This window comes from Doryrhamphus excisus, chromosome 5, assembly GCF_030265055.1.
Source record: "Doryrhamphus excisus isolate RoL2022-K1 chromosome 5, RoL_Dexc_1.0, whole genome shotgun sequence".
Classification (NCBI taxonomy): domain Eukaryota; kingdom Metazoa; phylum Chordata; class Actinopteri; order Syngnathiformes; family Syngnathidae; genus Doryrhamphus; species Doryrhamphus excisus.
In genome coordinates, this window is record NC_080470.1 from 11,898,708 (window position 1) to 12,005,700 (window position 106,993).

General features: G+C 40.9%; 10 protein-coding genes across 16 annotated transcripts; 8 read left to right on the forward strand and 2 right to left on the reverse strand.

Moving 5' to 3' along the window:
• Positions 1–7,614: 7,614 nt before the first annotated feature.
• Positions 7,615–45,405, forward strand: rxrgb (retinoid X receptor, gamma b). The gene is made up of 10 exons (XM_058072204.1): positions 7,615–7,782; positions 33,491–33,738; positions 38,804–38,948; positions 39,016–39,195; positions 40,338–40,498; positions 42,378–42,507; positions 42,673–42,805; positions 44,060–44,151; positions 44,744–44,849; positions 44,936–45,405. Exons 1-10 carry the CDS (start codon positions 7,752–7,754, stop codon positions 45,081–45,083), a joined length of 1,374 nt encoding a protein of 457 aa, XP_057928187.1. The 5' UTR covers positions 7,615–7,751; the 3' UTR covers positions 45,084–45,405.
• A 155-nt stretch (positions 45,406–45,560) lies between these two features.
• On the forward strand, positions 45,561–58,359 carry lmx1a (LIM homeobox transcription factor 1, alpha). Its single transcript, XM_058072212.1, has 8 exons — positions 45,561–45,805; positions 45,907–46,090; positions 52,890–53,110; positions 53,205–53,389; positions 54,568–54,645; positions 54,891–54,969; positions 57,155–57,325; positions 57,525–58,359. The coding sequence occupies exons 2-8, from the start codon at positions 45,909–45,911 to the stop codon at positions 57,644–57,646; spliced, it is 1,038 nt and encodes a 345-aa protein (XP_057928195.1). The 5' UTR covers positions 45,561–45,805; positions 45,907–45,908; the 3' UTR covers positions 57,647–58,359.
• Positions 58,360–63,346: 4,987 nt separating this feature from the next.
• si:dkey-51e6.1 (uncharacterized protein LOC558617 homolog) lies at positions 63,347–64,630 on the reverse strand. Its single transcript, XM_058072219.1, has 3 exons — positions 64,391–64,630; positions 64,080–64,204; positions 63,347–63,489 (listed from the first exon to the last, which is right to left on the reverse strand). Exons 1-3 carry the CDS (start codon positions 64,530–64,532, stop codon positions 63,397–63,399), a joined length of 360 nt encoding a protein of 119 aa, XP_057928202.1. The 5' UTR covers positions 64,533–64,630; the 3' UTR covers positions 63,347–63,396.
• A 1,518-nt stretch (positions 64,631–66,148) lies between these two features.
• Positions 66,149–69,269, forward strand: sele (selectin E). Its single transcript, XM_058072201.1, has 10 exons — positions 66,149–66,221; positions 66,303–66,369; positions 66,455–66,859; positions 66,938–67,042; positions 67,352–67,543; positions 67,619–67,804; positions 67,887–68,075; positions 68,371–68,568; positions 68,656–68,788; positions 68,868–69,269. The coding sequence occupies exons 1-10, from the start codon at positions 66,219–66,221 to the stop codon at positions 68,926–68,928; spliced, it is 1,539 nt and encodes a 512-aa protein (XP_057928184.1). The 5' UTR covers positions 66,149–66,218; the 3' UTR covers positions 68,929–69,269.
• Positions 69,270–70,400: 1,131 nt separating this feature from the next.
• On the forward strand, positions 70,401–75,377 carry LOC131129084 (L-selectin-like). 2 transcript variants are annotated; one of them, XM_058072216.1, is made up of 9 exons: positions 70,401–70,543; positions 70,608–70,648; positions 71,486–71,881; positions 71,957–72,061; positions 72,460–72,519; positions 73,500–73,691; positions 74,516–74,605; positions 74,682–74,703; positions 74,775–75,377. In XM_058072216.1, the coding sequence occupies exons 2-9, from the start codon at positions 70,612–70,614 to the stop codon at positions 74,824–74,826; spliced, it is 954 nt and encodes a 317-aa protein (XP_057928199.1). In that variant the 5' UTR covers positions 70,401–70,543; positions 70,608–70,611; the 3' UTR covers positions 74,827–75,377. The 2 variants fall into 2 exon arrangements, with proteins under 2 accessions (XP_057928199.1, XP_057928200.1); XM_058072217.1 differs by having other exon boundaries at positions 73,515–73,691.
• Positions 75,378–76,101: 724 nt separating this feature from the next.
• On the forward strand, positions 76,102–79,654 carry LOC131129073 (gastrula zinc finger protein XlCGF57.1-like). Its single transcript, XM_058072203.1, has 2 exons — positions 76,102–76,357; positions 77,374–79,654. The coding sequence occupies exons 1-2, from the start codon at positions 76,165–76,167 to the stop codon at positions 78,618–78,620; spliced, it is 1,440 nt and encodes a 479-aa protein (XP_057928186.1). The 5' UTR covers positions 76,102–76,164; the 3' UTR covers positions 78,621–79,654.
• A 778-nt stretch (positions 79,655–80,432) lies between these two features.
• Positions 80,433–82,641, forward strand: LOC131129077 (zinc finger protein 436-like). Of its 3 annotated transcripts, XM_058072209.1 has the most exons (3): positions 80,433–80,691; positions 80,931–81,335; positions 82,116–82,641. In XM_058072209.1, exons 1-3 carry the CDS (start codon positions 80,502–80,504, stop codon positions 82,226–82,228), a joined length of 708 nt encoding a protein of 235 aa, XP_057928192.1. In that variant the 5' UTR covers positions 80,433–80,501; the 3' UTR covers positions 82,229–82,641. The 3 variants fall into 3 exon arrangements, with proteins under 3 accessions (XP_057928192.1, XP_057928190.1, XP_057928191.1); XM_058072207.1 differs by having other exon boundaries at positions 80,931–82,641; XM_058072208.1 differs by having other exon boundaries at positions 80,934–82,641.
• Positions 82,642–83,120: 479 nt separating this feature from the next.
• Positions 83,121–87,702, forward strand: LOC131129085 (oocyte zinc finger protein XlCOF8.4-like). Of its 2 annotated transcripts, XR_009129746.1 has the most exons (3): positions 83,121–83,593; positions 84,062–84,899; positions 85,576–87,701. XR_009129746.1 is itself a non-coding variant. In XM_058072218.1 (2 exons), the coding sequence occupies exons 1-2, from the start codon at positions 83,398–83,400 to the stop codon at positions 84,790–84,792; spliced, it is 927 nt and encodes a 308-aa protein (XP_057928201.1). In that variant the 5' UTR covers positions 83,121–83,397; the 3' UTR covers positions 84,793–87,702. The 2 variants fall into 2 exon arrangements, 1 of the variants encoding a protein (XP_057928201.1); XM_058072218.1 differs by having other exon boundaries at positions 84,062–87,702.
• A 334-nt stretch (positions 87,703–88,036) lies between these two features.
• Positions 88,037–90,283, forward strand: LOC131129079 (zinc finger and SCAN domain-containing protein 12-like). The gene is made up of 2 exons (XM_058072210.1): positions 88,037–88,277; positions 88,691–90,283. Exons 1-2 carry the CDS (start codon positions 88,094–88,096, stop codon positions 89,581–89,583), a joined length of 1,077 nt encoding a protein of 358 aa, XP_057928193.1. The 5' UTR covers positions 88,037–88,093; the 3' UTR covers positions 89,584–90,283.
• Positions 90,284–91,165: 882 nt separating this feature from the next.
• Positions 91,166–100,169, reverse strand: LOC131129071 (gastrula zinc finger protein XlCGF57.1-like). 3 transcript variants are annotated; one of them, XM_058072198.1, is made up of 3 exons: positions 94,225–94,717; positions 93,552–93,646; positions 91,166–93,129 (listed from the first exon to the last, which is right to left on the reverse strand). In XM_058072198.1, exons 1-3 carry the CDS (start codon positions 94,415–94,417, stop codon positions 91,834–91,836), a joined length of 1,584 nt encoding a protein of 527 aa, XP_057928181.1. In that variant the 5' UTR covers positions 94,418–94,717; the 3' UTR covers positions 91,166–91,833. The 3 variants fall into 3 exon arrangements, with proteins under 3 accessions (XP_057928181.1, XP_057928183.1, XP_057928182.1); XM_058072200.1 differs by lacking the exons at positions 93,552–93,646; positions 94,225–94,717 and adding an exon at positions 100,151–100,169; XM_058072199.1 differs by lacking the exon at positions 93,552–93,646 and having other exon boundaries at positions 91,166–93,059; positions 94,225–94,714.
• Positions 100,170–106,993: the final 6,824 nt, after the last annotated feature.

Sequence of the window (106,993 nt, forward strand, 5' to 3'; positions counted from 1 at the left end):
GCCTACACATGCTCGCTGCACTTCTGTTGAATTTTGTTGTTGTATCAGGGGAAATTTTAAAAAGACTAAAAAAAATTATTATTATATAAAATTATTATTTTTTTGTTGTTGTTCATTGTGGTTTGCGGTTTATTTAGTTGAATTAAAACATTTTAATACATTATATTCCAACTTTGAAGTATATTTTTATTGTCTATAGTTACTATTGTTCATTCATTCATCCATTTTCTACCACTTATCCTCACAAGGGTCGCAGGGGTGCTGGAGCCTATCCCAGCTGGGCGACAGGCGGGATACACCCTGGGGTACACCACTCACATTCTATGGACAATTTGGAGTCGCCAATTAACCTAGCATGTGTGCAACCTAGCAACCTAGCACGGTGACCTAGTGGTTAGTGCGCAGGCCAAACAGCTAGGAGACTGGAGTTCAATTCCACCCTCTGCCATCTCTGTGTGGAGTGTGCATGTTCTCTCTGTCCGTGCGTGGGTTTTCTCCAGGTACTCTGGTTTCCTCCTACATTCCAAAAACATGCTAGGTTAATTAGCTACAAATTGTCCATAGGTTGTTTGTCTATATGTGCCCTGTGATTGGCTGGCGACCAATCCAGGGTGAACCCCGCTTCTCGCCCGAAGACAGCTGGGATAGGCTCCAGCACGCCTGCGACCCTTGTGAGGATAAGCGGTAGAAAATGAATGAATTAATGAATGTTGAGCTGCCCACATTAGGTTAATTGGAGACTCTTAATTGTACATAAATGCTCACTCACTCAGCTAGCACATCTGTAGCTGATGGCTGTCTCTTAATGTTAGTGGATAGGCCAGAGTCCTATCCAGCACAGAGTCAAGCAGACCACCTCGGGTTAATCTCGCCACGACCTGAAATGTCCATGAAGGATTAAGACCGGCACACACCTGCTCCTGATTTTTAAGCACACACACACTCTTAAAGTGACCTTTTCTATAGTACATGTTTGACTTCTGACGCATTGCAAAGCTGCTCGCTGATACATATTTGTGGATGACTCTAAATTGCCCATAGGTATAAATATAGGTACAAATGTGAGTGTGAATGTGTTGTCTATATGCACTCTGTGATTGTCTGGTGACCATTCCAGGGTGTACCTTAAGTCAGCTGGGATAGGCTCCAGCACACCCCCACAAACCTAGTGAGGATGACCGCCATAGAAGTTCAACCAACATTTTCTGTAAAAGTTTTGAATAACCGCAGAGTGTCCTATAGGCATGCACAGTCTACAAAAGCAAATAACCATCAGGTCTTGAATTAGCACATTTTGGAAAGCCTTTCTCTAAAGCCTCTTTGCAGTTTTGTTTTGAAATTAGAACAGCCTGGAAGTAAATCAGCATCACGTAACGGATTGTGTCATATAAGCGTCACATATTTGTAATTAATATGTGGCTTACAGTACGTGCAGTGTGACGATGACTATCCAAACTGGAGGTTAACTAATCCCCGTTATAGATCCGGAGAACAATAAGCCACATGTCTGCCTCCACCACATGTCTACGTACATGATGATGGATGCATGCCTGATTGAAATCATGCCGTGATAGCGCTACAACACGTGACATCTGTAGCCAGTGCATCATATTGATTGCGGAAAGGTCCCATAGATCCAGACATGGACAGCAGATTAACCCAATATACTGGCGGAACTCGGAATATGTTTAATGCTATAGTCAATATGTCTCCTTCTTTTACGTCTGAGGTGATCTGTTTAACATCCCAGATTATTTATATAGTAATTAATTTGTATTGATTTACACACGGTTTAAAGGGGAACTGCACTTTATTTGTAATTTTGACCATCATTCACAATCCTTATGTGAAGCATGAACACTTATTTCTTTCCCGTTTTTGTGCATTCTAGTGTAAGAAAACGAGTTAATATGAGATAGCGAACAATGGACATCATGGGAAATATGTATGTTGATGCTAAAGCCCTCACCACAAACTAAAAAAACGTTAACCGTGCCCATTTACATAATGAACTTGTATATTAATCCTGCTACAGCGATATTGCTATTGTGGCAGCTAACACGAAAAACTATTTTTGTGTCAGCGTCACTCACAGATGGAAAAGTGGCACAAGCCACGGTTCACATGAGGACTGTGGCACCCCAGCGCTAGTCTTTGGTCCATGTAGTACTTAAATACGTATGTGCTCAAGTAAACCAAACTGCACTGGACTTCAACCAGTGTGTGAACACTGAGTGTGGAAGCAACCTTACTGAACATTTTGATAAATATATCACTTTTATACTTAATAAAGTATTCTGTGTGTCTGTCCGTCTGTTTATTTTAGACAGAAGCATGTACAGCATTACCAAAACTGCATATTTTCATGATGTTACAACAAAGAAAATGTACTTAAACCGCTACATGTCAAGCTAACATTCTGCTAAAGCCTACAAGCCCCCGCCACAAGTTGTTTATTTTCAAGAAATTACAATCAAGAATTACGGTGCTTTGCATGGTTGCATGCCCGTTGTTGTTCTGTCGTCTGATGGCTGGCAATGATAACACTGTAGTAGATTACTGGGCACAATTACACACAAGTATAAGCTTTTCCATCCATCTATCCATTTTCTGTACCGCTTATCCACACGAGGGTCGCGGGCATGATGGAGCCTATCCCAGCTGTCTTCGGGCGAGAGGCGGGGTACACCCTGGACTGGTCGCCAGCCAATCACAGGGCACATATAGACAAACAACCATTCACACTCACATTCATACCTATGGACAATTTGGAGTCGCCAATTAACCTAGCATGTTTTTGGAATGTGGGAGGAAACCGGAGTAACCGGAGAAAACCGGAGAACATGCAAACTCCACACAGAGATGCCCAAGCGGGGAATCGAACCCCGGTCTCCTAGCTTTCATGATGGAAAAACCTCCTTGCTCATTCACATGATACTGCCTCTGACTTGCCTTGTGTAAAAGGCCACCACTTCTCAGAGAACAGCCTGCAGAAAAGAAGATCAGGCTTTGCTACACATCTTAAAGTGATGCTGTAGTTCTGCCAACCATTTGTCCGTTAGCTACAGACATGGGCTCTGTCAGGTTGATCATTTTGTTTTTTGCAGTGAATAAGTTAACCTAGTATGATGTTGCTGAAGTTGAAGTAAATGTGTGAGTGTAATGTAGCTCACATAGATGCTCGTGTTGCTAACATTTATGTCCTCCTGTCTCACTCCTTAATGTTACATTGCTGTATGCGCCATGTGGCATTTATAATGTTGGGCTAGTGCAGGGTTACAGTCGTTATGGAAAAGTGGGTCAAGTGCACAATTGCACTCCTTGGAGCCACATACTGTTGGAGATAGCAGTGGACAAACACAGCTCATAAGCCTTAAAGCTCCAGACACACAAAATGGTGTGTTTTTCGTAGGGCTTTTAAATGATCTATGAGACTAGATTTTGGAAAACACAGTACTGATACTCTATTTGGGCCCTTTGACAGTACTTTAAAGTTGTTGCAGAGCCGTGTGAGTGTGTCATGAGTGTGCCTCTGCTGGTTGCAGCCAAGTAGTGCACTCCAGTTTGCATCAATTCCCAACAATCATCAGAATTCACAGTAATCAATTTATCAATTATTTTTCCTATCGCTATTCTGTGCATTAAATTTGTCAATAACACAAAGACAAAACATTCTGTACACCCTTTGTGTGAGGAAGTTCCAGTGTAATGCTCAACTGGCATTGAAAAGATGCAAGAGAAGTGGCGGAGCAGCTCGTCAAAATAAAAGAAACCCCTTTTGTGGAAAGAAAAAAAAGAAGCCAGTTCGTGCCACATTTCATCTTTTGTATGTTGAGATTGATGAGGTTTGAGATGGATGATGCTTTGTAGCACTGTGTTGCATTGTCTTATCCTGGCTGGACACAAAGAGGGGAGAACACTTATCATCTCAGGCGTATGTATAGAGGTGGAAAGAGGAGGAGGGGTCATCAGAGAAGTGAAGAGGATCCAACGAGGTGGGGGTACCCTCTTGCAAAAGCGTAATGGAGATGGGCTAATGAGAGATTGTGTCTCCCATGACTACCACAACAGCCTCACCCTCCATCCTGAAAATGAAGAACCAGAGGAATATCTATATATTTGTTATCTTATAGACTTATGGGGGTCTGTTGCTCAGGTGTGTGTTTTGGCCTTTTGTGTGCTTTGGTGACTTGCTGGCAGGTGGTCCAGCTTGGGATTAGCACATTGTTTGGTGGGAATAGTCCTATGAATACAAAGGGATTAGCATGAAGAGTTGCTTCATTGACTGTGTGTTTGTTGGTGATGGGGGGCTTAATTCTTGTATTGGACGGCCACTTTTCGCTATAATAGAGCAGGATACCGTATTTCCGATCAGGCAGTATAGCCCGCAAAGTTCTGCAACCATTTTATAAATGTTTCAAGGAATCATAAAAAGTAAACTTGGATATACTTTACAGAAGTCTGTGCACAGCTTGTACTTTATCATAGTATGGATTTACTATCCACTGTAAATGAGCCAACATACTTTATTAGTAGCTGGAAACACAAGTGAGTAGCAAGATATTTGTGAATTGCCTCCCATCAAGCAAGGTAGTAGTAGTGTCATCGCTAGTGGCTGCACGAGTGCTGTGAGCACTGGGGGAGCTGTGGTTCATTGAAGATAACATGAATTTAAACATGTATATTTTAAGCAGATGAGCCTCTTCCTTTGGCAACACAGTGAGTGCACCTCACAGTGAACATGCACTGTACAAATTATGTCAAAATTGTCAATATGTGCCGCACGTTGGTTAGCATGTTGGCCACACAGTCAGGAGATTGGGAAGTCCTGGGTTTGATTCTCCACTTGGGCATCTCAGTATGGAGTTTGCATGTTCTCTCGCACGTGGGTTTTCTCCGGGTACTCTGGTTTCTTCCCACATTCCAAAAACATGCTAGGTTAATTGGCGACTCCAAATTGTCCATAGGTATGAATGTGTGTGAGAATGGCTGTTTGTCTATATGTGCCCTGTGATTGGCTAGCGACCAGTCCAGAATGTACTCCGCCTCTCACCAAAAGTCAGCTGTTATAGGCATACCCCCATGACCCAAGTGAGGATAAGCAACATCGAAAAGGGCTGGAGGGATGTATGGATGTCAATATGTAGTGTGAGTGCCATTGTTATTTATCAACGCTTTATCCTTTTGACATCACTGGTGGAGGATTTTCTACACCTTGTGCTCCTCCACTCTGTTTTTGCTTGGGGAGGCTTCACAGGTGATCAGTTGGGTTCAGGTGTGGAGGAGACATATCTGTCCACTCCATCACCAGTTTCCCAAAAAAGGAGATCATGTTCTGCTTCACAATGTCACAGCACATTTTGGATTTCCACAGTGAACCACAGCTCCCCTGTGCCGGCAGCACTTGTGCAGCCCCAGAGCATGATGGTACCTCCAACACGTTTGACTGCAGCAAGACACAATTATCTTGCTATGCACTTGTGTTGCCAGGTATTCAGACAATAATGGCTGTGTGTTGAGACATTTTCAATGGAAAGTAAACACTGTATACTGTGATACAAGCTGTACACTGACTACTCAATAGTATATCCAAGTTTATTGGTCCCTGAGAAGATGTACTTGCTTTCTGAAATGTGAGGGCTGTACTCCCATTTTAGAAGATATTGTAAAACTACACCAGAGTAAATCGGGTAAGATGCAAAAGGTCAGATGAGTCCCAAATTGTCAACAAAAAACAGCCAACATGTTTTTGTCCAGATTCCCACGTCCTTTCCTTTAATGCTTCAGCGAAAGGTTAAAAAAATGCCCTACCAAAATCATCTCAATGCCTTGAACCATGTGCCACCATTAGGAACACACAAAGGAAGGTCTGACAAATGACCACTTTAACGTCCCCTCTTTGACTTTAATGAATTTATACGTTATCTGGCCCCTAATGGAGGCCGTGGCGGAGGGGCTGGCGTGAGGCCATCACAAATGAAAAGCTCTGATTAGCGCAGAATGAGCCGAGAAAAAAAATGCCATTCATCTTGGTTAGCATCCTCCTGAGCTCTTTTATGAGTCGCTGTTACAAGGACGCAGGGGCGGGGGGGTGCTGGTCCTCCATTAAATGGGGGGCTGCTGCAGCTGAGTGGTCAGCGGGCCGCCCGGCGTTGACGGAGCGTCTGGCCGTTCGCACAGTTCAAGTCAGTGAATGGCTCAGTGCAGCTTGACTCCTGAATAACCTTCCGAGGTACCGGGAGGTTCACCCCTACATGACCCTGCTCTGTGGAGAGGCCTGTGTGTGTGAGAGGGGTGGGGGTGGGGAACTCCGGGGGCGGGGGTAGCGCCCCCTTTCAGTGTCACATTAGCAAAAGGTAAACATTATAATTGTCAGTATTTAATATGAATTCTAAAAATAAAATTCATTATTGATGAGATGTATTATTAAACATGAATGTGCACCTATATGTCACCTATAACACAAAACTTACATTGCGTATACATACAGTATACTGACACTGGATATCTTTAATACATGAAATGTATCAAAGTAACCGCCCCACACCCCACTATTTTTTCTGCATGCTATTTTTTTGAGAATTGTATTTATTAGATAATTGTTTACCTCATTACCTGCATTAAAAAAAATGATTTTGATTTTTCATTTGGTTCCCTTACTGTACCAAAAGGAACTAAAAGGTACATACTGTAACTGTAAAACCGAAGTATGTATGTGATGATGGCATAGCCTTGCACTGCTTGTCGCAATTGATAGATGCAATGTTGTCCATCCATTTTCTATACCGCTTATCCTCACCAGGGTCGCGGGGGTATGCTGAAGCCTATCACAGCTGTCTTTGGGCGAAAGGTGGGGTACACCCTGGACTGGTCGCCAGCCAATCACAGGGCACATATAGACAAACAACCATTCACACTCACATTCATACCTATGGACAGTTTGGAGTCACCAATTAACCTAGCATGTTTTTGGAATGTGGGAGGAAACCGGAGTAATTATGTTTACATATTGAAACAAATGGATATTTAGAAAATAAAATATGGTACTTAGTATGAAATGATGTGCCCTGTGATTGGCTGGCGACCAGTCCAGGGTGTACCCCGCCTCTCGCCTGAAGTCAGCTGGGATAGGCTCCAGCATGCTGAGGATGCTAATGAGGATAAGCGGTATAGAAAATGGCTGGATGGATAGTATGAAATGATTTCACTGATTTAGAAAGCATTCTTTTGGGAGGAGGGAAAACACATGTATTTTGTTTTTAATTTTATCATTAAAATTGTTATAAAATCTTATAACTCGGTCATTAGTATCATGTCCATCCATAAAACTGCTTCAGTGCAATTAGGATTATTTCAAAACAGTTAAAAAACGTATCGCTATCTCACTATTTGCTTCCTGGAATGTCAGCTGACAGAGTGTTTGTAATTTTTTTTAATTTTGTTTTTAAAGAACATTATTTTATCTGTTTGATCAAAAAGAACGCCACCATGTTACGCAAAAAAGAGAAAAACACAGGTCGGGTTAGACGTTTGATCCGGATCGTGTTGGAGCTTGATACGGACCACCACTGTTGTCATTGGGAGAAGTGCTGCTTTTTGACCGGCCCCTCCTCCTCCTCCCTGGCCGGGCCCCCCGGGCGTTAGAGCCGCCTCGCACACACTCTCAGTCCGGCCCCGGGGAGAGGAATGCGCTGGGATGCCGAGCACCGCCGACTCTGTAGGACAGCTACGAAGCCACAACTAGCACCGTTATGGACGGCAACGATCCGTATGTACACTTAAGTAAGTGCGATTTTCATATTTACACTTTTAAAGCCGTCTGTTCTTATTACGTCGCGTAGATAGAAAGAACGGAGTGGGGGGTACTTCGCTGGAGGAGTGTTCCCCGGCCATGGCGTCCTCTCTCTGGACTTTAACCACCAGCCCCCGCTGATAGTGTTGTGGTGTTCCCTGTACAATTATTGTTGTGTTGTAAAAAAAAAAAGTCTGGTGATTGTGGTGGTCAGGCAAGGTCAGGGGTTGGCACTTTGATTGCAGCTTATGTAATTTATGACCTGTTTGGAACTTAATTCACCGCATAGAAACAGACAAAAGAAATGGCAAATTCGTGGTGGTAAACAAACTTGTGGCACTCTGTAGCTCGCATGGGTCAGTATGGAGGGCATCCATCCCACACAGCCCCCCTGATGTCATTTTGCTAAGTAAAGCTTGCTCTTTCTCCATGGCTTTGCCCTTGAACCAGCTGATGGCGTTTTTTTTCCTTCTGTCTTTTTCCCCCTTCTATTAGCAGAATTGTTTATGTGACAGCTTTACAGTCTCATGGAGTTGGGCAACACGTGGATTGCAGTTGGCCAAAGGAACTGTTTGTGTGTGTGTTTGTGCTTAAGCCTCTGGAGTCACTTGCTATGTTTTTATCTATATCTTGTGATGCACGCTTCTTTGGGGAATGCCGCTCTTTAAAAGTGTATTTGACAAGCTTTTTGTGAAATCTGAGTTGGTAGAAATAGCAGAATATAAAAACACCCAATGCCTTCAACACATCTTTATAACAACTTTTGACTTTTATATCTCTCTGCAGCCATTATTTCGGACCTCATTATATTGTGCATCAGTACTGATATGTATACTCTCTATAATTTGTGCTGTTTTTCTAAGAAAGGGTGTGTGGCTCAGATAAGATAATTGCGCAGCATGAAATAATAACATAAAATAGGGCCTTTTCAGCAACAAACAGCCTCATTATGTTATCGCAGAAATCTCGGCACCATTTCAGAGAGGCTGAAAATTGTTTCCACAAACCAGCGTGCCTCCCAGGGGAATGAAAGAGACATCTGGATGGGACGCCATGAAGAGGGAAGCCCACAACGGTACTCACAGACCGGATACGGAGTATTTCTAGCATGTCTGTGGTTCACACGACATCTGGGAATTTGAAATTGTCTGCGAAAGAGTTGATAGTCAATGTCATTTTATGTCTTTTTCTTGCAACTCCGTAGTCTAAATTTGCCTGTACAGCATCAGTATCCAAAGTCAGAGGGCCATTTGTGGTCCACAGATCCTTTTTTTGTCCATAGGTATACCTATTGTAGGTATAAAATTAAATAAGGCCTGCAGCCAGACATTATTAGGACCACATTGAACAGAAAAACATAAATATTTATAAGAGGCAGTAGCAGTAAATTTGATATCAGGGTCCAATAATGTACTATATTTCATAAACTGTAAATAAGTCTCACAGTTGTGATTGTGAGTGTGAATGGTTGTTTGTTTATATGTGTCCTGTGATTGGCTGGCGACCAGTCCAGGGTGTACCCTGCCTCTCGCCCGGAGACAGCTGGGATAGGCTCCAGGATACCCGCGAACCTAGTGAGGATAAGCGGTATAGAAAATTGATGGATGGAAATAAGTCTCACAGGTCCCACAATAATGTATTGTGAGTTGTCCAAAATGTAGCCTTGATGATGGAATTCAGACAAGAAAATCGAGTTTTAGTTGGACATGTACATTACTCAGTGGTGCCCATGACGTCGATCACCAAGGAAGTTCGGGTCGATCACATAAACACCACTATAGATGTCATATTATATCAGTCAGCTGATAATAAGCTCCCCTTCTGATTTGCTGTTGTTCCCCCTGCATCTAAAATTAATTGGTGAACTGATGTTTCATGCTACACATGATGAGATGCAACTTTCATCTTTATTATTTAGATGAGATTAAATGAATCAACTGTGTTGAAATCCATTACAGAAATGTGTGTTATTACACTGCTGTATTTTAAACTATTATTTCATGATGAATTGGAAAATGTGATCATTACTGAAAGCTTTTCAATATGTAGCTTTGACTTCGGCTACATTATGTTTTGCATTATCATTTTCAATTATTGTATATCGGTGATGTTAGATAGCAAATGCTAACTGGGCTAATGCATGAACTTGATGTGTAATTATCTTTATTGCCATATTGAATATAATTATCATGTCAACTAGTTTGATTACATGTAAACTGAATGTGAAATACTAATCATTAGTATTTAGTATAAGGTTTCAAAGGTTACCTTTAGATTTTACTTCTAACTTACATCCTGAAAAGTGCATGCACCCCTGATATACAGTACATGTATAATGTATGTTGAAATTGAATATATACTGTATATTTCCATATTTATAGTAATAGGTAGATCTTTTGTAACCTGGTCGTTGTAAAAGTAGCTCACAAGCTGAAAAAGTGTGAGCACCTCTGCTCAACGCCTGCAGTCTAAAGAAATATCAACACAACACTTTTGTTTTTGCTGAACGGAAAGCCAGAGCATCTCAAACATGCTCAACGGGTGACATTTATGGTTCGTATGCTGGCCATGCAAGAAGTGGGCTGTTTTCTACTTCCAGGAATGGTGTGCCCACCCTTGCAACAAGGGGCCGTGCATAATCATGCAACATGAGGTGATGGTCATGGGTGAACAGTGGGTCTCAGGATCTTGTCACACTATCTCTGTAAATTCAAAATGCCATCATTTGTTGTGCATAACATTTACCTGTCCATACCATAACACCACCACCACAGACCACGTACTGGCAAATTCTCACCACACTGCCTTTGGAGACAGCTTATGATAGAAAAATGAACATTCAATTCATGGGCATTCCTGCAGTCCGCATGTCTATTGCATCCTCCCTCAACACATACGATATCTGTGGCATTGTGCTGTGTGATAAAATTGCACATTTTGGGATGGGCTTTCATTGTGTCCAGCCTAAGGCAGGCCTGTGCAATAATCATCAGCATCTTGATATGTCACATCTGTGAGTGTTGCAGTGCTAAAGCCTAAATCACTCACTTTGTACACAGAACGCACAAAGGACATAAAACACAGTAATAAAAACAGCAAATGCAAGAATCATAGAGTCATACAAAACCGACAGCAACTCCTGACGTTTATCCATGTGATTGCCTTGCACACTGAAAGGGGCGGAGATGGAAGTCCATAAGACCACTACGCTGCTCAGCTATCACACTCCATTTCATAGAAGGGGATCCATACACATGTTCAAAGAAGCCATTTTTATCCTTGATGATGTGTGTGGCATTTGAGCAGCTTGGACCTGGCATGCAATCACTGTTGTTAAGCGTCTCTTCCTTTTCTGAGGATTTTATGATGTCTAATTCGTAGGGCTTTCAAATGATTGACATTTTCATCAGATTAATCACAGTTTTAATAAATCATGATTAATCACCATTTACAGCTATGTCTGAAATATGCCAAATGTCATGAACAGAAAAATACAGGACAGGACAAATATTCATCCATTCATTTTCTACTGCTTATCCTCACGAGGGTTGTGGGTGTGCTGGAGTCTATCCCAGCTGTCTTTGGGCGAGAGGCGGGGTACACCCTGGACTGGTGGCCAGCCAATCACAGGGCACATATAGACAAATATCCATTCACACTCACATACATACCTATGAACAATTTGGAGTCGCCAATTAATCTAACATGTTTTTGGAATGGCAGAGGAAAAACACAGAGATGTCCGAGGGTGGAATCAAACCACATCAGCCAGCAGGACAAATATATTAAATATATTTAAATATACACTTAAATATATTTGTATGTATAAATGGCTCTGTATGAACCGGAAATTTAAATCAAAGCTAAAAGGTAGCACACATGTCAGAAAATCTATTTAAAAAACCACTAGTCTCTTTAATAGTAGCAAAACATTTCAATCACATTATAACTGTGTTATTATGAGCAGTGAAGGGTTGTGTTCAAAGACACCATGTAATTGAAGTTCAGTTAATGTATTTGAGGGATTTCCAAGCATACTTAAGTGCAGCAAATTGTATGTCTGTATTAAGAGATGCAAAGTGAGTGATAGGAATAACCAGGGATTGTTTTTCTTTGTGTTTCTGTTCATTTAGACCACACATCCGCACACAATGAAGATGTTGTGATGAGAGATGAGTGTATGCACCTTGTGTGAATGTGGTGAGGATGACGGAAAGATGTGCTTGCAAGTTGGAGATAATGGCGTTGGAATTCCTTGGAATTGTTGGAATTGATGTGTTCAGGTCAGAATAAAAGTGTTGGACTCTGTGGGGACGCTATAATGTGCGTCCAGCTGCCGTCATAACAGAGAGGTGTGGCTTGCCATGGGGATCATGCATTCATTATGCTAAAAAAATGTATGGAATTAAATGATTGAGTTACCGCCATAAACTTGTTATTTTTTACAGCCCTTCCTCACACTTAGGAAACCTAATGAAAAGAAAAATATGAACTTAACAATAATGAAAGTGACTTGTCCATCTTCACTGTATACTGCGTATTCTTCCACCTCTGTCTTCTACAGCTGCATGCATGCATTTAATTACTTCTTTTTTTCTCTTTGTACAGTATTAATAATTTCTGGGAACCACAAAACATAACACAAGGACTACCTGCACACTGTAACTCTGTACATTAAAGGGGAACTGCACTTTTTTGGAATTTTGCCATCATTCACAATCCTTATGTGAAACATAAGGAACATATTTCTTTCCCTTTTATGTGTGTTATAACAAGAGGAAATGAGTTAATTTCAGTTAGCTTACAATGCTGTCATTGGGATACACCAGTACGACTAAGAAGCCCTCTAAACAAAACTGGAAACATTCACATCAACAATCACATCTTCAATGGTAAAAGTAACCTTGCATATTTATGTATCTTTTTAATTTGTCATTCATATGCATTTAGAATTGTTTTATGTCTGTAAAACTGTAATGTAGCTCATGTAGTCCGGTTCCAGTTGCCATTTTGTAACTAGCTTCTTAGTTTGAAATGAAGGACATTGTGATAACAATACACTAAGAACACAGATGAACTCACGCAGTGTATTAATAACACGACAAAACGTGTGCCGTATTGTATGCTAACCGGGAAACGTATGCAAACCGAGGTAAAATTTTGGCGTAAATTTTCTGCTAATGCTAACGGAGGTTGAACTGTATTATTGTTAGAACACCATTTAAAAAGTCTTGTATGTTTTGTATGACAGGTGGCCTTTTAAATTAAATTCAACAATCAACAATCAAATGTTGCATAAGACAAATATCCAATAAAACAGTGAACAACATCTGTCAAGTTTGTTAGATCTTTTATGTGATGAAAGGGAGTCATAAAAATTTCTATCACCCATGTCTTGGCTCTGACACGATAAACAAATCACACCTTAAAATGCCACTGACAAAGCGTACGTCAAAACAGGGCCATAAATATGACTTCTTGTCTTGCATTGGGTGAGGATTAAGGACATTAATTCATCCTAAATGTGCCGCTTGGATGAAACAAAACGTGATCTGATTCACTCGAAGGTCCATGCTCATCTTTTCCCAGAGTTACTTTTGACGATTACAGCCCTCCTTGTCTTTTCTTTGATGATGAGAACTTATTTAAGTGCAAAATTCATGACAGGGACGGTGCAAGGAAGGGGGAACTGTTAAAGAAGAAGTAAAGGGAGGAGGTGAAGTGAACTCACATCACTTTTCCCTGAGGTCACGCTCACATTCACATATATAGCTCAACTTCCCAACATGCAGTCTAACATATAGCTAACTCATTGTCTGGCTGAACGCTGTCATGTGACTTAAAGAATGTGGGTTTTATACTATTAGTCTGTAAAGCTTTGACGGCATTAAAGAAAAAAACCTGCTCGCTGACTTGCCGAGCCCTTCCACACAGCGCTCCACACCCACTTACCCGCAGAGATAAACAAACCACACAGGTAGGGGAGGGTGTGTCTGCAAGTTTGTTCAAGGATTCTCTCTCCGCTTGAGTGCTAATGCATTAGCACACAATACGTTCTGTAGTATTGAAAGTGTGTGTCAGTGGGAAAAGGCTGCATGACTGGATTGTGTGTGTGTGTGTGTGTGTGTGTATTGGCGCATGTGCTTATGGTGAGAAACAGGGTTGAGGGAAAAGGGAGCGCAAGGGAGGCCATTCTCAGGGCTAATTGTCAGTAATTAGTCATTAGTGAGGAAGGTCAAAGCCTTGTTTTAATTCCAGCTTTAATCAAGCAGAGGACCTCGGAAAGGCCCACAGGCTGCAGCGGTGTTTGTGTTAAGAAATGGCTTCATTAATTGTGTAATAACTTCATGCAGTACACACACATTACCGCTTTATGAACTCGTATTTATTTACTTTAATTTTGATTTATTTATTTATGTATTCATTATTGACTTTTATTTTCTTTTTTTAATACTTAAATGTTCACCTTGTGCATGCATGGATTTTCTCCGGATACTCCAGTTTCCTGAAACATTCCCATTCCATAAAACATGCATATTAAGTTAATTAGCGGCTCTTAAATTGCCCTTAGGTATGAATATGAGTGTGAATAGTTGTTTGTCTATATGTGCCCTGGCGACCAATCCAGGGTGTACCCCGCCTCTCGCCCATAGTCAGCTGGGATAGGCTCCAGTAAACGTCCGCGACCCGAATAGGATAAGCGGCATAGAAAATGGATGGATGGATGGAACATGGAAGTGATCAAACCATCAGTAACTGCTGAGTCACAGAAGGGTTAGGATTACCATTACCATTTAATCTGAATCTTGATACAAGAAGCTAACAGAACAGCACTTCAAATAATCTTCAAAAAATTTGGTTGGCTAGTATGTCAATTATCCACACGAATAACCTGAGAATATAAACTGTCCAAGACAGAAATGATTATCTGCCAGCACATCAAAATTCTCCCGATATCCTTTTAAATAAACATTAGAACAGGGAGCTGGCAGCACAGCCCTTGCTGCATGTGTACTTACCAACAACACACATAACTGAACAGATTGTCCAGGCTGCATCAAATTGGCAAACACTGCTTTGGACGACGGCCACCAACAGTAATCAGATACCTTTGTCAACAGCAGCCGTGCAAAGACACACAAGAAAGAGGTAGAGCAGACAGACGCAACCGCTACCGAGACTTTACCAATCCCAACGGGAGAAGCCGAAATAATCCTTAAATGCATTTTGTGTTATAATAGAACGTGGTGTCATTGTCCCACATAAAACACAGTGAATTAACCCTGGGCGCTAAATTTAGTAGTCTCACACACTGAATGACAAGTGACATGCTGAACAAGAGGTTAAAAAGGGAGTACATTTAATGGGTACACCCTTGAACACAAATCCAATTTTTGCATAGAAAATAATGTAAATGCAATGATCGTTTACAGTATATAAGTACAAAATATATTATCATCGTGACCCTAGTGAAGACAAGAAATGTAATCCCCCTCTGGATTGTATGGTTTATTTAGGTCCCCTTAGGCTTTGTCATGTATTGTTCGCCATGGTCTTTAAGGTATATTTTGGGACCGTGTTTGCATCTGGCTTTTCGCTTTTCTCTCTCCCTGTTTGCTTGACCTACTGTCCAGCATACTAACAAGACAATTACTGACTTCCTGGAATGGCATACATGAGGAACGACGGCCCAAAACCAAGCACATGTTGCATATTATTAATAGCTATCACAGTTCACTGGCAGCCAACCATGTCACCAGTAATCCATATTTTAACTTCATGGCATCAAAGAGAATCACAGATGTTTGGAAGGAGGTGGAACATTCTTCGGCCCATTTCATACTGATATTGTCTGACCCAATCCTGAAAAGGAAACAAAAACAATTTGGCATGAAAATGTGCAGTTCAGTAGAGTACAATATGAAATGGTAAATAAATCCTGATCAGGGTTGTATATTTTACTGCAGGGTGTGTATAGGCCAGGGCGTCATTATGGGGTAACATGCCAGCAAATGCAACCAAATTAAGGAACCTGATACAATGCTGGAGTAGGAATCTGAATCTTGGGTTTGTGTAATCCATTTAATGTTTTATGTTTTTTTTCCAATTCCATCCATCCGTTTTCTATGATGCTTATCCTCCCTAAGGTTGCGGCAGTATGCTGGAGGCGGGGTACACCCAGAACCGGTCGCCAGCCAATCACAGCGCACATATAGACAAACAACCATTCACACTCTCATTCATACCATGGACAATTTAGAGTCACCAATGTGGGAGGAAACCATAGTACCAGAGAAAATTCACACACACACACACACAGGGAGAAAATGCAAACTCCACACAGATTTGTTCTAATTCAATTTCCATTATTTCATATGCCAATCATCTGTCAACCAATCAACACTCAGTAAACTGTACATTAAAGACAACTGTGAACCTCATAGCTCTTTGGCGACGGAGGCAAAGAAAAACTCTTTCACATATGTACATAGTACCTTTGATCACGGGTATGATATTCTTCACATTTTAATTAACGAAACACACTAAAATATACAATTAGTATTATTTGAGCAACCAAATTGACTTTTTGAGGTATACGATATACTCGGGGTGTCACAGGACAAGACGATACACAAGATTGGTACCTTTACCTAACAGTACCTTTAAGAAAAGTACAAAGAAAAAACATTATGACAATATATTGCAGTCTACTAATTTACTTTCTACTACGTTGCACTCTTCTTCACTCTGTATGTACTCTACAGGCCCTGTCTCCACCCACTGAGACAAAAAGACTGTGTGGCTGACAAAAGGGCTCACTCTGTTCATGCCATTGTTCTATGGAGCAAACACACAGATGTGCTGAAACTAATGGACAGAATGAATTCTCTTCCTGCTTATTTGGAAGCGGGAGACGAAGAAACACACACATGCACATGGCAATATATTAAGGCGAATTTCATTTATTGTGTAATTAATTCATTTATTATGCGCACAAGACATTTTTTTAATGAATGAGAAATTCTGTCATATTTTTATCTCAGGAGATCTTGTCACACGAGACACCTCTATAATATACCATACCAAATTGTATCCTGACAAAAGTTTGCATATTTAGGGGTCCCGGACTCAACCCCACAAAACTTGCTCAGTAATGGCCGAACTGGTGACAGAGAAATACCTGCCGGCAGTGTCACAGGAAGTCACACAGGTAGTCTGCCATAGCCTATTGGCAGTAGCTGGCTACAGCACAGCATGGTTGCATGCAAGCATGCAACATCGTTGACTCATAGAATGATTGTAATGCCATTGCAACTCGCTGGTTCTTCATTATAACCGACAAGGACAAAGACTCCAAAAGTCAAAAACCCACAGAATGAACACTCAACCGCAACTACATTATTGTGCATGACAAAGACGTCATTGAATTAAAATGATCGCTACTCTCGAGTAACGACAGCCGCCAACTTTCACAATAGAAGTAATCAAAATGACTTAAAAAAGGGACAGGAAATAATCCACAAAGTTGGGCAAATTGCAGGAATACAACAGAATAAAAGTGGTAGGACAAGAAAACAAGCTGACGCACAAATGCACATTGAGAGTGGCATGGTACAAATTTCATATGTGTGTGAGTACACGCTAAGGAAAGATATTTCAATTGTACAGTATCAATAACAGTAGTAATGCCGTTCCTCACAATGTCTGGCAATGGTTACTAAAATGCCTGTGATCTCTGTCACACTCTGTTTGATTTGTTGCGTTCTTTTGTGTTGGTTCTCCTTATTTCCTGTTTTATTTTGCAAGTGCTTCCTGTTTTGGGCTATTTTCAGTCCCCTTTACCTCATATCTCGTGCATCTGTGGAAGCTGCAAGTCACAGTTGGTCGTGATTGGTAATGAGTTGGCTTCTTAAGGAGAATGTGTGGCTTATCTCATTTGCTGGTTCATTGTGAATGTCTTGTTGGCTTTGGACAAATGTTTTGATGTTTTGATGCTGCCCGCTACATTATCTATTCGTCCTTTTTGCCACTTTGGAAGGAAGCGCCAGCTATTGTGAGTCGCCCCGCAACTGTTTGTGGCTGTATGAAAGATGTTTTACCTGTACGAGACACCTGTCTCTACATCCTGGGGTCACGGCCATGTGACAATTTCCCTGCATACTGTAAATCAGGGGTGCTCACACTTTTTCAGCATGCGAGCTACTTTTAAAATGACCGAGTCAAAATGATCTACCCACTACAAAAATGCAAAACATCTATTTATTTTCAAATGTATTGAGGATTATTTGTACGTACAATGTATGTTGATGTACCTTACATAACCAAATGAGCCAATATTGCAAAACACACATAATTAACTATTAACATTTTTTGTAATTACCTGAGTTTACTTTGATGACTTGCACTGAATTGAACCAGCCAGGGATGCATAGTCCGGACAGTAGCTGCTGATAGCCAGGTTAGCCAGGCAAACGCACTTCGAAAAAGACATTGTGAAAAAAAAAGTCCACCTCCCATTCCGTATGGAAGTGATATGTTTTTGCCTTTTTACTTGGTCCAGCTCCTTCACTCATTTTAGTGACCATAAACTTTAGCGAGGGCTTTAAAATCTCGCAATTCGCCGACTAGCTTAGCACTTTGCATCGTTGTTTACGCATGAGCGGTGACCTAAAGGTCAAAATTCAGTTGTCATCTGACTGGTTGTCCTGTATGTCAATCAAGTAACGGGGATGGATGATAGGCTGACATCGTAAGTTCTGCTGCACTTAGAGACGTTGTTTGATTTGATTGGTCGCCCGAAGGGCAACATTCAGTTGTCATCTGAATGGCTGCCCTGTATATCAATCAAGTGACGGCATTGATGCAAGGATGATATTTTTTTAATGTCACGCCGCGATCGACCAGCGATCGACCAGTACCACCTCCGCGATCGACCGGTAGATCGCGATCGACTTAATGAGCACCCCTGCTGTAAATAGTGGGATATCATGTCAAAGACGAGATTGTAACATATCAACACTGCTATATATGATGTTATATTTTAGACCCTTTGCACTAGTAACTCAGAAAAATGCATGCAAGCATACTGAAGTGAACTGAAGTGTACTGCATGGTGGCCACCGATTACAGACTATTACATTTGTACACTGTGCATAAATGTTGTTAGACGACAATGTGACTGTCTCCGTGTAGTCATGTATGAACCCTTTTTAAGAAGCAGTAATTGGAAACTACAGCTTCTACTGTAAGTATGATCCCCCTCCCTGCTGCTGCTACTTTGAGTGCCCCCTCTCCACCATTGCCGCCAATTCCACTCCAGACACTATGCTCTGTAACAGGTGTCCCCTGCAACATAGAGAGACACACAAGTTGATTTGTGTCATCAGTCGGGTAGCAAACAGTTCCTTTGGGATTGATCTCAAGGGAAGGATAATCTGGCTAATCTTGTAACCGCCGCTGATGGACTCCGCCTCTTTTTGCTCTCCACCTCCTCACTGTTCCTAAAATGTGATTCGGAGTTTCCGCCTCATTTTTAGTCCATCAGCGCACCATCACCCGACTCTGAAGAAGCAGGCCGGTGATTGGCGTCCTGCTGGTGCCACGCGCTTGCACCCGAAGGCATGTGGCAACCTGCAGCGTCACCTGCAGCTGGAGGTGAAGCCGGGAGGGAGCTGGGTTATGGCCACTGTGAGTAGTCATCTTGCTGCATCCTTGCAGGGGATAGTAATAATGAGAGGTACATCAGGGTCTGTTGTGTGTTCTTTTCTTTTATGTTCTGTGTTTTTCCCACACAAGGTTGCAGCGCTAGCAGATGTATTATGGTAATACCTTTAATCCCTGAATGCTGTTTTTAAAACTTATCTTTCCATCAGAGCAAATAATGTGTGCTGCTTTGTTGTGTTGGGTCTTCAGCGTAGGTTACACTGAAAATGTTGACTTATAAAGCATGGAATCACATGTGGTAACTTCAACAGGTTCATTAAAACAGACACTGGATACCTCATGTGATTTTTCAGCAAAAATATTAAATTTATTTGATTTATAATGTTTAGGAAATTTAAGTAATAAAATAAAACAGGAAACATAAATAAGGAACTGATGAAATTGATGAAAAAATATACATAAATATACAAAAATCTTAATTTTGTAATCTATGTAGTGCAGTAATGTTTGGTATTTTATTATACAGTACCAAGCATTGTTTTATTATGGCCAGATTAGAGAATTACATTGATTTCATTCCATGCAGCAGATGTTTATTGATTGTTTCATTCAAACCATACATCTCCAATACACGCAACACTCAAATACAGGGAACCCCCCCCCCTGACAGGGAACACCCCCGTCCCACTTGTTGCCTCGTCCTTCACTATCTGCATGTCTCTCAACACTCGGCCCTTTCCAATCAACAGCCACACCCACCCCATCCTGCTTGCGCTCATTGCTGTGCATCTGCTGGCCAGCATCCTTCATCCATTATTGCTCGCCTTGCTTTTGCCGTCTGCTTCTTCCTGTGTTTCAGAGATGTGGTGGGAGGTGTTGATGTGATGAGTTGTTTTTACTGCCACACATACTGTACTCAGACCATTAGTCGGCATCTGTGCTTGTGTGTGCAGTCATGCCCTTTTCATTTAAACGGGACGTATTGTCATGTCCTGTCACATTTAGAATAAAAAAACACTGACGATACATGCTTTCCATTGACATTTACTTTTGGGATTTTCATCATTGCACAGCTATAAATTGACCTTAACCTACTATAAGGGTGTTTAAATTTGCACACTGATTTGTCTACTTCAGTGATACCTCCTGTCCCTGTGGAAATGTTACTTGTTTTTTTTAGAATTTTTTTTTTAAATGTATGTAATGGTGAAAAAAATGAAAAGGGGTAACAAACCTTTTGCTGTGTTACCTATTGTTTGCTAAAATGACAGTTTATCTCCTACAGTACATTTATTGCCTTGACTTTTTGACCTTCCGCCCATGTCTTTATCTGCTGCCAATAACTTTTACCGCAGTGGCTTAAAAGCAAATTACACCTCACAATAGCAGGGTGCGGTTTAATACGACACGTTACTGTATGAGAAAGTGTATCAAAGGCCATGCCATTTTTTTGTATTGTGTAACATGAAGTATGCTGCCCAATCTACCGGAATTGTTCCTGGATTCTTTTTTTTTTGTGGGTTGAAAAAAACTTGCATCCACACTGTGACCGATTAGTACGTTCTAATCCTGATGCATCCTGATGGGAACTGATCACTGGGTGAAAATGATGTAATACGCAAGGCCCACCTATGTGTGGTGCTGTAAGCAGACCCACCGACAGAACCATGTGACACACCAAACTATAGAAGACGGAAGGATGCATGTGTATAAGTCCGTCATCTTCCACTTTTGAAAGTGGAATTTCTTCTGCAAGTTATTTTGAAGAATAAGACAACAAAATATCACGAAAATGTCGACTGGGGTGAGTCAGATATTATGTTGGCTTGTCGTCAAAGCTCACTGAGGAAGAGCAAAGATTTAAAGCACCACCACCCCTTTTTTAAAGCTTCCAGTCTGTTATTCCCACTCAATCAGGATGACAGCGTCATTTCCATTCTTTTGTCCCTGACAAACACGCTCAACTATGTTAACCACACGTTAACCTAACATCACTAACACGATGTCTTTTGTGACAGGGCTGAAATGAAGTCCAAATGTTGTGGGGGGGATTAGGTTCATTTTCATGACAAAAAGGGCCTTTAGAATTAATTCCGGAATATATGTATGCAAATTGAAAATTGTGGTTAGCCCCTAATTCTTGTCTGTGCCGTATGGTATGTATAATTTTTATCATATTTGGTGGTGATTCGGCTAAACACCCTAAAGTCAAACAATGGACAATGCTCAGTATTTTTGAAGCTACACAGCTCAAGTCTATTCTACATTGTAAGATGTCTGCAGTTCTATTAGACTAATGCAAGCCTTGGTCATTGCGTCATGGCTCAGAGGTAGCTAATTTAATTCATTTGCATTAGAAAAACAAATTGAACTGTTCCTCGTAGTGGGTGGTGTTGTAGCCACAAGTCCACAGAGGTCAGTCACCCTGCTATGTCATGCACACTGGATAACAGTGTGTGTGTGTTTGTTTATGAACCAGCTTCTCAGAATAGAACATTTTCACTTGAGTCTCTTCAGACCACTTCCAAGGTGTGCTGCTACCAGCCAATGGATAAATCAGAGACAGAGGGGTTCATCATTGCAGCAGTTTCCCAGTTCCTGTGACAAACCGATCTACGAACTACCGCCCAACTCTAGCAATTGAATTTTATTAGCAGTTATTTTAGTAATACCCTAATTTATCCAATTACACTTAATCTTCAAAAGTAAACCGCCACCAAGGTTTCTGATTAGCAACGTGTCAGAAAACACTGGCATTGGCAGATGTGGCTGTAGGCAACTGCCTGATTTAACATTTTATTAACTCCACAGACATACAGACTGTAGTATCAGTGAGTGAGTGGTCAGCATCCAACAGTTTATCTACCTCTACATTGGTATTCTGATGTTTATGTGAAACTTGTGTGGTTACACTTACCGTAGGGCTGCAATGATTTTTTTTGGATAATTATTAGATAATTACTCCCTCGAGACTCTCTCAAGAACTCTTTCTTCTGCATGCAGTCAAATTGCATACACAGTCATGGAAAAAAATTGCAGACCAGCCTTTTTTCTTCAATTTCTTGTTAATTTAATGGCTGGTACCACTACAAGTATGAAGAAGAATACAATGAACATGACAGCATGGAATCTCTAAAAGCACTCTTTTTTGCAGTACAATGCCATAACTATTGATGTAAGAATGTAAGATATTTTGGTTATTAACCATGAAAACCATGGAAATGGCCACATATATGCTCTTTAAATTACACTCTTACGAGCTATTTTTCATGTCATCATTATATTTGTAAAACAAATGTATCTTTAATTGTGCCAGGCATTAAAGTGAAGGCAAGTCTAATACTTTTTTCAGTGATTGTAGTATATACTATAGCCCTAAAGATGGATGCTGAGGTTCTCACTGGGAGTGACCAGGATGGATAGGATCAGGAATGAGTACATCAGAGGGACATTACATGTTAGAGACCTTGGAGATAAAGTCAGAGAGGCCAGACTGAGATGGTTGGGACATGTCCAGAGGAGAGATAGTGAATATATTGGTAGAAGGATGCTGCGTTTAGAGCTGCCAGGTAGGAGGCGTAGAGGAAGACCAAAGAGGAGGTTTATGGATGTAGTGAAGGAGGACATGAGGGTAGTTGTTATGAGAGAGACAAATGCAGAAGACAGGGTTGGATTGAAGCGATTGGTTTGCTGTGGCAACCCCTGAAGGGAAAAACCCAAAGAGAAAGAAGAAGACAATGCTATTGTAATGAAATGTGGGAATCTCACACTCACCGAATGTTCTGCACTCTTTTTTGCCCTACTAGTTCAACTTCATGGACATTACCTAGACAGTGCCTCTGCTGTCCATATACAAGAAGGCTCTCAATACATTTTGCCTGAATTGCCTCAAGATGCAATTAACCTGCGGCTAATTTTGCATAAACAAATTGTTCAATTGATCAGTTATTATGTCTAATACAAGAAACATTTGCAGAGGTTTGGTGTTGGTTTGTATAGGTGGTTTTACGGCTTTTTTACCACACATATTCTTGCGGTATACAAGCAATGGTTGTTTTTTCATTAGATGTATAGTTTCAGTAGAGCAGAGTCCAACATACCAGTCTAATCTCTTCAGATTTGTGCTGTTTGCGTTTTTTATCAACTGCAAAACAATCTTTATCTCAGCCGTGGTCTCCTCATTGATCAACTGTCCCTGTAAAATGTTTGTACTGTCAAATTTGACATGGCTGCCATACGGTATGTGTGATACAAGCAAGTTTGTTCGATATTGTACGACTAAAAAGAAACAGACAAGGGTTGGGGAAGAAAATGGAGCAGAGGTCGTTTGTCTTCTTTCAGGGAACGTTTGTGTGTGTTCACTGGAGGGTTCACCACAGAGCAGAATTCAGGGGTCAAAGAAGTTCACTGGTGCAAGTTGTTTGTGTTATTACAGCCGTGTGGTTTGATGGGGGAAAACAATTAGCTGTATAACAAGAAGTGAGCTCTACTTTTTAAGAAATATCACATATAGACAAACAACCATTCACACTCACATTCATGACAATTATGGACAATTGGAGTCGCCAATAAACCTAGCATGTTTTTGGAATGTGGGAGGAAACCGGAGAACCCGAAGAAAACCCATGCACGCATGGGGAGAACATGCAAACTCCACACAGAGATGCCCAAGCGGAGATTTTGAACCCAGGTCTTCCCGATCTCACTATCAACCAAGCAAAAATGCGACAAAAAATATGGTGAAACATGAAAGCACCCAAATGTCAGATTAAAATATCACTTTTCCACAGAACTTTGTCATAGAAAGCTGGCTTCTCTGTCCCACTCTGCCACACGGGCTCTGCGAACAGACGGACACCCACTCTGCTTTCTATCAAAGCTTCATCTGCTGTGAGGCAGCCCTTATGATTACAGTAATGACTTGTATATCACTGGAAAGCACAGAGTCTCTCGTCTCAGAGACCAGACTTCATTATGGTATTATGAACTAGCATTGCAAATCCTATTGCCGGCTACAACTTTGAGGTTAATGGTTTAAAAAAAATTGGACCGTGAGTCCGTTTCAGAAGCTTAAAGGGGAACTGCACTTTTTTATTTAATTTTTGCCCATCATTCGCAATCCTTATGTGAAACACGAACACATATTTCTTTCCCTTTTCTGTGCATTCTAGCATGAGAAAATGAGTTAATATGAGCTAGCTAACAATGGAAGTCATGGGAAGTATCTATTTTGATGCTAAAGCCCTCACAAAAAAGGCAACAATGTTCCATTTACATAACATATAAACCCAAGCTACAGCGATATTATTGTAGAAAATTTGTTTTCAATTTATGAAAAAAAAAGTTAAACAATTAATAGATGATACAAACAGAGACTATTTAAAAATGTAACTTCACTGTTCTTCACTGTGACTTAGTTAAATAAAAAAGACAGTTTGTCCTGGCCTATATTTTGTAATTTCTAAGAAGCAAGGTTAAAATATCATTTCGTCTTGCTCTTGTAAATAAATAAATTCCAAATATATTATAGGTGGAACTGACAGAACAATAGTAATGAATAACTAAAGGCATAGTATATGATTATATATTTGTGTAGGATCATGTTAGCTTTGGAGTGGGGGAAAACAAAAGCAGGTTCTGTGCGGGACATTCTCCTCCCCCATCCATCATTTCATCCATCCTCCTCTTCCTGCTCTTCCTCTTTGGCCTCCCACCTTCTTGACAGCTGGCCTGCTGAGCTGCAGATACTTATCCAGGGATAAGAGGATTTAGTGACACAATTGATCAGGCATCAACCTCATTTAGCAAAGAAATTAATGTTTTGGGTGCTGCTTATTGTATGTGTGTGTGTGTGTTTCCTCCTTTCTATAAGAGTTGTTAATTACATGTCTATGTGTTCTATCTAACAAGCTCTACCTGAGGACTTTAGACTTTGCTCTCCTCGGCTTTTGGTCAGTAACAGATGTGGTGTGAAAGGTGTGAAAAAGTGTTTGACCCCTTTCTGATTTTTTTGTAGTTCGTCAGTATGTTAGTCACACATTAATGTTTCAGATCATCAAACTAATTTAGATATTAGCCAATGCAGTTTTTAAAATATTTTTTTTTTATTATTTAGTGAGAAAATAAATAACGACATGGACATGAACCAGAGTGAGAGCCACTGTCCACAAATTGTGGAAACAGTGGTGAGCGTTCCCAGGAGTGGCCGGCCGACCAAAATTACCCAAGAGCCGAGTCACGACTCATCCAAGAGGTCACAAAAGACCCCACAACAACATTCAATGAACTGCAGGCCTTACTTGCCTCAGCTGTCAGTGTTCATGACTTCACCATAATAAGAAAAACGGCCTTCATGACAGAGGTCCAAGGCAAAACCACAAAAACCACTGATCTTGATGATCCCCAAGACCTTTGGGAAAGAGACAAAAGTTGAACTTTTTGGAAAGTATGTGTTAGGGATGATCGAATACACCACTATATATCTGTATTTGTATCTGTTTAGCCATCTAAATTATCTGTATCTGTACTTGGAGTGGGCGGGACATAAACCGGAAGTGGGTGTGGTTTAACTGGAAATGTGCACGGCTTAAAACTGTCGATTATTTTAAATCTGAAATTGACATGGTCTTGATCAGAAGTTGCTCTGTGTATTTTTTATTATTAAGCTACATGTATATGTGCGTGTAAGGGGTCATTGAGACTTTACTCTTTCATTATTTTTAATGAGCTGTGTGAAGTTGGTGATTCATGCAAACATGGCAAAAAGGGAAATAATCTGTCAGCCTTGTTGGCTGTAATTTTCTCATAAGCACCGCGTTCATTACTAGAGGCAGGTTTCCAACTGACTTTATATCCCCAGCAAGCAAGCAAAAAAACACAGTCAGTGACTGATGCACGATCTTGCCCGCTTGTTAAAAACACTGTGTATTTTATGAAACAAATTTAAGATTGCAAGGTGCATACTGCAACGTATTGAGAGGGGTGTCATATTTTAGCACGCTTAAGCCTTACATGCAGAATGCTTGATGCCGCCTTTGTGCGTACCTAATGATGTGACCAGTCAATGCAGGTCTGCACGGCATGTTACGGAACAAGTTTACTAAGTAACTTTAGATATAAAACACATAGAGGCGAGCTGAAGAAAACCTAATAAAGGCATAGAGGCATCGTGACAAACGCTGAGCCGTTTTAAACTTCCCAATATCACTTTGCACGTGAATGTGGCACCGTTGAGGTCCTCTGTGTTTGCCTCTTGCAGAGTAGGTCTCGGAAGAGGCAGTTGCTGTGTATGACTGGCCAATCACATAGCATGAAGAGTGACTGCATAATGAGCATTTTCTTTAAACACGAATACAGATAATGACGAAATGTACTCGTTTCATACGTAAGTGGCAAAAATGCATTATCCGTAAAGGACACTCAGTGATAACGAGGAACCAGCTCACCATTACATCTGGCGTAAGTATGACTTCCTTGATGAATTATGTGCATGTTGTCTTCCAGACTGGATGACAAGAACATTCATTGTGCATCTCTCTGTGCGTATCGGTACAATAGCTACTACCCTAGCTGCATTTAGCTCTGTGAACCAACATACGTTAACATGCACAACTACACAAAAGCGAATTTAAGGTGTAATTCCACAGCCACAGGGTAGGAATATTTTGGTTTTAAACAGATGAACACGGTGAGCGCATTAACACCAACGATTGACACGGACAGTTTTCAGTTTTGGAAGACTTGCTGTGATAGTGGAACCATGTTTTTCATTCATTCATTTTCTACCGCTTTTTCCTCACGAGGGTCGCGGGGGAACCATGTTGTCTACCAAAAAATTCATGGAAAATGTCCGGCTATCTGTTCATGACATCAAGCTGAAACGAACATGGGTTCTGCATCAGGACAAAAATAAGAAATCAGGAAGGGGGCAAGCACATTTTACACCCCTGTATATAGACTAGGGCATTCAGCCACACAACAACCGGTATTGAACAGATGGAAGTTGAAGATCCTTCCTGCGCTGGCTAATCTGGTATATATTAAGGCATGTGTTGTTTTGGAGTCGATTTGCTACTCCCACCCCTGTTGCTTAGCCTTCCTCTGCCCGCTCCCACACTGCTCTCCGGAGAGGAGATATTATTAGTTAGTGGGCCGTGTTGCTTATTGAATTACCCCCACAGTGCAGCACTCCATCCAGCTACCAGCCTGTAATTAACAGTGTGGGGATTTAGAAGGTTTTCTATCTGGGATGTTTCTTAAAACCTGTTGATCACCACATCAGGGTGATGACGCGTTTGAAGCTTTTTTTCTGCCACAAAAGGATTCAACTCTGAATTGTTATAGCTTCTCAAGGGACGATACAATAGAAAGTAAACTTGGATACCCTTTAGAGTACACAGCTTGTATAGCAGTATACATTTAGTACCTTACTGTCAAAACAAAATAATCATCTGCAGTCAAGCATGGTACATTGGTGTTGACGGCACTGGGGATTTGCAGTTCATTGAGAGAAACATGAAGTACAAAATGTATTGTGACGTAGATAAACAGAGCATTATCCCCGCCATTTGGCAACACAAGTGAGTACCTCACAGTGAACATGTCCAAATGGTTTCCAAATGCCTTAATTATCTTGGACATGGAATTCACCAGAGATGCACAAGTTGAGGCCGCACAGTCAAGAGATCTGGGTTCGATTCTCCGCTTGGGCATCTGTGTGGTTTTCTCCGTGTACTCTGGTTTTCCTCCCACATTCCAAAAACATGCATGTTAGGTTCATTGGCGACCGTAGGTTTGAATGTGAATGGTTGTTTGTCTATGTGTGCCCTGCAATTGGCTGGCGACTAGTCAAGTACCCTGCCTCTCCCCCAAAGATAGCTGGGATCGGCTCCTAGTGAGCATAAGCGGCATAGAAAATGGATGCAGGCACAGGTTGAGGCCGCACGATGGCGAGTGGTTGGCCACGCCGTCAGGAGATTCCGGGTTCGAAACGTGGCCAAACCATCACCTTCACCTTTCTCAGCAAGGCACTTTGTTTGGGCTCGTTATTATGTTGTAAAACTGTCCACCACAAATGGCACTTATTTTGCCAGTATGTATTGAATCATTTTTCATCCAAGCTGTAAGTGAGTATATCTAAGTTTATATTCAAACGTATTTCCCCATGATAAGATATACTGTAAATGTACAGGTAAAAATGCTTACTGAAATGTGAGGGGGTGTACTCAGTTTTTATATTTATATAGTATTAGTATACAGACCTAATAAAACACATGCATGATGCATGATGCAATGTAGTGGATCACAGCTAACGTTAAAATTTCGCTGTTTTATGGCTAAATGTTATTCACTGCTTTTTGTTATTCAGTGAGTTGTACTTCCACCAACTGCACGCATTTCCCAGAAATTTCCATGTACACGAGAGCTGCAGTCAGACAGACAGGACCTCTTTTTGCTTCAAGAGTTTGGCAACCGCTGACCTTTGGCTGGCGACACCCGCGGTCAGAGGGTGTCCTTCACTGCTCTTGTCTGTTTGCTCTCAAAATAGATGCTTGCACGAGCTCACAGTGCTGTATCGGTTTGGCCGAAGTCAACCAGACGAGAAATCAATGGAACAGATCTGGAATGGAGGCTTCATAAGATACAGTTTATCTCTATAGAGTGATGTGACTGCTTCTCTGTCTTTAAGGAGGTTGTAATTAGAACTTCAGATGATCGAAAGTTTAAAGCCACACTATCATGATTTTTTATGTCGGATTGTTGAGCTGCAAAAGCAAGGCCTCTTGCAGTGCGCCATTGCTAATGAGATCACTGAAAAGGTTTATGGAATAAGTACGTGAAGTGGTAGTCACAAAAAATGTCCACAACCCTAAGCCGGAAGATCCGACTGGCTGTCCTTCAAGACATGGGATCTTTGGCCCAAATCAAGGTTTTTACTGGTGCCATGTACATTCCAATAACAATAACGCCCATGATCGCTTTCAATGTTACTGGCATGACAAGGAGATCCTAAATTGCTTTCCACATGTCACAGTAAAGGGTCATTAGCGTCATTATGACCTTGGGTGCTTTTTCCGTCAATGGAACAACGTAGCTTCAGGTTTTGCAGGGTGCAGCTGGCTATCTGGAGCTGTTGCAGGGGCATCCCTCATGACTAAAGGCCATCGTGTCTGTGTGGTAATGACTGACTATTTCGACAGGACAACGCTGCAGCTCACAATCTCTGCCTGACAAAGGACTTTTGGACCATTCAGTGTGTTCCCCTGATCTAAATCCAATTGAGAACATTTGTGGATGGATGACCAGGCTGCTTTACAAAAATGGAGTTAGTTTCAGGCAGTGGGTACCCTCTATGAAGCCATTTTCACCACCTGAAGTAACATTCCCAGTAAACTCCTGGAAACACTGGCATGGAGCATATTCAAACCGATTTTTGAGGTGATGGCTCAGCTTCTCATTACTCAGTACTCACTCCCATTTCTTCTTTTTGTATTTTGAAGTTCTACTTATACACAGGAAATTAAGGAGGACTTTTTCTTTCCTAAATTGCTGACTGTGCATAATATTGTGCTGATGTCTTAAGTGGCCATCATGACTGATAGTGAAAGAGTTTATTCGTGGCATCACATTTCCAATAAATGTCAGCACTCAAAAATCATTGTGCAAGCATGATCATATTTCTGTGGTGAATTATATGGCAAGTATTATTTACTGTAAAAAATCAATAACATCCATTTGTAGATTTTGTTTGTCTGAACGAGGGATTGACTCAATTTAGGTTAATTGGCGACTCCAAATTGTCCATAGGGACGAATGTGAGTGTGAATGGTTGTTTGTCTATATGTGCCCTGATCTAAATCCAATTGAGAACATTTGTGGATGGATGACCAGGCTGCTTTACAAAAATGGAGTTAGTTTCAGGCAGTGGGTACCCTCTATGAAGCCATTTTCACCACCTGAAGTAACATTCCCAGTAAACTCCTGGAAACACTGGCATGGAGCATATTCAAACCGATTTTTGAGGTGATGGCTCAGCTTCTCATTACTCAGTACTCACTCCCATTTCTTCTTTTTGTATTTTGAAGTTCTACTTAGAGCCTACTTAAAGGGATAGTTCTGATTTTTTAACATGGAGTTGTATGACACCCCCATAAACAGTGAAGTCCGTCAACAGCGACTCACTCCAGGCGGAGCGCAAAGTGATACGCCAATTTGTGAGGTCTAATTTCTTGTAGTAAGCAGTTTTTGTGATGCAAATGTATTATGCTTTTGAACGCTTATTGTTTTGAGAGGCCAAACACTTTACTTAAATGTCCCCAGCAACTAGCTGGAACTACTTTCCTCAGCACCGAATCCGACCAGAACTCGGCTCAGTGGGGAGTGAGTTGCTGTTGACAGTCTTCACTGCTTATGGGGGTGTCATACCCAACTTCATGTCAACAAATCCAAACTATCCCTTTAAGATCCAACAGTAAAAATTGAAAGTTCTTCAAATTTGATAAGGTGTGTATTACTGTTAAACATCATAAGATCTACTGTAGTAAGTGGTATAAGAGTTGGCTTTTATATACACATCGAAGTGGAATATATTCACAATTAAAGCCTGGAGTGAATTTTAATTGTTGTAGTTCTCAAATAAAGACTGGAAAAGCAATTCTCATCACAAGCGGTCCAGTTATATCAATGTAGGCAAGAGTTGAAAGTTGCTAAATTGTTGGCTGGGCTCGTGATCGACCTTGTTGCTATTTGCCCGACTCAGCGCTTACCAGAATAGAACTCGAGTTTTACAAGCCTTGATGAGAACTTGTCATGCGCATAGAGAAAAGTGTCACTGTGCAAAATGAAGACATGGTACATGCTGTACAGTGGTCGTCTATTACGTAATCCTGCTGCACAGACGACTCTGCACTCAGTTGCATTATGAGCTTGTATGTGTGTGTTGAAAGGTACGGCCCCAAGGTATGTTTACCTTGCAGGGATCACTCAACGCTTTATTGGAGAAAGTAGAAGCTGATGAGTAAGGCTGTGGAGCTAAATAGGAAGTTGCAAAACTTTGTGTTCCCTTAGCATCCAGGGTGGGAGCAAATGGCCTGCATTCAAATACATTCTTCTCTCTTTCACAATTATTCGACATGTGAAAGTTGCATTTCAAGGAGTTTCCACGCTAAGTCAGCTTTAATACTCATCAATACACAGGAAATTAAGGAGGACTTTTTCTTTCCTAAATTGCTGACTGTGCATAATATTGTGCTGATGTCTTAAGTGGCCATCATGACTGATAGTGAAAGAGTTTATTCGTGGCATCACATTTCCAATAAATGTCAGCACTCAAAAATCATTGTGCAAGCATGATCATATTTCTGTGGTGAATTATATGGCAAGTATTATTTACTGTAAAAAATCAATAACATCCATTTGTAGATTTTGTTTGTCTGAACGAGGGATTGACTCAATTTAGGTTAATTGGCGACTCCAAATTGTCCATAGGGACGAATGTGAGTGTGAATGGTTGTTTGTCTATATGTGCCCTGTGATTGGCTGCTGACCAGTCCAGGGTGTACACTGCCTCTCGCCCGAAGACAGCTGGGATAGGCTCCAGCATGGCCGCGACCCCTGGGGGATAAGTGATATAGAAAATGGACAGATGGATAGTTCTCTTGTTGGGAAAGATGGCGAGGAGGGGAGTGGGCGAAGGGCAGGGGACGCCATCTTCGTACTTTGGATGACTTCTTTCTTGATTTCAGTGGTGTTTCTCACCTTCTTTCTCCAATTTAAGAAACGCAAGGCCAGTGAGTCACCAACACGTCAGACGGTTTGTTTGGGCACTTGTTTCTACAGTATGTTACAGTACAGGGTATACAGACTAGTTTGTTATGTGCAACATTGTATGATAACTGAGACAATGCCCGAAAGTTGGCAAAAAAACAAATAATATTATGGTATAGAAAATTATAGAGGAATGTTTTCTTACTTTAGCATGTTAGAGATTATATCATTTGCGTCTATTGCATCTGTGAGCATCAAGTTGCGTGACGACAACCTTGTATGGTACAGCATTTGTGACCATGTGCACTAGTTGGCATTTGTGGCAATTTAGGCTGGCCTCACAAGCTACAGGAACATGCGTGAAACGACACGTTGGTTCGTTGATTGACATATTACTAAAGTAGGTCATCTGTGCAAATGCCAGCCTGTCAGTTCACATCAACAGATAGATCCCAAGCAAGATCGTCTCCCTGGGACCTAAAATCAGCAGGGCCTCACTCTGGTTTTGATGCATAAAAACATATAAATATCACCTTATGCAATGTTTAGGACCAAATCTGGTATTAATATTGCGTATGTGTTCTGTACTGTCAAGTAATCAAGAGTTTATTGAAAAGTAGAAACTGTTTTTAATGCAATGAGATTTGTGTAACTTGTGTTACAATCAACTTATAGTTCAATAATTTTTATGTATGCCACATTATATTGAACTAAAATTTTTTGATAGATAAGATTGACACAATTAAGTGTCAATTAACTATTGACATAGCTAAACTTAAAGGGGATCTATTATGCTCATTTTAGGCCCTTTGTATTGAATGTTGATCTCCTATAGCGCAGCTACACACGATAACTCACACAGAAAGCTGTCTAGATCTTCTAAAATCTGCACCTATTGTAGCGGCATTTCCTTTTTTTCCATTTTTAATTGAAGATGAATGGATAGATGGATGGATGAGTGGTCATCCAGCAGCTTTATCTACCTCTGCATCTGCTTCAAATGTTGTGGGTGATGGTGTGAAAGTGTATTACAGTGTATTACACTTGGTGTACTATCATTTCCAATAAACTCATCAGCGGTATTGCAATTTGCACTCGTATTTGCTACAATATGGCCTCCGATGCTGCTGTGTTGTGCAATATACTTGTTAATAAATGAACATTATGACTTGTCATGGATGTTTTATGTTCATTTATTTGTTACTCTGGCATAAAATAGAGCTTGAAATACCGTTCTAAATCAGCATGCCACTCTCCTTTGTCTTGCAGACTCTACAGGGCCGATGACCACGGCCCACCCTCACCCACACTCGCATCTCCCACCCATGGGCGGCATGGTGGGCCACCCATCCGTCATCAGCACCTCCAGGCACCTGCCTTCGCCTATGTCCAACTTGAACTCCCCAATGAATGGCCTGACCTCGCCGTACTCCGTCATCACCTCATCCTTGGGTTCACCCTCCGTATCGCTGCCGTCCACGCCCAACCTGAACTTTGGACCGCTCGGCAGTCCGCAGGTGAGGGAAAAGTGTGTAGAATTGTGAGGTTCTGCTCACCCAAAGTTAGCTGGGATAGGCTCCAGCATGGCCCCGCAACCCTTGTGAGGATAAGTGGCATAGAAAATGGAAATGGTTTTAACACATGGGGGAAAAAGATTGTCTAGTAAAAATGCAATTATGGTAAATGTGATATTATTGTGATATTATTACTAATATCATAGTGCTGCCGTCTATCTCATATTTGCCCAATATTGTCCCAGCTGCTCTGCGAAGGTTTCTTCTCTCTGTGACTGATCCAACGTAACGTCATAAATAAACCGATAGTTTCTCACCTGCCTCTTCACAAAGTTTGCATTGAATCTCAATGTGCCACCCCCGCAGTTTGCACTGGTATCGCAATGGTTGGTGCGTATCTCTATCTAAATGAACATAGAACAGACATAAAAGTAGTTGCAGAGAGAAAAGAACAACATCCATGTTTACTTGAGTTCTTTCCACATGTCCTTATGCTCTATTTAACTCTCAAAAGGGATGCATCCTTTGTATGATGCTGTTTTGTCATTTATCCAAATATGGTTCGTTTCAATGGAGAGTCTTTCCAGCACTTATTTGTGTGTGTGCAGCTGTATATACAGTATATAAAATAAACGTCAGGTTTCCCCATTTTCTGTCTGCCACAATGGACCAAGAGAGCTAATGGAATGAACAACAATATTGTGTGTTGATTGCCCACAAACATATGCTTCAGAGGCTGAATGGGTGCCAATGCTGCAGGGCCCTGCACGCAATGTACTCTCCATACACTATAATGACAGTATGGATCCATGCCTTTAAGGACAGTCGGGGTTAATACCATGTCATGATGAGACTCTTTCTGACCATCCATTAGGTCATTGGGTCATGTTGAATATTTGTTCACTGGTCATGTATGATATCATTTAGCCTACTCGGAAAAGTGGGACATTACCTTTACTGTATGCATGTTCACAAAGTGTGTCGTGATGTATTAAATAGTTGTCAAACAGCGGCTTTTACTTCCAACACAACATACTAAGCCTTCATTGTTAAATTTTACACTATGATTGTGTCATGTGCTTTCATGCAGACCACCAAAGCCAGAAAATGGCTTCAGACTCCGATTAAATTATCACATTTTGTGACTAAAGTATAAAACATTGCGAGTAAAATCTACTCACGCACGTACGACCAGATAAAAGTAGTCCCACTAATGAAGGACGCACTTGTCACTTATTAGAGTCAGTCATTTTCTACTGTTTATCCTCACGAGGGTCGTGGGCGTGCTGGAGCCTATCCCAGCTGTCTTTGGGCGAAAGGCGGGGTGCCGAAGCCGAGAATTGAACCTAGATCTTACAGATCTCCTGACTGTGGCCAACATGCAGTCTCAATTTGCACTGTTGAATCTTAATGATGTTCAAAGTGAAATGGGAAACAAATGGGATTCAAAATTTTTTGAGTCCCATTTACAATTTACTTTACTTTGCAAACAACCATTAAACGTGGAATAGGCTATTCATCAATGGACCACAGCCTTTAAAAGACAGAATCTTGACAAAAATGTCACAATCTCTTGATGGCCAAGGCATCAACGGTCGCTCTGTTGAGTTGCGCAAACAAGGCCTCTAGAAGTGTGGCATTGCTGCTGAGGTTGGACAAGTACGATATTACTCATAAGTCATTTGAAACTTCTTAAAATGGTTATGGAGCAAAAAAAAGTCAAGTGGTAGAGCCAAAAAATGTTACCAGGCCTAAGTCAGGGGATCCGATTGGCCGTCAAGACACGGGATGATCCTTGGCCCAAATGAAAGTTGTTCCTGGTGCCAAATGTAGTCCAATAAACATCAGATATGCGAGAGAAGGGTTTGAAGAAGATGAGATCACCAAACACTGGACATTGAAAGATGGAAGAAAGCTTCATTCTCTGATGAGAAAAAACGTAGCCTTGATGGCTTTCAGCGTTATTGGCATGACACGGAGGTCCCACGTGAGTCGTTTTCCACACAGCATAGGTGATTGTTGTACTTCAGTGGAACAGTGGAGCTGCAGGTTGTGCAGGGACGTCAAACAGTAATGGCTGTGTGGAGATGTTGTGGTTGCACCCCTCATGACTGCCTTTTTCCAACAGGAGGACTAGGCTGCTGTTCACATTGGCCACTTTTGAGAGAAGAGGCATCAAATGCTTGCTATGGTTGAAAATTGTGACTTTTCATGGCGTCATGAAGGACAAACCTCCTTCCTCATGGATGTGATACCACAAGATGAGCTTGCCCCTTGTATGTGGCCACCACTGCATAGAAGAAAGCTTTGCTACACATCTTTATCTTTATATATTACTTTGGATGTGACATATGGCATCTATTACGTTGGATAGTGCAAAGTTATAGTTTCTATGTAAAACGTGGATAAAGTGCACAATTGTGCTTTTAGGAGCCTCTGTTGGATACAGGTATGGACAAGCATAGCAAGGTTTACTGTCTACATTCCAGGATCAAGGATGTGGGACCTCCGAGGATTATTTACAATTGGTGAAAAATATTAGAGTCACGGAAAAATTATTAGACCACCCTTGTTCTTGTTCATTTTAAAGCCTGGTACAACTGGTACAAAAGCCTGTGTCCCTTTTGTTTGGACAAATATAACGATGAAAACAAAAATAGCTCATAAGAGTTCAACTTTTTAAGCTATTGATGTAAGACCTGAAGTGATTTTGGTATTATCAAGAAAACCATTGAAATGGCTCATGGTGGTCTAATAGCAAGGGTGGTCTATACGACTATTAGAAGGGACCTGGCAGCTCAGAAAGATCTGAAAGTGAGATGCAGGTTCACCTTTGAATGCTGTATGTTCTTCGTAGCATGTGTTGTATAAAGAATGCATGACGCATCAATAATCCATACACGCTGCTCCTAGGATGTTGTTATATGTCTGGAGCTAAATTTGTTTAGAATTGTATTGTGTACACTTGTTAAATGAATTATTAGAGTGTGCTGCTCACAGGGAAAGTGGGCGGCGTGAATGCTCATTTAAGAAGAAGTGATCCCCTTCAGGGCACGTGCAGTATGCTTGTGGAAAGCTGGCAGGAAAAATCCCACGCATGCTCGTCCCTTCGCTGGAAGGTCACCGACACTGCCACCGCAGAGGTCTGGGATGGGTCGGCCATTAGAGGATAGTCAGGAGGAAGAGTGCACATTGTAAATAAGTGATAGCAAAAGCCCGAGGTGACGTGTATGGGAAGCGTGTCCTTTATGTCACATTACATCAAATATATAGGACATGAGGGCATGTGTGGGTCAGCCTTTTCCAGCAAGGATGTAGATGTTTGCGCATAAACAGCTAGAAAAACAACATTGTTTGGCTCTTGTCAGCATAAAAGGGTCAAAGGACAGGAAAATGATAAGGAAACGGTGACGTGTACATGTACAAGGAAAAAACAGCTATTGATCGACTGCATTTTGCCAACTAGTCAAATTTCCCATGAAGTCAAATTATGAAAGACAATTATTAAGTAGGCTGCACGGCATCCAAATGGTCAGCACACAGCCCCACACCTAGGAGACCCGAGTTCAATTCCACCCTCAGCCATCACTGTGTGGAGTTTGCATGTTCTCCCCGTGCATGCGTGGGTTTTCTCCGAGTACTCCGGTTTTCTCCCACATTCCAAAGACATGCTAGGTTAATTGGTGACTCCAAATTGTCCGTAGGTATGAATGTGAGTGTGAATGGTTGTTTGTCTATATGTGCCCTGTGATTGGCTGGCGACTAGTCCAGGGTGTACCTTGCCTCTCGCCCGAAGACAGCTGGGATAGGCTCCAGCACCCCCACACCCTCGTGAGCATAAGTGGTAGAAAATGAATTAATTATTAAATAGTGCAAATGCTTTAATTATAGAAACATTTATTTACCTAAAGTGCATTGGAACAGAATTTTCTTTTATTTTTGGAGGAGTACTGAAATTGCTGCTTGAGGGAGTGATCCCAGTCAGCCATGCCTTTTTGTGGTCAGCTCGGGTCTTCTGGTATCTTCTTTGCAAACTAAAGGACCTTGACCAATGAGATGAGCCAGATTCTTCATTGTCATACTCAAGTGTGAGGGTGCTGTCATTCATTAATTCCCTTTTACAAACAATGTTTTATTGTTAGTCATATAGGACAAAGTGTGGCCCTTTTCAGCTCAATGTGGATCACATACTTTTATCTCTGAATAAGCAAAGATTCCGTTTTTCAACTCTAGTTCTACTTCACCTCAAAAGACTCACCTGCAACAAGTACTTAAAGTTGATATTGTGCCAGCAACATCTTCGGAGAGATGTAGCATCCAGACACAGGCACACAGTCCTAACACACCACAACAGCAATACTGAGCCCCTCTGTGGCTGCTGCCGTCTCAGGAGAGGCGGTCGCTGTGTGCAACTGGCCAATCACAGTGCATGAAGAGTGAATACATATTGAGCATTTTACCGTTTAAGCACCAGCACTGTTTCAAAGGTATTGTATGATATGGAAACAATACCCAACCCCACCTAAGTTACCAAATATGGTTCCTTGCCAGAGGCCACTCAACTAAAAACACTCAGAATTAAGTCAAAAAGTCATGCTAACCTAAATGCAATGGAACTCTGATGGATGCAATGCAATGCAATACAATGAAATGTATTATTGTTCTGCTATGTCAAAATGAGACAAATGTGACAAAAGGTTAATAAAACAGCACTGAGACATCCTATTGGCACTGGGATGAATTCATCAATTTTGGACAAGAGCAGTCCAAGTGAGCTCATGTGTGTGCAAAAGTCAAGGCTTTACTCAACAGCTCTTATTATTAGCCACCGAGGACGCGTGATTGCCCCCGCCTGTCTCTGCTTGACAACTACACAAGCATGTGACTAATCTTTGAAACCAAAACCATGACAAGACCGAGCATGTGATCGCATCCTCTGACAATTTCATAATAAAAGCTTGTGTGACTGAGAGAGGGGGAACAAAGACAAGGAAGTAGGTCACATGTCACGAGGTCACCGTTCACTTTTACTTCCTGTCCTCATCAGCTCTATTTTGCGTTATGTCAGATGAGTTCGATGAACAGCGTCAGCAGCTCAGAGGACATCAAGCCTCCGCCAGGCCTGCAGAACCTGGGGAGCATCAACTACCAGTGCACCAGCCCGGGTGGGATGTCCAAGCACATCTGCGCAATTTGTGGGGACCGCTCCTCGGGTAAGGGCGGGGGGGACGCTTCATCAGCAAAAACATTCCTTCAGTAAAGATGTTTGTATTTGTGCAGGTAAACACTATGGCGTCTACAGCTGTGAAGGATGCAAAGGCTTCTTCAAGAGGACTGTCCGCAAAGATCTCACCTACACCTGTCGTGATAGCAAAGAGTGCCTGATAGACAAGCGCCAGCGCAACCGCTGCCAGTACTGTCGCTACCAAAAGTGCCTGGCCATGGGCATGAAGAGAGAAGGTAGGTTACATTTATTACCCTGGTTATGAATGTGTACATTTAAGACTTGGTTGACTTTTAAAAAAGTGTTTAAAACACCTTACAATATTAATTCTTGTGCCTTTAATTAATGACCATCCGTCCGGCAGCATACAAAGTAATTAAAATAAATTGCAAACAACTGAAATAATAAAATATAACAATCTATAATTAAGTAATGATGAAAGAGACATTCATTAATTATTACATAAAATACTATAGGAGCATTAATATTAATGTTGTATTTTATTTTATTTGTCAATAAAATAAAAAATAAAAAACTACAATAAATAAAAGCACAATTTTGCAAAGAAATGTAATAAAAATACTGTACAAAAACTGTTGTTTGCTGTTCCGGGGTTTTCTTTTGTAATTTCATGTTCTACAGTCTTGCTTTGTGTCCACTTCCTTTAGTTGTCATGTGCAGCCGCTTCACACCTATTGGCCAGCAACGGGTCAGAACTTCGTAGGTTCATTGTCAATACTACATACATAAATTGTGTGATGTCAGTATTTGCCGCTTCTTGGTCTTAGTTTACAATCCTTCTTGTATTTATTTATTTTATTTTTCACAGAGCCTTTTTGCTCTTTCACCTTTTGTTTCCATTTTTGCTACAAAGCTGTGAGTTTACTCACAACTGTGTCTCTGCATACTGGGGTCACCCTGTGGTTTTCTCTGAGGAGTCTGGTTTCCTCCCACATTACAAAAAACATGTTAATTGGTGACTCCAAATTGTCCATATGAATGAATGTGAGTGTGAAAATCCTGTAAATCCAGTTGATCTGTTCCAGAAAGCCAAAAATGTTAAAACAAAACGTGTTCTTGTAGTTTTTAAATTATAGTTGTCCATGCAGACAATTCAAAATGCATATAAATGGTGAATGAAAGGGATAAATGAGCATATAAGGTTACAGAAAGGTGGTGTTGGTGGTTGATCTGGCTACCTCATCGTGGGAACAGTCGCGTCTTCCCTATCATTTATTATTGAAAATGCATTTACAATTATTTTAATCAGTCAAAACTATAATTGTAAAACTAACAATTAACAATTTTGAGACTTTGCAGTTTGGACATCCACGGTATATGTGATGTCACTGAACTAACCCTGGTGTTCAAAATGCAGCGGTGCAGGAAGAAAGGCAGCGGGGCAAAGAACGGGGGGAGAATGAGGTGGAGTCCACCGGAACTTTCAGCGAGGACATGCCTGTGGACAAAATCCTGGATGCCGAGCTGGCCGTGGAGCCCAAAACTGAGACGTACACCGATGGCAGCACCGGCAACTCGGTAAGAGTTGTAGTTACACCAAAGTTGGAGTTGGAGTTCTTTTGTTAATGGCAAGTTCACTTGGTTCACAGTAGCGGAGAGAAGGGAGCAATGTTGTTTTGAAGCCCCGGAGGTGTGGCGGACGTTAAGCGTACTTAGTGTACGTATTACGTCATGTTCTCTGATTGGTTTATCGCTGCCAGCGTACTTCTCATCGAGCCTGTATATCACAGAAAGATGGAGCGGAGACATTGCTGTCAATTTATTGATTTTTTTTGTTGTATTAGCCTATGCATTGTAAATGTGCAATTTGCAATACAAGCGCTGGTTACGCAAGGAGGGATTAAAATGTCTTCCTTTCATGCATGACTTGCTGATTGAGCCAAGCAATTTCACAGACTGCATTAGTCCACATTTTCATACTTTGCACTTTACTTTGTTGTTATATGGATGTTTGTGCTCCATAGAAATATAGAAGTGTGCAGCTTTCCAAATTGTATTGTTACCAGTGTTCATTCATTCATTCATTTTCTACTACTTATCCTCATGAGGGTCGCGGGCGTGCTGGAGCCTATCCCAGCTGTCTTTGGGCGAGAGGCGGGGTACACCCTGGACTGGTCGCCAGCCAATCACAGGGCACATATAGACCAACAACCATTCACACTCACATTCATACCTATGGACAATTTGGAGTGACCAATTAACCTAGCATGTTTTTGGAATGTGGGAGGAAGCCGGCTCGTGCCAAGCATGCACGAGGAGAACATGCAAATGCTGCATCAAACTCGGGTCTTCTAGTTGTGTGGCCTGCGCGCTAACCACTCGTCCACCGTGCAGCCTGTTACTTACTTGAATTCTAACCTTCCTAGTGTTATTTTAGTAGTCTGTTGATTATTACTTTTGTTGATACAAAAGGTTTTGAATAAATATGGCACTATTTCTATGAATTACACTGCATAATACAGATGCGCGGTGGACTAGTGGTTAGTAAGTGGGCTTTGTATCTCCGGTGGAATATCTTTGTGTGGAGTTTGCAAGTTCTCACATGCGGATCTTCTTATTGTGGCTCTCTTTGCAGAGTCCCAGTATAATATAAGCCAACCATGAATACAAAATGAAAAGAATGTTGAAAGATATTTTCAAAACAAGCACATTTTCTGAAAACTGGTCATTTACTTAGTGGTAAAAAGTAGGCCTACACATGTATACCAGTGGTCATCCCTACAGTCTAGACCCGCACATACTAGACTCAAATCTACGACCAGATAAGTCCACTGATTGGGAGTTATGTCAAGAGCTAAAAGGAACAGGCTGTCAAACACATCCTAAGGCGTCAGGTTGTGAAGTTTAATCGACGCATTATCTTTGTTTATAAGATGTGTTATGTTTTGCAGCTCTCTGCTATTTTTCTTCAGTGGAAGAGGAGGCAAAATGGTTCTTTTCATAGTAAAGGTTATTAACCCCTGCGCTACAAGATGTTTGGGGTAACTGAGATCTTAAGTTCATACCAGTAAGCAGTCCTAATTCGTTTGAGAATATTGTTCCATATAAAAAAAACAGCACCAATACAAGATGGCTGATGCCTAAAGTAAAATCATAAGTGTTAAAATGATCTTGCTCAAATGTAAGGGATGTTTTTATGGTTGGTAAAAGGTAATTGAGGTCAAAACTCAGATATTCAGACTTTCTTTCATGATCAAAGCGTTGATCCTATTTGTTTTTTGCATGATAGTCAATACAAGAGGTAGCTAAGGTAACGTCATTAGCATCTCCTTCCCAAATGATGTTGATGTGATCCAGGATGCACACAGCTGGCCAAAAACATTGCACAAACCAGCCGGAAAATAGCCCCATGTTGCACATCATGACTTTTGTTCTGGTATTCCTGCTTTGCTCATAGACCAATGACCCTGTCACCAACATCTGCCAAGCAGCCGATAAGCAGCTCTTTACTTTAGTGGAGTGGGCCAAGAGGATCCCACACTTCTCTGAACTCCCCCTTGACGACCAGGTCATCTTATTACGAGCAGGTAATCCTCATCATCATCATCATGATCATGCGTGAGGGCGCTAATTATACAAAGTGTATTTTAAATGTTATTCATATACACTATGGAGCATTTGAACATGGTTTCTCTTTAGGGTTGTTGCTCAATCATGAACTGAACATACAATATTTTGCTTTTTTCTGATAGGCTGGAACGAGCTGCTCATCGCGTCTTTCTCCCATCGCTCAGTCACGGTGAAAGATGGCATCCTGTTGGCCACAGGCCTGCACGTACACAGGAGCAGCGCCCACAGTGCTGGAGTGGGCTCCATCTTTGACAGGTGAGGAGCTAAAAAAACAACATCTTGACAAATATTGTTTTATGCACTCTCTCAGGACAGATGCTTAATTTTTCATGAGAAATACCCTAAATGCAGTAATCATGTAGCAACGTTTATCTAACCCAGGGGTTCTTAACCTTTTTGATGTTGAGGCCCAATTTTTCAGTGCAGACGTGGCCCGGGGGCCCATTAAATATTAACACTGGATAGATTTAATTGATCTCATTCATTTGTTTTCAATAATAAATCAAATCCACTTCACAAGCTAAAATCTGAATAAAGTTTAATGAATAATAACATGACATGATAAAATGTGATCATCACAATGATTTTTATCTGTGGAAGCTGCATTGTTACTGAGCGTCCCATGGATAACATACAGTAGCATAGCGGCTAGCCTATCTCTGGTGTCTTACGTACGTTTTTTTGTGGCCCTTTCAGTGGTGCTTGAGGCCCAAGTTTGGAACGCGGCCCTATGGTTAAAAATCACTGATCCCCACAAATACGGGGGTTAATTGGAATTTAAGAGGGGCTGTTCCAAAATGTAAAACTCTTTCATTATTTTGAATTTTAGAATGTGTGAAGGAAAGTATTGCTCTCTTTGACCACATAATCATGTATTAACAAGTAAAGCAGGACACGGGAACGGGATCTGGTTTGTAGGTCAGCATCTTGGTTAGTGAAGCATCCGTGTCTGGGCGACCCTGGGGAAAATGTGAAGTGTCTTTGTGCAAGGACTCAACAGCAATGACCGGGATGGAGGAAGCACAAGTCGAACTGGGAACACTCAGGTTACTGGATGACTGAGTTGCGCTGCCCACAAATGCAACTACTGCTATGTTGTGGTGTTCATTTAAAAAAAGACACCAGCAGATTGCCACAGCTGGTGACACGATTTTTTTTATTTTATTTTTCAAAACAAATCAATTAATTAATTTGATCACACCAGGCAGCTACAGGTGACTTGGCACTTAATTGAATAGAAGATCTGTGCTCTGCTAAGTGACATTCTATTTCTATGTAGTTGTTAAATTGTTTCCTTGACAACCCACACATAGGCTACATTCCAACACACATACAGCGCAATTGTGCTGCCTAGTGGCAAAGTTTATACATTACAGTTTCATCAACCCTCAACTAAAAAAAACACCAAACAAAACCACATAATCAGTGTTATTAATTATGTCTTTTGCATACGACAGCAACCGTGAGTCGAACAATCTATAGCTTGTGTGCACTTGCTCTCCTTTGCAGAGTCCTGACAGAGCTGGTGTCCAAAATGAAAGACATGCAGATGGATAAAACGGAGCTGGGCTGCTTGCGAGCCATTGTCCTCTTTAACCCAGGTCAGTGCCCATTTTTAACCCATTTCTGAAAACATCTGTTTAGTGGTGGACATGGCCTCAGAGTGACTGACTTTTCTTTTGTGAATATGTGAATGGAAGACCAAATGTGCGATTTGACAAACAAAGGTGATGTTGTAAAAAAAAGAACATTGGAATTAACAGCTGCGACCCTGGGCAACTTCTGAGATATATATGTTTTCAAATTAAAGCTACAAGATGGCACTAGCTACATTTGAGGTATTCTCAGTGGTCAGCATCCAGCAGCTTTACAGTATCTGTATTACAGTACCTCTACATGCGATTTAATGGGTTGGTTGTGTTGTTGGTCCCTTAAAATAGAAAATGACTCCTGTCATATAGAGAATCTTTGCTGTTTTAATGCAGATTTGTTCCAACATTGGTTCTGTGGCTGCTCTGCTTTGTAGTATACTTTTTAATAAATGATCATGTTGTCAAAGAAAGCTATGTTCTTCCACTTTCTCATGTACCCCCAATTATTGTTGGGTTTTTTTTATGTTATTATACAGTATAATGAGTTTTCAGAAATAACAGCTCTCTAATTATCGCCTGCTTCCTGCTTCAATTCTTTCAGATGCAAAAGGTCTGTCAAACCCAATGGAGGTGGAGGGACTGAGGGAAAAGGTCTACGCCTCATTGGAGTCCTACACCAAACATAAATATCCAGACCAGCCGGGCAGGTATAAAACCACAACATAAATGCAGATTTTTCTGAAATGAACAAATTGTTAAAAATGGTCATTATTTTTTAATTTTTGTTGCTCAGGTTTGCCAAACTGCTGCTCCGCCTACCCGCCCTACGCTCCATTGGCCTCAAGTGTTTGGAGCACCTGTTCTTCTTCAAGCTCATCGGCGACACGCCCATCGACACGTTCCTCATGGAGATGCTGGAGGCGCCACATCAGATCACATGACCCCTGCCCTCTTCCCCCCCTCCATTACTTGTAAATACCCCCTACCCCCAACCCACTTTGTCAGCAATGTGAAGATGGATTGAGGGGAAAACAAGACTCTGAAATTGTAAAGTTGAAGATTTTATAACAAGTCCCAAAAAAACATTGTAATTATATCTGAAATTATTTGGAGGTTGTGGTGAGGACTGAGTACACAACCGTCACAGTAAATTTGAATAGCGTTCATATGTAAATAGATCATTTCTCGCAACATTTGGGAAGGAATCAGATTTTATTCATAGAGTAATTGTATAAAATAAAATAAAATAAAATACAAAACCTAGGAGTTTTTTTCCCCCTGCTTTTGAATCAGGGAACAGACCAATGGTTATGTGTAGTTACATTCTTGGCCACTAGATAGAGCTAGCAGTGCCAGAATTGAGGGTGGTGCTCTGGTAAAGAGAGGTAATTGTATCTTCTCTTCACATAGAGCAAGACTCTCTCTCTCTCTCTCTCTCTCTCTCTCTCTCTCTCTCTCTCTCTCTCTCTCTCTCTCTCTCTCTCTCTCTCTCTCTCTCTCTCTCTCGCTCTCTCTCTGTCTCGCTGCTTGTCCCGTTGTCAGGCTAATTGATGGAAAGTCCAAGGGAAGATAAGAAAGTTTGAGAAGAAGAGGCTCTCACCAGCTGGAGATCTTCTATCGAGGAAGACTTTGGAAACTGTTTGCAAGCTCACTTGTTAAAAAGGTATAGACATGTTTTACACAAATGGCCTCTGTAAATGGATTCATCAGTTGTTCTATTGGACTTTTTCATGATTTTGTACTTTTTTTCTTTTTTTTTTGCAGACATGCAGCACAAGCCCGTGTGTGCGGGCTGCCACAGGCCCATCACAGACAGGTTCCTGCTCCAGGTCAACACCGACGGCCTCTGGCACGAAGAGTGTGTACGCTGTGCGGCGTGTGGAGACGCGCTGCAGAACTCATGCTTCGTGCGGGAGCAGCAATTGTACTGCAAGAAGGACTATGCTGAGTGAGTGCTCCCACATTACTACATTTTACCTTATTTATTTTAATTATAGACACATTAAACGCTTGCAAAATGCTATACTTATAGTATGTATGTTACTGCTAGTAAATATTATGTAATATTATACATAAACTTGCATCATATACAATTATTCTGCCTTTAGAAAGATCATAATGCTCTGTTTTGACTGACACCGAAAATGTTGTAACAATATTTATTATTGTGGTTTGCATGTACCCATGTAGTTGTACATTATTGCAACCCCAATAATAAACACTTTATTATATTACAGCATGTGAGTAGCATAGACTGTTGCTTTTATAAGTAGGTGTCTTATTTAATGCAGAAAACACTTTTTATACATGCTACACATGTTAAAAATAAGCAAATTCAAAATAACATAATAGCCCTCCAACCCCAAACTAATTCTATCCCAGTCCACCCAACTCCTGACCCATCGCAAAACCCATCCCATCCCAACCCACACCACCACACTCCAGGGTACAAAGTAATTTAGTTTAAACATGGCTGAACACACAGGACCAGAATGGGGAATTAGACTATACTTTTTTCTGTAGATTCTAAAACACTAGAATACTCCTCTTGTACATAGTTTTGTATATAGTGTTTTTGCAGTAGTTCTTTAAAAACAGCAACATGCTCCTTTCATCTAGACTAGCGGTGTCCAAACTGTGGGTCCATGGTGAGAAAAAGCGTTTTCCCCCTTCCTGGTTTCTCATTTTTTTTGTTGGAAAGTGTGTGATTGCCCCCTAAACCTAATAACTGGTCGGTCTGGTCTGAGTTGCTATCCACACGGAAACAATTTCAGGTCAAAAAAGTATTTTAGAGTTTCAACCTCCTATCCACTTGGCAACGGTGTTATGGGTGACCTGAAACGGTATTTTTTTAAAACAGCTTTCAGAGTGGGGAAGTCTAAAACCACTGGCTTGTCATTTAGACAAGCAAAACATCAACAAAGACATCACTGACCCACCTCTTCTTTGTCAAAGTCAGGTGACCAGAAGTGAGCCGTGATTATCAGCCACTGTATTGCACGTGTTTGTTCACAGCGTTCACAGCATAGATGTGCAGTGTTTTACAACTTTTCACTCAGTGATTCGTTCCCATCTGGATGCAATTATTTACTAATCCGGCACAGTAAGGACATCACTGTTTTTCAACCTACCAAAAAAAATCCCAGGAACATTCCCGTGTGGACAGGACCTTAGCAGAAACAACTGCAATCAAACATTTGTGTTAACTTGCAATCAGTCTTTTACAACGCTGTAGGGGAATTTTGGCCCACTCGTCTTTGTAGAATTGTTGTATTTTAGACACATTGGAAAACGAACCACAGTGAGACCCATTATTCACAAATGGTGAAAACATAGGAAAGTGATGAACCATCCTAGCAGTGGCCGGCAACGACTCATCCAAGAGGTCACAAAAGACCCCACAACAGCAAAAGAAGCGCATGCCTCTCTTGCCTCAGTTAAGGTCAGTTTTAATGACTCCACCGTAAGAAATACATTGGGTAAAAACGCCCTGCATGGCAGAGTTTCAAGAGCTGAACAAAAAGAATTTTCAATTTTGCCAGAAAACATCTTGATGATCCTCCAAGACCTTTGGGAAAATACTCTGATGAGACAAAAGTTGAACTTTGTGTAAGGTGTGTCCCATTACATCTGGCGAAAAAGTAATGCCGCTTTAAAAAAAAGAACATCATACCAACAGTAAAATATGGTGGTGGTACTGTGATGGTCTGGGGGTATTTTGCTGCTTCAGGACTTGGAAGACTTGCTGTGATAAATGGAACCATGAATTCCTGTCTACCAAAAAATCCTGAAGTTTGTGACCTCAAGCTGAAACCAACTTGGGTTCTACAGCAGGACAATGATCCAAAACACACCAGCAAGTCCACCTCTGAATAGCTGAAGAAACACAAAATGAAGACTTTGGAGTGATCTAGTCAAAGTCTTGACCTGAATCCTATTGAGATGCTGTGGCATGACCTTAAAAATAGGGTTCATGCTGAAAAACCCTCCATTATGGCTGAATGACAACAATTCTGCAAAGATGAGTGGACCAAAATTCCTCCACAGCGCTGTAAGAAAGTTATTGCAAACGTTTGACTGCAGTTGTTGCTGTTAAGGGTGGCAATCACTTTTTCACACAGGAGTTTGGATTTTTTTTCTCCTTTAATAATAAAACATTTTATTTCAAAGCTGCATTTCAGTTGTGTTATCATTAACTAATATTTACATTTGTTTCATGATCTGAAACATGTAAGTGTAACAAGCAGGAAAGGGGCAAACAGTTTTTCACAACACTGTGTGATATACATGCATGGTAAACATACACAGGTAAACATGCCGAATGAACGATGAGTGCGGCCAATACAACAATGTGCCATTTATGGTTTTACACTGCGGAATATTTTTTGTTGATATGCAAACTACAGTCTCTTTGGCCTTTTTTCAAAATTGTATAATACTGTAACTTGTTTGGCCTGAGCCCAAAGTGTGCAAAGGATAAACCGTGATGGTTTTGTCTTCTACAGCACAATGTATGACACAGCTCTTGTATGGTGTGATGATGGTAGGTGCACCTCTTCACCATATGTTGGCCCCAGCTTGCAGTTAGCAGGCCAATGGACCTCACAATTTTAACACATTTTGACAACGTGTTAGTGTGTGTGTGTGCTCGTGCATGTGTGTGAAGGTGTTTTTTGTGCACATGTGAGTCTTGAAACGCCCTCTACCCCGCCCTCCCACTGTCACCTTGTTCTATCAGCTAGAGGACTGGGATAGGTTGCCTGGAAGTCAGCAGCAAACTTTTAAAAACAGCAGTGGATTTTCCAAAAACAGCAGAGCACTCCTAGAGAGGATCTTTGACTAGCATTTTTGCAGCACTAACATTAAACTTTCATATCAAGTAGAGCAGGGGTCTCAAACACGCGGCCCGCAGGCTAAAAATTTTGTTTTTAATAAATGCGTTTTTTTTGGAAAACCTGATGCGGCCCAGTCTCACCCAGACCCGAGCTCCAGTGGCCCCCAAGTAAATTGAGTTTGAGACCCCTGATGTAGAGGATCTTTGACTAGCATTGTTGCAGTAGGTGCCTGGATACCATAAAAGATAGTGCTTCTTTATTATGTTTTTATTTTATTGATTACAATTTTGTTTGTACAAGTTTTAAGATTTAGTAGAGCCTTGTGTTAACATGATATACAAAATAAAAATAATGGTGAAGGAATAATATTTTTTTCTTGCACTGGAGTGTCATTGATTGGATGCTTATTATAGCCAGGAGCTGCTTTGTCAAGTATAGGCCATATGTCACAAGGGTCTGGTGCATCCCTTCCAGAAACACAATGGTGTGATCTTATTTGCCTGACAGTGAACACCACGAGTGTTAGCGACATCTGGAAAGCTGCTCCCAAAGCAGCCCCTTTGTGGCGCTATTGGACGACAACCCGACCAAGCGTGAAATATCTAACCTGACCAATTAGCAAGGGGCCCGCTGCCAAAGTTCCACCTAAGAGATTTCCCGTCTCCACATCTAACCCTGCCCCTCTTTCTGACTGGTAGCACTCCCCACCATACTGTCCTGTGTGGTGGAGGTCCTTCTAGCGTCCTTTAAGAAATCACTTTTATACAAAATAGGGCTTTTTGCATCAGCCTTTCCAGATGTTTACATTGATGATGGCCCTCAGAATGGGTCTGGATGACTGATTGGCTGAGACCGGTCACATGCCGGGCAGTGTACTTGACCCTCACATCTGACACAAAGCATCTTGCTTCACCTGATCCAGAAACTAGATCCGTCACTGTCCACTAGACCGAACTAGTCTAGTCTATCTCTATCTAGTGTGTGACACAATGTATGAATGTGTGTGGGGATGTTTAGCTAACCCATTGTAGATCATATCAAGCATGTATTGTTATATATCTGTAAGGACCTTTGTGATAAGCTTGCATGCATAGTTTTTGAAACCCCTTACTTCTGCAACAATAAAAAAAAAAACATAACATAATTCACTGGTTAATTCATTTTATAGTTGTTCCAGGTCAAACATTTGTATTTTGCACCTTTTGATAAAGTTTCACATGAGCACTGATAAATAGATAAGTACTCATCCTACATATCTTTTGGTGAGCATGTTTGTTTTGGTTATTTCTAGCCACCAAATGAATATAATTGAATCTTTTCGACCAATGAGCGGCCAACAGTGATTTACTGTACACATCCCGTATGGAACACAGAAGCCCATTTTCCTGTTTTTGTTGTCAATGGAAGTATGGCATTAGCAAGTTGATACCATGCAATAAGAAATCGGCCCGTGAACACCAAGATATTGAGAATATTGTGTCGTCGTTTCATAGAAACCCAGAAATATTCCAAGTATGTCCTCCTTTGGCGTACTGCACTGATTCATGTCCAACGGCCACAGGAATGTAGGCACGCGGTGTGTCGGCCATATTAAAGTGCATACCACCGAGGTCCACAGGGCAGACCACTCACATGGGTCAAGCACTGACCCTCCTGACTGAGCCCCTCAGAAGAGGCTTTGCCGTTTCCCCCAACAACCGCAGATCACAGCAAGAGTCAGAGGAATGTGTGTCCGTACAGGATGTCGCAGTCACAGACCATTTGTGCTGAGGATGTAGCAACTTGTCTTGCTTTATGTGATGTCTTTGCATGCTTGCTTGGGAATGGAAGCGCTCAGTGGGCACAATATTAGGCACATCTGCACAATGCAACAACTACGAGTGCGTCCTTATCATATAGAGCAGGGGTCTCAAACTCAATTTACTTGGGGGCCACTGGAGCTCGGGTCTGGGTGAGACTGGGCCACATCAGGTTTTCCAAAAAAAAAAAAAAAACGTATTTATTAAAAACAAAAAAATAAAAAACTTCACTTTGGTTCCAATTTTCTACAAGAAAAGCTCTGATAAAACATTCCACTGTTCTCAAATATCTTACTTTTTATTTTTCTTCACAAAATAAGATGAAAAATAAATAAACAAATCAAGAATAAAGAAAATCAATCAATCAGTAATAAATAAATAAATATAATAATAATAATAATAAAACGGCAAATAATAAAAACTTAATAAACCACATATAGTTGGTGGGTAGACAAATTATTTTTTTCAGATTAAAATTAACAAAACATTATTAGAGCCCTGTAGACATGACAAAACACGACTATAGTCACATTTATACTCTTTTTATTTACAACTTATTGCGCAACTGCAGGGTCTTGAGACACATGCTAACTCGCAAACTAGAGCGCTAGCAACCAAACGGTAGCCTTCAAGTAATTTCCTTTAAACTTAAATAGACAAAAACTTACCACTTCCACACGTATAGGGAGGATAACTATTAACAGTTATTTAACCTTTAACATGAACATTAATCAAACGTAATAATTTTTTCTGGGTACATGATACCATACAGCATCCATATCAAACTTGCGCAGGCCGCACTAACATTAAACTTTCATATCAAGGCGGGGGCCTCAAACTAGTGTCCTGCGGGCCACATTTGGCCCGCGGGCCACATGTTCTTGATTAGCATTTTTGCATTGGGTCCTTAAAACCAGCAGAGGCCTCCTGTCAGAGCATCTCTGACTAGTGTTTTTATGGTAGTCATTTTTACAGTAGATTCCTATAAACAGCAAACCACTCCACACTCCACCAGTGGATTCCTAAAAAGAACAGACTACACCTGTCATGTAAGACCCTTGACTGGCATTTTTGCTAACTATTTCTAAAAACAACAGAATCTTCCTGTCATATTGTGGAACCTTGACTAGTCCATTCTTAAAAACAGTAGTTATGAACTATTGTGAATAATTTCATTTTTGTTTTGTTTTGCAATTTTCCACATAAAAGATTCCTAGTCCAACAAATCCAAATTTAGCCAGAAAATGAATCATTCTGGGCAGTGACAGCACTGACAATTAGGCGCTGATGCTCCAGTGACCCAGTCCTCCAGCTCCAGAATGATGACGTGACATAGCCAAGATGCCTCGGTGCCAGCCAGTGGACAATGGTCCCGCTGCTTTATGGGGGGGCGGCTCTGGCTTTGTCCCGCTCTGGTTGAGCAGACTTAGGGATAATTCCACGGATAATTCCTTGGATCGGCGGCTCAGTCTCTCCCACCGGGATATGTGATTCCCCCCCGCCGCCTGGAGCCATGGCCTGCCGAGAGCTTTTCTGGCCTCACTACCCGGGGGCAGGGACGTGGACACGGCAGCCGGAGCCACGGCAACTGTTTTGCAGTGTGCCTTAAGCCTGCCGCTCTTGGTTGCCAGGCGCTAAGACGCACACCCGACATGCTGAGGGTATGTGTCTGAGTGGGTAGGAGGAGGAGGAAGAAGAGGAGGTGATGCTGGGGGGCATTTGGAGTGACAGTACAACTCAGCAACATTCCCCGAGTCAGCCATCACTTCCTCATACAGCGGACCCGCCAAAGTTGACTTTAAAGTTAACCATCATTTCCCATAGGATATCATGTACAGCGAGTTAATCTATTTCAGGCTCAAACTGTCACCACCATAAAACGTTTAATCACTATACAGGCAATTTTTACGTATATTTCTTAATTATCATACAAGTTAATAAAACAAAAATAAAGTAAAACTACACAACCTTTGAAGACACCTGAAAAACACTTATCAAGTCTTTAATACATGTATTTAAATTAGCAGCTCTAGTGTAAGATTAATTTGTGTATGTAATCATGTATTTAATTAATATCATGCAAGTAGTTCAAACTCTCTCCCTCTCCTGCCAGGCTGTTTGCGGTGCGTTGTGGTGGCTGTACAGATACCATCTCCCCCACAGAGCTGGTGATGCGTGCTGGGGCCGCCGTCTTCCACGTACATTGCTTCGCCTGTAATGTGTGCTCCACCCCACTGAGGACCGGAGACCGCTGCGTCCTCAGGGGCGGCCGGCCAGTGTGTGCCAGAGAGGACTACCACCGTTGTGGGGCCAGCCCCACATCATCCGATACCGGTAACATCTGCATGTGCCTGGGATGTGCAGTGCAAACTAACACAATCGCAAATATATTGTCTTTCTGTTTTGGATTAATGAATGTTTTTTTCAGGTAAAAGTGATGATGATGATATTCAGGATGAAGAGGAAGAGTCTGGGAAGATTACAGAAAGACAGATTGGAGGATCGGAGGAGCGGGAACGCAAACGTCCCAAAAGACCACGCACTATTTTAACCACGCAGCAAAGACGCGTCTTTAAAGCCTCATTCGAGGTCTCATCCAAGCCTTGTCGTAAGGTACGTAGAAGTAGTGAAAATGCTATTTGTCAGACATATACGTGGATGTTCATATTCAAATTCACGCTCTACTAACTGATATACATTATGAAGAAAAAATGTGAAAAAGCACATTTAATTTCTTTCTTTTTTTACCATTATTGCTTAGACATGACTTTAGACAAGATCATTGTGATTGAGGAAATAAAAGACCTTACTTTCAAAATTAGCAAAGAACTTCTACTGCTAAATATAATTTTGAGAGGTTTTATTATTAAAAATACATATATCGGCTTTTCTGAAGAAATATGAATATAATCCACTTTTTGACCTATTAAAATCCATAACCTCAGTTGACACATATGACTTGTTACTTGGCTTTCTGTTTGAGTTCCACTTTCCTGCCTTACTTTTCAGTGATTGGACTAAATAGATGTCAATCACTTTAGCACCCAGTATGTGTACATGTTAGATATGTAACAAAAAAAAACATTATTTATGTTATTTTTAGGGCTGTCAAATTAATTTTTCACATTAATTAATCATGATTAATCACCCATTGCAACTATATGTGAAATATGCCATTTTACTGTATTTTATGAACAAAAAAATAAATAATGACAGTTTTATATATTTGTATCTATTAACAGCTCCAACGGAACAGAAAATTTTAATCATGTTAAAACATGTCCACATTTCTGAAAATGTAAAACACCTGTCTCTATAATAGTAATAGAACATTATTATGATGAGTCATGAGAGATTGCTACAGATCTACCTCTGCGTGCACTTTAAAATGCCGTGTTATGCAATATACTTGTTAATAAAAAAAAGTATGTGGTCGAAGAAAGCAAATTTTCCCTTTTCACTTTCTCATGCATTCCAAATCACTATTCAAATTTAAAAAATAACTTTTTATATTCAATACTGTTCATATTTTTGGAACAGTTTGCTCCATACCATGAGTGCAACATTGGTTTTCAATGTTTCCTTTTCACTCTAAATAATTATTAAACTTTTAAACTAAATCAATGACAGTAACTAGTCATACATATGTGATATTTTTTAAGTAACCTTCTCAACAAGAATACACATGTACTGCATAACCTTGAGTGGACCTCTGTTGTGTGTCTACGTTAAAAAAAAATCCCCCTTGCCCCCTGTTTTAATCTCCTTTTCCTGGATCTTTTAATCAAAAGGTCCGGGAGACCTTGGCAGGAGAGACCGGCCTTAGTGTCCGGGTCGTGCAGGTCTGGTTCCAGAACCAAAGAGCCAAGGTAGCACGCACACACCCACACACACATACACACACACACAGCTTATAATAAAAGAGCTGTGTGTGTAAATCAGCCTGGTTATCTCCTCATAGAGGAAACTGATGACATATCAGTGCACTTGAAACCTCATATGTCCTCACAAAAAAAGTGGGCCACGTGGTTCCTCTTTAGTACACTGAAAGACATCCTTTACTTAATACTACACTGCTGAATACGCTCTGATGATGATGATGCTTCTGTTTTAGATGAAGAAACTAGCCAGGAGACAACAACAACAGGAACAGGAACAAGAACAACAGCAGGGAGAACCACCACATGACAAAGGTATAGCTATTAGTAATAAATCAGCACTATGTAAAATAAGAAATACTGTATTTAAACATCAGTATGCTCGGACAAACTCGCAAATCTTTTATCATATTAGTATGTGAAGTTCACTTATGGAAAAGATTGAGCAGGGAACTCAAACAGTGTAGTAATATGAGACATTTTAAGTACATACACGCAGTGTTTGTGGTATGTGGAGAAGGCAGAAGGCAGAGAACCATAGTGTCTGATTTATCATAGATCTATTTATCATAGATGTGTCTCAAAGTCCGGCCCGGATGCCATTTTCGGCGGACAGCCCATTAAAAAAAAAAAAAAAAAAAAAAATGGCGCAGAGCCAGCTGGCCCATTACACAAGATAGACATCCCAAAATTCAGGGGAAAAAATTCACCCTGAATATAAGTATACAGTCATCCTCGTGGTTAATTGGTTCCAGGTCCGACCGTGATAAGTGAAAAAACACAAAGTAGGATGTGGTGGCTGTTTTTTTAGGGCAATGGGGTTTGATTTGTTGTTTCTGTGTTTTGAGTACAAAGTTTCCATGTCACGCCTCAGTGCCCCACAGTAAAGAATTGGATGGACCACCTTAGAACCTTAAAATCACTATTTTGGTGGGAGTGAATATTGAGTATTACTGTACAGCAATGTGTACCATTAGGATGGCCTATAAAAGACCGACACCAATGGTCGACTATGTTAGTTTCCCGAGACAAGTCGATCGGCATGTTGATGGCAGGAATGCACCAACATGCGGAAGCCAAACAAATGGGAGTCGCTCCCAGTACCATTAGCCACCTACGGAGACGTTTTCACGACTCTGGGATGACACGTGACTGATCATGACCAGGCCAACTACGTGTAACGACACATGCACAGGATGGCTATATCCGGACAACACACACGTGTGCGATCGGTTCCGAACTGCTTCATGGCCTGCTGAAGAGACCCAGGGACGCGGACGACCGCGAGTTTGTGCACGGTTCGCTGAAGACTGCAGAAGCATGATATACAACCATACAGTGTACACGTACAGTACGTGTACCTTATGAAGTAGGGGAGATTTTTGACAAAAATGTGAAATATCTGATTCACCACAAGATCATGAATGCATCTAGAATGCATCTCACTGCTGATTAGATGAGCAAGGCAGGGAAAGATGGGCTAGAGTATGCAGTGAGTTTCATGGAGAGAAAAAAGTGAGGGAGTTTTGAGTTGTATCTGAAGTAAAATAAATGCAGTTAAATAAAACTATGTCATTAACAAGAACATAGGAATATGTTTTATAACGAGAAAGGCACTGTAGCTATGTGCTTGCTGATCGCTGAGGTGGTGACCCCAGGAGAGTGTGCCTTGGGACCGTACATACTTGTACACTTGTGACACTATGAGAGATGGGGCTGATCTTTCCGCAGCAACCACAGAACAATATGTGCTCTCACTTTTATGCCTTCAAATACCAACAATGTCAGGAAAAGTTCTTATATTTGTCGTTTGTTGCTTTTGAGAAAATAGGGTTTGGAAAGTCGATAAATTTAGCGAGAAAATCACAATTGGCCACACTGGGCTGCATATGAAAATATAAGGAAATAAAAAATAAGGAAATAAGGAATACATTAAATAATCTTTCATGGAAATATCAGGCCATCTATTTTCCAAATTAAAAAAATAAACTGGAAATATTTCAGAAAATGAAAGCTTGCCTCTCTCTGCAAAGATGGTCAAAGACAGGACCAATAGAATGGTCATTGATGACAATTAAGTGTATTTATTCAGTGCTGTATTGTGTATTTTTACTGGAAGAGGAGGCTAAATAGCTCTAATTAAAGATTGCCAAGATTGCAATAAAGGTCTCGAGCCTGGATTTATTTAGACATTATACAATGTTTCTGTCATGTTTTCTACTCCTTATTTATTCATGTATCTTTATGTCTTTTGTACTTATTATTTATTTACTTATTTGAACATGTAATCCATTTATCGATTGCTGCACAACCTCTGTCCTTCTCTCTCCCTTGAATAATTTATGAGGATTAGGATTAAAAAAAAGCCCTGCTTCTTATTCTTATTACTCCTTTCCAGACTTGTTGTATTGTGCAAGTGTAAACTTGTGTTACTCTTTAATGTAACCTGCACCGAACATATGAACCAGTAGTACTACCATGTTTTTCCTTTGTTCCACAGCGCCTCCCAGTGGTTGCCTTACCTCTCAGCTGGAGCACCTGGGGTCCTCCCACTCCCACGTCCAGCAGCAGATGGGACCCACAACCGTGGAGCAGCAGGACTATGACACGGACCCCTTCCGACAGGGCCTGACCCCCCCTCAGATGCCAGGAGATCACATGCACCCCTACGGTAAAGCGCACAGGGCTGTCACATGATTGAGGTCCATCATTTGTCTAATCTGTGGAGAATAAATACAAAATAAATGTCTTTGCAAACTTGTACAGACCATATTCTCTGCACAACTTCAGAAATCATAAGACAAAATATAGCAAAATCACAACGTCAGAAAATCTATGAGTCATTAAATATAGTTTTATCCATTTTTCAGGTTTTAATGATGAGCTTTACGATGACGTGGCCGAGGGCTATTGTTTGTCCCTGGGCAACACCTGCCTTCTCACGCCCATGGACCGCCTCTACTCCATGCAGGACGCTTACTTCGCTTCTTGAGAGACTTAATGACTTGTTAATCAAGGATAACACAGGAGGTGTCGCTACACTGTGATACACACGCACTAGTGGTGTTCATCTAGTTACATACCATGACGTACCTTCTCCTCTCACTGTACTTGAATGCCACACAATGAGATTACAAAGGAATGTTTAAATACTGTGTAAATACTGTAGCTGTTTGAATGCTTATTTATTCTTCTTGCAGTGTGTGTTCACTTTGAATGAATGATAGCAATAAATAATGGCAATGCTTCCCAAAAATTATCTTTTTATATTTTTCTTCTTACTTTTTGTTTAAATTTTCTCTTCTCAGCTGCTCTAAAATATGTGACTTTTTCTGTCATGGTGGCATCTCTGGAGGATCATAGCAGTTACTCAGCTCACTTTCCAACAATTCGGAATTCCACCAAACCATCATCTATCCATTTTCTATACCGCTTATCCTCACGAGGGGCATGGGCTTGCTGGAGCCTACCCCAGCTGTTTTTGGGCGAGAGCCAGGGTACACCCTGGACTGGTTGCCAGCCAATCACAGGGCACATATAGACAAACAACCATTCACACTCACATTCATACCTGTGGACAATTTGGAGTCACCAATTAACCTAGCATGTTTTTGGAATGTGGGAGGTCTATCCATCCATCGATTTTCTGTACCGATTATCCTCACAAGGGTCCCCAGCTGTCTACCCAGACAAAACACACGTATGCACAGGGAGAACATGCAAAATCCACACAGAGACGTTTGAGCGGGAAATCCTAGCTGGGTCTCCTAGCTGTGTGGCCTGCACGCTAACCAAATATCCGGCCACCATGCAACCCTTTAAACCATCATGTCATTACATAATTTTTTTTAAAGTGCATAATCCACCAAAGGAAATAATCACCAGAGTGCAATATATCATATATGACCTATGAGCATGAGGTGACAGAGAGCTCTCTGAATTATTACTAAAGATTAAAAAAAATATTTTCACATTTTGTAAATAATAAATTAAGCTTTTTGTGATTTTGTCAGATATAATTGCACCATTTTCGGGAATTATATTGCTTGTGTGTTCCACTTCCTACTCTGAAGTCATTCCGATATAGCTCACAGCCACTAGGGGGCATAAATTCACAGCATCTATGATAAGTTGTCATGTATTTATCTCTGTTGATTTTTGAGGGGAGTGCAACTGAGGATCCAGAACAGTTTGATGCTCCTAAACCAGATCATCATGCTGTAGGTGTCACATCAGGTCATCATGGCTCACATTGTGCTCCTTGAAGTCAGAGGGCAGAGAAACGGGGGCGTGCACGGCTCTGGCCAACTGGAATGCATGGAGTCCAGACACAGACAAGGCCAGCGTGCCCAACGGTGACCCAAGGGAGATATGAAGGCAGTCGCTTCTTGCCCTCGCCATGAACCCTCCTCTCCTGGACTCACCATCTCATGTTTCCCGCTGTATGAAATGAGACCTCGCTGAGCAGAGAGCGCGAGTCAATGGTCAGGAACAATCTAGGCGTCTGTCGTCGTGCTGTGCTTCTGCCAAGAAGAGCGTGGAGCGGGCCCCTCTCTTTGTGTCAAGTATCATGATGCCTTGGGCCTTCATCCTTTCAACGAGATGACGGGAGGAGAGCCAAGTAGGGGTGAGAGCAACCCTCAAACCCCTGTGATCATACGGTCACGGCGGGCGGCGATAACCTCATTATTATGCTGAAGGTAGACCGACAGTTTCCTGTCAGCGCCGCAGTTATTTATTGCGGCATACGTGCCAAGAACAGGCCACACACACCCTGTCTGTCTTTTAACCGCTATAATTGGCGTCATGCTGCTGCAGCGCCAGCACAGATAAATATACACTTTGTTGAAAATGACTTGCAGTACCCGGTGCTATAGTCATTGGGAATTAGCATAGCCCGGCATTGGTACTAGCAACCTTGAGAACTAAGTGCAACACAATTTATATTGACAGAATTTTGCTTTTTCTTTGGCTTTTTGTGTTATTTTCTAGTGATGCCATCACAAAGGGGTACCAGTGATGGCAAAAATGAATCACCAGCTCCATGGAAGAGATGGCATCTGTACAGCCCAATCAGAGTTTTTGGGGAGCAACACAAATTTGCTGGGAAAAATAACCTGAGTGAAGTTGGCCCCCCACCTCACTCAATACTAGGGTCAAATAGTCTCTTTTTTTGTGCTACATTTGTGTTTGAGCTGACAGTTTGAGCTTGCTATAAATTAGTTCAAGTTACATGATTTGCTATAGGAAAAATGCTTTTGCAATTAGAATTTGGAGTTGGTTGGGGTTAACCAAATCAGGGTGTATGTCACACAAACACAGAATGGCTGACCATTAAGATTGTTATAGAGTTTCTCCAACCTGTAAATTACATGACTCCATTGTATCATTTCCAGAGGTCCCCTCAAACCCCCAGTGGAACAGATGATACAGACACCATGTGTATGGTACATGTTCCTCAGAGCATTGCTTTTAAAATGTGTTTGAGCTTAATGTTTGACCACCAGGGGGCATACAAGTGCTTTCAGAACTGTATATCAGCACCATTTTCTCCACAAATACTGCAGGTCCTTATCTTTTATGCATGCCTGAAAATCATTTTACATTGTCATGGATGTTGGTGTACATACAGGAGCCTATGGAAAAGCATGCAAGGGAACCATTAAGTGGAACATCAACGTGATGAAACTAATCCAGGCCAACATGAACATGCAATCACGTGTGCAGTCCAGCTTTTGGTCCCGATCAACACTTGGGTATTTCCTGTCAAACAGGAAGTGCAAGACTCCAGCAGAACAATTTGCCACCTTTATGCCAACCAGATCACATCCTTGGTCTAGCTTGGCATTGCACTTCCAGCCAAGGCTGTCCACACCTAGACGCCACTCGGTCTGGTCAGTGCATGATGGAATAGGAACAGAAACTTAACTTAACTGCAACATACTAAACATACTGCAACTACTCATATAGGAGCATGAAGGGAATTATTATTGCAGGTATGTGTATACCAGTATCTATTATTTATTTGATTTATTTATCTGTACTGTGCAGACTGCACTTGAAACTGAAACCAGGAAAAGGCAACAAAATGGAGTGCATACAAGAGGATTCAAGCATCAAATTGCATGTTGTGTACTAAAACCCATTTAAAAAACTACAATTACTCATTGAAAGCACTCCTGCCTAATAAAGTACCATATATAATAGGCATATGAATATTTTAGATGTAATAATCAATTTAGTCATTTCCCATACGATCTTCTTCCTGTCTTATCTGATTATCTTATTTGAGTATTTAAAATTTGCTAATGTTATTCGTATGATTATAAATGGAATGACATTTTTATTACCGGCAAGAAAATGAATTTATTAATATTATATTAGTCACCATGAGATGACACACTCAGGAATTTGAAGTTTTGTGTGCTGGAGACGAGACAACAGTCTGCATGAAAGCCGTGTGTGGGAAGCTATTGTTTCTCTGATGAGAAGGTGAAACACGGGATGAACAATCACAGCTTCACCTCGCTCTGTTTCCCGGCAGCGTGCCGGAAGACTGAGGAAGAAATTGTTTGTGTCTGGTTTTGGACAGCTCTTGAAATTATTAAAAAAAAAACAATTATTATGCTATTTTTCAGCAATGAATGCAATGGTAATTTTAATGCCTAAATGGATTGTCCCTCTTAACCACCTATACCAAAAGTAGATAATAGATATATACTGTGTGCATTTTTCAGTTCTCTTTTTTTCCACCGATCACGTGACATCACAATCACTGCTACATAGAGTTCATTCCCATTACAAGTAACCAAATGAAGGTTCCAAATAAAGTGTTATCCATCTTTTTTTTTTGTTAGAGGCATGTCCGAGTGACAGGATTTTCTAATTCCAGCAAAGATAGATCTTTCGAGAAGAGGCCAGAGTCTCACTTTCCGTCTGCTGTCTGTTTGAGGATAATGGAAAGGTTAGCAGTTCACAGGAAACTGGCTCCAGTTTTAAGGAAGGGAACTGGAAGGAAGAGAGTCTTTTGTTTTTCTCTTTTCAAGGTTACAGGGTAATTGGCAGAATGGTGCCAGCTTGCTACTGTATGTAAGGTCTTCTGGGAGGTGGGGTGGGGGGGCGTATGATAAAGGTGATGATAAAAATGGCACCACTGCTGAAGTGCAACATGCACCTTTGGGAGGTCAGCCAACACACACACACACAGATATTTGTCATACAATAATACAGTCAGTATTTGAATACCTCATTGACCAATTTTGTTCAAATGTACTCCATAATCTAATTACCATATTTTCCGAACTATAAGTCACACATGGCTGATCCTATACGTTTTGTTTTTTTTGTCACACTGGCAGCCACGAAAGGGCAATCAAGGCTTGTGTGCCAGTATCTGCTACTCCTATCACTACCACTGAAAATGTACAATGTAAACATCACCTTATAAAGACAACTGAAAAAGACGGAACACAAATGCCCCCAAAAAGAAAATCATAGTCTTCAGATTACAAGCTGTAAGTAAACTGGTTATGTTATGTTGTTTAAGGCTCAGTGTTACCAACTTGGCAATTTTTTGGCTAGACCTGACGACATTCCAACCCCTGCTTGATGACATATTTTGTCACAAGCAACGAGCAACAAATCTATCAACTTATTCTGGTGTCGTTGGGAAGTTATATTAATATGGTGAAAGCATGTATGCAAATTTGACAACTTCTCGCACAGCACATCCATCCATCCAACCATCCATTTTCTATGCTGCTTATCCTCCTTAGGGTCGCGAGTATGCTGGAGCCTACCTCAGCTGTCTTTAGGCGAGAGGCAGGGTACACCCTGGACTGGTCGCCAGCCAATCACAGTGCACATATAGACAAACAACCATTCACACTCACATTCATACCTATGGACAATTTGGAGTCGCCAATTAACCTAGCATGTTTTTGGAATGTGGGAGGAAACCAGAGTACCCGAAGAAAACCCAAGCGTGCACTGGGAGAACATGCAAACTCCAACAGAGATGCCCAAGGGTGGAATCGAACTTGGGTGTCCTAGCTGTGACCACTAACCACTCATCTGCCGTGCTGCACTGTAATCATTATGTATTATTATTGTTCCGATCAGGGTTTTATGCTGCCGATACCAATCACAATACGATCACTCTGCACTTTAATTTCTGAATGTTTTTTGCTGTCATTTTAATCTCCATGTAGCATTCCCAATGGACCTGAAGTGAACCAAAACGCAGTAGAGTTCACATGGAAGCAGACCCCTCTCTGAAGCACAAGCAAAACCAACATGACAAGTTTTGGACCGATTCAGCTGAGTCGACTGTGTTCCTTGGATTTTGTCCTAATTTGTCTTTTACCTTCCGAGCTTATTTATTTGTTATTATTGCGCTATTGTCTGCCTGAGGAGTCTAGCCAGACATCTACTGTTATCTTGCACTGCAGTGCACAAAGGGAAAAACCACGATAAGAAGAGCAAACCTCACTTTTCCTTTCAAGTTTAAATTAAAGTGAAACTTTCCCTCTCTGAGTCACAGGATATGTTTCATACTGATTCAAAATGGCCCAGTTCTTCCTGGAAGGGCTTTAAGCTTTGCACACCCAGCCTCTGATTGTGTTTACAGTCAATTAAAGTAAAAGTATGAGAGGTCTTTGAAGAGTTGTAAAAAAAAAACCATTTAGAGAATGTAGCCTCTTGATATTTTAATGAATGCAAAAGGGAAGCAATTATCATACATTATTTTTTGTCATCCGTCCAGGTGATCTCATAGTTGTTGAAGACACTCTTTAATTTCTCTGCTGCTACAGAATGATCTGCTTTGCCAAAAGCCTGGAAATACAAGAGAAGTTGTAACATTACAGACTAACCGGCCATGACATTAGGTACTCCTACATACTAATGAGATATAAAACAAGAGCTGTGTGAATAAATTCTGTGTGTATTTAATGATATAATGTTTTTTTAATATAATAAAAAGGAGCACTGTTGGGATAGTTGTACTTATTTAATGGAACTTGAAGTAATATTTTGATTTGTTCGATAATATTTATACATCTCATAGATTGTAAGATGAATACATGAATTAAATCAATCTGCAATCTACTTAGGATGTATAAAATGAATAACATTGTTTGTTCAGAACCTATATCAAAACAACAAAGATGGCGCCCGCTAGCGAAGATTTTCTTTCTGAACGTAGACAAACACAATTATCCCACAAACGGGATTGTTGTTGACGTGGTTGCTATCTTCAAGAATATATCGTGATTCTTGTAGCAATGTAATGTTTAAAAACGCCAGTATGAAAATGCCACATTTAAAATGTTATTGGCCATATAGTCGAAAATGCCCGGGAACGATGCAACTTCCGGTTCACAATAGCTGGTGGTGTAGTGTATCTCAATGTGTAGTCAACTTACAGTGGATTCTCCAAACACCCGTATTTTCTTCTCTTGACTGTTGTGCTCAATCTTCCCGCCACCGAGGCATTGACACTCCATCCCCAAGGCCTTCATGGCAGGCTCGATCTTCTCAAAAATATGATCTGTAAATAAATCAGAGCCAAAGTCAAATACATAAGAGTCTGACTAGTTCACCACTGATGCATGTATAAATACATGTTGTGTTTATGGTGTTGCCGCAGCACAAAGATTATGCTTAAGGGCAACATTATAGCGATCATTGCTGGTGCAAAGCCTTGACGTTTGCTCTACGAGCAGAGTGGACTTACTGTGATACTCTGCACTTTTTGTGCCGCGGACAATATCTTTGTGCACATCGCCATCTTTCACTTTCACTCGTACCAAAATGTACTTAAAAGTCCCCTCTTCATCAATCTCCACGGCTGGGACTGTCGCCAGGGAGTCCGACATAGTGATTATTCTTTTATAAAACACTTAGCTACTCTCCACAGAGCGCAAGAACACAAACACCTTATAAGGACACAAACAGTTACTTCCGGTCTTAAAGAGACAGGTGCTTTTTTTAAATTTAATTTAAGCTCCTCTCGCAGGGGCGCCCCCTATCGGAAGAGCCCACTGTAATTTTTTAATGGCACAATTTTACCAGACTAATTGGAGACTGTAAATTGTACATAGTTATTTATAGAAGTGTGAATAGTTGTTTGTTTATATGTGGCCTGTGGTCAGATGAGATTCTGGAGTCTCTTGGGGCAAGAATTCTAAGGGAAACTCAAAGCCAGTTAGGATAGGCTCCAGCTCACCCGTGACCCTAATGAGAACAAGCAGTATAAAAAATGGATGGATGGAAGGAAGAGGAAATTACCATTTAAAATCAGTCATAGAAAATAAGCTAAATATCATCTGTTGTGGAAGCTTAAAAAAAGTGAATGTCTGCTGGGGTCAATTAAAGATATTTCTATTCTTTTCAGGGGAAAGGGCGGAGGTGAGGAGGTGTCAGGCAACATGCAATGTTTCGCCTCACAGAGGAAGGAAATGCACAATGTCACTTCTGGAAAGGCGTGCAGCCAGCAGGCGCCTCCGCTCCAGCGCACTGCACATTTCCCATCCCGGGAGGAACCTCGTAAAAAAATACCAGTAAAGTGTTTGTAGTGGTGGCCATTGTATTGTCTTTGTTTTCCTTAATTGTCACTTTTATGCTCACTGTCATGGTATGTGCAAGTTCATGGATTTTGTTTCCCCTGACGCCTGTAAAACTTTTAGCATGCGTGCATCTTACAGGAATGTAAGACTACTCATACTTGATATTGCCACACTTTTGTTACATTTTGTTATACTGGACAAGGTTAATTGACTTTAAAGTGAACTTTTGATATTTTTGCATGTGTACACTAGCATTGTGTGTTCTGCTATGCAATATGCTAACAATGGGACACTGTGTATAAATGCAAGAATTTAGTTTGCATTTAAATTGCACTGTATTACACAAAAAAAACATCGACAGAGAAAAACTTCTGCAATAACATGACTCATAATATGAGTCATTTATAATTTGTATAATTTGTACAATTACATTAATTTAAACATTAATTTAAAAATTAGTATAATTTAAACATTGTTATCACCTTTATTTTTACTATTATTGTTATTTATTATTTTTATTATATTATTTATTCCATATTTTAATGAATATACATAATTAAATAAATAATAATTAATTTAAATAATAATTATAAATAATTTAATTACATTATAAATAATCAAAATTGTTGTATTTGTTGTAATTGTTTTTATTACTTTTAGTTTTATTTTGTTGCAATTCTATTATTATTGTTGTTGTTTCTTATTCCAGGTTCTACTGTTGTAAATGGTCTCATTTGTTATTATTTATAAGGATTTTATTATGCATTTTATTTGTTTTTTATTACTGTTAATATTTATACCCCCCACTTTGGAATGTTTTCTGAAGTGGGCAGCAGTGGGTGGGAATTTCCACCAAAAAGGTGACGACAGCTTCCAGGAAGGCCGGACCGTGCAGATGAGGATTATATAAGGACAGGCAGCAGAGGACACTAATCACAATCGTCACAGCGAGTGAACCAACACCTGTAGTTATCTGCGATAAAAGATACATCTAAAATGGTAAGTTGAATTTTTGACCAAATAAAATACAACTAATATCTACTATATGGTTGGTTGTAGCCATCATTTTGCTTATTACAGGAACCCTGCTGTGGATTATATGGCAAGAAGTGCACCTCATGGCCCATCTTGGCTTTTATTTTCTCAAGTATGCACTTACTCCAGTGCTAACCTTATCTGTTATAGAGTGTTTGCTCACCATTCAACATTTGCTTCTTTGCTTCCACCTTCAGTGTTGTGCATGCAGACGAGCGTCGAGTGCTGGTCCTACTTCTACTCCAACAGCACCATGAACTGGGAGCAAGCCCGAACGTGGTGCAGGGAGCACTACACGGACATGGTGGCAATCCAGAACCAGGAGGAGATTGCACATCTCAACAGCTGGCTGCCCAAGAAGCCCACCTACTATTGGATCGGCATCCGCAAGATCAACAGCACCTGGACGTGGGTGGGCACCAACAAGGCTCTCACGGCCGAGGCCACCAACTGGGCTCAGGGGGAACCCAACAACGGCAAGAATGGGAAGGTCTTAGGCGAGAGGGAGGACTGTGTGGAGATGTACATCAAGAGGAGTTCGCAACCCGGAAAATGGAACGACGAGAGATGCGAGAAGAGCAAAACGGCTTTGTGCTACACCGGTGAGACCAAAGGAACCATATTGCTATACTGTACATAAATATCTTAAATTCAAGCACCTAATCTTCTTCTTGTCTCAGCTGCTTGTCAGGCAGACTCATGTATCCATGGAGAATGTGTGGAGACCATTAACAGCCACAAGTGCAAGTGCTTTGAAGGCTTCTATGGAGACAAGTGTGAACATGGTAAGCATCTACAACTGTTTTAATAAACCAGCTTTTTAGAAGTCCTCCCGGGAGCTGTTAGAATTGAAGGAAAAAAACACAAGCAACACTGCATTGATGCTAATATAAGGTGATCCTATAATGCATGTAGCTATGAGCATGTCTACAGCAGGGCAAAATACTTTTTCATATACTACACTGTAACTCTACATATCACATACAACAACGTATGTGATAGCACATACTAGCACACTAGCATGTGCACTACATGCTTCCTTTCCACAATAATATCCTACAGTACTGTAATCTTGTTTATTTTGTCCATGGCAGTGGTTCAGTGCAACAAAGATGAACTGACCGTCCCTGCTAAGGGGAGTGTAGACTGCACTGGCAAGTACGGCGACTTCTCCTTCGACTCCCTGTGCCAATATTCCTGTGAGGAGGGCTACCAGATGAACAAGTCGGGAACCTTAAGGTGCACGGCCTCTAAGAACTGGTCAGAGGCGCCTCCTACATGTGAAGGTGAGTGGACGTTTTCGAATCAGCCAAAATACATAGCGAACAATTGTATCATGTGTTCATTATGTGCCTCAACAGTGGTCCAGTGTGAGGAGCTGTCAAGTCCAGAAAGAGGATCTGTCACATGTCAGGACCCTGTGGCAGCCTCAAGCTTCCAATCCACGTGTATGTTTACCTGCCATGAGGGGTATGTACTATCTGGCGCCGAATCGCTGCGATGTGAAGCTTCAGGAAGCTGGAACGCCCCACAGCCTACTTGCGTTGGTATGTGCAATTTGTTCATTTGTTCCAAGTCTTTAACTTTTGGCAGTTTTTAGCTAATAATTCCTTTCATATTCCAATGTAGCTGTCCAGTGTCCCGCTCTCTCCGGCTTAGACAACGGTACAGTCAGCTGCGGGGAGGATCCGGATATGAGGTTCAGCTATGGGAGCACCTGCACTTTCAGCTGCTCCTCTGGCTATCAGATGGTGGGGGCGAGTACGGCAACGTGCACGTCAGCTGCAGAGTGGAGTGAGATGATGCCGCAATGCCAAGGTGAGGGCACAGTGAACTTTGTCAGGGTTTTTTTTCATGAACATTTCATAGTAATGAGGGGCAAACTGCTCAGCCAGCAAAATAGCTGATGACTTCATTATAAAAAAAAGTGTAACATGCATGAGTTTCACAGCAACAGTACCCTGTTGACCAATCATGATGCTTCAAGTGCCACCTTGTTTAGTTAAACTACATCGGCCACAGCGTCTAATTGTCCAAATATAATCCCTTGTTTCCCTCCATTTCCTAATACTGAGCCCTCACTCACTCATTATTTTTCATGTCTTTTCTGCAGCAATAACATGCCCCGCCCCTGACGTTCCCAAGAGAGGCCACATGAACTGCACACCCCCACTCGTCCCATCCTGGACCCCCTACCCACAGGATACAGTCTGTACCTTCAGCTGCGATGAAGGCTACCAGCCCCAAGGTGCACTCAGCATGGCGTGCACACACTTAGGCCAGTGGACCGCTACGCCTCCAACATGCTCAGGTATTAAACGGCATGGAAAACCCCTTGAATGCCCCCAATATGAGTCAAATGTCCATAATTCAAACATGAACCTCTCTGCCTCTGCAGCTTCTACATCTCAGTTCAGTGCCATCACTGCTAGTGCAACAATAGGGGGCGCTGTGTCCCTGTCAACTCTGTCTGTGGTGATGTGGGTCTTGAGAAGACTGAGGAGGAAAGCAACCAAGTTTGAGTTGAGCAGGTAAGACACCCCTTTTGATGATCAATTAGGATTGAAAGAGTCACCGAGCTCACGTGTTGTCTTTTTTTCTCATTCACAGCAATTCTGACATAGAGGATCCTCCCCAGGTCTACAAAAACAGCATTGACAGTCTCATCTAGGAGAGATTTGACTTTTTTCAAACAGAAAAAAAATCAAAAATGTTGTGCCCTGTGAATGTCATTGACATGTATTTCCTCCCAAAGGGAGGTTTGTTTTTTGTATTGAGCACATTGTTCTAATCTAAACCCTCAGTGACATGCTGGAAAAGTGTGACGTTGCATAATGTATCGTGCGCTGCCATGTCCTCACTAAACTGTGACTTATTTAGTATATTTATGGCATATTTGTTACTATTTATTGTGTCTTTTACACAAACCATCTCTTAGTTTCTGTAATTTCGTATTACACATATTGTATGTATCGACTAAATGCATTACTGTAATAAAAAAAATATATCTATGGAACGCCAGTGGTGGACGTTTTTATTTGCTCCTACACCATAATAACAAACAACAATCCATCCATCCATTTTCTTTACTACTTATCCTCACGAGGGCCGCGGGTATGCTGGAGCCTATCCCAGCGGTCTTCGGGTGAGAGGCGGGGTACACCCTGGACTGGTCACCAGCCAATCACAGGGCACATATAGACAAACAACCATTCACACTCACATTCATACCTATGGACAATTTTGAGTCACCAATTAACCTAGCATGTTTTTGGAATGTGGGAGGAAACCGGAGTACCTGAGGAAACCCACGCATGCACTGGGAGAACATGCAAACTCCACACAGAGATGCCCGAGCAGGGAATTGAACCTGGGTCTCCTAGCTGTGTGGCCTGCGTGCTAACCACAAAAATAGACAGTTCCATAAAGGTAATTTTTTTCATCAAAAAACAGCACATACAACAGACAAGGTTTTTCTTTTTACTGTGTTATTATCAGTTCCTTCCTAGAACAGCAAGTTGTGTAAGAAAAATTCACAATGTTGTTGTCCTTGCCGATAAAAGCATATACAAAAGTCACTAGGCTGTTTTTTTAAGACTAGTTATTGATATTACACTCAATATGTGTCTTGCTTGTCTGTCATTTAAATTGAAACTAAAAGAAAAATGGCTGAGGTTTTGCTTTTAAACCTTAAATAAGCTATGTGGCATGTCTTCACATACACACACAAATGGTCTAATTTGTGTTGAGCAGGTGGGATGTACACATAAGCTATTCCTGCATGCTGACCTTAGCTCCCCAGATCATTTGCTGTGTTTCAATTGTCATGGTAGAGGTCAGCAGCAGCAGCAGAGGAAGACATTTCCAGAGAAGATAAGATACAGTATTCCATTATGGGCCTCACAGTGGGGAAATTCATGTTGGCACATCATAACAACTGTTTTCCCTCAATCAGCACTTCGGAGGCTGTGAGATCATCGGTCACTGTGTTTATGTAACCATTTCTGAAAGAATGGAAATAGAAATGATCTGTTCAGGGGTTAAACTTTTGCCCACTGGCAGAAAGAAAGTTGCATTACATTTTGACAGTTATATCTTGTTATGTCACGACTCATGTCAGTCATCGCATGCTTTCACCTTGTGCAGAAACATCCAGGTATTGTCCTGACCAGCGTGTGATCATATAAGAGCTGACCAATGGTTGGCTGTAACAGAGTGTCCACAACGACTCATCTGGCGTTGGATATGACTATTTCATTTTATTCATAAAAGTGCTGCTGTTGAGGGTAAGTTAAGGGCGCTCTAATTAAGCAAGCATCACAGATAAAGCTCTTGGTTTCTGATTTGTAGGTTGATGAAAATGAAGTGGACATGGGTGCTGCTGCTCCTCGGTGGGTACTTTTTAAATTATTGACTAATTACTTATTTTTTGTATGTGTTCACAGAAGTGTACCTAATATTTTGGTCAGCTCAATTAACAAACCATCATCATGCAAGTCGTCAGTAAGTCTCAAGATTAGACTTTTTTGGTCATGCTACCAAAGAAGCAAATGATAAGGAGAAGAGAAGTGTGATGATAACCATAGAAAATAATGCAAAATAGGAAGTGCTCACCTGTTTTTGACGACCTATAGTAAAAACTTAACAGGTGTTCTCGATTGTCAAAGATCCTGCTCTGATGCTTTAAGGACCAACTGCAAAAACGCTAGTCAGAGATCCTCTATATGACAGGAACACTGCTGTTTTTGTGGTGCTACTGCATAAATGGTAGTCAACAGTGCTCTATATTACAATAATATAATAATGATATATTACAATAATCCACTGCTGTTCTAGAGGAGCTGCTCCAGAAAAGTATGCCAAAGATCCTCTGTATGTTTTTGTAGTGACAGGAATCCTCTACTGTTCAAGGTGTTACTGCAAAAAATGCTCGTCAAAGATCTTTTATATGACAGTGGCACCCTACTGCAGAAACACTTATATCACAGACATTAGCTACTGTTTGATGTGCTACGGCAAAGTCCATGCCAAAGATCCTCCATAATATGACAGGAACCCTCTATTGTTTTTAGGGACATACTGCAAAAATACTTGTCAGAGATCCAAAGAATGTGACTGTTTTTGAGGACCGATTACAAAAACACAAGTCAACGGTCCTCAATAACTGTTTTTGAGAATTGAAGGACAACATAAGCTGATTTTCACTGTACTGTCCAAATATGCATCAGGGGGCTCTTTAGCGGGGATCTGCTTAGGATGGACATACCACCACTCCAACACCACCATGAACTGGAACCAGGCTCGGGAGTGGTGCAGGAACAGGTACTCGGACATGGTGGTCATCCAGAGCCAGGATGAAAACGACAAGCTGGTCTCCTTTTTGCCAAACAAGATCTCCAGCCCGTACTACTGGCTGGGACTCACCAGGACACACAAGGATGGGAACTGGACATGGATAGGGAATAACAGCACTTGGATGGGCGAGGACTCGTGGGCGGAAAACGAGCCCAACAACAACCACAGCATGGCCGTCTGTGTGGAGATCTACGTCAACAACGGCACCAACCGAGGGAAATGGAATGATGAGAAGTGCGGCCAGAAGAAATATGCAGTTTGCTATCGAGGTCGTTTCAATGTCATGGTTTGGAGCATGGCGGAGGAACTGCATCTATTGATTTTCCTCTTGTTTGTCCTGACAGCTCAGTGTAATGCCACCATATGTGGCCGAGGACGATGTCGGGAAGCTGTTAACAACTTCACCTGTCTATGTGTGGCCGGCTTTGAGGGAGACAGGTGTCAAACAGGTAAGGGGCGCTCACCATACTTGTTTTGTATTCATGACATTTGTGACGTCCCCTAGGAGTTCTTGTTGTTTTATGTAGTGTTGTCAGTTTTATTATAAAGTACAATGTTAAAGCAAGAACCTTGTTTATTTTTAGTCAATATTCTCTGCATGATGATACATAATTGAGTTGTGCGAGAAATTCAAAGTCAATCCGATTTAGGGGCGTCACACTTTGAGATTGATAACAGCGCCGCCCTGTGGCGTATTTGTCTACAGTAATAGAGTAAGTTTGCATGCAATTTCAACCTTTCGGATGCAGCAGTTCAGGAGTAGAAAAGTTCCTAGAGTTTGTTGGTTTTTTTTTTTTTGACAAGCCAGATTTAATCCTGTTACAATATCATTTTTATCTCATTTCAGCTAAACAGAGTCTCAATGATACCGTGTTGGCAGGAACTACTTTTCCATCAGCCTCTTATTGTAAGTGTTCAATTTAGTGTTGATTTAGACTAAATAATGCAGCGTCTGTGTGTGTGTATTGTCAACATCACAAGAGAAACTAAGTGCTGTCTTTGTGTACTAAAAAGTAAATGAGAATAAAAGGTATCCAAATCAGAGTTAGTAAACAAAACACAAAGAACATAACAGTGGAACTTCTAGGCTGTTGATTTAGAAGCTATTTTTTTCCCCATTCGAAATAATCCATCCATCAACTTTTCTATAATGCTTGAGCCTATCCCAGCTGATCTTATATGAGAGGAGGAGTACACCATGTTTGCCGTGATTTAGTTAATTGTAAACAAACAACCTTTCACACTTACATTCACCTATGGACAATTCACAGCTCCAGACTGACTTTTTTTTTTACCAGGAGCACAGTGGCCCCTAGCTTAAAAATTTAGGAGCACAAGTAGAAAGTAGTAGGTCAAAGTAAATATTCACGTCTCCTCTCATTTTCACTGTATTATTGATGAATACTACTACAAATAATAATAATAAATGGCAACTGTCAACTACTGGGCTGAATCGTAGAGCACAGGTTTGTCAGCAACAAAAAAATATTCAATAATAAAATAATATCAGCATATTAACTGGTAAGCTTGCCAAGTTCTGCAAAAATAAATAAAGGACACCTTTTGCTTGAATTATCTGACTATCTGACAACATGCTAGGCTTATGTGCAGCCTCCATTCTCAAGCTGTCACCATCCTAAAACAATTCTGAATTGTACAGCCAATGTTTTCAGTCACATTTTTAAATTCTTAACTGTCATAAAAGTGTGAAAAGAAGTTGTCCACTGTAAATATTATGACAGTGGTAACGTCACTCTTTAACATTATTCCTTTTTTTTAATTATTCAAAACAATACAACAGTCTACCCTTAAGTTTGCATGCAGAAAATCCCTTGTAATACACTTATACACAATGGACTTTTTGCACATAACTGGACTCTTGTAAAGCTTCTGCGCCCCCAGCTGTGGACTGCACCCCGCCGTCTCACCCTGATGGATACCTCAGCTGCGCAGATGGGAACCATACAGTTAACGCAACGTGTCAGTTCAAATGTCACCATGGCTTCCTGATGATCGGCTCGGCAGACGTCACCTGCGAAGCCACGGGGGTTTGGAGCAGCCCCACGGCAACTTGTGCAAGTAAATCGTTCAATTGAAGAAGTGACTAAAGCTATCACATTTCAACAAGGGACAATACAATACAAATGAAACTAAGTGTAGAGACCGTCCAGCAGTATATATTTATTATGTACTAATAATGAGTCACCACACAACCATTATTCTTTCAGTAGTTGGCAACACAAGTGATTGCACCTACAGTGGACGTGTCTGCATTGTGTCATCATGTTCATTATCATGTCGGAAAACTGCCATGCAGCCCAGTTCAATCAACCGCAGCTCACTTTGTGCCGGCAGCCCCAGACCATTACTCCTACCACCACTAAGAGAGCATACATATTATGAATATGCATACATACATATTCACAGTGTATGTTAGAATATGAAACTCCCCTGTGCCTGCAGCACTCGTGCAGTCCCAGACCGTGAGGAGCGGATATTCAGTATGCCACATTACATACTGGAAGTTATGTTACCCTCATTGAATTGTAGTTCCCCAGTGATGATACCAGATGTTAAATACTGTAACTCCGATGTCTTGTATGCAATGCGCTATGTAATGATTTAAAATTAACCAGACATATTGGCTGTATCCACTACTCCCCCAGTCAGCACTCATGCAGCCAATCATGACTGTGACACCAACAAGAGAGCAGATCAACACAATGTCACAGTACATGATGGATTCATGTTTATGTTTGGTAGCACTCGAGCAAAAAAAATGATCTGTTGAAATGTGAGGGTGTGCTCCCCTTTGTGAGATACTATCTACGTATGTGTTACTATTTTTTTAAAGGTGAAATGAATGGCTATCTTTGTTGATAAATGTGTGTTTGTTTCCCCAGGGTACAAGCCCATCCTGATGGCTGTAGCAGGTTGCTGCACTCTCACTGTTTGCTGTTGTTTCATGTGTTTTTGTGGCCGAAAGAACAAAAGTAAGAGTTTCTAACCGCAGATTGTTATAGTTATAAAATGCTTTGAGTCATTTCTTTCTTCAAACACTTGTGACAGGGAAAAAGCCAAGCAAAGAGAGGTCTGTGTCCCTCCATCAAAATTGTAACCATACCTTTAATATTTACTTCAATAACGACTTTTTTTCTGCAGACAGGACCGTCTAGTCAGCTGTCGACTTGAGGACGAACTGATGTTTCCCTAATAAGTATACACGATTTGGTTCCTCATTGGACCCGCAACATACTCTTGATATCCCATGTTTCATTGTTCATATTGTTGTTGCAGCTGGACTACCCAGCATGCCTTGCAGGCCTTTGGAAATAAGTTATGTGTTATGTTTAGCGCTTATATGTAGTTCTTGATTTTTGTGATGCGTTAACTAACTGTGGATGTGTTTTGTTTTGTTGCCCCCCCTTCTGAAGAACATGAGACATTTAATTTACTTGAACCCGTCTGTAATTAGCACCTTTTATTATATCATTAAGCCAGCAGTCACTGTTAAAGTTAGGGTTGTTTTTCTTTACTATAACTCATCTAAAAAAGATTTCATAATGCATTTTTGTTGTAGGGTTTTATCCAGTCATCCACTTACCGTTTACCTCTCTGTAAAGTAAGTGGCGTTTTACCCCATTTCGTCATGCTATGGTATAGTCTCCCCTCAGTATTCTACACATGAATAACAAATTATTTCATGTTTCAGTCGCTCATAGCAATAAGTACTAATGCACACGCTATTATGTATGTTTAACTTTCAATAAATATGTAAACATTTGTAAAACTTTGTTTAACTTTGTCATTATGGGGTATTTTTGTAGAATTAAAAATAGGAATGTGTTGTCCAAATTCTACCTTTGCTGCTGGAATGTGTATATTTTTAAAGTGCTTTTGGTAAAAGCCTGACAGGAAACGAACCGTTTTGTTGGTCTGTGGATTGAATGCTAATGAACTGTTTGTCCACAACAGGGTGTGGCTCCAAGAAGCACTATTGGGCACATATCCACATTTTACATGTACAGCTGTCCCTCATCACATTGCGATTCACATTTTGTGGCATCACTCTATAATAGCTTTGCAAACATACAGTATATTAATTCATAAATCATGCTGTTTTATGGTTGAATACACCCTTTTATTGGTCCAATAATATTCAGATTTAAGCAAAATGTGTATATTTGACATAAATTCAGCATTTTCAAGCATGATTGATTGCCGGAACAAAAGGCTTTTATTACAAGCTAACATTATTAAAAGGCACAATCATAATAACATCATAATAATAATGAAAAGACACGGGCTACTGTTGTTACATAACTCAAGACAAGCTAAAACTAAACTTTGAATAACATCCATTCTTCTCCCTTTCCTTACCATCATGGTAACACTGTGTTCCATTCATTTCCGGTTGCTCAACACTCCTGTTTTAACTCTAGACTCCTTGTATAATCGGTGCGTTGCAGCAGCCAGCGAAGAAGAAAAAGGCGGAAGTTACCAATAGGTTGCTGTCGCATAGTAAATCTGAAATTGAATCTGTGTGCAAAAAATGTGTAAAGTCCAAATGTTGAGAGTGTTAATGGAGCAGAGACTAAATGCCGCCGTTGAAGATATATTCGGACTGATTGAAAGAACCATAGCAGAGTATGAAGAGGAACTTTGTAGAACAAAAGAGGAAAAGGAGCGACAACGCGAACAGCTGAACGCTGTTTTGAACAACAATGGCGGCTTACACAGAGCAGGTTTGTTTACAGCTTTCAACCTTGTCGTGCATTTCTCTTTAAAGAATAATGTCCTCAGAAAATTAAACAGCAGAGAGGTTTTAATGACCCAAAGTTGTTTAAAAATACGAACTGGGAATAAACACATTTAGTGAGTTAGCTTATCCAACTGGAAGAATGAACAAGTTTCATTTAAAAACTGCATTCCATTCCCGTTGTCATTGACTAATATTCACATTACTATGATGATCTGAAACAAAGTGTCACCAATATATTTCAAAAATGGAAATCACTCTCCGACTTCACATTAAAAAAATCATTTCCAAGGTGTGACGCCTTTTATTTTAGCGTGGCACTGTTCCATAGTCCATTCAATGTAGTGGAAACCCTGCTATATACTAATAGTTAGGGCTGGGCAATATATCAATATTTAAAAAATATCAATATTTCTTTTAAGCACGATATCAAAAACAAGCATATCAATTGGACTTGATGCAGAGGTCTCATGTTTCAAGATGGAGCCGTCTGAGTGCAAGCTAATTACGGCAGCTCTGTCTTTTTTGTGTGTTTAATAGTGCTTTACTTAATAGTACTTTTATTACTTTATTCTTGTGTTTTTTTGTTCGTAGCCTGCCTCGTGCTCCATTGTTTACACTAGGGAGCAGCTGTTTGCTGCTGCTTCGCTACGCTTAGCGATCGTAGATCCCCACAGAGATACGAAGGAGGAGAGGCTGCATAGCAGGAGTGAACAGTGAAAAAGACGGTTTAAAGGTTGCTGTATAAAGACATTAAATTATGTTTACCGTCTGTCGTCATGGGGAACACGAGATAGAAGTGCTAACCCGGCTACAGAGAGACAACTGTGAGTGCAGCATGATTGCACTGAATTGAGGACGTTTTCTGAATTTATTTAAATATAATATACTATTTTATTTCAGCAGCTATTGTCCTGTAAGATTGTTTACATTGTAATAAAACTTTGCACACATATTTGGCTGTGAGTGTATCATTTGCTTCTGTCCCTTGTGGTCCTGCAGACATCCAGCAGGTGTTGGTGGAGCGTGAAGAAGAGGTTCCCTCAAAGCAGCAGGAGTGGAGCTCCAGTGTGGGACAGGAGGAGCTGGAGCCAGGTCCACCCCACATTAAAGAAGAAGAGGAACAGCTTCAAGGGTTGGAGGAGCATGGCATCGCTACATTTCCATTGACTGGTGTCCTTGTAAAGAGTGAAGGCGATGAGGAGGCTCAGTCCTCAGAGCTTCATCACAGTCAAGGTGAGGAGAACATAGGGGCGGAACCTTTAACTCCATACATGACAACAGAAGATGATGGAGAGCATTGTGGAGGACCACAAGCAGACAGCAACTTTGCTCCTCTGTCAGATATGAACGACAAGATGTCACATTTTTCTGAGACTGATGACGAATACTCGAAAGATGACATGAGGCAGCATGCTGACAGGAAACACTTCAACTGCTCTCAATGTGAGCGGACTTTTAACCGTAAGGAAAGTCTGAAAAGACACATGGTAACGCACACTGGAGAAAGACCTTTTACTTGTTCTGTTTGTGCGAGAAGCTTTTCTTTGAGGCAATATTTGGAAAGACACACAATGATTCACAAGGGGGAGACTCCCTTTTCATGTTCAGTTTGCCCTAAAAGATTCAGAGATAAGTTCAAATTGATAGTCCACGTGAGAAAACACGCTGGAGAGAAACAATTATCCTCCAGCAGCTCAACTCAACACATGACAACAGAAAGTGATGGAGAGCACTGTGCAGGATCACATACAAACAAAAACTGTGCTCCACTGTCAGATATGAACGACATGTCACACTCTTCTGAGACCGATCAAAGTGAAGAGGATCTAGAACCTTTGCAGAGTTATGAGGACTCAAACGGTGATATGAGACAGCACACTGACGACAAACTCCTAAACTGTTTTCAGTGCACGAAAACATTTGACAAAAGGTGGAAATGGAAAAGACACATGAAATGTCACACAGCAAAGAAACCCTTCAGCTGCTCAGTGTGTGCCAAAGGATTCATTCAAAAGTCAGACATGACCATACACATGGCAGTGCACACGGGAGAGAAACCATTTAACTGTGCCATTTGCGCTAAAAGCTTTGCCGCAAAGAAATACATGGCAATACACATGAGGACACACACTGGAGAGAGACCTTATGCTTGCTCAGTGTGTGCCAAAAAGTTCACCACAAAGCCACAAATGGACAGACACATGATGAGAATACACCCTTTCAGCTGCAACATGTGTAAGAAATGATGACAACTGTGGTGTCCTGATACAACTTTTTCACTTCCGATATTGCGGCCTTAAATATTGTCCGATACAAATATTTTGCCGATATTAAGACAAGTCATACATGCTATTTATTTTGTAGTGTGGAATGTAGCGTTGAAAGGCTTGTGAAGGGATATTACTCAGATTACAATAGTCAGCAACAGAGGAAAACCCATTTTCTTACATGGTAGTTGTAGCCACAATGCAACTAAGCATCATATAGCAAGGTTCGAGATGCTCAATAAAGCTTTAAACCTGACATTACTCATCACAGACAGAGTCTGTCTATTATAGCTAAGGAGTTTCCCATGTGTTTGCCACTTCATATGCACAGAAGGTTGGAACTTCCCCAGTTCTGTGCTGTGTCATCACGGGAAACTTGTGCATGACAGATTTTGCACTCAGCTGCAAGATCTCTTCACTGTCACGTGACTGACACCACTCCTGCTACTTCCTACGTTGTTAGCATGCCAGCAAATACTATTGTGATCACGTGCTTGGGCGGTATTTGAAATCGGCATACAAGGAAATACAGCTAGCATAGGTGCAGATTCTGTAAGATCTAGAAAGCTTTCTGTGCTGGTTATTGTGTGTAGGTGCTCGATAACTGTGGACAACCACATGGATGAAGGTAAAGAGTCCCGTCTTATGTATTTCACTTATCCTGTTTGGCAACTTAATCATGCAATATGGGTGGACTGTAGACACATCCTGACATATTTCAGGAGCCATTCAAAGTCACTGTATGGATTTATTTGAAAAATGAATGCAGTTAGATGACCCCAGCAATGGCATTGATGACGTTGCTTATTGTGGAATGTAAATAAAAACATGTTTCACTTGTATAATGTTAAAACTGTGTACTACACCCCTAATAGTACAGTTGTCTACTTTTGATTGTGTGGAGTTCAATTGAACTCGTATGTCCAAGCTGTGTGGCCTGCACGCTAACCACTTGTCCGCAGTGCAGCCTACAGGATATTGTATATAAGCCTCATGAGATCTTGACTGACAATAAATTGGGCCTATTGAAGGATTTCATATATGTTTGTCTCCTATTCTTTATGTCTCATGTATGTTTGTCTCCTATTTTTTGTGTCTCATGTATGTGTGTCTCCTATTTCTTGTGTCTCAGAACCAAGCAGCCTTGGGCAAATCACAGGACACATAATCGCTTTCAGGCACATACAGTTCCGGAGCTCTGCTACACATCCACAATTTTGACTAACAACAGATAACGGGAGAGCATGACGTCGGCAGCCACGGCCTGTCGATAACGGCTGGCTCCACCGCTCCACCCCACCCGACCTGCGTTGGTGAGAAGACATCGGCCGAGGAAAGGAGGGGGGCCACCTGTGATACGCCAGAGATCTACCGACATTTCTTAGCATAATAAAAGCCGGGCAGGGACAGTTAGCTGTACTCATTTGTTCTGACCTGTAAGTAAAGCCTACGTCTCTGCAGGTGTTAGGGGGAGACTATGAGCCCGGAGCTCCGTGTAATCTGACTGGTCTGAGAGTAAACCATATAACTGACAAGTTCGTTGTCATCTCTTGCCTCCAACACGACACCCACAGGAATCACTGACCTAAGAACAGGTGGTCAAATTCCAACACTATGCAAACCAAATGTATTTAAGTCAGGCTCTGATCTATACAAGACTTATATTTTATTGCAATACCGGAATATCCATTTAACATTAACGTCAGGAGCTGTAGAACAAGGCAACCGCTGTAGTTAGCAGCCCAAAAAGCCCGGTAGATGGCAGCAGAGAAACGCAAGCGGTCCACCACCGAAGAAGAAAGGGAGGAAGTTAGCAATAGATCGCTAAGCTGGAAAGCTAGCGTGAATTTAATTGTCAAAATGTGTAACGTCCAACAGCTGAGGGCGTTGGTGGAGCAGAGAGTAAATGCAGCTGTTGAAGAGATATTTGGACTGTTTGAAAGAACCATAGCAGAGTACGAGGAGGAACTTTCGAGAACAAAAAAGGAGAACGAGCGACAACGCGAACTGCTGAAGGCAGTTTTCAAGCCTTCCGTTCGTTTGCACCGAGGTTTGTTTACTTCATCTTCACACGTATTCACAATGTTTCACCATGATAACCACTCTGGAAATATTTTTAACATTTTTGATAGACACTTATTGAAATCGTAATACCAATCAAGTCACTTGGGGCTCAAACTGGTCAGGAAATCTACCACTCCTGTTCCAACGTCAGCGTCAGTATGTATATAAAAGTAGTTGGTAGCGCCCTGAATCTGAACATTTTGCGTTACTTGTTTTGTTGTCCAGCAGATATCCAGCAGGTGTCAGTGGAGAGTCAGGAAGTGGTTCCCTCTGAGCAGCAGGAATGGAACTCCGGTGTGGGGCAAGAGTCAGAGCTCCCCCACATTAAAGAGGAGGAACCGTGGGAGCAGCTTCAAGGGCTAGAGAAGGCCTGCATCTCCAAGTTCACATTTACCGGCATCCCTGTCAAGAGTGAGCATGATGAAGCTTGGTCCTCCTATCACTGTCCAAGTGAAGAGAACAGGCAGGCAGAGCCTCTAACGCAACACATGACAACACATGATGATGGGGAGCATTGTGGAGGACCACAAGCAGACAGAAACTTTGCCCCACTGTCAGATATGGACTCTTCTGGGACTGATCACAGTAATGATGCCAAAGAACCTTTGGAGAGTAATAAGGACTCTGAAGGTGATATGAGACATCACACTGACAACAAACACTTTGACTGCTCTGAATGTGGGAAATCGTTTGGGCAGAAGGCCCATTTCATAAGACACATGAAAACGCACACAGGAGAGAAACCTTTTGCTTGCTCAGTTTGCGCCAAAAGATTCTCCTTAAAGGAACACATGAAAAAACACATGATGATACACACGGGGGAGAAACCCTTCTCCTGTTCAGTTTGCTCTAAAGGATTTCGAGTAAAGTACGAAATGATGAGGCACATGAAAACGCACACAGGCGAGAAACAGTTTACCTGCTCCGTTTGCATGAAAAGTTTCTCCCGGAAGGATTATATGATAATACATAGGAGAACACACACGGGAGGACATTTCGGCTGCTCGCTTTGTCCTAAAAGATTTTCTTGCAAAAGATATGTGATGATACACATGAGGACACACTCCGGGGAGAAACCGTTCAGTTGTGATGTGTGCGACAGAAGCTTCACTTACAAGTATCAGGTGAACAAACACAAGTGTGCTGGTGCAGGAAGTGAAGCTGTGGAGTTTGATTAAAATTACAGGGATAATAGAATTGATTAAATGTTTGTCTTGTATAATTTTGGTACTAAATATTGGGAATAGAAATGGCATATAATGTATGTCCAGCAATTATTTACCCTTTTTCTTAGTTTGTTTGTTTTCACTGAAATGTGAATTGTGTTTGTCCCTCAAGGAATGGAATTGTCTTTTGTGTATACACACACAAACATTCATTCATTCATTTTCTACCGCTTTTCCTCATAAGGGCTGGAGCCTATCCCAGCTGTCTTCGGGCGAGAACACACAAACATCCTTTCCAAAAATATGGATTGTGGGAGGAAGATGGATTACCCAGAGAGAACCCACACCCGGGAATAATATAAATAAATTACAATATGGTATCATCAATAAGTTAAAAAAGTTTTGTTACTAATTTCAGAAAATGAAGGCCATATATTTGTGCATATTCATGAACATGAATATCTATTTGAATGAACATTCTTCCCTCTTATCACTGATACTTGCTTTTTTGTTAAAATTGAACACATGTAGTCATAACAGACATGAAATAAACATTTTTGGAACTTTTCTGTGTAATTACCAGCTCTAATTGTGTGGAAATGACATACCGTGTGTATGGTCCTGTTTTAGCCTCGACACAGGAACACTACCTTGTTACCGGAACTAGTCTGACGCGTGGCTTTTTGGCGATTCAGAAAATCGTAGATGTCCAGGCACATGTAAGGTTAAAAACACACTTACTTTTCTTCTTATTAGGTCCATCGTTTAAAAACTGGTCATGTGCATCAATATTGTCTAACTGTCCATACAGCACAGAAAGCAATTTCCCGCCAACCACGGTCATTCTCTGTAACATCACCGGAAATACGTCACAGCCTTGATCTATACCACCATCCCCAACAGTGAACTTAGCACCCTCTGCTGGTAAGGAAGTTGATTACAATGTTATCCCTTGTGTGTTTACCCTTCGAAAAAATCTTAAGACGTCGATTTACTTTGGATGATAATGTTTGTTCATTTTGTTATGCGGATATCGGATCAACAGAACAGACAAAATGACAAAAATGTAAAAACATTTATGAAGTGAATACTTGTATTTATTGTTTCTTTCTCAAATATGTCACCACTTCACTTGGGGACGTACACAACATCAAAAAGAAAATAGTCAGGAAAATAAATTAAGGGGAAAAAACGCGTGAGCTGGACTCCTGTTCATAAGGTGGCGCTGTGACAAATGTTTTCTCTGCCAATTATAGCGTAGAAGAAGAAAAAGAAAGAAGGCCGTCTTATCCAGGAAGAAAAGAAAGTTGGGAAGTGGTGGCAAATGCGCCCTGTTGTTGTTTTGGTGCTTTTATGCTTCTGTTATCGCGGGTACAGCATATATATAACTAATATAACATTACATCATTTTGATGTTGAGAAAGGAACGTGAACTTGGAAGTTTTTCCTCCTCGTCCCTAAATTAGCTTAGCTCGTTAGCGTCGAGGTTGGCAACACCTCGGTAATCAAAGAGTTTGACTGTCAACATGTTTAAAGTCCGAATGATGAGAACGTTGTTGGAGCAGCGACTAAATTCTGCTGTTGAAGAAATATTTGGACTGTTTGAAAGAACCATAGCAGAATACGAGGAGGCGCTTTCTCGAACAAAAGTGGAGAACGAGCGACAACGTCAACTGCTGGGTAATCGCGTATTCAAACCACATGCTCGATTACGGAAAGCAGGTTTGTTGGCTTATTTTCATTTATAATCCACACTTTATATATGATTTATATGATTTCTTATGACTCCATTGTTCCACCGATATTTCCAGGAAAGGTTATTACCAGGAATAAATTCACTTAGAGTAATCTAATACTTGGTAATCTAGGTGGTTCTGGGAAATGTGTTCAAATCGATCTGGTCCACAACGGGGACATTTTCCACCAACATTTCCAGGAACTTTTCTTAACACGAACACGATGCAATGTTATTTGTCCTCAGTACTACTTAGCATGCATTGTTGTGTTGCACGTATTCTTCCACCCTCACTGGCTGTATCTAGTTTGCTAGTCAGTCTAATGTTTTTCAGCAAAATTACGTTTCATATTAATTTGTATAAGTGCATTGATTTCTGCGAAACCCAAAACATTGTAAACCAATAGTCACCTGGAATTATTTGGGCTATATTTGTGTCCCCTGTTGTCCTGCAGACATCCAGCAGATGCTATTGGAGAGTCAAGAAGAGGTTTCCTCTGAGCAACAGGAGTGGAGTTCCAGCGTGGGACAGGAGGAGCTGGAGCCCCCTCACATTAAAGAGGAAGAGGAGGAACTGTGGGAGCAGTATCAAGGACTGGAGCAGGCTGACATGACCAAGTCCCCTATTAACAGGGAGGATGATGAAGACAAAGCTCAGACCTCCCAGTTTCATCACTGCCAAAGAGAAAAGAGCAGCGGGACGGAGCCTCTAACTCAACATGTAACAACAGAAGATGATGAACGAGCACAATGCCCAGACAGAAACTTTGCTCCATTGTCAGATATCGATGACATGATGTCACACTCTTCTGAGTCAGATCACAATGACGACACCAAGGAGCCTTTGGAGACTAACACAGACTTTCAAGATGATTTGAGACATCACATTGATTACAAACACTTCGACTGCTCTGAATGTGGGAGAACATTCAACCAGAAGTGTAATTTGACATTACATATGAGAACACACACTGGAGAGAGACCGTTTGCTTGCACGTTTTGCAATAAAAGATTCTCCCTAAAGCATCATGTGAAAAGACACATGAGAATACATACAGGTGAGAAACCTTTTCCCTGTGCAATTTGTGGAAAACGATTCAGAGAAAAGTATGACATGAAAGTACACATGAGAACACACGTTGGGAAGAGACATTTCACCTCCAGCAGCTCAGCTCAGCTCAACTGATGACAACAGGAGCTGATGGAGAGCACTGTGGAGGATCACAAGCAGACTGTGGAACAACTGAGACTCTCTAACAGGCTCTGACAGTTTGAGCAGAACAAGAACGACAGGTACATCTCAATAAATTTGAGGAGTTCAGGTTTTTAGGAGTTCGCTTCATACTAGGAGACCTATTAAAGGCCGGGGGTGGGTGGGTACACTTTTACCCCTGTAAGTGTAATTAATTACACTTAATTTGCTGATTGGAGCGCAAGTTGTTCACTGAATGTGGTGGTTTTACTAGTTGGTAATTCTCGGCATCAAAATGATAAAGAATTAAAGGATAGTTTGGATTTTTATGGACAGTAAGTTGTATAACATCCCCATCAACAGAGACTTACCCCAGACTTCAACTTCTGGTCGGAATTCGGTGACGAGGAGCTTCGTTCCAGTTAGTAAAGAGTTTGGCTTCTCAAAACAATATGCTGTTTAAAGGAGTAAAAAAACATTTACATCACCAACATGTTTTTGAGGATGCATTTTTGGGACGCAAATGTATTACTCTTTTGAACGCATATCGTTTTGAGAAGCCAAACTCCTAAGTGGCCCCAGCAATTAACTGGAACTACGTTCTTCATGACCGAAATCTGACCAGAACTCGGCTAAATGGGGGGGGGTATGTCACTGTTGAGTCACTGCATTGCTGATGGGGCTGTCATACAACTTCATTTAAAAAAGTCTAAACTATCCCTTTAAAAAAACTTATTATTGAAAGTGTTACATTTATTGAAATTTAACACTTTGTAGTGACTCTATTGAACAGGGATAACTAGATGGTGGCCTGGGGGCCAAATCCAGCCTGCCAGAGCTTTCCATCTGGTCCCCAGAATAAAATGACTGAATTGAAGATGTGCAGTCCTGCAATGGGTTGGGTAATCTGAAGATACCTGATGGGTCCCTTTGATGGCTAGAAACGGTAAAAATACACTTTTGTAAAATCACTCTGACAACCACAGATGGCATAAAAGGGGATCTATTATGCTCATTTTTGAGTTGTCTCCTATAGAGCAGCTACACACAATAACACGCACAGAAAACCTTTTAGATTTTCCAGAATCTGCACCTATTCCAGCTGTATTTCCTTTGATTTGTGCTTCCTGCCAAAACGGTCAGTTTTAATTTATTCCACCCACAGCCCACCTTCAGGCATGCCAACTCTGCTGCGATTGGTCACATGCCCAAAGTGCTACTTAACTATGAACCATATAAGGAAGTCCACCTCTCTGTGACATCACAAAGGGGCAGTTTTACCAAGCCTTTTGAAAATGAATGTTTTGAGCCATCCCAAACTTCTTTCAGGGCTCACTTCCAAATGTGCAAACCTCATTATCAGAAACTTTGGCATCCTTTAACATGAGAATTTAACATTCTAACTACATGTATAGGTCAGAAAAGTGGGAAAAAAGCATAATAGGTCCCCTTTAAACTTGTTAAGTTTGGGTAGGTAAAAATAAAAATGTGTCATTCACATTTCGTCCAATTAGAAGCCTGAAGCCTATAGTGCCTATATGTTCATCAATGCACTATAGTGACATACTAGATGGAAAAACGTGCTCGGTCCTTCGATGCTGAGGTAAGTCAGACCTTAGACCTCAAAGAACAGCGAAGTCACTCACACTGTGAACACATGAAGGGTATATAACATAAAGTAATTAAAAGATGAAATTCAGGGAAAAAAAGGAAACCTTACTTTTATCTGTGTGGTTGTCTTGCACACTGGAAGGGGGTTGCAAGGGAGGGAGAGACCAGCTTCTGTATTTTTTTCCTTTCACATCATTTCACTTGAAGTTTTTTGGCACCGTCAGAAGTCTGCCTCATGCTTGGAAGACATACTGTAATTATGGGGAAAAACAGCAAAAGTGATGTTATCCTTCCTCAACACTTTGCAACAAATTCTCTGTCCTTTTGTGTTTTTCTGCAGTGCGCCTGCAGCTAACTGTCTTTTTGTACAGTATTAAGACTTTTTATGATTTATTTTTTTGCATCACAAGGAGGCAATAACTTTGCTCCACAGTCAGATATGTAAATTATGATGTCATACTTCTGAAATCAAAGTACCAAAGAACCAGTGGGCAGTAAAAAGGACTCCAAAGGTGATAGAATAGCATTACACAGAGCGCTGACATTTTGACTGCTCTCAGTGTAAGAAGATATTTTGCTACAGAGGTCATTTGAAAAGACACACCTTTTAAAGAGAAACCCTTTGCTTGCTCAGTTTGCTCAGCTCTTGGGACAGCTGATGATCCATACAAAGGAGAAATATCTTTTCTGTTTAGTTTGTGCAAGAAGATTCTCTCACAAGTGTACTGGTGAGAAACCTTTTGCTTGCTCAGTTTCACTTAAATATTCACAACACGGCATCATTTGATAAGACACATGATGATCCATACAAAGGAGAGATTTTCCTGTTCAGTTTCTGCCAGAAGATGCTCAGAAAAAGTATTCTAGCATGAGAAAGCTTGTGAGAAACATTTTACCTGCTCAGTTTGAATGAACGGCTTATCTCGCCAAGAGTCTTTCATGGTATATATGAGAAAACATGCTGCAGAGGAGAAACCTTTGGCCTCCAGCAGCTCAACTCAACACATGACAGCAGAAGATGGAGAGCACTGTGGAGGAGCACACGCAGACAGTAACTTTGTTCCAATATCAGATATAAAGAAGATGTCACATTTTTCTGAGAGCCATCACATTGATGATGTCAGATTCATCGGAGAATGAAAATGACGCTTTGACTGGTATCAATCTGAGGAGACAATTGACCAGGACTTATTTGAAAAGACATATGATATGATTTGGGTGCTTTTCAAAAGATTTTATGATGTTTGTACTTCATTTTTTTAAATAAAGTGTAAAAAAGATTTCCTCCTATTTCAAATGAAGCACTGGATTTAATCCAAATATGTTAACGATTGTATGGGATATTCATACTAAAAGTTAAAATGTGGTAGTCACCATGCAGACATGTTGCTATTCACATGGTGACGTAAAAAACAACACTGCAGTAATTTCCTTATAAATGGAATGTATGTATTATTTATTTATTAATTATTTATTTATTCATTTAGTAAAAAATAAAAATAAAAAAGAATGATGTAGAGGACCCCAAATGCTAGGTTTGCCTTGGGCCTACAAAATGAATAAATACACCCCTGGGAGATGTTTATAGACATTTCTTAGTTCCGCGTTACGTCGCAGTATTATGACGTACACCGGAAGTTACAATACACCGCCAAGTGGAGCACCTTTGAGATTGTGTGCAAAAATGTGTATTAAAGTCCAAATGCTGAGAACGTTGATGGAGCAGCGACTAAATGCCGCTGTTGAAGAAATATTTGAGCTGTTTGAAAGAACCATAGCAGAGTACGAGGGGGAACTTTCTCGAATAAAAGAGGAGAAAGAGCGACAACGCGAACTACTGGACGGCGTCATCAAATCCCCAACAGCAGGTTTGTTGACTATTTTATCTGACATTAGCCCACTCCATTTTGATTACATTACGCTGGGAGGTTTTCGTTGTTTGTATAAACTAACAGACAAATCGGCTAAGCAGGACAGGCTGCTATGAGTGATGTATTTGTGGCAAGTTAAACAACATCAACCCTTCTTGATGGACTGCTATTGATTATTAATCAGCCATTTGATACTGTAAACAGAAAGGTGTTTTTTCAACTTTTTTGAGTGAATTATCTCCTACACAGAAAGTAGTCGGTCACAATCCCTATTTGATTGATCACCGTCCAAAATAGTTTTCATCTGTAGTGATCTGGTTTGAAGCAGATATCTGATTTAAATTCTAAACAAATAAATAGTTAACTAAGAATAAAGATGTTTGTAATGCATATCTGTTGTTGTTCTGCAGACATCCTGCAGGTGTTGGCGGGGAGTCAAGAAGAAGTTCCAGCAGGAGTTCCACAGGTGTGTATTACCAGTGTGGGACAAATTGAGCCACAGCTCCTTCACATTAAACAGGAAGAGGAGGAACCATGGGGGAAGGCTGACATCACCGAGTTGACATTTCCCGGTGTCCTTATGAAGAGTGAGGATGATGAAGACAATGAAGGTCAATCCTCCCAGCTTCATGGTAGGCAAAGTGAGGAGAACAGAGCGGCGGAGCCTCAAAACCAACACATGACAACAGAAGATGATGGAGACAACATCTTGTTGCAATCTTCTGAGGCTGGTCTCTGTGATGAGGGCAAAGAACCTTTGGAGCGAAGTCATCACGCTGACAACAAACACTATGACTGCGCTGAATGTGGGAAATCATTTGAAAAGAGGGGAAGTCTGAATAGACACGTGAGAACGCACACTGGAGAGAAACCTTTTGCTTGCTCAGTGTGCACTAAAAGATTCTCTTCAAAGGATCACATGAAAAGACACATGATGATACACACAGGGAAGAATCCATTTTCTTGTTCAGTTTGTGCCAAAGGATTCAGAGATAAATATGATATGATATTACACATGAGAACGCATACTGGTGAGAAACCTTTCACTTGCTGCGTTTGCAGGAAGCGTTTCTCCCGAAAGGATGATATGACCACACACATGCGATCACACATGGAGGACAAGCAATTCACCTGCTCACTTTGCCCCAAAAGATTCACTAGTAGAAAGTACATCATGATACACATGAGAACACATACTGGGGAGAAACCGTTCAGTTGCAACGTGTGTGATAAAAGGTTCACTTATAAGTATCAGGTCAGCAGACACAAGTGTGCAACAGTCATGAAAGCTGCAGGGACTTAAATACCCTCAAACTGATTATACTAAATGTTTTTAATAAGCATGTATATTTCAGCCTTTGTGTGGCATATCACCTCATCTTGTGGTGCAATGTGTTTTTGTCCTATAATTATAAAGTTTTGTGCATTTACTTAAGTATTTAATTAAATGAAACTTGAATGAAATCTTACTGCATCCACCAATAATATTCATCCATTCATATTCTGTGCTGCTTAATTCACTCTAGGATCGTGGGGGTACTGGAGCCTATCCCAGATACCATTGGGCTAGAAGCAGGTTACATTTATGCACTGTATTTTATATATTTTGCCATTATCCAATGAAAAATAGATCGCAGCTTTGTGATGTCGGATGTTACAATATATCTTATCAAGGGAGACAATGCTATAGAAAGTAAACTTGGGTCAGTGTACAGCATATGCTATCCCTAGTCAAGAATCAATCTGAGACAAACCTTTTGTGGTTTAAGGGACACAAGCACATATAGCAGATTTTTTCACTTTAGCAGACCAATCTCATTTTGTTCGTTGTTAGTCTTGTTTAAATCACGATTACATGTAAACTGGAAAGGAAAATATGTTTTAAAAGACTTTAAATATTTGTAGACTGGTTTACTAGTGTCCTTTCTCTTTTGCTGCTTTAAGTGAACATGACTAAACGCAGATTCCATTTACGACACTAGATGGGCATCTGAATGCACCACGGAAGCCGCGCAGGTTTCAGTTGTAACATTTGATGTTCAACTAACAGTGTGACCTTCTAAACGTGAGTAACCTGTTTATTTCTCATTCCTTCAATGCTAGACCCTGTTTGCACCGTGATATTGGAGTGTGTTGGGATTCAGCCACCGAGCTGGTCGCTAACTGTTTACATTAGCCATTGCCATTAACTATTATTTCAGTGTGTTTACTTTGCTGCTTATAGCTAACTGCTAGCTTTATAAACATTGCAGTAGCGTAGACGAATATCATTATTCACAATAACATACTATAGTTAAAACTAATTGGCTATTTGAGAAGTGTGTATCAAACTGTCAATCAGTCAGCTATCAATCATAGCCCTTTGCATTCATCAGGACCCAAGAAGTAACTCTTTGTTTCAAAAAGGTTCCCCTAAAGAAATCCCATAAAAATCACTCAAAACATGTGAATTCATCTTAAATGTTGTGGTGATTGCTCATAACTCCTCATTGCACATAATAAAACAGTCTAATTCAAATAATCTGCTATTAAAGGAACCATCCATCCATCTTCTGTGCCGCGTACCCTCACTTGGGTTGTGGGGGTATGCTGGAGCCTATCCGAGCTGACTTCAGGCAAGAATTAAATAAACCAGTGTTACGTAAATAGATTTTCAGACATTTAGGCCATCTCTTAATTTGATTTAAATTTCAGCGCTGTTAATACATTCATTCATTCATTTTTTACCGCTTATTAATTATATAATTTGTCTTTTTCAATAAAATTACGGGAAATATGAACATATTTCAGACATAGCAAGACGTGGTGATTAATCATGATTCATTAATTTGAAAAACGTGATTAATCTGATTAAAATAATGATTATTTTAATCATTTGACAGCCCTAATATATATACATACATATACTGTATTAACAGTAGAATGAAATTGCAGCAGCTCAATTTCCAGTGCAAGACAGTACAACAGTACAAAATATAAAGAATTAGAAGAATAAATAAGGATTTAGATTGTACAGGAAGATTGGTCGCCTTGGTTACAGAGTGTTGCGGGAGATGATGGCTCTAGGAAAGAAACCGTTTTTTAGTCTGTTTGTCCGTACCCTGATACATATGTCCTGGAAGATGCTGAGAGCTCTGCTGACGCACCGGGAGTTGTAGAGGTCTGTCGGGGAGGGGAGAGGGTAGCCAATAATCTTCTGTGCTGCTTTGACTGTCCTGTGTTGCCTCTCTCTGTCTGCAGCAGTGCAGCTCCCGTACCAGATGGTCAGGCAGTACGTCAGTAGGCTCTCAACGGAGGAATGGTAGAAGGCCAGCAGCCACGTTGTTGACATGACAGCTTTCCATTTCTATTTATCTACAAAATGAAATCCAGTAACAGTTATGTGTCTGTCAACCCATGATATATTTACAAATTTCTTTGTAAAAAAGTACAACTTTAAATTAAAAAAAAATACACAACAGAAGATGACAAGCACCACATAAAACATAAGGTTTACACATTGTAATCACAATCACTGTTTGAGTTTCTCGCTAATTCAACTGTTTGGATGCTGTTAAAATGTCTTCATTACAGTTACACACTTGTGTCTGGCGACCTGAAACTTATAAGTAAACCTTTTATGGCACACGTTGCAACTGAACGGTTTCTCCCCAGTGTGCGTTCTCATGTGTGTCTCGACAGACCGTTTACAAGTGAATCTTTTGGGACAAAGCGAGCATGGATATTTTTCCTCTTCCATGTGCAATCTCATGTGTGTCATCATATTTTCCTTTCTTGAGAAACTTTTCATACAAACTGAACAGGTAAAGGGTTTCTCGCCGGTGTGTATTCTCATGTGTACTGTCAAACTTCCCCTCTGGGTGAACAATTTCCCACATTCTGGGCAGTCAAAGTGTTTGCTATTAGTCTGATGTTTTGTGTCACTTTTAGAGTCCTTGTTACCCTCCAAAGGTTCTTCAGTGTCGTTACTGTTATCGGTCTCTGAAGAGTGTGACATCATATTGTTCATATATGACAGTGGAGCAAAGTTGATGTCTGCTTGTGATCCTCCATGCTCCCCATCATTTTCTGTTCTTATGTGTTGAGTTAATAGGTCATGTGTTGAGGTCAAATGTGCTCCTGTGTGTTTTCTCATGTGGGCCGTCATGTCATAGTTATCTCTGAATCTTTTAGCACAAAATGAACAGGAAAAGGGCCTCTCCCCTGTGTGTACGATCATGTGTCTTTTCAAATTTGCCTTTAAGGAGAATCTTTTAGCACACACTGAGCAAGCAAAGGGTTTCTCTCCAGTGTGTATTCTCATGTGTATTGTCAAATTTCCCCTTTGGTCAAATGTTTTCCCACACTCAGAGCAATCAAACAAGTGTTTGTTGTCAGTGTGATGTTTCACATCACCTCTAGAGTCCATATTGCTATTCGGAGGTCCTTTGTTGTTACCAGTGAGATCGGTCTCAGGAGAGAGTGACATCATGTCCTCGCCATAAGAATCTGTTGTCATGTGTTGAGTCACAGGCTCTGCCCCTCTGTTCTCCTCTCTTTGACAGTGATGAAGCTGTGAGGACTGAACTTTGTCTTCATTGTCCTCGCTCTTCATATCAACCCCAGTAAATATCAACTTGGTGATGTCCGCCTCCTCCAGTCCCTGAAGCTGCTCCCATGATTCCTCCTCTTCCTCTTTAATGCGAGAGGGCTCTGGCTCCTTCTGTCGCACATTGGCACTCCACTCCTGCTGCTCGGAGGGCAACTCTTCTTCACTCCCCACCAACACCTGCTGGGTGCCTGCAGGACAACAACGGACCCTTTTGCTCAGCTCACTCTGTGTTGACAACAGACCAGTTGCTTCCAAAACCTGGGAGGTGAGAATAGAATTTCATTCTAAACAGTTCACTTTTTCAGACCAGTGTTAGTTAGATTTCCATACCTGACAGTTTCGGCTGATCACATGCAGTCTTTTTCAGAGCGGTCACGAGACATTTCTGTGACATGTCTTGTCAGCTGCTTTATAAAGAGGTCGGTGCTGTCCTGGCAGTGACAGCGTTTTGTTCAATTGTTTTCATATGGTTTTATTGATGTGTTTATATTCTTTTCTCATAGCTGCTTGCGCTTTCTCTCTGATGATCGCTAATGTATGGTCATGCAACCATGGCTGTGTTCTTTTTATGTTTAGTTTGGCTTGTTTTCCTTTTCTTTCTCTCACACCTGTTGTTTTGTTTTCCTTTTTGTATTGACCATTTTGGGTATTTACAAGAGGGTGTTTTTACTCGCACACACCTGAGATGTGGTCCTGAAGAAGAAGACAGACAGCAGATTGCGCTTTCGCCCTGTCTTCACTGGCAGACAGACAGGCCAACATCTGTTTACATCAGCTGACAAGACACGGCACAGAAACATCACGTGACCACTCTGAAGAACGCTGCAAGTGAGCAGTCGAAACTGTCAGGTATGGAAAAGAAAACACCGGTCTGAAAAAAGAACTGTTTAGAATGATGTTTATGTCTGACCAAACCTCATTGGAGAACTAGAATATATAATGTTTTGTTTAAAACACCCAAAAATGATAAACCTGTATGGAATGTGTGGGACAGATTGAGGAAGACTAGGTCAATCTATTTTGTGTGACAAAGCAAATTGTTGTAATATCTAATCATGTAGTAATTAATTATTATAAAAGTTATTTATACAATATGCCTAGGCACAATAACAAACAGACTGCGAAACAAAAATACCCCGGGGCCGCACTTTGGACACCCCTGCTGTGGTGTACTGTATTAATAGTATGATGACATTAAAAAGGGCAGGAGCCGTGTTGTTTGTCCCAGTACCACATCCGTCGCGTGACTAAAATTGGATAATGACCAGAATTTACGAAACGAAAGAACTCTGTTCATTAGGGGTTTTGAAGTAAATCATGATAAAAGATGAGGTACAAAAAAGTCAAACCAACCTGATCTGTGTAACCGAACTTGAGGTTTGAGAACAGCGTCCAGTAGTTGGCGTTGTCGCTCTGTTTCCTCTTTTGTTCGCGAAAGTTCATCCTCATACTCTGCTATGGTTCTTTCAAATAATCCCAATATCTCCTCAACAGCAGCATTTAGTCGCTGCTCCATCAATGCTCTCAGTATTTGGACTTTACACATTTTCCACACAATCACACTTGCTCTCTACTGGATAACCTCCGCAGCTAGCAAACAAACGTACTAAAAAGGCTAATTTTAAAAGTTTGGCCGTTCACTTTAGCCATTTACCATACGTCACCCATATGTGCTGAAATAAGTACAAATGCTACAACACAAGACATTTGACGTTGGCTCTCAGGCAAGTGATGTCGCCAACTTCCGCATTTTCTTCTTCGTTTGTTAGTTTGTGCGAGCTACGTCACCAAAAGGCCGCCATCTAACGGTTGTTCTAAGAAGAGAGGCGATTGTGACAACAGAACAACGCTGTGGGAAAAAAAAACATGTGATAATCCTGAGGCAGTAATGTGTCTAACACTGGAGCTCCACTCCTGATGCTCAGAGGGAACATCTTCTTGACTCCTGCACGAGGTATTCATAACCCTTAGTAACATTCAAAATTACGAGTGTGAATGAACGCCTCACAGTACAGAGGATTGTGGATCATTTTTAAGTGCAGTTTTCCTTTAATGTCCACAATGGAACAAGCTAGCAGGGTGTTAGCATGTTGTGTTAACTTGCATCTCTATCCTTTTTAATCAGCATTTAATCAGCGCAGGTACTGTAAATGTTTCCCATGTGTTATTGAATCAATTGTCCCTCCCCCATTTACCAGATTTAACAACAAATGAGTCAGCAGCAGCCCTGTCTCCACATAACTTCACATCTCTCTGTCCAGGTGAAGAAAGTGACTAACAATGTGTTCAATGACATGCCACTTAGTATTGTCGCAGGGAGTTTGTGGGAATGCATTAACAAGTACATTGATGATAACATATAGTATTTACAGTACAGTATCTTGCTGATTTAAAACATTACGGAAATGTCTTTCCGAGGCAAAGCTGATTTAGCTCAGGAGCTTACGCTACTTTCGGCAACAACAGTTGCATAGAAACAACAATGACACAATGTCCGTAAAAAAATGCAGACAGCAAACGAGTGTCTTGGTGTGTCTTCCTAGCAAATTTGAGAAACAGTAGAATCCGCTCTTCTGGCTGTTCTCTGTGATTAACGCTGAAACAGGCAACTAGGGAGGTGCTGTGTTACTCTGCCAGATAAATATAGTGTTTTGTGTTATCTGCTATAATAACAGTGCTGTAGCTTGATTAATAGTTATGCAAATGGGATACTCTATGTGTTTTTTAAGCACTATAATAGGTAGTAGGTCCTATGACGTGCATTGTTAGCTAGCTCATACTGAATCCTTTTCTCTCGTTAGAATGCACAGAAAAGGGAAATAAATAAATATGTGTTCATGTTTCACATAAGGATTATGAATTATGTGCAAAATCTAAAAAACCTTTCTTTTAAATCATAGCGCTTGCAAGTGGACAAAGCACATGGCTTCAAGTCAACTATCAGAAAGGGTACACCACTGTGAAAGGTTTCAGAAGCACTGAATAGTGTTTGTGTCTGTTGTTGTTCTGTAGATGTCCAGCAGGTGCCAATGGAGAGTCAAGAAGAGGTTCCCTCTGAGCACCAGGAGTGGAGCTCAAGTGTGTGTCAGCAGGAGCCAGATCACCCCACATTAAGGAGGAAGTGTACTTAACAACAGAAATTGATGGAGATCATTGTGAAGATTTATCCTAAAAACCAGACCAGACAGACTCTCAGCACCACTGTCTGATGTCACATTCTTCTGATCACTCTGACAACACCAAAGAACCCTTGCAGAGTAATAACGACTTTGATAAAAGATGATATGAGACATCACAATGACTTCAAACACTTTGACTGATCTGAATGTGGGAAATCATTTCATAAAATGGGGAAACACTTTGCAAATTGTCACTAGCCCAGCCTCTGAATATCATGAACCATTAATGACACACGCCACTGCAAAGCTAAATTCTTTTACACATTTCAAAGTACAAAAAAAGTAACGCACTAATTACTTTCCCCTGTAACTGATTACATTTAATAAGGTGTAATTCTATCACAAAGTTTTTTTTGGGAAAGTAACTAGTATGTGTGTGTGTGTGTGTGTGTGTGTGTGTATATATATATATATATATATATATATATATATATATATATATATATATATATATATATATATATATATATATATATATATATATATATATATATATATATATAACCACATCTCCCCAGTGCCGGCTGCACTCATGCATCCCCAGACCATGCTTAACTGTACCAAGACACAATTGTCTTGCCACTCACATCTGTTGGCGGATATTTAGACAAGAATGGCTGTGTTGATTCATTTTCAGTGGATAGTAAATCTATATAGGCTATACAAGAGGTACACTGACTACTTTAAAGTAGTTTAAAGTTAACTTTGTATACTATTGTCTCTTGAGAAGCTCCAACAACTTCTTACAATTTAATCAATTGCACATCACTAATATTGTACCTCAGTCATAAAATTCATTTGAGCAGTGCGTGGGTCTGGGTATCTTCCTTATGTTTTTGTGTCCTTGATTAATTTTCTTGTGCGCGCAAGTCGAACCCGCTCGTCCCCCTGAAGTAGTTCCGGTGTACGCCGTTATTAAAACGAGTAAGCCCATGTGAATGTCACCCCCAGGATGTTGCCCAATCAAGGGCTCGCTTTCACTGGACGGACATTTATTTGCTCAAATGGAACGTTATATGCTATGAAGGCGTCCACGAGTCGAGCCAATCACAATAAAGAAGGCGGGGCTAAGCAAGCACAGGCTGCTCTGACAGAGAAGCACTTTCAACACCGAGGCAGATTGAGGAGGAAGAAAAAAAAAATCACACCACTACGCAAATCCTTCCAATGGAGGAGGGCCAGGACGTTGAAGCTTGCTCGGCGAATGAAAATAAGGTCTGCGAGCTAGCCAAATAGCGCAACGAACTAACGGGTAAGAGGAGAATAAAGTTGTAAGTAACGCTTTGTATGTTCAAAAATGTGAGCCGCCTGGGACGTGGTTGGTTGCATCCTGATGTAGTCAACGCTAACTTTGTCGTTGAGGTTTAAACGCAGCCTTAGCATGCTAAACATGGACTTTTTAGAAGACCGTAACAGTCTAATAATAACTCTCTTTTTCTGATTTCAACCTTGACGCATTGTTTGTCATCACTTTTTGAGCACTTGCGGTAAAGCAGGCTGCCAGTTAGCATTGCAGCCCGTGTTAAACATTAACTTCAAACTTGCTCTTGTTGCTAACTAGCATCTCTCTTTTACATTAGCACTTTACCATAATACAGTAGCAACGATATTAGTAGTTAGCGCAGAGCTGCTGTGACTTAAGTCTACATGCTAATGTTTTCTTCTTGTACTAATTGGAAACCATTGTGTATTGTACTTATGCGCAATATAGTTGCAATAAGTACAGACACACACACTTAAAAACAAAGTGATTGTCTTGAAAGGAATAACAACATTCAACATTTATTTCTACGAGAGGTCACTCTGCAAAGATGGCTTGTTTAAAGGGACTTACATGTCCAAGCTTGGTGATGATTTAATATACATTTGCACAATACAATTAGAAAAAAACATGCACACATACACACATAAAAACATGCAGTGATTAAAAAAAAAAGAATAACATCCCCACGTTTATATCTGCGAGAGGTCACCCTTTGCAAAAATGTGTGTTTGGAGGGACTTCTATGTCCAAGCTTGGTGGTGCTTATATTGGCAGAACACAGAGAAAGGGAGCGCTTTGTAACCAACTTTGAACCGAGGACTTTATTCTTGCCTGGAAACAGTTGTTTGCCATGTGTAGTTTTTACAGACTGAAAATAATTTGGTCAGTCTGTTGTGTGGCTGGGTAACTGGAGGTGTGTGCAATATGGGCCGACTCATTTCACAGAGAAAGGGTCACATTCAGGACATCTATAAGCGCTAAATTGCTCCATCTACTCCATCATTGCAGGTGGGTACCCAGGAGACAATTTTGAACCCCTCCCATCACAAACATTTAATTAACCAATAAAAGGCGGGGGCAGCATTAGGTGCTGTTTGACAGATGATCACACCATGACCGTCACATGATTGTTCAACAAATCCTGTATTAAATGGAAGCTTTTCAACATGCTACGGCCACAAGATAGTCTTCGTGGCATGTGTTAGCAGTTAATTTGCTCAGACATGATTGTTTTTGTTTTGGCACATCTGAAGGAAAGTGGGAGGTGGACGCTGCCCAAGTTAGGGCAAGACACACTATATTACACGCTGGGATCGCCCCAGGCGGCAATAGTACTAGCCACAGGTGATCCGTTTTTGTGATCTGCATTGAAAGCCATTTATCAGCATATGCTCCGGCCGATACTGATCGGTGGCCGATTCATCTGCTTAAGTTTATACTCCAAAACTTTCTGAAACTGAAAATGATCTGTATTTTCTGTTTCAGACATTTGTACTACTAATGGCATTATATAATAACAGTGTACACGTGTACAGTTCATATGTGGTTCATGATGTTGATGTTTGATCCTGGAACAGATTATTTCTATTTCTGTTATTTCCTGTGGGGACATTAATTGAAAAAGCTTCATACCAGAGCACAGATGTGCTGTGTATTCTCTTCCGTCAAAAATTCAAAGAACACATTCTCATGGTAGCAATGGTCATCAGAGGTGAAATTCTCATGATTAGTGTGTTAGTTTGGATTAATGCGCTGAGACATTAATGGCATTGAAGAGCATGTGCGGATGGATGAAAACACTGAGCTCCATAAAATGCTGCAACTGAGCCCCCCCCCCCCCCCCCCCCCCCCCCCCCTCCACACACCCAACTAAGCTGCTCCGCATGGATTAACAGTGAAGTCAGCATTTGAGCGTACAAAAAATGTCTAAAAATGCTCACGTAACATCAAAACACAACCTGTCTTAAGTGTTATTGTTGGTAGTGGACATTTCTTTTCTAATTTGTTCACTGAATGAAAGGCCCCCCCAAAACACCCCCACCCCCTGCGCCGGTTTCTGCTGACTGTCATGTTGCACTGCAGAAAGTGTGTTTACGCTGGCTCAGGACTGGTGACTCGGGACTAAAGCAAATATTTGGGCTGATGAAGGCCCTTCAGCACCTGCTTCAATGCCCCCTAACCTCCCCCAGTCATCGCTTCACCTGTTTCAACGTGGGCAGATTATTATTTATTTTATTCCAATAATTGTCACTTCAGAGTAGATTACTGGTAAGACCGACCATCTTGTATTGCACTTTTTTGGGTAATTTTGCCCATCATCAACAATTCTTATGTGAAACATGAACACATATTTCTTTCCCTTTCTGTGTGTAAAATGCGAGAAAACAAGTTAGCATGAGGGTGCTAACAGCGGATGCCATAAGATCCACCTATTTTGATGATAAACCTCTAACAGTGTGTTATTGTTTCATACACAAGCTGTGATCATGCATTAACATGTACATTCATGATAACACGTGATACTTTCAGTATTTGGCCTTATTTTGAACTTTGAACTTCTGACTGGAACTTTTTTCTTAGGCACATTGTTTTCACACAGCTGATAGGAGGAGCGCTATATCTGTCAACAACAACAGCAGCACAGAAACAGCGTGTCGGTTTGCTCTTAGTAATCATAGCAGATTTTGTGAGAGCTGCCACCACCGACGACTATTTTGGACAAATGAGGAACCAGAACCTTATCTTTGAAGCCTGAATATACGGAGGGTGAGGATTACCCTACTTAGGTAATGCTAAATGTTTCATGGATATCAGTAAAATGAACATAGTCACTTACAATGTCCGCTCTCATTGGCTGTGTCTTCCAGCACAAGACCTGTGTTACCTGTTGAGATAGTAAATTCAACGTAGTAATCAGGTAAAAAAATGCTGACAGTAAATGAGAATCATCTTGAAATTGAGAGCCAGTACTATTCACTCTTCAGTCTGTCCCATTGTTTAGTTGGTAGCGTGTGGAATTTCAAAGTTGACAAACTTATTCTACAATACACGTGCGAGGCATGATTTTTAACCTTGTGTTAACTTTTCCAAAGCTCACAACACTGTAGCAGCTGCAGTAGGTATTGTACCGCTCGGCAATGCCTTGAGGTGGCGCTGAGACGAGCGAGGCGTTGTTACTCTGCCAGAAAAAAAAAACTCTTTGTGTTAGCTGCTACAATAACAATATCGCTGTAGCTTGGTTAATATACAGGTCCGTTTTGTAAATGGAACACTGTTGGTGTTTTTTTAAGGCTTTATTGTTGAAATATACGGGTCCCCTGCTGTCCGTTGTCGGCCCCCTCATGCTACCTTATTTTCTTTCTTTAGATCACACAGAAAAGTGAAAGAAGTATGTCTTCATGTTTCACATAAAGATTGCGGATGATGGGCAAAATTCCAAAAAAGTGCAGTTTTTCTTCAAAGGAATATTAATATTATTACTGTATATTATCATGCTAGGTTAGCCTATTTCTGAAGAAAAACAAGGTGAACAAACTGAGAGCAGAAAGCAGAGCTCAAGGCTGAATGTCAAGATGTGTAGCAAAGCCTGTTTATTTTTACCATGCTGTCTCCCATTAACTGGTGGGTGTACAAGGTGCGGGCTGATCTACTTAGATGTCGGTCGGAGGCTGTAACAGGCTGTAGGCTGCTAGTTTTTTTTTCATATTTAGTTCTCATAAACAGGCTTTAGGGACACACATTACTGTTAGAACATCATTAAAAAGTCTTACATAATGATGGGCTTTAAAGTCATTTGGAAACATTGCTACTAAGGTTTATATTGTAATATACTGCAGAATTTACTTAGCTTTTAGTTGGTTGTTGTTTCTTTCACCAATTGCATCAAGTACAGTGCACCAAGAGCAGAGTCAAGATAGAAATAAACCATAATTGAGCACTGCTGAGGAAGATTACCCCGAGCTTGAGCTTAATTGATGTTTGGGTCTGCCTTGGCCAAGCAAACCACCCTCTTTTTTTGCCATCAAATTGGGCCGCAAGAGTTTTCACCATATTTAGTTATGTTGCACCATTCCCACATTCAAATCTGGGCTTATGCTCATCATCCGCGGGCAAGGAAAAGATGAGAGGAATGTGTGCTGAAACACAAAGGTTAACCTTCTGTCACTTTCCTTGCCAGTCAAGACAGGCGAGTCATGTTTCCTGCTAAGGGAGACGTGGTGATTACGGTCGGCCTAAGCCTGTCATTTAGTGCTGGTTTGAGCCACATATAGGCCCACGCTCCTTTTTCTCCAATTGACTTGTGCTAAAAGTTTGGCCTTGCAAGTGTTCACTTTTCTTGCACTTGTGTAACTGTGCTTCCTATATAAAGCTCAACACTGCCACAGAAATGTACACTGGAGCCTTTGAGGTCCAGCACGATATGTCCTTGTGTTCTAGTAGTCCTCAGATTTTTGTTAAAAACTAATGGAAAAAATAATAAAAAGTTTGTCCATTATGTAGCGAAAATCTTTTCAACTGTACTTATATATTTTTTCAAGTAACATTAATTCATAATGCTCATTGAAGTATAAAAATAATTTACCTTTGTTAAAGGCACTTTAACCCTTTAAAATGTAAAGGGCTGCATGGGGTACGAGTGGTTAGCGTGCAGGCCACACAGCTAGGAGACCCGAGTTCGATTCCACCTTCGGCCATCTCTGTGTGGAGTTTGCATGTTCTCCCCTTGCATGCATGGGTTTTCTCCAGGTACTCCTCCCACATTCCAAAAAACATGCAAGCTAGGTTAATTGGCGACTCCAAATTGTCCATAGGTATGAATGTGAGTGTGAATGGTTGTTTGTCTATATGTGCCCTGTGATTGGCTGGCGACCACTCCAGGGTGTACCCCGCCTCTCGCCCGAAGACAGCTGGGATAGGCTATAGCACGCCCGCGTGAGGATAAAGTTAATGAATGAATAAAGGCACTGTATGCAGTAAGTTTCTCCAACTGCCGACAGGGTGGCAACATTTGAACACTTATTACTCAAAAAACGGGCATCAATTAAATTAAGTTTTATGTCAAATAGTCCGAAATTTGTTTCACACAATTAAAGGTTGCCCCCTATTTATTTTTCCATAAGTTGGCAAACTTACCAGTTAATTTGGCCATTTTATTTTATTATTATTGAATATTTTTTGTTGCTGCACACTTCAGCCCAGTAATTGACAGTAACGTGTAAAAGAGTTAGTTTTCCAACCCACACTAACTCCTAAAGCAGAAGAAAAGAGACAAACACCAAAGGAGAACGTAAAAAGAGAGCGGTATTGGAGTTCTAATGTATATGACGTCACCAATGAGGTCTTCTCGAAGCTTGGGACAGAATCAGTGTGGGTAGAGAAAAGACACTATTCATTTTTGGGTAATCATCAGTCACACGGTGAAAACATGAGGAAATGTGAATATTTACTTTGCAAGTCAATTTTGGTATGTGTCCGATGAAAATCGACCAGTCCTAATTGTAGCAGTAGGTGCTCTGCACATTTTTTAAGTAAGTGGCTGATTCTTCAGCACTGCTGCTGTTGTTTAAGATTTATGATGGAAAATTTCAGTGCCACTTAAAAAGTGTAGAAAGAAGTTAACCAGTGTTAATAGTTAAACGTAAAATAAAAACTCTTCATTTGATTTGAGGTTACAGGGCTTTTCATAGCACTGAGTCTGCACTTTTAAAGGTTTTTAACGACCTATTTTTAATAACTGACTCTGGTGGTTCAGCCATTTTAGTGCTTTTAGACCTGACTGCTGCTTTTGACACAGTGGACCATACCATTCTTTTATCTCGCCTGGAGAACTGTGTGGGTGTCAGGGGGTCTGCTCTTGAGTGGTTTAGGTCGTACCTGTCAGGGAGATGCCTTGCCGTGGGACTTGGGGGATCTTACTCCTCCACTGCTCCGCTTGACTGTGGAGTTCCGCAAGGATCAATTCTTGGGCCCATTTTATTTGCCCTCTACCTGGTCCCACTTGGCGCAGTACTTAAAAAGCATGGCATCTCCTATCACTTGTATGCGGACGACTGCCAGCTGTACTTGCCACTCGCAAAAAATAATCATGCCCCCCTGACACCCCTTCTTGAGTGTTTAAGGGATGTCAAGGCCTGGTTGGCTTACAACTTTTTAATGCTTAACGAGGAGAAGACCGAAGCTATCCTCCTCAACTATAAAGGCCCCCCTATAGACTTCGGTCCCCTCCAAAACAACATTTGTCCCTCAGCCACCAGCCTTGGCGTCATAATAGACAGTGATTTTAAACTCAACAAACAAATTAATGCAGTTATAAAATCCTGTTTTTATCATCTTCGGCTTTTATCTAAAATTAAATCTTTTTTATCTTTGCAACAGTTTAAGCAAGTCATGCACGCTTTTATTTCATCACGTCTGGACTACTGTAATGCACTTTACTCTGGAATTAGCCAAAAGTCTCTCTCCCGCTTACAGTTAGTCCAGAACTCTGCGGCACGGCTTTTAACAGGAACCAAAAAGGGGGAGCACATCACCCCAATTCTGGCCTCCCTTCATTGGTTGCCTGTTCGTTTTAGGATTGATTTTAAGATTTTATTGTTTGTTTTTAAGGCGTTGAATGGGCTGGCCCCCAAATACATCTCGGACCTCATCCAAGTTTACTCTCCAACTCGGTCACTGAGGTCCGAGGGCCAGCTCCAACTTGTGGTGCCCAAGACGAGACTTAAGACCAGGGGGGACCGAGCCTTTTCTGTGGTCGGCCCCAAACTATGGAACTCTCTGCCCTCCCAAGTAAAAAAGGCCCCCAATATCGAAAGCTTTAAGTCTCGTCTTAAAACCCACTTTTATTCTCTGGCTTTTAACTCAGAGTGAGTCGTATGGTCCTGTGTCTTTTAGTTCTTTGTTTTTATTGTAATTGGTTCTATTTTTTATACTTTTATTGCTTTGTTTCTTGTTTTTAATATTTTAATATCTATTTTATTATTTTATATTATTTATTTAAATGCTCTTTTAGTTTTGGATTATTACTTTTTATTTTTACTCGTCTGTGCAGCACTTTGGAAACTGTTTATAAAATGTGCTATATAAATAAAGTGGATTGGATTGGATTGGATTTGATGAAAGGCGAGAACTGATATGGAGATGTCAAAATTTTACTGCTTTGAATGTGTCACCTCTTACGTCACTTAAAGGGGACCTATTATGCAATGAAATACAGCTGGAATAGGTGCAGATTCTGGAAGATCTTTAAAGCTTTCTGTGTGGGTTATCGTGTGTTGCAGCACTATAGGAGTGCACAACTACAGTATGTTCCTATATGTAGTGTAGCTTAGACTAGGACTTTAGCAATGTGTACAAGACTGTGGTGCACAGGAGGCGGTCCCTCCAGTCTCTTTTCTTTTTCTTCTAGCATCCTTGCTTCTTGCACTTAAGAAAATTGGAGGGTGCATCATCACTTCAGGTTGAGTCAAACATTGATCAGATCGTTTTTGCTCCACTGACCTTTACACCCTCCCTCCTCCCTGGTGTGTTGTACTTGCGTCATCTGTAATGTCTAATCACATAGAGTTCAAAGTCATTAATCTGCTTGAAGATTGGCGGACTTTGTAAAATATTTTTAGCCACATGAGAGAAATGCGTGGGCTTTGAACGGGAACAAGAACCTCCGAGTGCAACAGTTTGACTCACGTTTTTGTGTGTGTTGTTTGAAGAATTGAAACGGGAAGTCAAGGCTGATCTGTTGATATCAATGCTGGCCCATTCTCACAACCTTTGCACGAGACTGCAGTGGATGTTCTCACACCCAAACCTCTCTGTCTGTCTGCTGTTTGACTGAATTGCTCGACCTTCCTTCCTTTCTTTGCAGTTTGATGAGGGTTACAATGCATTTCATCTACTCTGTGTGTCTCTCCTTTATAGTACTTGATTGGAGCCTTAATGATGCAACACAGGTTGCTTGTTTCCTCTTTACTGTAGAAATCATGTAAATATAAATTATACTTTATAACCCCACAATACATTCATGCGTTGAAAAATACTGCCATACGGCTGACATCACTTTTGCTTCTTGCTAAACACTCGCGAGGACATGCTATTGTTGTGATCACGTGGACTCTGTATGATGAATCTGGCGTGCTGGCAGAGTCTGCAATGGACTTAAATCAGAAATTTTAGATGCAGGCCAATACTAATTTTTTGCATTTGTCTGATATCTAGGGTTGGAACATATGGACCTCAGCATATATCACAATATTTTTAGGATGTATCACAATATAAAATTTTAATTCAGCAGAGTCTTGTATAAAAAGCTACAAATACACTTCCTCAAATTGTAAAGCACATTTATTTATTGGCAACAAAATGGCTAACTTTTCTAATGTGATGTCAGCCTTTGCACCCATTGCTACTTAATGTTTAACAAAGATGAAAGATGTAGTCACCCATGCAATTCCAACTGCATATCCGTGTGTGTGGAGATTGTATATTTACCTGGCATTATAAAACCTTCCTTACATTAAAGCCGTAAAATAAAGCATGGAAAATATACTAATTGAGCCCGAGTCGTGCACACACAACCACACAAGCTAACAATGCTAGCTTCATTTCGCGCTCTGTAAGAGGAGATTCAGCCGACTTTCACCAGCGTTTATCGCCAATTCAACCTGTTTCGGTCCGGAGGTGATTGTTCAGTGTTTATAATGATTTTGTGCCACGACTAAGCGGCCTGCCGAGTAAATACTTTCACGCATGAACGTTCCTACTCATGATGACACCATTTCATTCATCTTATATATTTGTCGCAGCACGCAATCATCAACTAGGCTTGTTTACGTTTATCATTTATACTGGTATACTGTAAGTCATTTTAGTAAATAACTAAAACACTACTTTAATTGTGATCATATAGGTGACAGCGGGTGACAGTTTACTATTTTAAATGTTATTACTTAATTTTAACACCTGCTTTTTATCAGCCTCACCTTCGTGAAACTGGAAGAAAAGTACACTTTCTGAGGCCGGGATCAGTTATGTAACCTCTGGATGTCGGGGGAGGGGGGTAATCTTCAGATTATTCCGCCGCTCAGGAGGAGGTTTTAATCCTTTGCCAGCACAAAGCAAAACCGGGCCACCGCCAAGAAGAGTGTACGCACCCATCACAAACTCATAGCAACTTCACTATCATGCCATCTCTTGTCAGGACATAAAGACTGGGTCAAATTGGTTTCACCAAATCGCCATATCATCTTCTAATTACAACTGATGGCTTTCTGTAGTGTCAAACACTAATTGGATCTTCTGCAGAGTGTAGCGTGGGATGTTAACGGCTTAATTAACTGTTCCAAATACAGATTTTAGATTAGATTAGTGCATGTACTTGTACTGCCTGTGTGCTTAAAAATGCAAAATCATTTAACCAAGTACTGAGGAAGCACAACTGTCACCCGGAAGTAGCAAGTCCGTCATACTTACTGCACTGTGTGTGTTTGGGTTGTGGTATTGTTTTTTTTACAGTGACTGCAAGCTAAGTAGTGTGGGAACTGACTGAACTAGGTGTATTAATCTTGCCTGCTTGTTTTGCCGAATTGAGAAAAGAGCAGAGTTGGCTTTTCTTCCTAGCTTTGTTTTTAATCCTTCAGCTTGTGTAACTTTTTTTTGTTGCTTTATACAATTTCGGGATACTTTT

Coding starts and splice junctions, on each gene's coding strand:
- LOC131129084 (XM_058072216.1), top strand. CDS start 70,612: ATGAAAATGAAGTGGACATGGGTGCTGCTGCTCCTCG. Junction 73,692..74,515: donor CCCCACGGCAACTTGTGCAA/GTAAATCGTTCA, acceptor TTGTTTCCCCAG/GGTACAAGCCCATCCTGATG. Junction 74,606..74,681: donor TTGTGGCCGAAAGAACAAAA/GTAAGAGTTTCT, acceptor CACTTGTGACAG/GGAAAAAGCCAAGCAAAGAG.
- LOC131129073 (XM_058072203.1), top strand. CDS start 76,165: ATGTGTAAAGTCCAAATGTTGAGAGTGTTAATGGAGCAGAGACTAAAT. Junction 76,358..77,373: donor TGGCGGCTTACACAGAGCAG/GTTTGTTTACAG, acceptor GTGGTCCTGCAG/ACATCCAGCAGGTGTTGGTG.
- lmx1a (XM_058072212.1), top strand. CDS start 45,909: ATGCAGCACAAGCCCGTGTGTGCGGGCTGCCACAGGCCCATCACAGAC. Junction 53,390..54,567: donor CATCCAAGCCTTGTCGTAAG/GTACGTAGAAGT, acceptor TTTAATCAAAAG/GTCCGGGAGACCTTGGCAGG. Junction 57,326..57,524: donor AGATCACATGCACCCCTACG/GTAAAGCGCACA, acceptor TCCATTTTTCAG/GTTTTAATGATGAGCTTTAC.
- LOC131129085 (XM_058072218.1), top strand. CDS start 83,398: ATGTTTAAAGTCCGAATGATGAGAACGTTGTTGGAGCAGCGACTAAAT. Junction 83,594..84,061: donor TGCTCGATTACGGAAAGCAG/GTTTGTTGGCTT, acceptor GTTGTCCTGCAG/ACATCCAGCAGATGCTATTG.
- LOC131129079 (XM_058072210.1), top strand. CDS start 88,094: ATGTGTATTAAAGTCCAAATGCTGAGAACGTTGATGGAGCAGCGACTA. Junction 88,278..88,690: donor CATCAAATCCCCAACAGCAG/GTTTGTTGACTA, acceptor GTTGTTCTGCAG/ACATCCTGCAGGTGTTGGCG.
- LOC131129071 (XM_058072198.1), bottom strand. CDS start 94,417: ATGTGTAAAGTCCAAATACTGAGAGCATTGATGGAGCAGCGACTAAAT. Junction 93,647..94,224: donor AGTTCGGTTACACAGATCAG/GTTGGTTTGACT, acceptor GTGTCTTGTCAG/CTGATGTAAACAGATGTTGG. Junction 93,130..93,551: donor TCTTCAGGACCACATCTCAG/GTGTGTGCGAGT, acceptor CTCACCTCCCAG/GTTTTGGAAGCAACTGGTCT.
- LOC131129077 (XM_058072207.1), top strand. CDS start 80,502: ATGTGTAACGTCCAACAGCTGAGGGCGTTGGTGGAGCAGAGAGTAAAT. Junction 80,692..80,930: donor TTCCGTTCGTTTGCACCGAG/GTTTGTTTACTT, acceptor TTTGTTGTCCAG/CAGATATCCAGCAGGTGTCA.
- si:dkey-51e6.1 (XM_058072219.1), bottom strand. CDS start 64,532: ATGTCGGACTCCCTGGCGACAGTCCCAGCCGTGGAGATTGATGAAGAG. Junction 64,205..64,390: donor AAAAAGTGCAGAGTATCACA/GTAAGTCCACTC, acceptor ATTTATTTACAG/ATCATATTTTTGAGAAGATC. Junction 63,490..64,079: donor GGGTGTTTGGAGAATCCACT/GTAAGTTGACTA, acceptor TTGTATTTCCAG/GCTTTTGGCAAAGCAGATCA.
- rxrgb (XM_058072204.1), top strand. CDS start 7,752: ATGGACGGCAACGATCCGTATGTACACTTAA. Junction 39,196..40,337: donor CATGGGCATGAAGAGAGAAG/GTAGGTTACATT, acceptor TTCAAAATGCAG/CGGTGCAGGAAGAAAGGCAG. Junction 42,508..42,672: donor GGTCATCTTATTACGAGCAG/GTAATCCTCATC, acceptor TTTTTCTGATAG/GCTGGAACGAGCTGCTCATC.
- sele (XM_058072201.1), top strand. Junction 66,860..66,937: donor AACGGCTTTGTGCTACACCG/GTGAGACCAAAG, acceptor TTCTTGTCTCAG/CTGCTTGTCAGGCAGACTCA. Junction 68,569..68,655: donor TACGCCTCCAACATGCTCAG/GTATTAAACGGC, acceptor CTGCCTCTGCAG/CTTCTACATCTCAGTTCAGT.